This window comes from Silurus aristotelis (assembly GCF_946808225.1).
Source record: "Silurus aristotelis genome assembly, chromosome: 3".
Lineage (NCBI taxonomy): Eukaryota > Metazoa > Chordata > Actinopteri > Siluriformes > Siluridae > Silurus > Silurus aristotelis.
In genome coordinates, this window is record NC_139576.1 from 10,879,977 (window position 1) to 11,024,155 (window position 144,179).

The 144,179-nt window shown below is 38.3% G+C and overlaps 8 protein-coding genes across 14 annotated transcripts in view; 4 read left to right on the forward strand and 4 right to left on the reverse strand.

Annotated features, from left to right (window-relative positions):
• Positions 1 to 4,179: 4,179 nt before the first annotated feature.
• LOC310723628 (uncharacterized protein) lies at positions 4,180 to 19,959 on the reverse strand. The gene is made up of 19 exons (XM_083536953.1): positions 19,878 to 19,959; positions 16,409 to 16,481; positions 14,676 to 14,808; positions 14,330 to 14,553; positions 13,935 to 14,091; positions 13,459 to 13,603; positions 13,215 to 13,343; positions 12,971 to 13,090; positions 12,154 to 12,251; positions 11,602 to 11,703; positions 10,063 to 10,191; positions 9,277 to 9,351; positions 7,578 to 7,611; positions 7,197 to 7,295; positions 6,538 to 6,610; positions 6,415 to 6,448; positions 5,151 to 6,315; positions 4,742 to 5,034; positions 4,180 to 4,586 (listed from the first exon to the last, which is right to left on the reverse strand). Exons 1-19 carry the CDS (start codon positions 19,914 to 19,916, stop codon positions 4,442 to 4,444), a joined length of 3,267 nt encoding a protein of 1,088 aa, XP_083393079.1. The 5' UTR covers positions 19,917 to 19,959; the 3' UTR covers positions 4,180 to 4,441.
• A 943-nt stretch (positions 19,960 to 20,902) lies between these two features.
• Positions 20,903 to 46,877, reverse strand: dop1b (DOP1 leucine zipper like protein B). 4 transcript variants are annotated; one of them, XM_083538158.1, is made up of 39 exons: positions 46,660 to 46,877; positions 42,411 to 42,585; positions 40,745 to 40,926; positions 40,306 to 40,476; positions 39,860 to 40,049; positions 39,638 to 39,736; positions 39,413 to 39,536; positions 39,190 to 39,299; positions 37,802 to 37,913; positions 37,157 to 37,274; positions 35,996 to 36,115; positions 35,760 to 35,868; positions 35,502 to 35,654; positions 34,991 to 35,310; positions 34,039 to 34,439; positions 33,881 to 33,954; positions 33,576 to 33,773; positions 32,373 to 32,525; positions 31,191 to 31,291; positions 30,919 to 31,109; positions 29,056 to 30,682; positions 28,850 to 28,949; positions 28,574 to 28,741; positions 27,743 to 27,868; positions 27,524 to 27,658; positions 27,385 to 27,443; positions 27,131 to 27,235; positions 26,573 to 26,639; positions 26,236 to 26,389; positions 25,949 to 26,031; positions 25,763 to 25,872; positions 25,502 to 25,651; positions 25,271 to 25,332; positions 24,502 to 24,630; positions 24,244 to 24,380; positions 24,034 to 24,089; positions 23,287 to 23,421; positions 22,972 to 23,104; positions 20,903 to 22,772 (listed from the first exon to the last, which is right to left on the reverse strand). In XM_083538158.1, exons 2-39 carry the CDS (start codon positions 42,546 to 42,548, stop codon positions 22,530 to 22,532), a joined length of 6,843 nt encoding a protein of 2,280 aa, XP_083394284.1. In that variant the 5' UTR covers positions 42,549 to 42,585; positions 46,660 to 46,877; the 3' UTR covers positions 20,903 to 22,529. The 4 variants fall into 4 exon arrangements, with proteins under 4 accessions (XP_083394284.1, XP_083394281.1, XP_083394283.1 ...); XM_083538155.1 differs by having other exon boundaries at positions 35,448 to 35,654; positions 46,660 to 46,862; XM_083538157.1 differs by having other exon boundaries at positions 35,463 to 35,654; positions 46,660 to 46,839.
• Positions 46,878 to 49,316: 2,439 nt separating this feature from the next.
• drc1 (dynein regulatory complex subunit 1 homolog (Chlamydomonas)) lies at positions 49,317 to 62,331 on the forward strand. 2 transcript variants are annotated; one of them, XM_083536993.1, is made up of 17 exons: positions 49,317 to 49,376; positions 51,399 to 51,540; positions 53,314 to 53,401; positions 53,539 to 53,651; positions 54,479 to 54,662; positions 54,766 to 54,903; positions 55,943 to 56,029; positions 56,155 to 56,277; positions 56,983 to 57,122; positions 57,897 to 58,031; positions 58,426 to 58,780; positions 59,620 to 59,709; positions 59,828 to 59,908; positions 60,015 to 60,121; positions 60,602 to 60,751; positions 60,906 to 61,008; positions 61,109 to 62,331. In XM_083536993.1, the coding sequence occupies exons 2-17, from the start codon at positions 51,512 to 51,514 to the stop codon at positions 61,151 to 61,153; spliced, it is 1,968 nt and encodes a 655-aa protein (XP_083393119.1). In that variant the 5' UTR covers positions 49,317 to 49,376; positions 51,399 to 51,511; the 3' UTR covers positions 61,154 to 62,331. The 2 variants fall into 2 exon arrangements, with proteins under 2 accessions (XP_083393119.1, XP_083393118.1); XM_083536992.1 differs by lacking the exon at positions 49,317 to 49,376 and having other exon boundaries at positions 50,404 to 51,540.
• A 1,275-nt stretch (positions 62,332 to 63,606) lies between these two features.
• atp5po (ATP synthase peripheral stalk subunit OSCP) lies at positions 63,607 to 70,317 on the reverse strand. The gene is made up of 7 exons (XM_083537201.1): positions 70,172 to 70,317; positions 69,593 to 69,643; positions 67,482 to 67,592; positions 66,197 to 66,326; positions 65,511 to 65,623; positions 65,121 to 65,207; positions 63,607 to 63,832 (listed from the first exon to the last, which is right to left on the reverse strand). Exons 1-7 carry the CDS (start codon positions 70,196 to 70,198, stop codon positions 63,722 to 63,724), a joined length of 630 nt encoding a protein of 209 aa, XP_083393327.1. The 5' UTR covers positions 70,199 to 70,317; the 3' UTR covers positions 63,607 to 63,721.
• Positions 70,318 to 76,392: 6,075 nt separating this feature from the next.
• slc5a3b (solute carrier family 5 member 3b) lies at positions 76,393 to 84,134 on the forward strand. Of its 2 annotated transcripts, none has more exons than XM_083535923.1 (3): positions 76,393 to 76,767; positions 79,581 to 79,640; positions 80,203 to 84,134. In XM_083535923.1, exon 3 carries the CDS (start codon positions 80,474 to 80,476, stop codon positions 82,604 to 82,606), a length of 2,133 nt encoding a protein of 710 aa, XP_083392049.1. In that variant the 5' UTR covers positions 76,393 to 76,767; positions 79,581 to 79,640; positions 80,203 to 80,473; the 3' UTR covers positions 82,607 to 84,134. The 2 variants fall into 2 exon arrangements, with proteins under 2 accessions (XP_083392049.1, XP_083392050.1); XM_083535924.1 differs by having other exon boundaries at positions 76,458 to 76,767; positions 79,597 to 79,640.
• A 16,703-nt stretch (positions 84,135 to 100,837) lies between these two features.
• On the forward strand, positions 100,838 to 133,386 carry LOC310723766 (potassium voltage-gated channel subfamily E member 2-like). The gene is made up of 2 exons (XM_083537209.1): positions 100,838 to 100,918; positions 132,856 to 133,386. Exons 1-2 carry the CDS (start codon positions 100,895 to 100,897, stop codon positions 133,228 to 133,230), a joined length of 399 nt encoding a protein of 132 aa, XP_083393335.1. The 5' UTR covers positions 100,838 to 100,894; the 3' UTR covers positions 133,231 to 133,386.
• Positions 133,387 to 135,067: 1,681 nt separating this feature from the next.
• casq2 (calsequestrin 2) lies at positions 135,068 to 140,831 on the forward strand. 2 transcript variants are annotated; one of them, XM_083537103.1, is made up of 12 exons: positions 135,068 to 135,214; positions 135,308 to 135,687; positions 137,445 to 137,529; positions 137,979 to 138,079; positions 138,174 to 138,285; positions 138,727 to 138,800; positions 139,120 to 139,250; positions 139,417 to 139,462; positions 139,698 to 139,752; positions 139,824 to 139,924; positions 140,018 to 140,092; positions 140,396 to 140,831. In XM_083537103.1, exons 2-12 carry the CDS (start codon positions 135,451 to 135,453, stop codon positions 140,630 to 140,632), a joined length of 1,254 nt encoding a protein of 417 aa, XP_083393229.1. In that variant the 5' UTR covers positions 135,068 to 135,214; positions 135,308 to 135,450; the 3' UTR covers positions 140,633 to 140,831. The 2 variants fall into 2 exon arrangements, with proteins under 2 accessions (XP_083393229.1, XP_083393228.1); XM_083537102.1 differs by having other exon boundaries at positions 135,099 to 135,687.
• Positions 140,832 to 141,385: 554 nt separating this feature from the next.
• Positions 141,386 to 144,179, reverse strand: part of vangl1 (VANGL planar cell polarity protein 1) — a 22,765-nt gene continuing 19,971 nt past the window's right edge. The window contains 3 exon segments of the mRNA XM_083537056.1: positions 141,386 to 143,011; positions 143,306 to 143,540; positions 143,681 to 143,816. Of these exon segments, the coding sequence (XP_083393182.1) occupies positions 142,751 to 143,011; positions 143,306 to 143,540; positions 143,681 to 143,816 (632 nt within the window). The 3' untranslated portion in view covers positions 141,386 to 142,750.

Below are 144,179 nucleotides of genomic sequence, written 5' to 3' on the forward strand. Positions count from 1 at the left end.
GGTTCTCTTTTGAGTCTTTTATATTGTGAACACAAAAGGGACTGAGGTCACATTTGCTTAGATCACTTTCTGGTTCACTTTAAGTGAACTGGGTTTGTTTTTTTTAAAACGAACTATATGTGAAAACACCCTTAGAGATGGGTACCGAGAACCGGTATTTTTTGGACCGGTACGTAAATCGGTCAATACTGGACTACAGATATTTTTAAGAAAAAAGATAGATATCGATACTAATTATTGATGCTTGTCATTATCTGTACCTGAATGATCTAATCACGTGGCCACAGACGTGCATGTGATATTAATGCACAAGTGTGGTGTTTGTGTGCAATAGTGACGGGAAGATTGGATCATTTTAATAGCTTGATTCTTTGAATCGCGTCCATCAACAATTTCTAGACTATTAAGCGCACGCATATATAAGCCGCACCCACTGAATTTGACAAATATTTTTATTTTGAACATAAATACCGCACCTGTCTATAAGCTGCAGGTGTCTACACTAATGTACTTTACACAGGCTTTAACAAAAGACACGTTACACGGTGTAACGGGTGAAATATTTTGCGCTTCCTTTAGGAGCATAGCGGTATTTTGGGAATAGCCTGCCACTGCTTTTTTCCCGGTATTACTGCGTGTGTGGAGACCGAGGATTATGTCCTTATTATTTTCTGATGCTGATTTCTAAGTTTCTTTGACTAACCCGTAACGCCGTTGCCAAGAAAAATAAAAAAGCACGAGTTTTGGAAACCTGTCTGTGCTTATATGATTTCTGTTGCAACTGGAGTTAGCGAGCTCTCCCTTCACCCAGACTCAACGTGTTACAACGGCTTGTATCTAAACAGTAGCCTACCAAGTAAGTCATTGTTCACTGTCTTCCTCCTTCCTTACACAACTATTTCTCTCGAGAGTTTATCTTTTGGCATCGTTGTGCGTTTGAAAAAAAAATAACTTTTTTTCTCCCGATGCCGTGCAGCTCAGAACACAGGTGAAGTGCGTTTTTTCGTTTCCGTTCGAAAATTTAATTAATCTAATGTTATGTCGCTCAGTTTTTTGGCCTGAAGTTTGTGAAACTGGGAAAAACCCAGGAAAAATTCACAGGACGATGTCTTTTGGCAAAAGGCTGGTGCTCTCTGTAACTGTGCATGCAGTCTTGAGCTGCCATTTGTTGGGGTGCTACAAAAATAGTTTTAAAACTTTTTGATACCACCTCGTGTACAGTATATATATATATATATATATATATATATATATATATATATATATATATATATATATATATATATATATATATATATATATATACAGTGAGGAAAATAAGTATTTGAACACCCTGCTATTTTGCAAGTTCTCCCACTTAGAAATCATGGAGGGGTCTGAAATTGTCATCGTAGGTGCATGTCCACTGTGAGAGACATAATCTAAAAAAAAATCCAGAAATCACAATATATGATTTTTGTACTATTTATTTGTATGATACAGCTGCAAATAAGTATTTGAACACCTGTTTATCAGCTCGAATTCTGACCCTCAAAGACCTGTTAGTCTGCCTTTAAAATGTCCACCTCCACTACATTTATTATCATAAATTAGATGCACCTGTTTGAGGTTGTTAGCTGCATAAAGACACCTGTCCACCCTATACAATCAGTAAGAATCCAACTACTAACATGGCCAAGAGCAATAAACTGTCCAAAGACACTAGAGACAAAATTGTACACCTCCACAAGGCTGGAAAGGGCTACGGGGAAATTGCCAAGCAGCTTGGTGAAAAAAGGTCCACTGTTGGAGCAATCATTAGAAAATGGAAGAAGCTAAACATGACTGTCAATCTCCCTCGGACTGGGGCTCCATGCCAGATCTCACCTCGTGGGGTCTCAATGATCCTAAGGAAGGTGAGAAATCAGCCCAGGACTACACGGGAGGAGCTGGTCAATGACCTGAAAAGAGCTGGGACCATCGTTTCCAAGGTTACTGTTGGTAATACACTAAGACGTCATGGTTTGAAATCATGCATGGCACGGAAGGTTCCCCTGCTTAAACCAGCAAATGTCCAGGCACGTCTTAAGTTTGCCAATGACCATTTTGATGATCCAGAGGAGTCATGGGAGAAAGTCATGTGGTCAGATGAGACCAAAATAGAACTTTTGGGTCATAATTCCACTAAACGTGTTTGGAGGAAGAAGAATGATGAGTACCATCTCAAGAACACCATCGCTACTGTGAAGCATGGGGGTGGTAGCATCATGCTTTGGGGGTGTTTTTCTGCACATTAGACAGGGCGACTGCACTGTATTAAGGAGAGGATGACCGGGGCCATGTATTGCGAGATTTTGGGGAACAACCTCCTTCCCTCAGTTAGAGCATTGAAGATGGGTCGAGGCTGGGTCTTCCAACATGCACACAGCCAGGATAACCAAGGAGTGGTTCTGTAAGAAGCATATCAAGGTTCTGGCGTGGCCTAGCCAGTCTCCAGACCTAAACCCAATAGAGAATCTTTGGAGGGAGCTCAAACTCCGTGTTTCTCAGCGACAGGGCAGAAACCTGACTGATCTAGAGAAGATCTGTGTGGAGGAGTGGGCCAAAATCCCTCCTGCAGTGTGTGCAAACCTGGTGAAAAACTACAGGAAACGTTTGACCTCTGTAATTGCAAACAAAGGCTCCTTTACCAAATATTAACATTGACTTTCTCAGGTGTTCAAATACTTATTTGCAGCTGTATCATACGAATAAATAGTAAAAAAAATCATACATTGTGATTTGTGGATTTTTTTTATAGATTATGTCTCTCACAGTGGACATGCACCTACGATGACAATTTCAGACCCCTCCATGATTTCTAAGTGGGAGAACTTGCAAAATAGCAGGGTGTTCAAATACTTATTTTCCTCACTATATATATATATATATATATAATGTACACGAGGTGGTATCAAAAAGTTTTAAAACTAGTTTTGTAGCACCCCAACAAATGGCAGCTCAAGACTGCACGCACAGTTACAGAGAGCACCAGCCTTTTGCCAAAAGACATCGTCCTGTGTACATTGGGAGCTGTGCAAATGATGCTAATCTGACTGGTGCATTACCATGTCTGCAATTTCATCATGGACAGTGAATTAGAACAAAGAGCAAATGTGAAATTCTGCGTGAACGCGGGCAAATTTGCCTCAGGGACATTTCACATGATGCGTCAAGTTTACTGTGATGCTGCAATAAATATTTTGAGGTGTTTCGAGTAGCACATGCTTTTCAAGAGTGGAAGACCATCCTTACATGTAATTTGCACATGCGCCGTGTTGCTGCAAAGTTCCTCCCCAGGCTGCTGGCCCAGAAACAGAAGGAACATTGCATCGAAGTCTGCCAAGAACACCGACAGTGTGTCATGGATGACCCGTCCTTTATGTCGAAGGATTATTACCAGTGAGGAAAAATGGGGTAACAGGTACAACCTCGAGACAAAGCATCAGTCTTCACAGCGGAACAGCCCATCATCTCCACGACCAAAAAAGGAGAGACAGGTCCAGAGCTCGATCAAGTGCATGCTCATCGTCTTTTTTGACATTTGTGGCATTGTGCAATGAGAATTCGTCCACAGGGGCCAGATCGTCAATAGCTACCGTCAATAGTTCTACTGCCAGCTTTTAAGACATCTGACGGAGGACATTTGGCAAAAGAGACAGAGCTAATATTTACCGTAATTTCCAGACTATAAAGCGCACCCATATATAAGCCGCACCCACTGAATTTTACAAATATTCAACACTCCTGGAAACCGAAAAATACGGTAGTCCTAAAAATTTCTGATACCACCTCATGTATATAAAACGGCAAATATTTCTTTAGTTTTTTCAAACAGAAATATCATATTAAACTTCACTTGACAAAAATGAGCTGATGCAAGATTTTGCACACGGTACGAAATAGACAACAAAACCTGAAGTCTTGATTAAGATTTAAATGATAACAGGAAATATCCAACACTGATGTGCGTGACAGCGTGTACTTCTTTGATGATGCACGAGGGTGGTGTTGCAGGCTTTTTGGTGGCGCATGTGTGGTCTCAGACGTAATGTGCTATAGTTACTTAGTAAGGCGCAAAAAGGAAAACAGGAAATAACATCTTGTTCAGATGAAACTAAGAAATTGGTTCCTGTAAAAAAAAAGAAGTAAAACCAAGACTAAAAAGACAGGTTTGTGTTTATTAGAAATTATTTAAACATGTGCCATTCCTCGTTTATAAATATACACATTTATAAAAGCATGGGGATAATAATAAAATAAGCAGAAGTAATAGTTACAAAAAAATAAAATAAAAATTTTAATCGTTTATGAACCGATAATTAATTTGCTTGTGTATCTTTATTCATTATTTACCCACAATTTAACTATAATTAATGGGTTTTTAAAGACGGTGCTCTTCTGGTAACCACACTTCTGGTTTTTATGGAGCAGAGATTTCATCTACAACTTGAGTGAGAATCTCATCGATGACGTCGCAATCGTAGTTCACCTGCTGAAGGTCCAGTGCAGGGACAAAGGTGACCAGGAGATGTGCCACTTTCTGTCTGAGATCTCTCAATTTGAGGCTGGGGGAAAAAAAAAAAAACTTTGATTAATTCTATAGTTTTATGTCTATTGTGTCAATAATCTACAGCATCAAATAATTTTGAACAACACAAACTGTATCACTGTGTTGAGATATTATACAGATTTGATTTATATTGTGCAGTTGAGATTTTACCTGTACGGTTGTAAATGACTGGTTTCTTGTTTGAGCTCTGCTGCCATCTCTGGTCTCTCCTGTGCTTCATGTTGCTTCGAGTGCGAGTCTGTTCCTCTTCCTGAGGTGGAGGCGTGTGCTGAAGTTGTTGCACTTTCTTCGTGGGAGAAAAAAGCAAAATCTGTCTGGACTCCTTGATCTTCTGCCTGCACATTTTTCATCTTTACAATTTTAGTCTTCATCTGCTCTAAATCTTTCTTCAGACTCTCACAGCAGCTCGACAAACTGCAGTTCTGTTTTTGTAGACTGTCCACCTGTGTGTGAAAATTATGCACATTGGTAGAAGGTCAAAATAAAAATGGTATGACATTAAATCTTATTGTTCTTTATTAACTGGGCATATTTATTTTGATTGTGTTTTTTTCTCTACCTTATCATTCAACTCTTCTTTCTCCTTATTTCTCTGGTCCATTTCGCTTAACAGCGTGTCAATCTGACAAACCAGATCATCACACTCTAACAAAGCTCCCTGGCCTCTTCTCTCCATCTCTGCTTTCTCCATCTTTAGCTTTCCGAGCTCATCTTGGAGCTGCTTTATCTCTTCTTTGCCTTGCAAATGCAGCACTTTGTAGTCTGGCCCCTCCTCTGGGTTGGTCTGTGTGCTATTGTGGCTGTGCTCCTTCTTCAGTTTGAGCTCCAGCAATTGCTTCTTCAGCTCATCTACTTCAGAGCCTAGGAGAAGCAGCTGAGCATGGCTCTTATCTCGCTCCTGTGCCGCCTCTTCCAGGAGTGTTAGCAGTTTGTCCTGCTGTGTCTGGGCATCCATTAAATTAAGAATTGATTTTTCGAATGTTGCTGTACCCTGCGCACCTGGGCTTATTTCATCTGAGTCGTTTCTTCGGCTTAGTTCTTCCTCCGAGTTTAATGTACTCTCGTTTCTATCTAGGTTTTCTTCCTCTATATGTGGTACACTGGTCTGTTGGGTTATTCTTTCCTCAATGATAGAGTTCATGTGTTTGTTTGCATTTTTGTCTACTGGAGAGGGATCTGTTTCTGATTCAATATGCCTGCCATCACTTTCTCCACCATTGTTGCACTTTTCATTGTCTGGTTGTCCTGAATCCTTTTCTTGTTTTAATATTAGTTTTTGGGCAGTCTGTGTACCGATAGAGTTGCTGACTTCTTTAGAGGAGACTGAGGGTAAATTTGTTGCAGCTGTCTCCCTGGACACTGTGGTATCACTGTCAGGACAATCCTTTTGTTTTCCCAACTCTTCCTTACTCCCCACTGGCTCGGTTTTTACAATAGCAATGTCAATTGTTCCTTTTGCTGACTTTGGCCTTGGTGAACTGATGGTCTCAATACTAATTATGTCATTATCCTCATCATCATCATCCATTGGCACTGTTTCATTATCTATTTCTGCTGCTTGATCACCATCATCATCTCTACTGTCTATGTTTGGTGAGAAACAGTCCTTAAGGATAGCCGTGGATGTCGATGGACTGCCTGGTATATTGGCACCAAAACTAACTCGTTTTCTGGCTCTCTTCGTCTCGCCGTTATCTGGGCATGGGCTCTGGGCTCTCTTCCTCCTGAAGTGAAGGGAAATGAAATTATTCAGATGTGCTTTATGTGATGTTATTGTAAAAAAAAACAAAAGATAAAACTAAGTCATGGAGACATGATATTACCTTGTTAAAATTGGATTATAAGATGGACTGGATCCTGCAGAGTGCAATGACAGAAGTAACCTTTTATTCAGTAAATACAGAGACATAATGTATATGCACCCACAAGAAAAAACAGGCCCTCACCTGCAAGTCTGCAGGGATGGGAATTGAGGGGAGAGCTGGACATTTCCTGGGGGGAATTCTCTTCTGTTCTGTTCTGTGAGTGTAAGTTATACACTGTCACACACATGCATTATTGTATAAAACTTCATTTGTTACAAAGGTGAACCTAGACAATGAAGCAGGTCATTCTCAATAGCTGATTATACTCACTCAAGCTCTTTTTGTTAGAAATTGATGTCTCACAGTTTTAGATTATCCTCTTGGCTTTTACAATATCTAAATCCAACAGGGTAGCCGAGACCACACCAGATCAGGCCAACCAAGGAGCCGTCTTAACTTTCCTCATCAATGTTTGTACACAGTATGTGTACTGTGAGTTTTGCCTGTCAATCTTTCAAAGCTTTTACTTCACCTCATTCTATGCAGTCCTTACTTCCCTGCACCTACCTAGGCAATCTTCTAGGAAATAAGCCTTTTAGAGAGCAATCAATTCATTTTTTGCCTTTTGCACATAGACCAAAGTTGTTTCACATTATATAATAAATTATGGAGTTTAAAATAATATAAAATATAAATACAAATGTATATAGTACATTTAATTATATAGTGTTCGAGTGTATCTCCTCGTTTTTTTCTTAGTCTTTTACATCTATAAAATAGTTCTCTATAAATGTTCTCACGCCAGGTTTGAATTGACGCTGAAGGTCTATCTTGAGTTTAGCGTTTTGTTTGGCAAAATTGAGGGTAATCTCCTTTTCCGCCCTCTGCTGCTGCTCCATCTGAAATAGACACATGACCAATCAGATTATTGTACAAACAATACTGTCAATATAGTAAAAAAACTTAATAATAGATAGCAATCATATCCATTCAATATCATTATTATAGACTTTGTTTTAGTAGCTGGTACAAAGATCACATATTCCAATTCCTCCTAAATGCTGATGGTGGAATCAGTAACCCAGTTTATCCTGGTACGCAGGTAATGCAGTGATTTTGCAGCTCTATACAGGAACAAAACAAGAACATCTCTTAACAATTCTAAATAAAATGGACATCACCTGCTGTTTGTTCCTCTCTTTCTCCAACTTCTCGCTGTTTCAAAACACATGTACAAGTGTTTACATACATAAACATTGCATTTGGAAATAATTCTGACCCCCTTCACTTGTTCCAATGTTATGTTGCAGCTTGATACTGCAATTGTTCAAATTTATTTATTTTCTTATTAATCTGTGCTCTGAACCCTATAATGACAAAGTGAAAACAGAATTTTGGAAACGTCTACATTTTTTATTTAATTTTTTTAAAGAAATATCACGTGTACATACACGGATCAGGCATAATATTATTTGAGCGAGTTTGACGCTCTCAGCTAAACGACTGGGTCAGAGCATCTCCAAAACTGCAGCTCTTGTGGGATGTTCCTGGTCTGCAGTGGTCAATATCTATCAAAAGTGCTCCAAGGAAGGAACAGTGGTGAACTGGCGACAGGGTCATGGGTGGCCAAGTCTCATTGATGCACATAGGGAGGGAAGGCTGGCCTGTCTGGTCTGATCCAACAGGTGAGCTCCTGTAGCTCAAATTGCTGAAGAAATTAATACTCTTAATTCTCGTTCTGGCAGCAAAAGGGGTGGTCACTAATGTTGGCCTGATCGGTGGCCATAAAGTTAAACCTGATCAGAATTCAGTAATTAGGTCAGGTGCCTCCCAATTGTCTTGAACATTGCTGTGATGATTCTACATCTTGACTAAAGTCTACCTGTGATAAATTAAATTGATTGGACATGATTTGGAAAGGCACACACCTCTCTATAAGAGACTTCACAACTGGTCATGCATATTGGAAAAAACAAAACAATCTATGAGGTCAAAGCAACTGCTTTAAGAGCTCAAAAAGCAGATTATGCAAGGCACAGATCTGGGGAAGGCTACAAAAATTGCTGCTGCACTGAAGATTCCCAAGCACAGTGGCCTCCATAAATCTCCTATTATATCTTATATCTAATTTATATCCAAAGCACCTGAAGGAGTCTCAGACTGTGGAACAAGATTATCTGGTCTGATGAAACCAAGACTGAACTGGGTGACCTCAATTCTAAATGTTTTGTCTGGAGAAAACCAGGCACCGCTTATCAACTGCACAAAACCATCTCAACAGTGAAGCATGATGGTGGCAGCATCATGCTGTGGGAGTGTTTACTTTTTTTACTATTCCACAGTGCTCAGCACCTTAGTCTGGGCCAAAGGTTCACCTTCCCACATGACAACAACCCTAAGCACACAGCCAAGACAACACAGGATTTGGCTTAAAGACAACTCTGTGCATGTCCTAGAGTGGCGCAACCAGACCTGAAAATGGCTGTTCTGTAACAGTCCCCATCCAACCTACTCCAGCTTGAAAGGATTTGTCATGAAGAACGGCCAAAAATCCTCCAATCCAGGTGTGCAAAGCTTGTTGCGCCATACCGAAAAGGACTATAGGCTGTAATTGTTGCTAGATTGGCTTCAACTTGGAAACTGAGTAAAGGGTCTGAATACTTATGTGCATGTGATATTTCAGGGTTTTTTTTTCTTTTTTCATTTAAAAACATTATAGACATGTCTGAAATTAGATTTTCACTTTCATTATAGGGAACTGAGTACAGATGAATGAGGGGGAATTTTTGAATCAGGCTGCAACATAACAAAACTGAAAAAATTTGAAGCGGGTCAGACTCTATATATTTATAAAAATAAATCTTTAGTGTAAATACGTACTGCTGTTTGTAGGTTTTCTGCATTCTGGGCTGTTCATCTTCTGAATCTGAAACCTCTGGTTCAACTGTACAACTCCTGAGAGAAATGAACAAATTGTATTTTTGGATGGTGCATAAAAAAATTAATTGTTGTACAAATTAATGGCGTCCACATGAAATTATCATGACCTCAGTTTAGAGTTTCTGCAATATGGCCAAAAGTATGACCATGTATATCATATCTTGTTGAACATCCCATTCCAGATTGACTTCCCTTTGCTATTATAAAAATCTAAACTCTTCTGGAAAGGCTTTTGAGGTGAAGCACTGATGCTAGATAAGAAGGCCTGGAGTGTACTCAGCATTCTAAATAACGCTAAAGAATTTTAGCTGGGTTAAAGTCAATACTCTGTGTAGGCCAACCATGTCTTTACAGGCCTTGCTTTGCCACGGTGGCAAAGTCCTGCTGGAACAGGTTTGGTCTAGAATTCTTAGTGCCAGTGAAGTAAAATCTAAATGTTACAACACAAAAAGACATTCTAGAAAATTCTCTGCTGTTAGCTTTGTGACAATATTATGGGGAAGGAACATACTGCACTGTGCTGTTTGTGTGTCCAAACACATGGCCTATAGGGTGAATCATGATCATAATATGCAGCATTACAATATCTTTTTTTTAAATGTATATCATACTTCTCTGCACACACACACACACACACACACACACACGCATACACAAAGATATATATTTGCACAGGGACACACACAAATATACTGTACATACACTTTCTTATGCACACAAACTAACCTGTACTGGTTGTCAGGGTTCATGCGGCAGAACCACTTATCAGGTAGCTTTGCACTATTGATGCCATCAGGAAGTTTTCGCCACTTATTACAATCGTCGCACTGCACCCAGTTTTGATCTGGTTGCTCCCTGCAAGTCCACATAATCACACAGATCTTTTATATATTGAACAATCTCATAAACCCCAACTAGCATTTCTGTTCATTCTTCATTTACACTGTTTCAGACAGCTTATCATGTAGCTTTAGGTCAGCTATTTGAGGTAGCTTTTGATTCCTGTTCTTGGCGGAAATCTGCCAGCTGAAAGATCTGAAATGTGGTGGTGCATTCTAAAATGCTTTTCTGCTTGCCAATACTGTCATCTCAAAACATTTCGGTCACTCTTGCCTAATCTATAGCAATAAACCTGTGAGCTGCTTCCTTTCACAAAAGTTCTGCTCAGGTCTTTTTTTTTTGCACCATTCTGTGTAAATTCTATTGACCAATGTGGCGAAAATCCCAGGATCACTATTTTCTTTTTACATTCTGATGTTTTACATTTATTTATTTACCTGCACCTGCATGATTTTATGCATTACATAATAAAGTGTCATGCAATTGGGAGAATTATTTAATTTTTTATCAATAATAAAATATTGTTTCAACATTATATGGTGCATAAGGTATCAAAAGTAAGCAATGAAGATACATTACACATTTTGATCCAAATATCCATTTTGGTCCAAATACAATAATCAATAAAATTATAGTTAATTCCAGAATATTGTGTACCTGAAATGAGAAATGTAGGTGTGTGAATGTGACTCACATTACAATCGGTTCTGATGGAACAAAAGAAACAAGTGTACGCAGCTGATTTTTTAGATGAATTTGGAAATGTAGTTTCTAAACAAAGCCACACCCAGAGCCATTTACTAGAATCACTTGATTCAGTTTACCTGCCGTTTTATTTCACATTCTCCTGTTGATATAACCTGCTTGCAAAAAAGTGGAAATAGAAATGAATTTTCTGCTGGATATCCCTATGAACACTAATCTATAACAATATTTTGAGAATATTTTCTCTGGCACAACTGACACCCAATATTGACAATATTCAAATACATTTTAAATATAAAACAAATGTCATTATAAAGTGAAAGTCTGATCAGAACTGTGTGAGAGTCTCAGATCACTAACTGAAAACATCATATCCTAGTCATGGAGCAACAGCTCAGAAACTGCTGTAGTATTGGAAAAGTGTTTAGGAATGACAGACTGAAGCAATCTGAATGCAAAACACAAACATTCTTTGATATGTAGTTGTTTTGCTCACAGAAAAGTTTTGGTTTGTGTGCACTCCAATGCTAAATTTTTTCGTTTACCAAGAACATAACTGAAATGTGATGTAATGGAAGACATCCAGAAAGGGACACAAGGTCATCGTACGGTACCATGCACAACTTTAAAAGTCGCTAGACCCCCTACTGTCATGTATTTGAAATGTAGAAGGAAATTGTCTGTGTGTGGTGGCATGTGTGTGCATGCATTTTTACTTACACCTCATCTTCAATGGGTAAAATGCAGTTTTTTTGCCGACGTCTATGACGGATTTCCTTCCAGTATTCCTCAAGCTTTGTATTTAAACTTTGGATGGTTCTCCTGCACAAACAAAATACATTTAACACATCATTTCCACTTCTATATACAAAATTAACATTGATCACTGCATTTATTTAGGATGTTTTCATTTAGGTAGGCACAAAATAAACCATTGTACGCAGCTGATTAACAGGGCCACACCAAGATCCGTTCACTAGAATCACTTTTTCTTTTCCTCTATTACATTACAGACCCCAAAATAGCATTTTCATCCTCAAACCCATACATTAGTCCTAAAATCCATGAAGACAGAGTGGCTTTGGCAGGCAAGTTTGAAATGAATTTGTCATTTGCACAAAATGCTAATTGAAAAATGTATACTTTAGAAGATAAAGAGAAAAAGGAAGAAGACAGGAGGTATTTAGAAATGCACATATGTGGTGTGAACAATCCTTTAACACATGGAACAGGAAATTCCATTTTGAATGACAGTGGTATTCAGATACACACCTGTACTCTTCTGTATTATCAAAGTCCTGCTTGTTGTGCATTGGGGTGAGGTAGTTACACTCTATCACCCCGATAACTCTCACTCCTGTGTTGTTACCCTGGTAATAACAATAAAAACTGTAAACCTTGTGCCTATGTAAAAAAAAAAAAATTAAAGAACATGCATGCTTTTTTTGTTATCCTGAAATATTCTAATGTTTAATGCAATTCTGTAATCGTAATAGCATCATAATGGATAATAGCACTGCCCTCATACATGGCCACCATGAACTCCACTCATCATTTATCCAGATCCTGATTAGACCCATTTTTACACTGTATAAGTGACTCTACTTCATTGGCAGGGTATATGCTCAGTTCTTTTTATTGTGCTCCTGACAGTAACAAGGCTGCTTACATTGTAAATGCATTTTTCATATTTCTGATTCAAACCAAGCTTAATGTTTCATGTTTGTACATATTCTGAACATGAGCTTTTTTTTTTCTGACCTCGAATCTGCTTCAAATTTGGAAATGTTTGCACTTCTGACAAAGTTTGTTTACATCAGGCCATGTCTTTATTTGACACTCGTGGTTTTCTTTCAGATTCTCCGGGTTCCAGATTACAAAAACAGCCCCCTGGATATTAATGTGTAAACATGATGGCTTGTAACTTTTGCTTCAAAATGACAATACAAACAGTACACAGCCACTATGATGTAATATTGTTTTACTATTGTAAGCTTTCTTGGTTTCACCCCAAAACAAAACAAAAAGAAATAATACAATGCTGCTTATTTCTAAATGTTAAAAACTATACAAACTGGACGATCCTCACTTTGCGCTGACAAGCGACACGTTCATAGGCTTTGATGAGGCGGTTTTTGTGGTACATCATCAATCCATATTGGTCTCTGCTCTTTGTGTTGTAGCCGAATGTGATCTTTATTGCCTTTTTCTGAGACAAAGACTTAAGGATCATGGTATAAATACAAATAAAAATCTGCTTCATTAGACACAAGCATATCAACAGATGTTAAAGACTCCATAGACCGCTTCTAATATTTGGCAAAAAAGGATACAACGCATGTGGGTTTGTAGGACTCCTTTTCGACGAGCGCTAAGCTTTTGGAAACGAGCTGAGTTTTCACCTTCTGCCCTCGGATATTAATCTGCATTCTTGGCTTTAGATACAAGATACTGGTGTATGCCTGATTTAGGAGCAAAAAAATATAGACAGCATGTGACCATGTACAGACCAGTATTGTTATCTCAGTGAGCTGGCAAACTGTAATGATTTCTAGTATTCCATAATCTGCATCTCACCCGCAGCGAATATTCACTCTCGGGTGCTGATGTCTTGTGCTCAGATTCCTTGATTGGCTCTGCACTGTTCTCACTAATGTCAATAGGGATCCGAATATCATAGCGATCCTTAGTGAAGTCAAATTCCAATTTATCTGAGGCCGTTCTACAGAAAAACAAATCTTATTATAGAAAACCCCAGTGGGGAACACCGTACATTTATAACTAGCATCAATATCCTCAGTAAAATATACAAATTCTCAACAAAAATATATTGCAAACATATCTAACTGTAAGTGGAATTGTGAGAAAATTCACAATTTACTCCACAATCCTCTTCAGTGATCAGTGATTGGTGTAATCTACAATGTATTAATCATCACTTTTATTAACTCAACATGTCCTAAAGATCTATATTACAATGCCTCTGTGCTCCCTATAATTTTTTCCCCCTTGTTTCATCCCCTATTTCTTTCTGTCTCATTCATTCTGGTTACTTGCGTAAGTTCCAGATAATAATACGAGTTCCATTGGATTGGGTGCCACATGGGCCATTAATGGCATTGAATTCAGACCACAGTTCCTCCTTGGTGTTGAATAGAGAATATTGCAGGATATCCTTAAGACTTTCCTCAAACTCCCGTGCAACACCGCGTGAACAGAAAGGTTAAGGAACAAACTGAATATTTAAACTCTCAGAAAGCATATCAATATTCGTAAATAGGACCTTAATATTAGTGCATAAACTGAGAATCTTGTTATAAGCAGTTATACTTTTCTATTGCTGAGCTTCTTTTATTTGTAGTGGTAAAATGTTCAATTTCTTCAATCCAGCAATGCAATTTATTCACATCTTATCTATACTTTTTCAATCTCTCTGCATAAAGGATATCAGTATCTCCAGTGTTGGTGAACATGACAATAGGCACTATGACATTCTGTGTTTCTATCTTCTTAAGGTAAGTCTGTGACAGCATGCCAACGCACTTGGTGTCGTCTTTCTTTGAGAACACAATGGCATCCTTCCCCAAGCGCATGGAGCCCGACTTAAATCCATTACCATAAAGACCCACTGGAGCATGACCTCTTACTGCCTTCTTATCACTGAAGCCAAGGCTGAGAGACAGACAGGAAGAAAGAATAAATATGATTATTGAAATAAAAAAAACTTCATTAAAGGGAAAAAAATTTTTACATACAAAAAAAGTATACATAATGTAGGTTTCAAGAACACATACCTGAGCATTTTGTGCATCGTGTCATAATCCATACCATTTCCATTGTCCATGAAGGTGAGACAATCCAGGCCTTTGACTGCTGTTTTATCGATCCAGAATTGTTTTGCACTGACATCTGGGTCATAAGCATTGTCTGTAGAAAAAAACAAAAACAAAGAAGAGTTGTTTGTATCACTGAAATTATAGTACATGCCTGTTTCTTGTTTCATATGACTGTTTGGATTTGTAGTTAGCTCAAATAAAATCATGTGACAAATGCAAACAAACCACTAAACAAACAAATCCTGGAAACTCCACAGTCATGACTGAAATCTACACTGCAGGTCACAAGGTTGACTCCAGCTCAATGTTTTAGACAAGATGCAAATCAGAATCCTTTCATTTTCATGACCACTGAATAAATGGAAATCAAGCCCAGCGTGGTATATGTACACACAATGGTGCAAAAACTTGTCTGACTGGCTGGGAAATAAAAAAACCAAAACAAAACAAAAAAAAACAAACCATTCATTCATTCATTTTCGCCGTAATTCGGGTCGCGAGGGCAGCAGTCTAAGCAGGCCCCCGCCTTCGACTGCTGCCCAATCCTCACAGCACCGTCCCTTACAGTCCCTCCTGCAGGTGGTGAGCCCACCGGAAGGCGGCCCCACGTCACTCCGACGTCACTGACCTTGATATTTCCCTCGTAAGGGAAAAAACAAACCAAAACAAAAAAAAACAAAAACAAAAAAAACCAAAACAAAGCTAAGCAATTATTTTACTCCCAAATGAGAGTTAAATGTCAAATGTACCCAGATTACAGGGTGTGTTTTTTTTTTTTTTTTTTACATTCTTCTGTTGATATAAATTGTTGTAAAAGAATAAAAACAGTGGAAAAGTAAAAACTGATATATACAATTTTTTATCCTGGACAAACCCCTGAATACTGAGCTATAACAATTTGGTGTGTGTGTAATTTTTCTGCCAATTTAGGGTCCTATTAACCCATTTTTTCATCTTTCCCATCCAATATATTGGAAAAACAATCAAAAACACTGTAAAATGCATTCACATTTATGTCATTTGGCAGATGCCCTTATCCAGAGAGACTTATAACTGAGCAGTTGAGGGTTGAGTGTTGAGGGTTGAGGGCCTTGCTCAAAGGCCCAGCAGTTGCAGCTGGGTGCTGCGCATATTTAAACTTCCAATCCAGAGACCAGTGCCTTAAACCCTGAGCTACCACCTACCACTAAAATAATAGGAGATTCCTTGGCAGAGAAGCACATATCATAGAATTGCACAGAAACTACAGTATGTATCATACTTCATGCCTCTGCAAGCAACCCAGCAAATAAAAAAACACAGTCAAATCCATTCCACTGCTTTACCACAAAAAGCTCAAAGTAGACTGAGTCAATAAACCTAATCCAGTATGATAGCACTTATTTCAAGTACAAACCCTTTACAGCCCTGAGTTGAGATCTATGTTGGATGAAACACTTAGGATGAGACACAGGCTTTCAAATTTCACCGACACATTATTGAATTATTTTGTGTTTAAAATTTTGGCTAAATAACAGAAGATTCTGGACTTGCATCTGCCCCTCTGCATCATGCGTATGACAGCTGTTGGAAAATGTAGCAGAGTTTCCGGATGCTACTGAGTTGTGTCTGTGTTAAAAAAAAAAAAAAAAAAAAAGAAAGAAAGAAAGAAAAGGGGGAAAAAAAAGGGAGTGAAATGAATAATGACTCACCGATGAGTTCTGCTATAGCACTGAACGGCCCCGTGTGACTTGTAGAGTTTGAATGCAGGAAGCGTGGATTAATCTTTAAACAAGAAAACACAATATGACAATGAATCAGAATCAAAATTAGAATCAGGTTCATTGGTCAAGTGTGTTAAGACACACAAGGAATTTGGTTCCAGCTGTTAGTGACTCTCAAAAGTACAGACATAAATAACACTCTACATTCAGCTTAGACAATACAAGACCAAACAGACAATGTGAGACAATATAGACAGTAAGAGTATTAAATAGGGATACAAAGTATATGACAGATCAGTAATGTACATAAAGTGTGAGAGTGGGTGGTAGTGCAAATAACAATATTGTGCATCAGCAAGAGTGTGTATAACATGCACGGATGATGTGATAACTGACAGTTCTGATAATGCAGTACTTATAGATATGAAGCAGGGAATATAATTATGGTGAGTTGTCTAGAAGCATCATCCAGTACATTTCTTAGCATAGAAAACAGGTGGAGTATTTAAACAATAAAACTAGTTTCAACAGTTCCAAATTTAAACCCAGAAGAAAATGCACTAAATCAAAAATCTAAATGTGATATAAATCATCTATTCTATAACAATTTCTGCAAGTGTATGCCAAGAAATTAATTATCAGTGAGACCATCAGTCAAGCTTAGACAGGTTTTTATCAGTCGAAATCACAGAATAAACAGAAATAATTACACATGCTCTAACCCTACCACTACATGCTGTACTATATAATAAATATTGCTTCGTTTTAGCACATGAAATACAAAACTGCATTCAATTTTCATTCTGATTTATGATCAAAAGGTTGTTGATTCATTTTCTATAACAGCAGAGCTCTTACAAGTCAAATCACGTTTAGATTTACACCATTATTCTATATTTATATTTCTATATAGCTCAATCAAATGGACTAGCGCAGTGAACATGCAACACAACCTTAAACTGATCATTAATTAATTAAAGCATGCTATTTAGCAGTAAAATACAAAATAATGTAGAATAATTGATGTCCTTGTGGCATTATGTAAGAAAGCATTTATGGAAAGTCTTTAGAAAGTTTTTTAGCTCTCTATTTCTTAAGACAACAAGCTGCAAGTCAAATAAATGTTAGGAATAAACATTTCAGGAGCGTCTTCATATAAACAATTATTCAGTGTGTTGTATTCACCTACACGTTTTGCTAAGAATATTAATCTTGCCAATCTCATTCACGAGAAAAGAAGTAAAGCCATGTTAATATGGTATAGTTTCCACTTTACATCAGATATTTAAACTTCTTTCTTGGGATTAGATGCCAGTGATAAAATGAATAAAACCTGGCCAGTAGTCGTTAAAAGTGTGATAACATAAGTTTCTTAACGAACCGCACCTTTGTTATGTTTTTGAGTGTTAACAATAATGTGGTTTCGTCTTAAGCTTTTCGGGGGCCGAGAAAAGTTTCATTGCTGAAGAAACGAAACATACACTCGGATGAGGAAACCACAGTGCTTCGGATTCCTCTCGAGATTTACTGGTCCACCTTAAAATCATGTTTAAGGATTATTTACTTCATAGATAAAGCTTGTTGAACTTAAGACTTATATGAAGAGAAAAACTTTTCAGCAATAGTTATTAACAAGCTGCCCTACTGAACACTGAACACTTTTTGGTGTGTGTGTGTGTGTGTGTGTGTGTGTGTGTGTGTGTGTGTGTGTGTGTGTGTGTGTGTGTGTGTGAGAGAGAGTACGATGTAGCGAAAAGCCACAATAATTACATTTTAGTTAATCAATTTAAATGGTGTTATGGTATCCATATAATCGATACATTTATTTTAATCAATATAATATTAACATCATTGCATTAAACTGATTTATTCTATTTTGTTTTTATATATTTTATTTGTATTAAATATTAAATATATATATATATATATATATATATATATATATATATATATATATATATATATATATATATATATATAAAATGTTTAACCAAACAAACTGTTAATGTTCATAAATGTTTTTAATAAACTGCATTAATAAAATAATAATAATAATAATATTAATAATAATAAATACAAGCAATTTTATGTTTTGCATTTTCCCCTAATTGTACCCAAATTGAACTGGACTGTGACTTAATAATAATAATAATAATAATAATAATAATAATAATAATAATAATAATAATAATAATAAATCAAATTTTTTAATTACCCTTTCATGCCATTATTAGAGCAATATACTAATCTCTGCTATACAATAATGTGCAGTAATTGCTTAACAGGGTGTAGTAACACAGTCTGTTCCAGCACTGCTTTTATACAGAAAAAAAGGAGACACCTGTAGAAAATGTTTGCATCAAATTTCAAGACTTAATTTATTTACATTGCTGCAGAACAGCTAGAAGTTTTAACACGGTACTTATTCCCTTTAAATGAAATTTCACAAAAAAAGGGGGCAAAAACAAGCAAGCTGTTTATTTAGTTAGTTATTTATTTATTTAATGGGGGTATGTTAACATTTTCTGACCAGTAGTGAATGTATATATGAAAAATTGACAGACAGATAGAAAGACTTTTGGTATAACTCTGAAATGTGCATTAATTTTCAGATTTTGGTAACCTAAACTTTTTTATTTATTTTTTTTTTTTATTGGGGTATTTAAACATTTTTGACCAGTAGTATATGTGTATGTACATTTCTTTTATAGATTTTGTGAAATTTCATTAAAAAAATGCATTTGTTGTGAAACCGTGAAATCATATAAACCTGTTCATACCCATGAGTATAAATGTGTGCATTTTTTCTTCATTCATTTTTAAACTTGAATTCTTCACTGTTATTAAAATAGTGGTATAAGCATTATAATAATGTCCAGTGAACATGTCCAGTGAACATTACTGGAATATTAATTTCAGATTTTGAACTGAAGTTAACCTGATGAAATATTATTAGATGATAAATAGTGCCATGATTTGCGAAAAGATTTTGAAATAAATTGTATATAATATTAAATATTATTCATCCTTTTTATCATATTAAATAATTATATAAAATATATAATCAGTTCAAAATCTGCATCCTCTCAAATCAATCAACAGCAGATTAAGCATTCAATAGCGCCATCTATCGGTCACATGCAGCTACGTGAGGGGCGTTTTAAGGTAGACTGGACACATGTTCAATAACAAACCGAACTTCCGTTGGCTGTATTGTTATCAGTAGATATTTTCAGCTGTTGATACAGAATGTCATTTAACACCATTATTTCACTGAATTACACAGAGGTGGTTAGATGACAAAAAATAAACAAATTCACTCCATCCTAATATGTATACGAATAGTACGCACGTATTGAGATATATTTAATTTCACACGGACAACACATTGCCCCGATGTGTTGATATGTTTTGTTGTTTGCTGGTTACAGATGAATATGTAAAGTAGTTAACTTACTGCGCATAAAGGTATCCCACGATCTGTCTTCGCCGCCATGTTTCTAATGAGTACACGAAGAGCAGCTCCAAGTGGGCGTGGCCTCCTCTGGGTGGGCGGAGCCTGCAGGAGCTACATACTGTACACCATTTATGAGACAGACAGACAGACAGACAGACAGACAGACAGACAGACAGACAGACAGATAGATAGATAGATAGATAGATAGATAGATAGATAGATAGATAGCATTTCTTTCATTTTGATCCCACAGTGAACATCTCTAAGTTAATTTTGTTCATTTCTGGAAGTTCATCAATACCTTTGATACATTTATACATACACACACACACACACACATATACATACATTATAAATATAAATATATATTTTTTTATATTTAATTTATATTTATATATACACATACATATATACATACAATTTACCAAAAATAATAATTGCTTGCTATTACGAATAAGGATTTTTCTTTTTCCAAATAATGAAAAGATGTTATACAAATGATCATTTTTTTCTTAGGTTTAAAAAAAAAAAAAATAATAATAATAATAATAATCTCCACTGTCCATTACTGTTACTGAACTGTTCATTTTGTATAGCACACTGACACACAAGAAAATCAAAGACACTTATTTACTTGTTAATTTTTACCACTGAGTTAACAAAAAATAATTTGGGAGGATCTCTATAAAAGATATCTGATCATTTATTATGAACCAGATCAAGTCCAATTTTAAGTTGATGTTCTGTTGTTCAGGTTTAACAGGAATGACACCAGCAAGAATATTCCACATTTTGTCATTAATTTATAATTTATTAATTACCATTATTGCAAAATATTTTCTTTTTAATATTAACAGCAAAGGATTAACTCAATACCTTCAAAATGTACATTTTGTTCGCGCGTAATTTTTACAACCCCTAATTCCGTAGATATTACACAGGTACAAAGGTTACTGTAGATTACATACAATGGCTAACGTACATAATAATGAATTACAGCCACAAATAAAAGTCGAAAGCCAATAAAGGGTGTAATACCATAAAGGCAGAATGTGTTTATTAAAAAAACAAAAATAAGGTTTTCAGAGGGCAATCCAGTTCAGAGAACAACACAACATGAACCATTTATGTGTCTTTCACTTAATAGACATATAAAATGTATGAGCATGTGTGGAAGACAATTATGTATTATGTATTAAACACTGTGCCTATCACATTCACTGTTTATCTTTCAGGCACTTCAACATACTCGTTTGAAATGCATCCCTAAAACATAGAGATTAGTTTTTTTTTTTTAAATGAATTCTACGTAATATAATCATATGGATACTTACTGATATTTATTCCAAGATTGCTAGATCATATTGATTTGTGCACTAAAATGTTGTTTTTTTGGTAGCAACCTGTTAATAAACACTCATATATGCATTAAACCTAAATGTGCACCTGTGTTTGCTCTGTTTAGAGAGTAATGCTTTCAGTAATAAAGCTTCTTCTTACCCAAAAAGGACCGTGCATGCAGCTTACATACATGCCTGTTGTTTTTTTGTTTTTTTTTTACTTAGAATGAAGCCAGTGAGATAAAGTAAGATATAGAGTTACAGGGAACTTCAAGAAAAAAAAAAGATATTGTATTGCTGCAGTCCTGTATTCTGGGATTTTGCTATAGCCTTCTGATTTTTCTGCTCTAACACATCTAGATGTTAACAGGTTTAATCAAGTATGTTAGAGCAGGTAAAACAATGTCTAGCAGCTCAGTCTGACTGGTTCACGATAGAACCGAAGTGGACAAATACACAATAGCTAGGTCTTAATGAAACTCAAGACAGTGGTCCTTCATCGGGTTTCCAAAAGACAAAAAAAAAAGAATAAATAACAAATACTTTTCCATAGAAAGAAACCGCAGATACAGTGCTATAGAGAGCACCATATATGGTAAAATTAGGAATTGTACATCATACTAGATTCCTGATTTATGATTAAGGATTTAGCAGCACCCACAATTTTCCATTTGCGTGTCAATACTATATAATATACAATATGTCGCCTACATATTGCACACTATAAAATGCCTTTAATACCAAAATTGAGCTTTATGAGATTCTCCAACAGATGACATGCATAGCTCAATTTCAATCCAGATATGGAATGTTGGGGAGGGGGGGTGTATGGGGGGGAACACATGAGACAAATGCCACCCAGATTTTAGTTTGCACATACATTTCTACAGATTATCACAAAAACTATATGCTGCAATGTAAAACCTTAAACCTAATTAAACGTGTGCTAAATGATCAATTATAAATATTTAAAGCAAAACGTGAGCTATAATTTTTAGCAGTACGTTTGGATGAAAAAAAAAAAGAATAGTTCAGAATATTAATCCCACATTCTTTACATCTTTATTAAATAATAAAATATTCACATAAAAGCAATTACTGATAGAACGTACTGGAATCTTTTGGTTATCACTGCACTTCGAATGACGATATTATAAAAATAAACTAAGTTGCTCCATAATGACAGACACCACAATAACATAATGCATCGATTTACATTACAATGCCATTAACCCTCATGCTCACCAAGAAATTAAGATGCATTAACAGAGCACCCATTCTAAGACTGAATGCTTAGCTAAAAGTCTGAGACTTATGAATCCATACCATCCAGAAACTCTTCCTCTGTGATGAGCTCCAAACACTGCAGCACTCTGTCTGCACTGGAGGGCGGGTATTCAGCGGAAGGATGAGGAGAGGGTGATAAGCTGCAGAAAGAGCTACACAGGGTTTGGAAGAACGGCACGAGCTGCGTGATGGACGAGAGCGAGTGAAAGTTGAGCAGAGGGAACTCCATACGCTCACATTCTGACTCTCCCACCGTTCCGTTCAGCTCCTGAAACATTCAGGTTGAGTTTAGGCGTTCAGCGAGCACTTTGAATGAGGTACATTTCCAAATTAACATTAACATTATTTAATTTTCACATACATTTTAAACATGCAGTAATAGATACATTCCAGATGGTTACCATGGTCAAAGTGAAAAAGTGTTTCTATATGTGTTTTAAAGAAATGCTGATTTTTGGCTTGTTTACCCCGTAGCGATGATGAAGGCCTTCCAGTATCCTGACCACGTGAGGCTTACATTCATGTTCACCCTCCAGCAGAGTGGTGCCTGGCCCATCATAGCTGTCTACATCTACTTCAGGTACGAATGCCCAGCGATACCTATAAATCACATGTTCACACACATACCCATGAAACCAAAAAATGCATAGCTGTTAGCTGTATTGAAGAAAACACACACATACAACATTATTGTTTAATTAAACACCTCTCACTCTTGTGGTCACACACATATATACTCACACATAGATAGTTAGTATGGTAATAGTTATGGAGTTTCTTACATTTGGAAAAGAGGCATCCGATCAGGGGGGAAAGACACAGCAGTGTCTAAGAACTTGCAGGCTGAAAGATACAGGTCCAGTTCTGCTTGTGGAAAAGGTCTCGGGCAGTTCTTCTCCTGACCACCTCGCTTATTCCTGACATATGTGCGCGCACACGCACGCACACACACACACACACACACACACACACACACACACACACACACACACACACACACACACACACACACACACACACACACACACACACACACACACACACACACACACACAGACAGACAGACAGAGAGAGAGTGAGTGAATGTAAAAGAGTGTATGTACTGTAGTGGTAGCTCAATTGTTAAGGCTCGGGGTTACTGATTAAGGCAACACTGCCACTGTTGGGCCCTTGAGCAAGGCCCTTAACTCTCTCTGCTTTAGAAGTATTGTATCATGGCTGATCATGTGCTCTGACCAACAGCATATTATGAAAATGTGGTCAAAAGAAAATTCACTGTAATGCACATGTGAAATGTAATGTCTCTCTATTTGAAAAGTGGCAGCCCAGTGCTTAAAATGTTGGACTTCTTATTGGAAGGGTGTGAGTTCAAATCTCAGCATCACCAAGCTGCCAATGCTGCTTAAACAAGGCACTTAAGCCTTAACGGCTCAGTTGTAAGTCACCCTGGATAGGAGCATCTGCCAAGTGCCTTAAATGTAAATGTAAAATGAACAACTTGAAAATGGTTTCTCTTGTCCAGGACTCACTTTGAAACATCCTTGTCCTCTAGCAGAGCCTTTTCGAGCCGTGCAAAAATACGAATCTGCAAAATGATAACAAAAGTCAGCAATTAAGTTTAAAGTGCTGCAACCTAGCAAGCAACAATAACCTGAACACAAAGAACATCAGAAAATGTTATAAATATCAACAGTGGGTGTTATGAACAATAACATCAGTTACAACTGTGAGTCACTCACCAGTTCTGTGACCATGATAGGCCAGAGGGAGGTGAGGTGCTGTGGCGAGATTCTCAACAACAGAACACGGAACATCAGGAACATCTGAGCCGACACAGTCAGGGTCTGTCCCATCCGCAGGTTTTCTGTCAAGCGCTCTGGTGAGGGTGTATAGAACATGGGATTGGTTTCATGTTTGAAAAATGGATCAGTAATTTATGATTAGATTATTTTAATATTCTGCATCCCTAGCGCACAAACTAACATTTGGTGTTATACCTTGAATTAGAGGCAGGTAGAGGTGGTACTGGTCCATCTCTCCGCTGAACATGGTGAATGCCTGGCGCTTTAGTAACATGGCCTTCTGCTCAGCACTGTTAAACAGCTTCAAAGAACTGCTCTGCATGCCTGCAAAAACAGAGAGCTTGTCTATAAAATACTGTATATATGCATGTATAAACTACACACACACACACACACACACACACACACACACACACACACAATCAACTGTAAATTTACTTTTCATAAACACTATAATGCCAAAAGTATGTGAGCAATAAACATCTTATACCAAAACAATGAGTATTAAGGTTAAGAGTAGTTCCCCTGAGCAGCCTTCACTCTTCTGAGAAACGTTCCACTAGATATTGAAATGAGATTGTTGGAATTTGCCCAATGCATTGTCAGTGTTCCAGTTTATTCCAAAGGTGGTCAGTGGGGTACAGGGCTCTGTGCAGACCACTCTGGATATTTAGCACCAACCTTGGTAAACTATCTTTATAAGCATCCCAGAATCAGTATTAGGCTGGAACACCATATTGCACCTCTCATTTCCAGTAAAGGTTTTTTTTTTTTTATTCCTCCATGCAAAGTAAGTCTACACAACTGCATGTGACAAATATTTGAGAAAGAATCCTAAAAGATGTTGTGGTCAGGTGACAACATAATTTTGTCCATAGATATAATGTATCTTTATTTATCAATCTACTGTAGATATTGATACATGCATAAATACTAACTGATCCAACAGTCAATGAAAACTTACTCATCAAGTCTTTGAACATGGTCTTCTCGTGTGTGAGCAGATGGTCTGTGATGGCTTTCCAACTAAAAACAGAAATATACAAGTAAACGAGCGCATGCTGTAATACGCTGCCAAATGCTGCCAAAAAGAAATCTGATAAGAATTCTGAAACTTTAGCCTGAACAAACTGTACATCCAAAACTGGCTCTATGGTAATTCGAGAAAATGTGTTGAAGAAATGAGGAACCCTACTGGCAAAGACAGGACATCTCCATGGTAAAGAACAGAGGATCCATAAAGAGCTCCAGCACTTCCTTTTTCCAGGCCCGTTTAGTGTACGCATAACCACTCAGGCTGCTCAATAGCTGAGCCCCTGCACTGAAACTGGGCATGTTATAGGCACTGATTGTGGGACAAAAAGACAAACAGAGAGAACGTGTAAAAATGAGAGAGAAAAACACAATCACTTGCCATTAAATGTATAAAGAAAAAAATTAAAAACCGTGCATTTACCTGTGGTTTTTCAGGTAGGGGAAGACGTAATACATGAGGCGGGAGATGAGAGGCACGGCTTTCTCCTTCTCATCGCTGCGATACACCATATCCAGAAGAGGGGCTAGAATCTGAAGGAGAGCAAATATGCTGATTGTGTGTTTCTTGCATATTTTCCCGTGTTATGATTGTGGGATGATGTATTACCTCGGCCAGCAGAGTCAATGCTTGTACGCTGAACACAGATGGAGCTGAGGATGACACCATAGCACTTCCTTGGCCAACAGACTCTAAATCAATATCAGACAGAAGTGAATGAGATTCATATTCCACCGATCATGCAATATTTTTTTAAACCAAAAAACTTTGTATCTCAGACAATTTAATACTAGCAGTAATAAATGTATACCTGCTAAAAGTGCAATATTAATATTTAGAACATGGTTTAAAGCAAGGTTTGTTCTGTCTGCATACTGTATGTACAGTGGACTAACCATAGAATTCACTTCCTTCAGGATCATCTTCATCGTCCTGCAAGCAGATCTGAGGCTGTGCCTTCACCTCCAGGTTACGGCTCAGCCAGCTGGTCTGTTCCAGAGATGAGCCAGCCACGGCGCCTACCGCCTCCAGGATTCTCTGGGTAACTTCCTGTTCACGAAAACAAAACAAAAATTTATAACATAAACACAAAGTGACAAAATCAATGTGACATACAGTAGTGACACAATCAGGGACAAATATCTTGAAATGTTTAAGGCATTATTAACAACCAACACTATACAAAAAACATGTTGTAAACATGTTGTCAGTCTGTTATGGTCGATTTCATACCTGCAGTTCTCTGGAATCTCTCTTGTTGTCCATGGTGGGCAGTCGATTCACAAAGTCATTCAAGATGCTGTATAGGGAAAATACCGTAAAATTTAACACCCTGTTATTGCCACAGTTGATGATTTATTATCAGGAACACAATTCTTCAAGATTTATTACACAGCAATTAGTAAATGCCTAGTACAGGCCACTAAACATGGCAGTTTAAGCTTCAATTATTTCACTCTGCAGAAAATTATTTATTATAAGCTACTTGTCAAATTTCAAGGATGTTGTCCAAACCATAAAATGCATGCTAACATATATTTCTAGCTATTAAATACACCAGTTGTACAATGGCAAAGTAATTATTGTTTAGCAATTGTTTTCCATTTATACTAATGTTAACTTTCTCGCCTTCCTGGCTTCCTGGCTACTCAATCACTATGTAGACATACTTTCTTCATGCCTAAACTCTGAGCTTCTGTATGATTGTGTACATCAAATACACCCAAGCCATCATTAAAACACCATTATAACACTGCAATGATTAATAGATAATTCAATAAATAAGCTCACCCAAGAAGGAGGAAATGCCCAGGTGGGACAAGATTAAGCTGCACTGAATCTTTAAGTAGAGAAAGGATAGCCATGACATTTTCCTGAAGATCCTGAGCATGAAGACTACAGAAAACAGAAAAACTAAATGAAAACAAAGCACTCTATTGTTCAAGAAATATCCAGATGTAATATCAGTCACTTCAAGAATGTCTATTAAAATATAAAGTAAAATAATACAGAGGTTTAATTAAGAGAAATATGTGAAAAGTAACCTCTGTATGTAGGCATAGCAGAATTGCAGCATGGGTACATCAACTAAGGTTGGCCTTTGCTGAAGATAGAGAGAAAATACAAATATGAATATTTGAGTTGTTTGTGTATTGAAATATGTGTATTTATTATATACTGTACCTGGTCTCCTTTAATTTGGTGAGGTTTCTTCACCACCTCCCTGATGAGCTGCAAAACGGTTTCAGTGCGGAGTGTGTTCATGGACTTAACTAAATCTACAATCATCATCTGGGAATCACTGGCGACTGGCAGAATCTACACACAAACACAAACCATTTCCATCAAATATTCAGCAACATAGTGGCCATCAGGAACGTTAATCCAGTCACTATGACTCACCTTGTTATTGGAGCGTCTCTTCCGGCTCTGCCTACTGTTCCATACAGCAGCCACCGAGGCCATGACTTGTGACCCGTAGTGCTGCGTCAGTGGCATTAGTAGCCCCAGAACCTTCTGTTTCAAGATCTACACAACACAAGACACACACTGAGGATTAATAGAGCGTAAATAGTATACCTATTTTCAGGATTACAAGCCGCTACTTTTTTCCACACGATTTGAACCTCACGGCTTAAACAACGAAGCGGCTAATTTATGGATTTTTCCTGGGTTTTTCCCATTTTCACAAGCTTAAATTAAATTCTTTATATCAAATCAGATGCGCTCCCAATGAATCGGGCTGCACCACATCATAAATATGGAGGAGGTTCCTCTGACGTTTGACCTGCCACTCACTCGGTCCGTCAACAGGAAATGCGAATTATTCGTCATGCTGAAAACAACCGGGCATGAAAAAACGCACTTCACCTGTGTTCTGAGCTGCACGGCATCAGGAGAAAAGCTTCACTGATGGTGATTTTTAAACGCACGACCACGCCAAAAGAAAAACTCGAGAGAAATTGTTGTGAAAGGAAGGAGGAAGACAGTGAACAATGACTTTCTTGGTAGGCTACTGTTTAGATACAAGCCTTGTAACAAGCACTGTATTTCGTCAAAACCTGTGTAAAGTTCATTTGATACAATGTAGGCACCTGCGGCTTATAGACAGGTGCGACGTATTTATGTTTAAAATAAAAATCTTTTAAAATTCAGTGGGTGCAGCTTATATTTGAGTGCGCTTAACAGTCCGGGAATTAAATAATAATAAAAGTACATGTATTGTGTGCATACCTTTGTGCTTTTGAAATAGACAGAGGTGGAGGAAGATCTGCTACTGTAGGCCGAGTCAGCACCTTTGACTACACCCCAAAGCAAGGCCATGGTGCTGACCATATGAGGAAATCCCTCCAGAATGGCATTGCAGGCATTTCGCATGTCCGTTGCATCACAACCTGCAGACTACAGAGAGATAGAGATACAGAGGTATAGGTATAAATACAATCACAATAAGACAGTCAGTTATGTCTGTCTTAATCTGAAAGAGTGTATAGTATTTACATGCTTTACCTTCTTGTGTTCCAGGAGGCAGTAGTGTGTGATTGCAGTAAGCCCCTCCAGCAGAGTAAGAGGATAATCAGGTGCGATGTTCTCCTTTTTCAGGTTACTGCTACACCCACAAATAACACACTAAAATCAAAACTTGGCTTGTTTTACTTTTAACAAACACCAGTATCTTTTACACCAAACAAATGTACACAGGACAATTTTAGTACCCATGTGTAGCCTTGAATCCGTCATGCTCATGCTGTTTAACAAGCTCATCTAGGTTTCTGCAGATCTGTTTGATGATGGGAGCCACAATGATGGCCAGTGACCGGCCAATGAAAGGTAGTATCTGACAGAGCAATGTAACCCAAGCCGGGTGCATGGCGAAGCCATATTGTGGGCACAGAGCCTGGGCCGCTGCTGACACGAACATGCCCTGTGCTGTAATAGGTTGACTGGCCACATAGCAAACGGCCTTGATAGACTGTTGGAACATTACTGCAGTGTGCCACTCTCGTGCTAGGGCAGAAGGAGGGATGTTATCCACAGGCTGCTGGAACTGGTTATCTCCTTGTGTATGTTTCTTAGTGTTTGCTGGACATATACAATGTTCAAGAACAATAAGCACCTTAAGCAGCTTCAAGAGGGCAATCTGAATTGGGTGTTCAGCCCAGCTGCCATCTCGCCCACAGTTAACCAGCCTCTCTTCAGAGATTTCTCTGACATCATCACTCTGTTCATTCTTGGTCAGTGAGTGTGGGACAGGTCCATCTCCACGCTGGCAGACATACATGGATCTAGAGAGCATAAGTAGGACATAGTGCTGCAACTTGCTGCCCCATAAAAGATTACGTATGGCTTCTAAGCTTCCACTGGAACCAGTTTCACCTGTCTGGGCCTGCTGGGCCACGGTCACTAGCTGTTCCACCAGTGCTGTGAGCACCTCCACACTCTTAACCTGCACCTCTCTGTTCGCTTGGACATGACAGGCATTCACACTAGCGTAAGAAGGGAAGTGGGAGCGAAGGTACCGCAAGCAGATGCATGTCAAAATCTCCAGAAGGAAAGTAGGAGGAGATAAGGAGGATGGAGAAGTGGGAGGCTGCTCTGGAGTGCCAGCTTTAGGAGAAGTGGAATTCTGGAAAGGGCCATAGAAATTGCCACCCTCCTGGGCTTGCCGATGTCTCTCAAGTAGGTTCTGAATGAGGTTCAGGTGAGCAGTGGAGCTGCAATCTAAAGCTGTGTTGCTTAGTGCCTCCACAAATGGACCTGCACTGCTCCTCAACAGCGTTTCCACCACTGCAAAGGCGTACAGAATCCGTCCACTTTCATATGTCTGCCGGTAAAGCAGCACATTTTGGAATAGTGAATCTACTGCTTCCTGTCTCTCAAGTTGCTGCTTTAAGAGACGGGATTTGGCTATCTCTTCCAGCTGCCCATCGTCCTCATCACTTGATAGTGAATCAGAAGCTTGAGTACGCTCCGAGTCCCCTCGCTTCAGGCCATTGACCACAATGCCCTCTCCATCGGCAGATCTCTGTAGGTAAGGGATGGAGCCTGAACTCGAGGTTTCTGTGGAGTTCTGTGCTCCACTTGTGTCTGCGGACTCAGTGTGCTCACTCCCCTCCTCTTCGTCTTCTCTGGCCTCATTATCATCTCCGTCAGTCTCCTCACTTTCACTGCAAGATATCACAGGGGTATCGGATGGCATTTCGTGATGCTCTAGATCAAGCCATACAGCTTCACGGTCTACCGTGGCAATGCGAGTCAGCATGCTGTCTTCTGACTGGTTCATTACATTTCCAGTGCTCTTAATCTTGGTCCGGTCTCTGTAAATTAATGCACTCCAATTACCTGTAAAGAAAAAAAAATTTTTTAACTCAAATGTAATAAAGCACTTCATTCCTTATTGAACAGCAATACCCAAAGCCTTCTTATCATCCATAAATTTCAAAATAATGACAAATTAAATAATAGACACTGGTAATGAAACACATACCAGCTTATTGCTGGAGATGAAATAAAATCTACTTAACATTTACAGCAATTACTATTGAAACAAACTATTTCCAGAAAAAACAAGAACAGACCAACTAAAAGATTATGCTTGGCGCTCTGAATGGCTATCCTCTGTGTCCTCGGGTCCAGCAATTGGAGTAAAACAGGCTCCAAAATACGGACAACATCACCAAGAGAAAGAGCTCGCCCCAGCCAGCTCTGCCCGACTGCACTAACGCTCCCATCTTGACTATTTAGACTGTCCAAAACCACAAACAGAGACCTGACAGAGAAAGAGAAAAATGTATAGACTTTTTTTCTGTAATAATTGAATGTAATCACCCAACCAAGAAATCTGTCTGACCTGTCAAACGAGCGGTTCAGAGAAGTGCTGCGATTCATCTGGACCTCTCGCATCAGGTGCCACAAAACAGAGAATCTGTGAAGAGCATCCAGGCGCACAACCTGTGGATAAGACATGCGCAGACAAAAACATATTACCAGTAGTCTGCATATACACAACTTGTTTACATGTATGTGTTATATGAAAGCAGCAGGTCATGATATTGAATTGGGCTAAACATTCAGTACTTTTATCTTATAAAACCTTATGTTTCAGCTGAACACGCATACTCTTTAATAGACAAATACACAGAACACATACTTACTATGTTTTGTTACTATGCCCTATCTGCAGTATTCTACTTTAAGGGAAGTGGTAGTTCAAAGACTCTGGGCTCCTGATTATAGGGTCAGTGGTTCAAACCTTATTGATATCATTGAGAAAGCAATTCGCTCTGTTTTAATATCAACTACTGTTTTCTTATTTACATTTCTACTCAATGATGCTCCTGTATTGCAGAACTCAGTGATGTCAGTTAGCCTCTATGGACACCAAACTAGAAAGTGTTCACTACGGTGGCCGAGAAGTGCAAAACACATTAACAAATCCGAAAACAAAACAGCAAATCCGAAAACAAAACAACAAATCCAAAAACAAATTAACGAATCCAAAACCGGAAAAGGTAGGTATTGTTTGTGAATGGAAACTTACAGATGATTGGACGAGACACCTGTCATTCACCTGTACATCTTGACTGACAGGTGTCTTGTCCAATGATCTGTAAGTTTCCATTCACACACTATACCTACCTTTTCCGGTTTGTCTGAATTGTCGTTGTGTTTTCGGATTTGTTCATTTGTTTTCGGATTTGTTAATTTGTTTTTTGGATTTTTTAATTTGTTTTTGGATTTGTTAATTTGTTTGTGGATTTGTTCATGTGTTTTGCACTTCTAGGCCACTGTAGTTCACTCTAAATGTGGGATACAATCAAAACAACCACAGGCAGCAGCAAGACATTCTGTATGGTTTTTATATCTGGTAGTTATTTTATTGTACATTTATTGTACTAAGTGTTATCGGTTTTCCAAATGTCCAAAATAATACATTAACAGCGAAAAAGATGAGAATTGGATAAAGAGGACGACCTTTGGAGACTAAGATAAGGGTTTAGCCTGTGCAAGGCAGTGCTAATCAGTATTGTACCTTGTCTCTGCTCAGCAAAGCCATGCAGATTATATCCTCACAGATGGCTGTAGATGGAGCCAGACAGTGTAGTCGGTAGAAAAGCTCCACACAGGAAATGTGTTGCTCTTTGCGTTCGGTGTCCAGCTGAGACCACAGCACCTGAGCTGCCCTCTGAGCCACACAAAGAGAATAAGAGAGATAGTAAGAAAGTAATATATCACAGTTCAGTTCCAATATTTCTGAGCTCTTGAAAACAATTTTTAGTCTGCCAAAAAATAATTCAATGTTTTAAGGTAGGGACAATCCAAACCGAGGGTAAAGAACAAGCTCTAAAGGAAAGCCGACGTCACCTCGCATCGCATTTAGGCATGAAATATACTATGTGTGAAAAAATAATAGCTGATCTATTGACTTAACTTTATCACATGATCCCAAAACAAAGTTTTTTCAGTGTAAAGCATTAAGTAAGTCAAGACATTTAAGCAAAAACATCTTCAATTCATCCTTAATTGAAGATGTTTTCTCAGTTCATGAATCTAAAATTATTACATTTACATTACATTTAATTGTATTAACGCATGATCAAGCATTTCTGTTAAATTAAAAAAATAACAAATTTTTGATACAAATGTAAAGAAGGCGAAATTGAAACCTTCAACTCAACACACATTTATTCACAACATCCTTTCTTTACTAAAATTGTAAAAAAAATTAACTCCACAGATAAATAAGTTTTAATCCCTAAACACTTGTTTTACTGATACGCCAAATTCAAGCACTAAAATCCACAATGATGCACACAGCCAGCAATAAAAAACGTCCGTCTGGACACAAAGCAAAATTTCTGTTAGGTGTTAATTAAGTAAGTCATCAGGACACCAAACTGAACTTTCAAAATGTTTTCACATGGACGGTTTTAATTTTATGCAGATTTTGGTGCTTGATTTTAAAACTTAATAAAAATGAATGCCAATAAAATTGAATTGAGTTTATCTTGCGATCATCTTGATAGCTCATATACATATATATATATATATATATATATATATATAAAATTTATGTATGTATATATATATATATATATATATATATATATATATATATATATATATATACGCATACATAATACTAGCTAAATACATATACTTATACACACACATGCACACACCATATTTACATTTAACTTATATGAATTCTTCCAGTGTTTATTCTGTCACTCACCTGGTAAAAGTCTGTGTGGAGCTCCATAGTTTTAAGCACTGCTGGGTAGATGGGAGGCAGAGTGACCATCTGTAGCTGTCCACTGAGGGGGTTGGCTTCTGATCTTTTATAGCGCTGGTTCTTATCCTGGATGACCAGCGCTAAAGACTGAGAGTGGTTTATTAACTCCAGAAGAGAAGAAATCGCCGCATGCTGAACCTAATTGCATAGATGAAAAACTGTCAAAATGCCATCAAAGCCTAGTAATGTTATTGCAAGATCCACAGTTAGAAAAAAACTCATACAATCTCATATGTATTCCATACCTGGTAGTCTTTTGAAATGCAACAGAGAGTCATTAAAGACCTCAGCCACTCAGGAAGGCTGCCTTCTTCATTGCCTTCATAACAAACCAGACAAAAATGAGCTTCAATTCAATCAAAAATGTATCATTCTGTATGGTGTCACTTTTTTCTAAAAGTACCTGTGGTGTTCTCAAACATGTTTCTGTGAAGCTCTTGACTCTCCTTTTCGGTGTAGTAGACTGGGAAAGTTGTGCTCTCCAGCAGAAGGTGACAAGCAGCAGTAAAGGCATTTCGACAAGCCTCACTGATCTCCCCTTTCCCTCTTGGCTGGAATCCCTCAGTCCACTGAAGGAGCTCATGTCCAGAACTTTTCCCCTTATCATCAGTAAACGCCTGTTGTTCTCGCAGTTTTCCAGGGATGAAAAGCTCAGCCAGTCTGTCCCTGATCAGACCCAGATCTCGGTTTCCCTCACGGCCAGATGACGAGCGTGTCTTGGACCGCCTCGAGGCACCCTGCACGGCCTGAGTCGCCTCCTCCTGTCTCTTCTGCTTTTCTGGATCTACAACTACCAGCAAATGCCTGTCAAAGAGTACATGGATTGCTTACATGATATTAAATAACATTATGTATGCCACCCAAACTGGAGACATGGTACCACAAGGCTATCAAATAGAGTCTTCTTGCTCAAAGAATGTTTCTAGTTCGTTTCTAGAACAGCACAACTCTAACAAGAGACTCTAAAACTCGTTTTTGTCTTGCATTGTCGATGTGATGCTTTCTGGATTCATTATTTACAATTTTTAAGAGGTATTTGGTAAAAAAAATACCTGATGAGTGAACAGCGTTATGCTGATATCTTACACAACAGAAAAGATTGATTGTTAATTTTAATTTTAATGATTGCTCGTAATCACTGGAACAATTGTTAATTGTGGTGGGAAAAAAAAACTAGAAAATGAGAATTTTTTGGTGAAAGATTCATCTACATATAACCAAATTTAAGATATTATAAATTCAAATTTTATTCGTCTTTGAATTTGAATATGAAAATGTCAACTATTTCTGACAATATATTCTTATTTAATTCCAATTTTCTTCCTCCATGTATGTGATAGGGTGTATAAGTGCACCTTGTAATTACAGACACCAGTATGTCTTGAATGCACTTGGACATGTTTTCCACACTCCCTCCTTTCCTCCAAACATCTTCTGCCTTGGTGCAAACTCCTGAAGCAGGGCTGGAGGAGTCACGGCCAGGAGGAATCTGCTGCTCAGAAGGTGAGGCGCTGAGCCCCAGGCCGCTGTCTTCAGAGCGCAGGGACGGGAACATGGCCACTTCAGGTCCAGTCTCTTGTGCATCCTGTCCATTTATGGCTACTTCATCTTCTTTAAAATTGTCATCACTGGTGTGGTTATAAGTCTCATTGTTCTTGATGTCAGACACTGCAACCTGTAAACCCAGCACATATAAATAGTATAGTAGCACATCATAGAATGTATTCAAGCTGTAAAAAATCTGACAGACTACAGATACAAAAATCATAATAATAATAATAATAATAATAATAATAATAATAATAATAGTACATTTGTTTCCTTTACATGTGTGCGAGACTCCACATTCATGTCCATATAGCTCACCGGCATCTGGATCTTACTCAGAACTTTGAAACATGCTCGAAGAGTTTGTGTAAGCTCTGCTAGGCTGAGAGAATCCATGTGAGCACATAAAGACTGCAGCATGCTACCCAGCATCTGGGGCAGATACTGCGTTTGGATCTCAGCATAAAGCTCCTTGGGAACAACAGATAATAAAAATGAGAAACAGCATACTCTGTCCAGTTATCATACAGCTAATATGTCTATGGTGAAGAACTATCAACAAGAAGTGGCAAATACCAAAGGGATAACATCGAGGAGAAAGATGATGAGGTTTGAGAGCTCAGACACTGATGGAGAAGGACTCCAGGCTTTAGCAGAAGACAACCCTGTATGGTCACTGAGCCCACTGAAATACAGGTTTACATCAAAATGATCAGCACCTTATGTATACTGGGAAGCTTTTGTGTGTGTGTGTGTGTGTGTGTGTGTGTGTGTGTGTGTGTGTGTGTGTGTGTGTGTGTGTGTGTGCATACCTCAAACAGGTGAGGAAGCGCTTGGTCATGTAGTCCCAGAGGTATTCACTGCTCATGGCTCCAACCAACATATTGACCGTCTTTATGATCTCAGAAATATGTTTGTTTTCTTTGATTTTACTGCATAAACAAAAAGCAGACAATAAACCGCAACCCTCCTTTTCATAGTCACTGGTGTGGTACAATTGAGGGTACCGTAATTTCCAGACTGTTAAGCGCACCCAAATATAAGCCGCACACACTAAATTTTAAAAGATTTTTATTTTAAACATAAATACGCCGCACCTGTCTATAAGCCGCAGGTGTCTATATTGAAACTAATGAACTTTACACAGGCTTTAATGAAAGACAGTGTCTGTTACACGGCTTGTATCTAAACAGTAGCCTACCAAGAAAGTCATCGTTCACTGTCTTCCTCCTTCCTTTCACAACAATTTCTCTCGAGTTTTTCTTTTGGCATCGTTGTGTGTTTAAAAATCACCATCAGTGAAGCTTTTCTCCCGATGCCGTGCAGCTCAGAACACAGGTGACGTGCGTTTTTTCATGCCCGGTTGTTTTCAGCGTGACGAATAATTCGCATTTTTTGTTGACAGTCCGAGTGAGCGGCAGGTCAAACGTCAGAGGAACCTCATCCATATTTATGATGTGGTGCGGCCCGATTCAGTGGGAGTGCGTCTGATTTGATATAAAGAATTTTATTGGTTTACCTGCACCCGTTCGGCAATTTCATTGGTTTAATGTTATGGGGTTCAGTTTTTTGGCTTGAAGCCAAAAATTGAAAAATCCATAAATTATCCGCTTCATTGTTTAAGTCCGGAAAAAACAGTACATGTTTTGTACATATAAACCATACACCTGAATAAGTACACCTAGTGTCCCTTTAGAAGGAAATTCGAGGTACAAAATTGGATCTTAATTTGTTAAAGTGACGACTAATAGAACACCACAAGCACAGTTTTGGGGGAAAAAATAAAAGAGGTATAGAAGATACACTCCCGGGTTCTACCAAAGCAGCAAGTAAAAGGACATTTTGGTTGGTTAATTCTATGACTATTAAAGTGTTCTAATACATGAATAGAGACATTTCTCTATATTGTTTCGATACAAGCTACAATTAGGGTTTAGCATATCACTCTCATTTTTATCATTCATCCTTCTGACCTTGTGAGATGGTTGCCAGAGTGACTGGAGTTAAGCAACTCCACTCCAAGCAACTCTTGACAGTAACTATAAAAGGTCCTGATCACCTCCAGCAAGACATCTGACACAACCAGTGGCCCTAAGAGAGAAAACAAGTGTGGCTGCCTTAGAATTTCACCCTTTAAACTACAGTATTATGAGAAAGTAAAAACTGTGTTAGTTGCGGAGTTAATAAATAAAGTAATAAAGTGGCGGAACAATAAGCAAAACCTTGAGACTAAAGAATTTTAAACAAATAGCAGCATATGACAGTGAGACAGTAGACAAAGTGACATTGCAGCACCGACCGATTCATGTTGGTGCGGGTGGATTTGTCCGTATAATAATTAATACTAAAACACTAAAATTTATATTAAAACCCTAAAATTAAAGCAATTTGTGCAAAACAGCAATTAAGTAAAATGTAACACGTTAATTAAGCGTTAACACAAATTCATCTTAATGGCACTGATTTTATGATACGCGCGATTAATGCAGCGTACATTTCTGTTTGAGTTTGGTTTCACTATACATTTTTCATATATATGTACAGTACATAGATACATACATACATAAATACATACATACATGTATGTGTGTGTTGTGTGTGTTCGTCCATGTCCTTACCAATCTCTGGTTTGTCCAGTAAACTTATCATGATGCGGAACGGTCTAAGATAGTTCATGACATTATCCGGGTCTTTCTCTATGTCTTTCTGCTGCAGGATATTCACTAGGGCCTGTTCAAAGTGAGAAAGATCACACAAAGTGCACATTAAGGAATAATTTTTACAACAGAATTCAGAAAAGTGGAGTATTTTGTAGTTATTAACAAGGATCACTGAAAGCCAACTGGTCAGAAAACACTATCACTTAATTGTGTGTAGGGCTGTAACAGTTCCTTGAGTAACTCGATTACAATTATTCATCGAGGCAAATTATCAATTTCAGTTTCGAATCAGTTTCTTTTAGTCAATTTAACTACACACGGAGCACTGTGTTTCCCCACGATCCAATGTTACTGATGCACCACCCGCTAAACTCTGGAGCGCTATGGACAGGGAACACAGAAGACACTGCAGATTGAAAATGGTGGAAATGAAAGAAAACAGCGAGAGGCGCAGAGAAGATTCATATAGAAGCCTGTTTCACCAGATTAAATAAAAAGTTTGCCCAATTCTGACTTTTTTCCCCCGCAGGAAAAATAGGTTTTTAGCCAACCTGGCGGCTTCACCACCTCTGTAGTGCCAGAAAGTTTTACACATTGAAAATATAATGAGCTACAAATCAGTAGAGTTACATGTTATCAAACTCAGCTTCTGGTTCCTGAAGAGAAGTCTGACTAACAATCAGCTCTGGAGAAGACGGAACAAGACAGATGAAGCAGAGGAGCCGCGTTCATACACCAACAGCTTCAAACTACAAGCCGACAACATGGTTACCGGTGGATGCAGCAGAAAATTTTGGATGTTTACGAGAAACAAAGTCAGAATTACAAGAAGTCAAGTCAAAATTACGAGAAAAAACTCAGAATTGCAAGAAAAAAAAATTTTATGTGGTGGAAGAGGGCTTTCATATGATTCAGGCCAAAGAAGGAGACAGGAAGTTTCCAAATTTTGGGATTATTTCAAACTAAAACATAAAGAAAACACGAAACAGTGACCCTTTATCTTATTTTTTATTTATTTTATTTTTTTATTAAAAAAAATCTGAAATGTATTTTTATTTATGATGTTTTAATGTATATATTTGTATTTACATTTTGATGTAATTTGGCAATTAAATGCATTAATTAAATGGGTTTAGTTTACACAGATATTTGTGTATGCGATTTCAGCGATAAAAATGTAAATGTATTTGTTCATATTAACAGACCCGTCCTATTTTCTCTTGTATTTTTAGTATTGCTCTTTAATGAAGAAAAAATACTTCTTGTCCAACTACTCGATTATTCTGAATAGTCGGGAGAATTCTAGTGAGTGGGAAAGAAAGCAAAAAAGAAAAGATCAATTGTACCTGCACCAGCATCTCTCTGGAATGTGTGTTAAAGTAGTGTGCAGTATGTTCCTCTACTGTAGCATACAGGGTTGTATCTGGAGCCACCATTCCCCCTTTAATATCTAATCCTAAACACACACAGGCGCAGATAATATTTAATGCAATATCACAACAAATGTAAATGTCCATTTCATGACCAATGTAATATGTACACAGCATTAATAGGATTCATTTGTCTTACCCAGAAGCCATGCATAGAGTCGGCGGTTGAGTGACATGTCCCTCCTGAGCAGAGTGAGAGAGGCAGCAGAGACCACAGTGATCATCTCTTCTCGTTTAAGAGGGACAGAGCACGTCACTGGGTCCTGCGTAATCAGAAGGCAAAAGGAGGACTCTGTGACATGGACATCCACCAATACTATACACCAAGCCTCCAAGAGATGGATGAAAGAAACAACAAACTCACCAGACTTGCTGCGAAGGGAAAGAAGTTGAGAAGAATCTCTAACATGTTCCGCTGGACCAGTACATTAGTGTCCTGTAGAGAGAGACGGGTCGCCTTCACCTGGAAAGGTAAGACTGAGCATGTGACACTCTGGACAGAAGAATTTATAACTCGTCAATATAGAAAAATATAGTCGTTGAAAAGACGAAAAATATTATGATCTTCACTTTCGAACACACTCACAGCTAGCCGGTGGTCATTCCCCAGCATGTGTTTCTGTTCACGGCTGCTGGCCATGCGGTCAAAGTGTGTGACGATGAAGAGTGAAGCAGGGAGCCGTACGAGAGGACACACGAGTGCTGAGCCCCACAGCGCCCCATAAAACACCGACTGACCCACGAGCAGGGACAACTTCACCAGCAGTGCATCGGTCCTGAGAGAGAAAAAGGAAAAATTCGATAATTAATTAGGATGGAATTAAATAATCAGATAGAAGCTGTATTCACTGTGGATGATTTGTATAAAAAAGTATGAAAAATTTGAAAAAGCTCTGAAAAAAATGGTTGAAACAAGTCATATTCAGATCGGGCTTTTCATATTTGCTGCCTCCAAAAGGTGAAAACTGATACAGATTTTAGCCTCCCTTATTCACAATGAGTGCAGCTGATCATTTGACCTTTAACATGTACCTGTCATAGACCTCCAGGCCTTCTTCCAGGCCAGGCAGCAAACCCATGATGAAGGCCTGCAGACTTGGAAGCAGAGCTTTCTGCAGGGGCAAGAAGTAGCGCTCATATAGGGTCAGCACAGCCATTTTCACCGTCATCGCTGCATGGCTGAGCAGAGGGAACAGTCCTGAGCTGCACACACACACACACACACACACACACACACACACAGAGGTTTTTTTTCCTGAACGATGGTACAGCACACCCACAAATAACCAGTTAAATACATACAACTGACAAAAGACAAAAAGGCAAGATCACATTTTATATTCACACCATTAAACATTTTATAAACTAATGTTTAAAGCACACAGTTCAGACAAGGTCTTCCCTCCAGGTTGGACAGTGATGATACTCCAAACTACAGCTGTGTATTCTGTCTGTATTCATTTGCACCAACCTGTAAATAAACAGATCTCTGGCTAGCCATTTTGTGCCAATGATTTTGAAGATGATCTCGTAGGTCTCCAGTGCTTTAAGGTGGACGCCGCTAGGCAGAGCCGGGTGCAGGCACTGAGCCAGTCTCTTTCCAATGATCAGCCGCCTCGGCAACAAAGAGTACTTCAGATTACTCTGGAGGGCCTAAGATAAGGGGCGGGATGACAAGTGAAACATGGATCATATAAAGAGAACATACTTTTTTCCCCATTCAAGCATATATCTTTCTTCAGCAAAACAACATTGCTGAGTAATACAACACCAACAATTTTGTAGATTCTTGTCTGTTTCTTTACTGGGTTAAAAAAAAAAAATTAATCAATAAGCAAGTCCTAAGAAAGAATGAGTGCGAGAAAGAAAGAGGAAAAAAGAGTCCTTATTGCATTATGTTCACAAATTTTTTTTCCAAGTCATTTGAATAAAAAAATTGTATGTTCTTTTATTACAAGGGTATTCTTAAAGTGTACTGTCTTTCGGCTTCTCCCATTAGGGGTCGCCACAGCGGATCATCCGCATGTTTGATTTGGCACATGGTATTCTTAAAGTGTGAAGGTGGCATTTGGTTTGAGGACTTTTCACTTCTTTGTATTAACTGACTGTAAGCTAAGCAAACCTCCTCTTGTAAACTAACTTCCCAGCAGTGCAACAGATCAGTCAGAAAAACTAATTCCCATTGTTCATTTAGGGAACTGAAATAGCACACGAATCAATAGTCTCAAGTTCTCGCTCATGATTTAACCAAGCTCGGTCATTGCACAACTGTACGTATTCCATCATGTAAGTCTGTGAATTCCCACTCCTTAACGGGAAGTTTAAGTAGAGAGCATAATATAAACATTTCTAACATATTTATGGACAATTTCAGACCCCACTTACACCTGACTGTTTTATATGCTTAATTATATCCCGATGATTAGATGATGATTATATCTTGAGGAGAACATACACTTGTACAAATATTGCCGAAAGCATGTCCATTTGGCATAGGTTAAAATCCTACATATAATAAATAATCAGCTTATTCAATTCAAACTACAGAGATATTGTTTTTATTCTTGTACATATAAAAAAATTATGTATTTTTTAAAAATCAGCACAGAATAAGTGTGTCTCATACTGGGGGGGGATTTACAATGCAAATAAGGTTTGGCGAGATGATGCATTTACATTTGATGTGTAAACAATGATATGCTGCATTTACACTCTCGTTTCTATGTGGATAATCATTATCCAGACTTCATTTTGGTATTTTGAGATGCGTGAAACAAGAAAGTGTAAATAAAGTCTCATACATAGTGAAATTTAAGCATAATCTCTAAAAATGTCTTATGTACATACTATTTGTATTACAATAAATTAAAAGATACAAAAAAACAGACCTTACACAATAATACTAGTACTAGTAGTATTTTACACTTAACAAATATTCTATAATTTTCTATACATTATATACAGAGACAATATGGTCCTTTACAGATGTTGAAACCACAGGGTTTTTTTTTTTATTATTATTAATAATTCAATCATTCAGTGGACAGAAGATTTCTGAGAAGTAATGTATTGATAACATGTTATTCATTACCCACAGACATGAACTACCTCACTTCTACTTTAGACCTTCAACTAACCTTATTGAGTTTTCCAAGACTCGAGATGAGGTCAGCCCACTCGCTGGAAGACTCAAAATTGCGCAACGCTTTCTCAATAACGGCTGCGTAACTACGGTAACGGTAGTCATTCTGGAGTTCTGCCTCCTCAGGGTCCATTATGCTTCAGTGCTGTCTCAGCATGCTCGGTGTCTGTCTGGAAAAGACAAGGCAGATGGACCTTAGTGTAAGCAAATTTGCATAAAAATGGAATGTGACTATATTTGTAATTTTATTTAAAAAAAAATTTTTGAAAAATGTAGAAAATGAAGTGAAAGTGTAACAAATAGTAGCATATATTATTTACTATTACTACTGAAAATAACTATAATAATAGGTTTTTTTTTACATATAAAAAAACTTTGTATATATGTGTGTGTGTGTATATATATATATATATATATATATATATATATATATATATATATATATATATATATATATATATATATATACACATACATACATACATACATACATACATACATACATACATACATACATACACACACACACAAGTTGTAGTTGTAGTTGTTATGTTTAAACAGCAGCTACAGTTCATTCCTTTAAAAAGAAAAAAAGAAAAGAAAAAATCTCCCTCTTTCGTCATCTTTCATTGTTTCTTTGACTTGGAACAAAAATAACGCAAGTAATGCGAGAAAAAAAAATGCATTTATTTATTAAGTTGAGAGCTCCCCAACACAGTGGTAAAGTCACACGCCATTCAGTTCTCTTAAAAATGGGGAACAGAATTTACCCACTGACTGACAGCCTGCAAAAATGAAACTCTCTCGTCAATCTGACCCAAGATACAGATCAACAAAAACAGTCACTGAATAGATACAGAGGCCAATAAGTAGATGGGGATAAAAAAAAACAAAACAGGATGGGTACATATAAGAAAATATGGGTTTTTTTTCCCCTAGACTAGCAAAATGCTACAAAGTCGTCTTAATATGTATGGTTATTTAGCTGCTTCACATGTGGCTGTGGAATCCTGTAGTTTTTAACTTACAGCTTTATACTTTGTTTTTAAAACTTATAGCTTCTCATGAATGCATCTAGCTTTTACACCAACAAGAACAAACTGTAAACCCATCTAGCAAAGGAGCATCAAGCTTTATTTATCATGCAGTTTGAAGCAGGCTGCCTGTCAATCCCTCCACCCTCTTTCATATACCGTGCTTAGTGCTTTATATTGATTAGATTTATGATTGAGGAAATATATAGCACACATTTTTCACAGACTGCAGGATAAATATAAACATCCATTATCGCTGTTTGTGGAGACTGTGAGCTAGCAATAATTAAGCGTAACCTTTTTACGTTTTTAAAGAAGCACTACTTCTGTCACACTTAGTGACACAGGAAAGAGATCAGCTCTGTAAGATAAGCTGCAAAGCCAAATACACAACTTTCTAAAAGCACGTCATATAGTGTCCGCTCGTGGTGGACAAGGCACCGATTATGTCATGGTGTCCAACAGCTAGTGAAGCAAAAGAAGAAGTTATGAAGAAAAGTCAGTTATTTTGCAGAAGTGACACATTTAGGAATATGTATGTAGAAGGGCTATTTTTAGGATAATAATGCCTGGTGTATAATAACACTAATAATTAGTCTAGCTCTTCAGACAGTGATGTTAAATTGTATGTATCTGGCTAAGAAGGACAGCATATTATCTATTCCCATATGCCTACTTAAACACACACACACACACACACACACACACACACACAAAGACACAACAAAGATTAGTGCTTGAGAACAGCTGCTTAGTCAACAAGGGAAAATGCACGATTCCTTCTCTCGGTCTCTCTTTCACACACACAAATACAAAAACAGCTGGACAGCTTTAAACCGGGCCCATTAACTCGATACAGAGGACCATGTGCTAATACTGTAATGTGCTTACGATTCATAAACCCACATAGGGATGCATCCCAGAGACGCAAAAACACAAATATACCATTTTATGATAGAAACAAACTCTGTTTAGAAGTCAAAGTTGTTTATAAATCAATCTAATATTCTACAATTACATACAATATTTCTAATTCATCTAGCACACTAACTTAAAGTAAAAGGAGTCTTACATTTGAATGATTATAAATGAAGAGAAATATATAATGAGGCTTTTAATTAATAATAAATAATTGGCTATTAATGCATCAATCAAGCAATCAATCTACACAATATGAACAAAGGTTGATCTCATTTCACATTTAGCCGGTATTTGCTGTTTTAATAACTAAGGCTTGTGCAACCCTAATGGCTGGGGTTGGTTCCCTGACCAGGGATCGAACCCAGGTAAGTTGACTACACTGCAAAAACTGACAATGAGATGAGAGAAGATTATTAAACCTATTTCAAGCCATTTACACTTATTTCAAGAATCAAAGTATTTTTTTTTTTTTTAATAAGTGCGAATTAAGCAATTATTGTTCTGAAGTAAGTGTAATGATTTTAAATTTGGTTTCATTGTAATACTCTTAAGTGATACTGGGAATAATGTTACTTCACAACACAAAGGCTGAGATACAACACTACAAATATTGAGGTTACATGATAAGGAATAATATTATATTGTAATTTCATGCAATTGGATTATGACAAGCAATTTATTTTATTACGACCGCAATTATAAACTCTTGATGGGAAATGTTTTCAAAAATTTATTTGTCTAACTTTGTAAAATTGGTAGTTGAATCATTGACTACTTTACAGAAGTGAACTGGAAGAGCTGATGATAATCAGAGAGCTCACAGCACAAACAAAAACATTCAACATCAGAAGACAAATGTTGATTTACTTTCTGTAATATCACAGCTGTCAAGCTGCAAGGAAAGTGCCAGGTTTATTATTTCAACTTGTTTTTCAATATGTTACACAACTAATAAGGGGATTTACAATGTGGACACTCTGTATACATTGATTTAATAAACCTATATCAGTTCTCTGTTTTTCTGGAAAGAGTCTCCAGTAGCAGCATTGTACAAGTTCTAATGTTTTAAGAAACAGGAAAGTCTTGAAATGAAAGTGCTGTGGGTTTTCCTAGTAAAACATGGTTAATCTTTGTCTTATACACAGAGATGCCAACACGTTCAATGCAACAATAAATACATTTAAAAAAAGTATGTTGTGCCACCATCCCAGCATTTTTAATCCTTACTTAGTGATTTTACTGACCTTTTCCACAAAGCAGGACACATACAGTCACTACGTCTAGTGATTTTTCTCTTTAAAATGAGGTTTTATTTCAATCAGGTGAACTTTTACTTGGTCAGAAAGAAAATGTAGAGTCACAATGACCTTTGGAAGATAAGTCAGGACACCATGACAGAGTGAAGAAGTACATATTATGATAACAAATAACAAACAAAAAAGAAATACGAGTTCTTAAAGCGACACGCCCTAAACATTATAAATACAAATTATATATATATATATAAATAAAATCTCTCAGCACAAGCTGTAAAGTATTTCCAGAGCTCACTTTTTAGTACTCATAAAGTTCAAGTGTGGATACTGGATTTACAACTAAAGGGAGACCAGACGTGTCGACATTGCCTTATCAAACCACAGGTTTTTAATGTGTTGTGCGATCCGCTATTGTACTCGACAGATATTGCAGATCTTAAGAAATCATATTGTGCAATTCTGGTTGCATTAGTTAAAAAATCTCGTCAAAAATGTGGTAAAGCTTTTTCATCATGCTGGATACAAGTAGTGTCATTGTAATCATGGCAAATATTTACTAGGCATGTAGTGTATAAACACAGAGGAGACACTCATTAAGACCACAATGAGGAACATGGCTGGATGGATGGATGTGCTTGATTGCCTTCTGTTACTGTTATTCTAGAGAAAGAAGGAATGAGCTGTGAAATATTTCATCTCTAATCACTAAAATGAATGAATAGTACTAATAAACTGATAGTGATCATTTATATTAATTGAGACATTTATAAGTGTGTGCTTATAGATAAATAATGGATTAAAGATGGTCAGATTACGTTTAGAAAAACACCTGCATATATGATGATGATGATGATGATGATGATGACTATTCTTTGCGGATATATTCAATTAAATCAGATTCACAAAAATATCAAAACGTATTTTCTTTCTTTCCTGGATGCTTAATAAAAATGTGCCATTAGACATATAGATTATAAAACAGAGATCATTGCATTTATTTTCTCATTTGTGATTTCAAAGCACAATGACTCACCTACTGCAGGAAAACAGGACCTGAGCCCGAGCACCGTTTGGTTTCAAATTATTTCCTAAATGCAAGATGTAAACAAGTGTATAAATATATATATATCCAGATATTACACCTAGCAGAAGATGATTTCCCAGCAGACGGTAAACTGGAATCCGCACTCAGCTGATTTTACGCAGGCGTGTGGCTCCATACGCTTCCTCATGGGCGGGGCAGGGACAAACTAAGTACTTGATCTAGGGGGGGGTTAAATTGTGTACTTTGATGTACAGCGCTGTTGAATATACATTTACGTTGTTAATTTAAAAATACTAAAATTAATGCTAAAATTCTTTAAAACAACAAAACGACGTATTTGTGACAGTAGACGAAATAAATATACAACCCTATTTTGTCTCAGGTGTCCCCTGTTTCCTCTTTGGTATCTTCCAGGATGTTATGTTTGCGAAGCTCTCACTGAGCTGTCACATTACAGCGGCTGACCGGCCATGTGGGATGCGTCTCAAACTACATAATGCTCACTAAACACTATAAAGTCTAACTTCATTTGTTTGTAAGTGCATGATATATTGACACATCGGTTTGTTTGATCGCATGAGGTTCTGGATGGTGGTCGAGTCCAGGCAAAGGATGGTGGTTGTATGTTGAGAAGAGCAGGTGTCAGGCTGTTCACTACTCTGTAGACTCTGTGAATTTGAACTACTGCCCATGAGTGGAAAAAAATTAAATATTCATAATAAAGAAATGTTTAATAAATGTGTCCAACAGGTCAACAAACAAATTAATAATAAAAAAAATAGTATTACAATAAGTTTATATACACTACCAGTCAAAGGTTTGGACGCACCTTCTACTACATTGTTTTTCCTTCATTTCTATTATTTTTAGCATCATACATTAATAGTGAACACATCCAAACTGAAAGAATGTGTATGGTCTTATGTTGTAAACAAAAACATGTTAAATGACCCAGAATATGACATAGCAGAGCTGAAGATGTTGAGGTTTTCGTTGGGAGTAAACGATGATGGACAGGATTAGAAATGAGTTTATTAGAGGAACAGTGCATGTCGGACGTTTTGGAGACAAGGTGAGGGAGGCGAGATTGAGATGGTTTGGACATGTGCAGAATTGTGACATGGGGTATCGGTTGGAGAATGCTGAGGATGGAGCCACCAGGAAGGAGGAAAAGAGAAAGACCAAGGAGGAGGTTTATTAAGGTGGTGAAGGAAGACATGCAGGTAGTTGGGTTGAAAGAGGCAAATGTAGAGGACAGAGTAGTATGGAGACAGATGATCCGCTGTGGTGACCCATAATGGGAACAGCCGAAAGAAGAAAAAGAAGAAGATGGTTTATATTTTAAATTTTTTAAAGTAGCCCCCTTTTGCTTTTACTGCAGCTTAGCAAACTCTTGGTATTCTCTCAGTCATCTTGGGAGAATACCAAGAAATGGTTTTCCAACATTGTTGAGGAGTTTCCAGAGGTGTTGAGTGCTTGTTAGCTGCTTTTCCTTTAATCTAGATCACTCTAGATTTTGATCTGGTCTGGTATTTTTGTGTTTTGTCTACACTATTAATGTACAATGTTGAAAATAACAGAAATAAAGAAAAAACACAAAAGGAGACTGTGTGTCCAAACTTTTGACTGGTACTGTACATTTTATTCTGACGAAGAAATACTGTATAACAGTGCTGGCCAATCAGACATTATCATATTTTGCAGGAAAATGCTCCATTACAAAACTTCCGATACTCCAGTCAAAACTTTTGACTGGTACTGTACATTGTATCTTGATGAAGAAACATAAAAGTACTGGCCAATCATACCAAATAGTTATCCATGTAACAAAATTTACAATAAAGTCCAAAAATCTAAGGGTTTTTTGAATGGTCTTGACCTACAGTATGTATAAAATGGAAGGTGCTGCACTGCATCAAAAGAAGATGCCATTACAGACTGATTCCTGTGATCTTGCAACGTCCGTTTTTCTCGTAAATACATATTTCACTAAATAATGTTTGCCTTAAACCAGTTGAATGGAAAACTCAAAAAGCTGTTAGTGCATATTTTAATTATTTACAGCTTGTGCTGTATGTGTAGCTGGCTGCCTTTAATGCTTAACAAAAATGCACCCTTGAAAACATTGAAATTTACAGATTCTGACAGTCAGAAATGTGCGTCAGAATAGCTCAAGATTCTGGAGGGCACACTTTGTCCTAAGCTGCTCCACCTAGATAACAAACAACTCAGTGGACAGAAACAGAGCGAGATAGTCAGTGCCTGAGCTGCAGTTCTTAACAAACTGGACTCTAGATAGAAAAAGGCAGTTTGTTTAATCAGGTCAGACTCTCTCTCTCTCTCTCTTTCTCTCTCTCTCTCTCTCTTTCTCTCTCTCTCTCACACACATACAGCATACACACACCACTGCTATGTTCTGATACAGAAAACAATTAGTGTTCCAATCATCTCTGGAAAAAAAAAATCCCAGTTTAACACAGAATAAAATATAGTAGAGGAACATAACTGTTGGAAGAGCCCTCAAAAGCCTGTGAGATGAAATTAGAACTGCAATAAAACTATGACCCTATGCCTTCTCTTGAAACCACGCCTGTCTTATAAGTTGACATTTAAAAGAAAAAAGGAGCCGTGTAGCTCTGCTTCAGCCTGGGTGGATCTCATTTCTGCACTGGAAAAATGTCAACAAGAAGCTTAAAGAAGCGAGGGTAAGGAAATCCATCCAGGTTTAATGTCTGTTAATAATGCAAATCACAATGTTGCATTGTCAACTATGGTAATACATACTACTATGTAAATACATAATACAAATCACTTATAATTATGAAATGTGTCTTTAAATGGAGCCACAAATCTATTCAGTGGAAGTGATTGATATGAAAGGTAAACTGCAATATTATACTTTCTTCACTAGTAGATGTGTTTGATGAGTAAATATATGGAATGGAAGTTGGACAAATGCATACGTTTTTGACTGATGAAATTATAACAGTTTTAAAATTAAACTAATGTTTGGACTCTTCACTTTAGGCGTATAATGTAACAGCAAGGTCTTGGTCTCAAAGACGTGTGCAAACACGTAGTCTGGGGATTAGGCAGTTCACAGACTAGATCCAGTGCACATTAACATGAAAATCAGTCAGCACACGGAACTCCAGTCAACTTAGTAAATATGTTACCTAAAGCTTTATTTGTAAAACACTCCGGCTGCTGTTAAAGTAAAACAATTTAAATATATTTATCACTTTTGTTTTTTGTTTTTTTAAAGTAAAGGCCTGTTATGTAAATTATGATGCCAAATTTCGTTCTGCTATCATGTTTTTTAAAACTATTATTTACTTGTACATTTATTCACTTATTTATTTATTTATTTATTTATTTATTTGTTATTGAATTGTTTGTTTATTTGTGCATTTTATTTAATTGTTTATTCATTCATTTATTTTGTTCATTTATTTGTTTTTTCACCCAATAGTGTGAATTAAACAAATAATTATAAAATCTTTAATTAAATTATATACATTTTGTTTTTACATAAAATATAATGTGAAAATGAAACATCCATTAAGGCAATAAAAAATAAAGGAATAAAAATACATTTAAAAAGTTTCAGCTCTAAATACATGATGTAACAGTTATTCAAATATTTATTTTGATAATATCAAAATATATACTTTAAAAATATTTAAGCAATTAGATGGGGACATTTCCTGAAGAAAATGTGAGTGATGTTTGGATACGTCACATGTCAATGTTTGTCAATGTTTTGTGAGGGCGCAGGATCAATGACCTCAAGCAACATTACCCGCCAATCAAATCTCCCCAAAAAAATTTTGTTTTTGAAAATTCTCAATATAAGCATTCTGCATTTCTAGGATTTAGTCTAGGATTGTTAAAATGAGTGTGGATAAAAAGCTTACAGGATATATTAGAAAAGTGACATTCAGCTTTCTTATCTTTAAGGTAAAAGTAACAAAAAAATTTGAAATTAAATTGAATCTTCTTTTAATATTATAGTAAAAACACAACAAAATAATAGTTTTTTTCATGTTCTGTTTATTTATTTTAATTTCCTGCATTTCATTTTTTAGCTCTCTGTAGTGTCTTGATGAAAAAAAAAAATTAACAGTGCTGGCCAATCAGCCATAACCATATTTTGCAGGAATAACAGAGCTTCCTGTACTCCAAGCAGCATTTAAAACCATGGTAAGCAATGCAACATCTTCATATTTAGGGATGCTGTAGCTCATCAGTAAGGCTTCTCTCTGGTAACAATAATTATATTGTTATTTTAGCTGACATTATTGGCCCCCTGAGCAAGACCCTTAGCACTCCATGCTCCACGGGCACTGTTTAATGGCGAGCTAAAGGCCTTTCTCAGGGGGCCAATAATATCATCTTAAATAACAATATAATAATTATTATTATTATTATTACAATAGAACATGTAAAATAACGTTCTATGTGAAGAAATAGTTTAACTGTGTATATAAAAAAATTGTACGTCACAGGTCGGGGCGGGTCCTACGAGATCACATGACACTCCCCGCCAATCAACTCTCAGTACATTTCTATTTTTTTTCGCTCTATGACATTCTCAACATAACCACTAGGAGGCGGTAGATCTCGCGCGTTGTGCGTTGCTAGGATACACAGACACACTGCAGGTGAGTCTGAGTGTTTTCAGAAAGTGTGACATTGCTTTCCTTACTTTATGATGGAACTGCAAGAAAATAAAACGCCACAACCTGAACCTGAAGAGCTTTTGGAAGAAAAAAATGAGGTTGAAGAATCAGTCGAAGCTGAAAATCCTGAGGAGAGAATCAAGGCTCGTCGAAATCGGATGGCTGCACGGGCTCAGGCCAAGAAACGGTGAGTGCATCTGTAACTGTAGAGGCAACCTGCACTACATTACTGCTATTTGTGAGGCAGTTCTGGGGGTTTCAAAGGTTTTGCAGGACGGTAAACCATTTATCTGTAAAGAGAAAAATGAGATGTTATTTTATAAACTCCCAATATGACATTTACGGCATTTGGCAGATGCCCTTATCCAGAACGATATAAAACTGAGCAGTTGATGGTTAAGGGCCTTGCTCAAGGGCCCAGCAGTGGCAGATTGATGGTGCTAGGACTTAAACATGTGATCCTCCAAACCAGAGTCCAATAATCGCTGAGCAACCATTTAACTAAAGCGTTTAGCAAACATTTGGAATGACTTCCTGAAACACTTAAACTATCACTTTTCCCCTTGTTTGTTTTACTTTGTTTATTTTTGTTAGTTTAGGCTAATGGTATCTTAAATTTGTAATCTAGCGAACCAGTGTTGATTTGTTCATTGATAGAGACTCATTTGTACATCTGCTAAACGCCATAAATGTATTCAGATGTGTGCAGTAATAATAATGTGTGCTGTTCATTGATGCTTTTCACTTCTGAACTGTTCACATTTGGTTTAAATTGACATGATTTTAAGAGACTCCACTGTTTTTTGGGATTCAGCCCATTTATTTCGTGTGTAACAGTCGAACAGGATAAATATAAGAACTGGGATTGTACATATTATTTGAAAAATTGTTGTACATCCAGATGCATATGGGTTTTTTTTAAGTGTGTGATTTTGAAATCAAACATTTGAATCATTATGGTGATTTTAGATTTGCATATAAGACCATAGAAGTGAATTTCCTTATTTTGAGCTTTCCCCTCTTTCAGCGGGAGTGCATTTGTTTGATTCTTGCTCATTTGATCGGGTTATTTCTTATTTCTTAATTAGAAGCCTTAGGCTTGGCCATTCTTTTGTCCTGGAGTGTATGAAAGTCAATATGAACATATATGACCATACACCTGAACCTGAGTCTTGACTTGACTTGACTTGAATGATCTCTATATGTAGTTCCCCTTCCAATCCTTTGCCACAAAGTTAAAGGTGTATGATATATTGTAAGATAATAAGATTTACCTTTACTGGAAGAAGCCCAAGAGAACTTGCCCAAACCTGCACTCAATATGGTTGAACTCAATATAGTGGAACTCAACTTGTCTGCATCTCAAACCAAATGAACACCTTTGTGATGAACTGAAAAGTTGACTGCACCCCAAGCCTTCCTACCAGACATTAATCCCCAACTACTGCTCTTGTGAATGAATTTCAAATCCACACACTCCATACGCCAAAATCTAGTAGGAATTCTTCCCAGAGTAGTGAAGGTTATTTTTAACAGGAATGGAGGGAAGTAAGTCTATATTATTGCACTAGGTTTTAGAAAAGAGATTTGAAAAGCATATACGATGGGTGTCCAAATACTTTTGGATGTCAGATGTGCAATAATTTCTTTAGGCTTTGCTCTCTAAATTCCTCCTCATTTGTTTTGTTGCCATGAGTGGAGTTATTAAATGCACACTATCATGCTTGTCGTAGGCTATGTTACACTGCTGAACCTCGTTGTCCTCACAGCTGGTTATGGCCATGAGATCAGCCCAATAAAAATGCAACTTTGATCATTTTGAGTTGTTTTTTTTACCAATTAATATATAAAAATATATATATATGAATTATACAAATTCAAGGACCATCTGACCCCAGTCTGAGAACCATTGCTCTAACCATTGATCTCTTGTGTATTGTTCTTTAATGGAAACCTAAAGGCAGGAGCTTGGAGAAGACATCCAGGAGAAGGAAAAATCTAAAGAGCCAGATTGGCCGAGCCAGAGACAAATTGATCAAAGCGAAAGAGTAAGTTGAGTTTGTTGAATCACAATGTTTAATGACAACGCTGCTTTGCTGTGTACTATTTATCCATTTTGAGTATATAATAAGCAATTCTTAGCTGCATTACATTTATTTAATTAACTGATCTGCCCTTGTTGCAGCACATGACTAAACTGAAAGAAGAGAGTTCAGAGCTGGTGAACAACATTTTGGTGGCAGGTGATGCCAAGGAGTCGAAGAGGAGATTAGAAATCAGAGAAGCGAACAGAATAAGGTGCCAACCCTTCCCCTCTTTCTCTCTCTCTCTCTCTCTCTCTCTCTCTCTCTCTCTCTCTCTCTCTCATGCTCTCGCTCTCTCACACACCCACATACACACAGCCAAATATATTTTTATAAAGTTAGAAATCCTTTTTATGTACTATACAGACAAAACTATTCCAAAATTATAAACACCACCTTACAGCACACATTTAGAAAAAATAAATACAAAATTATTTGACTTTTGGTTTCATCTATAATATTTCCTACTAACACATATTTCTCTTCCAAGATTTTGAGCCTTGCGTTATGTGGCTTCAATCACACTGATTTATTGCATTTCACATCTGCACATTGCTTTTTGACTCTTTATGAGTTTGGCATCAACATCTGGTATTAGTTAAATAGAAGCTGTTTTTGGTTGAGATATGTGTAGGCTAGGTTGTGAAGCCATATTGCAGTGGCCAGACATTACTACAAAAACCTTGACAATCAGATCCAAGTATCAGTATAGTGTTATTAGTGTCACAAGGTAAAAGACGCAAATTATGAATGTATTTATGTAGCAAATGTTTATAAAATACTCTGAAAACATGGGATGTTATATGAGTTTGTAATCCAAAATTTAAAATAATTGCACAAAATGCAAACATAAGCTGTTGCTGAAGATACCATTGCTGCCCCGCACTTCCAGGATCTCGAGGTTTGATCCTAAGCTTGGGTTGTATTTGGCGCATATCTTTTGACATTTTTTAAACCAGTCTTTGGACACAAATAGGGCAAAAGAAATCTGTTTCTTATTCCTACCTTGTTTCGTAAAATATGCTGGATATTCTTGGACAGATTGGAGAAGCTGGAAAATGAAGCAAAGTCAAGCACAGAGAGGCTGGAAAAGATAATGAACAAGTGGACTGAGGCCAAGACGAAAAAGTTCCATCAGGAGCTGAGAGACGATTTGAATAAACAGCAAGAACTCTGTTGGCAAATCATTGAAGACAAGAACAAGCTCATCACTGAACTGCAGCAGGTACACAGACACACACACACACACACACACACACACACACACACACACACACACACACACACACACACAATCACTCAATAGATTTTTCCCCTTTTCTGTGCAGGAGCTAAAAGGAAGAGATGATCGCTTTGTCAAAGAACGCAAGAGGGAGGCAGAAGAAGTGGATCTTCTGATTGAACGAATGCAGGATCAGATATCAGTGATGAAGAAAAACTGTAGAAAAGAGCTGGATGCAATAGAGGTGTGGTGCAACCCTGTTTTTATATTGCTTAGCTATATTTATTATATACAGTGCATTCTGGAAGTATTCAGATCCCCTTGATTATATTGCACCCTTCATTCTAAAATGCTGTAAATGGTTGTTTTTCACATCAGTCTACACTCAATGCCACATAATGACAATGGCATAGGTATTTGGACACTTAGCTATGACTCTTTGAATCTAGCTCAAGTACAATTTATTTCTCTCTTCACTGTAATTGGAGTCGACATGTCGCAAATTCAATACATTTGTAAAGAAACATATCTGTCTACATAAGGTCTAACAGCTGTAAATTCATCTACGAGTCAGAGATAGGATTGTGTTGAGTCACAGCTCTGGGGAAGGCTACAAAGAATCTGCTCTATTGAAGGTTCCCAAGAGCACCATGACCTCCATTATTCTTAAATAGAAGAAGTTTCTCTATTTCTCAAGCAGGCGTCCGGTCCAAACTGAGCAATCATGGAAGAAAGGCCTTGGTACGACAGGTGATCAAGAACCTGACGAACCCTTTGGTTGAGTTGTGCAAATGGTTGAAATATACAGAAACATCTCCTCAGTGCAAGGCACATTAAAGCCTGCTAAGGATTTGCAACATACAGTCAAGGGATCTGAATACTTTCTATGGAGTTTATGGAGTTTTTAGATACATGTTATATATTTATATTTATACCGCTTTGGGTTTTGCTAAATTTATTGCAACATAGATTTTAATTAAAATGGATTATACTGACATTTTTGGCCATCAGTTTACACACATTAACCCATAATGACAAAGCAAAAACAAGATTTTAGGAATTTTCAGATGTCATTTAGATATGGCTTACTTACTATCTAGGAGTACGTTTGGCAGCCACGTTAGCTCCACATCTTCAAGTCTCTATTGCAAACATCATTTTGATTATGTGCATGCTAATATTTTTTTAGAAAACTCTATAACATTAATGCAAGAAAGTTATAAATATATAAAAGTGTTAAACCAAATGCACTGTGGTTGCTTTGTTTTCTGTTTGGGTTACAGAGCTCGTTCAGTGAGGAGTGGAAGGATTTGCTCACAACCAGCAAGAACGAATGGCAGCAGCAGAGGCAGAAAAGAAATAACAAAGAGGTAGAAACAGTTTTTGATTTATTTTGCATTTAATGTGTTTGTTTGTTTGTGTGTTGTACATCATTGCCTAATATTTCTGTTTTAGACAGCTGTAAATCATAGCTCTGTGTTTATTTTGTGGGCAGCTGGAGTTCTTCCTGGAGACAATGAAAATGTTGGAGGAACAGGAAGCCATACTGGATCGTCTGAGAACAGAGAGTGCAGAGGAGCTCAACAAGATCAAAATCAAACTAGAGACTCGTGTAGAGGTAAATTGTATTCCACTGATACACATATAGCCCTAAATTTCTTACTGATTTTAAATTAATTGTTTGCTGCAACAAACTGGATTTAGGAGTCTAGAACGGCTCTTTTGCTTCAGAAGAGATTGACTTTGAGTTATGATCCTGCACTGAGAATTCTTTAAATAGTAACTTCTCAATAAAACTAGGAAAAATATAATATGCAAACTGTATTATATCTTATTTTTAACTACAAAATCGAATAAGCTTTAGGTTTTTTTAGTTGAAAAAAATGGATGCAAAGTAAATTGCTAGTTTTGGTTCCAAAAATCAGACCGGACATGTTCGAGGATGTTATGAAATCTCTGAAATACACATACTCGTGATAATACGCATCACAAAAACTGAATATGTAATATTCTGAATTCTGTAATAATGTGCCAGATTTTGAAACCAATACAACTACAGCCATTTTTCTGCCTATAAAATATTGCTACTAATGCTGATTATTTTCTCAAAAACTGGATTTCATAATATTACTGTTGTTGGCATTTTATAAAAGCTGCATTGCTAGAAGCAGAAAAACATTCTTCCGTGGTACCCAAGGTTAACTGTACCTTTTAGAACGAACAAAAATTGTCCACAAAATTTGTGAATCTCTTTTCAGTAATGATAAACATAACATCAACACAGAAATCAATATATTTCTATGTTTTTGTCTTCATAAAAAAGCACCTAGAACAAGACCTGCAGGCAAGAAAGGCTACGTACCAGCTTAATCAGGAGAAGCTCGAGCATAACATACAAATGCTGAAGAAATATGGGGATGATCATATCATCGGTAGATCTCAGCAAATAAAGAAGATCACCAGGTACTATTAAAATCTCAAATGATCCACTTTCTAAAGTCCAACTGAGACTTACTCTCGCAATTATTTACATAGCAGCGATAACCATGTTAGCACCTGTCTGTCAGCTGCACTGTATACATTTATTTATGTGTAATGAAATGTAAGTTAGCTCATATATACCAAATAAAGATTCCCTTCAAGCAGGATTATCAGATTGAAAAGATGCAGTGGGTTCAGGCTTCAGGTGTGTCAGTGTTTACTTTAAAATTTTGATAGTGTTTGTGTGACTCAGATAGCAGGTTTGATCCTGCAAAAAATCAACTGGAAAATAAATGGATTTTTAATAGCTACAGAATGTACTTAAATTAGTAATTGTTAACCAGTTCAAATATTCTTTTGTATCTGACCACTTCATTGAGCAGCTTATTTCTAATTGGGCACTCTTTTTTTTTCAAGGCCTATCCGTTGTGAAGTACAGTAATCCCCCGCTTTACCATGCCCCGGGTTTATTGCAGAATTGCATTTACCACATAAATAATTTGTTTAGCTGATTTTCCCTCGCGGATAGCACGGTAGAATAAAAAAGAGTTGTTTTTATGGAGTTTTATGTTGAAATAATAACATGTATTAATAAAAATATAATTATTAATTATAAAACGAAGTCAAATGTAAGTGAGTTTTCCGGGGTGGCGTCCTTTATCAAGGTTTTTCGTTTATCGCGGGCAGTTTTGGAACATAACCGCCGTGATAAAAGGGGATTACTGTACTGTTTACATTGGGCTTCCTTTGTTACAGAATGCAGGATATGTGCAACAAACTGAAGAAAAAATGTGCCGTTCAGGACCAGCAGTTCGGTGAAGATATCAAGTCATGGACTAATAAGTACAAGTACCTCATCCAGCAGTATGAAGATTTTCAGAAGAGGATCAGGTGAACAGTAACATCCATATACACATAGCATACATGATAACCACTAATCACATACAGTTTAATCTGTAATTGTCAGATTAATACTGTACAAAGTAGAATACTGTACTATGTACTATACAATATGGGTCCTCAACCACTGCTGCATTTTATTAAGATTACTCAAAATAAGTTATTCTGTTTCTGGCTCTCATAATTGACATGCTGCTTTGTGTTGTAAATGTAATTGTTATAATTCTATCATTATTGGCAATTAGATTTTCTTATTATTATTCTATTTATTAGGCCAGTTGTTAAATACACTTCATTGCATTTTGTTCGCTGCATGGTGCATGTGACAAACAAAATTTGAATGTAATACTGATCCCTTTCCGTGTGTTTGTGTACACACATGAAGGCACTTTACGGCAGTCAATACCAAGCGATACAAGGAGGTTTGGAGGATGAATGAAGACGAGGCCAAAGAATTGGCGTGCAAGGCTGTGGATACGGACCGTGTTATTTATGAACAGGTGTTGGGTCTGCCCTGGAGTCCCCCACCACTGCCCTTCATGGTTCATTCAAAATCCAACCAGCCACGTCGAACAGCACAGCAAGTGGCCACACAAGTTCTGGAAGAGAAGGACGAGACACAGGATCTGACAGAGCAAGAGAAAAGTACGCAGGAGGACTCCAGCGTTCTGGATAGCATCGTAGACGAGGTGGATCATAAAACAGTAAAAAAGCTGCTGGAGCTTCTGTGTGATGAAACGGTTGGTACCATGTCTATTTTTGACTATCTATCCTCATCTTTGGTACCTTCTTTGTGGATCGGTGGTATTTCTTATTTTTAAAAAAGTAGGTGTTCGTTAGTTATTCGATAGAGGCCTAACGGATGTGACATTCACAAAGTAAAACTGGGCATCTTTTACAGGCCACATTACCATACAGTGTCATTTTTAAAACAAGAAAGAATAACTCAATTTCGCATATATTTTACAGTAAGAGATTGTATAATCAATAATATATAACATGAAAAAAGGACATTTTAACAAGGGCATGATATGGCATTTATTGTAAACAAAAAAACTTCTTCTTTCTGTGGAGTTTCACATGTTCCGATTTTCCAAGGTGCTCTCCAGGTTCTTCCCACTTCCTAAAATGAAACATTCCAGTAGTTGAAATTGGCATTCTAAATTTCCCCTAGGTGTAAATGAGTAGGTGTGCATGGTGTCCTGAGATTGACTGGCATTGCATCTAGTTTGTTCCCAAGAGAGACTCCAGGATTTTGATTGAATGAATGAACATTTATCCTTTAGAAAGAAGTCTACCATGTTCAACAATGTTGGAATATAATTGATCCAGACACATTTTCTTAAACGTTATTTTTTAAATGTATTTATGCTTCTAATATAAGGGTTTATAGACTTTGTTAAATCAAAATACTGATATAGATACAGATATATTTTGCAATAAACAGATACTGCCCTAGTGTTACACCCCAAATATGTATTCTGTTATTGATTTCTCTGGTAAATAAGTTATACATGGTCTGGAGTGAACATAAACATCAATATTTCTTTTTACCAATTTTTTTTTTTTTATGTTTTAGGGTTTTCTTATAGAAAGTAAGTTACACACGCTACTCTCGTCCTTGAAGAAAAATGAACAGACTACTTTAAAGCTTGACTGTATCTTTTATGTGAGTATTTTTATATAACCTTTCACCATATCAGCTGTTTTTAACTGCTGAGATTAGTACTAATAGTATAATGATATTATTCTATGAATATAAATATATCTTGTGCGATTGATTGCAGGCCATGGGGATTGAAAATGAAGAGGATATAAACAAAATGATCAAGTTCTTCCTTAAATACAAAGAGCAGCAAAAAGAGAAGGTGAAGTTAGGAGAAACTTTGTGGGTTATTCTGGTGTAATTCTAATGTCATTCTGAGTTCTGTTTACTTGTCATACCAACTGGCTGACTTGGGTTTGTGTGTCTAGACGAATATATCAGTGAATGATCAGGCAGAGGAGGAGACAAATCTTATCGACCCAAATGATCTTCTAAGAACTCTCCGAGCCTTCACTGCCCAGTTCTATAAGGCCAGGTATGTGTGTGTGTGTGTGTGTGTGTGTGTGTGTGTGTGTGTGTGTGTGTGTGTGTGTGTTCTATTTATAATCAGAAAATCTTCTTAATCCAAATTTATACAAAATGGCTACCACTCAATTAATAGAGTTGCCAGATTACTCCCTTTGTGATATTCTGCACGTTCACCTTGTATCCACAGTCTAAAATCTAGTAGAACATTTTTAGCAAATAACAAAAAGCACATGCATATATCATAGTCCATATAAGATCCCATCCATTAGCACTACTACTACTTCTAATAATAATAATAATAATAATAATAATAATAATAATAACTATTATATTGTTATTCACGAGAAAACAATTCACCTGCTCTTTTATTACAGGGAAAAATGCTGTAATTTTTGTTTGTGATAATCACACATTAGCTACAGTAGTAGTATATAAAGAGGTTGAAAACCACTCGGGCATTTATTTAATTTCTCCCCCCCCCCAACAGAGAACTTCCTCAATATGAGGGCAGTGCTCTAGTGCTGGGGAGGATGAGTGACTCTGCGGTCGAAAAGTACTGGGAGAGCATAGCTAATATCATCCCTGTGTCCAAGCTCAAAGTTTGGAGGGCGCTGGAGTCAGGTCTTACGAAGTACCAGTGAGTATGAGCATAACCACACAATAACGAATCCTTTACACAGATCAGTTTCTCAGTGAAATCCCACTAAATCAAGAAATCACTGTATGTTCATCCATCGGGATTTTTTGTTCTTACCAGCTATATGTTGTGTATAATGTTATTTCTTTCTCAGTACTGAGCTGACTGAGAGGGCCGAGCTTCTGACTGAAACACAGCAAATCAAACAACAAAACTCAGAGCTCCGCATGCTTCTGCACACATATCAAAGCTCAAAGGTGTGTGTGTGTGTGTGTGTGTGTGTGTATGCAAGTTTGACATATTTTATGGTCTGTTCTCCTTTGGTATTGAATCAACTCACATTGTGTCTTGTGATAGGTCAATGCTGAGCTGATGATTCCGCCCAACCAGTTGATGCAGTGATGAAGTTGCTTCTCCGTCACTGACGCTGAAGTAGACAATCGAATTTGTCACATTACAACTGGCACTGGTTACAATTGTCCAGATTCTTCAAGTGTGTGAATCAATGAAACGAGAACAACACGTGTGCTCAATAAAGTGTCTAGTGTAAATGTATTTGAGTGCATAGTGTAAAGAGTAAAAAAACACTATTTACAAATGATTTCCGATGCCCCAAGTCCCTGTCAAGTCACAATTAATGTAAGAAGCATATTTAAAAACAACTGTTGTCCAAAGTGCTGGTTTACTGGGAGCAGCTCTGATTGTAAAGTCTAATAGCAGCAGGGAGAAAAGACCTTCGTTATCACTCTTTTAGACACTTAGGATGTACAAGTCTGTCACTGAAGGAGCTTTTCATACAGTGGGAGAGAGTCATTCTCCATCAATGATGATAGCTTTGCTAACCTCCTCTTGTCTTCCACTGCCTATACTGTGTTCAGGGGCATCCCCAGGACTGAGCTGGCATTTCTGATTAATGGATTTGTCCAGTCTTTTCCTTTCTGAAGTAGAGATGCTACTGAACCCAGCAGACCATTCCATAAAAGATGGCTGAGGCCACCACAGAGTCAAAAATGGACATCAGCAGAAAGAGTCTGTCTTTTCTTATAAATTGCATCTGTGTTATCTGTCCAGACCAGTTTCCTTCTAGATGTAATTACATTACATTTAACAAGATGTCCAACACAAGGATGGTGTAAAAACAGGACATGTGACACATGTGGAAATAGTTACACACTATCAATAAATAAGCATGTGGTGATGCTATAATATAGTTTTACAGTCATTTTGGATAAACACATGTTGACTTAAATTTAAATATTGTCTAAAACAAACAACAATGGCAGATTATAATCAAATATTATTGGGTGAGCACCATTTATTAATGTATATACTTTCGTTTATGTACATCAGCATTTAAGTAGAATTTAACATCAATCAGCCAAAGACAAGAATTAGAAGAAAAGAATGTGGGATTCTGAACATGTCTCTTCTGTAGTTCTTTAACATCCTGTTCTTTGTTTGGCAGGTGTACATAAAGTACTTTCCCCAGAATCTTTGACATACCTGTTAGAATTACAGACTGCCTCAGCCCAGATTCCACCCCACGCTATATCAAATTAAGCTCATCCACAAAACGGTATAAAAAAATTAATCTTAATCATAGTCTTAATTTACTCAGTCTGGGAGAGGCAGCAAACCATCAAGGACTATCTCTAACCAAAAGGTGTCTGAGACCATGATTATCATTTAAACAATACCCTAATCTGACCTGCTGGGGGTGCCGGCACCAGCAAAGGTGTAAACACAACTTTGAACCCAAAGTGCTTCATGTATATTGTCACAGCTACGCTGTTATTAACTTCATTATGATCATTGTTGTCCTCATCCTTTTTTTCCTACATACCCTATATAAACAAAAGTTTGCGGACACCTGACCATCTTATGAACCAGTTCCACATGTAGTCTCCATTTCCAAGTTTATTACAACCTCCTCCACTCTTCTGGCAAAATGTCTGCAAGATTTTGAAGTCCTCATCAACCACAAGGGCTGTACTGTACAGAGTCTTGTACTCACAGAATAAGGAGTGCTGGGGTACAGTTTATCCCAAAGTTGTTAAAGTTGACATCTTCCACTCCAACCCATGTAAATCATTTGGAAATGTCAGGTGTCCCAATACTTTTGTCTATTTAGTGTATCTTTCACTGTATCCTTCAATTCTTCACTAATAACCGTCTTCCCCTGGTGCTATTAATAAATCCTTCATACTGAACTTTCTTTTCAGTGCTTTACTGTATGCCATTTCATATATTTTCAGATGTGTTTAGATATTTGGTTTAAGCAATTAATTCAGAAAAGCAAAATCTTATGACTATAACATTGACAGTATAACTGACTTGTATGTATTGTATTTTTTGGATTAGAACTACATTTTGAAATGAGTTCTGATCTACATATGCATGCAGCAAAAGCCAGACATTTCCTCTTACGTATATTATTCATCTTCATTTACCACTTAATTATGGTCAGGGTCACAGGCTGATCGAAAATGCGTGTGCAAGGTTTTTCCCATTGTCAGCTATTTTTTTATAAACCATCTAAATCTAGCACCAACAAAGCCTTTTGAGATCTATTCTGGATATTTAAATTAAACCTGCTGCATGTCTTAAATTACATATATATGTTGCTAATCAATTCTAACAGATTTAAATTGAGTTCTGGAGAATTTGTCTGTAGATTAGGAGTTTTATGCCATATCAGTAATACGTCATAATTAATCCATTTAAAATGTTACACAGCCAATCCAATTGCAGATTCAAAGAGTACAAGTAAATGTGGATTCATGTTTTGATCCACTTTATTAATGTAAATAGCTAAAATGCAGCTTTAACAGAAAAGAAAACCGTTGACACCAGACTAAATGTTACAGATTATTTATTATCAATACAAGAGGACACAATAGTTCAGTCACATGTAAGTGCGGCAGGAGCTCCACCCCTTTCATTTGACTGGTTCTGGTCAGTCCACAGGACTTAAGTCTCCTTAATCAGCTTGGTGAGCTTCTGGATTTTTGTCTTGGTGGACATGTCCGCATATTTATCACCGATGCTGACAATCATACCCCCGAGAATGGAAGGATCGGACTGAGGACACAGAGTTTCTATATTACTTTTACATCCAGTGAAACATTGCTAAACAGAGACAACAGTAGAATCACACTGAAAACACAGAAAAGTCCTTCATCTCAACCGTATCAATTTCTCTTTACACACCTAAATCAATTGCTCACTGGTTTTATCCACACATTTACAGTAACCTCATTTACCTCACAAAGTGCTACCAAGAGTTCTACCAAGTTTTTTTTTTTTTTTGCAGAAAACTTCTCTATCTACATCCAACAATGAACTAGTCTAAACGACACTTTGTTGCAGAACAAACATCTGTTTAATACTCAATTCAGTTTTTTGTTTGACAAGTGGGCAGTGGTGCCAATAGGACCAAACCTGTACCTTATAATGATCTGCATTATACAAAGCCACATATTTAAAGGTTTTGATCCAGATTTTACATTAAAACAAACAGTAAACAATTTATTGACCAATATCACCAAACTAAATTATGTAAAATTCTACATCAACTAAAGTCTACCAAAGTAAAATCTCCTGTGTAAATAAACACATCAAGATAGATATCTCTCTCTCTCTAATTAGAGATATATATACACAGTACAGACCAAACGTTTGGACACACCTCATTCAAAGAGGTTTCTTTATTTTCATGACTATGAAAATTGTAGATTCACACTGAAGGCATCAAGGGCTATTTGACCAAGAAGGAGAGTGATGGGGTGCTGCGCCAGATGACCTGGCCTCCACAGTCACCGGACCTGAACCCAATCGAGATGGTTTAGGGGTGAGCTGGACCGCAGAGTTGAAGGCAAAAGGGCCAACAAGTGCCAAGCATCTTTCGGGGAACTTCTTCAAGACTGTTGGAAGACCATTTGAGGTGACTACCTCTTGAAGCTCATCAAGAGAATGCCAAGAGTGTGCAAAGCAGTAATCAAAGCAAAAGGTGGCTACTTTGAAGAACCTAGAATATGACATTTTTCAGTTGTTTCAAACTTTTTTGTTATGTATATAATTCCATATATAATTCCACATGTGTTAATTCATAGTTTTGATGCCTTCAGTGTGAATCTACAATTTTCCTAGTCATGAAAATAAAGAAAACTCTTTGAATGAGAAGGTGTGTCCAAACTTTTGGTCTGTACTGTGTGTGTGTGTGTGTATATATATATATATATATATATATATATATATATATATATATATATATATAAATTTCCCATACATATACACACGAAAACTATTAAAAATAACTTGTGAATGGTTTTAGAAAATCCCTGTGCTTTAACATTGCTTTAACACCCACCTTGGTCTCAAGCTTGATGGACTCTCCCTTTGCCAAGAATCCATTGAGCGCTACTTTCAATTCTGCAAGGCTAGCCTCATCCAGGGGCTGAATTCACAATACAGGACAAAAAAGACAGAATTTATTAGACTGAATTGAATTAATTTTCATTTGTAAAGCGCTTTTTAACAATGGACATTGTGTCAAAACATCATTACACAGATAATGATGTGGTAATAAAGAATGAATAGGTTTGTTCCTAATAATTATAAGTTTGTCCCTGATGAGCAAGTTGGTGGCGACTGTGGCAAGTAAAAACTTCCTAAGATGGCACTGATGTACACTGTCTTTTTGTGTATTACACTGAACAAACTAAATGCCTGCTGAAACAGGAAAAAGAGGAAGTCTGACCTGTGCGGTGGTGACTGAGCAGGTGACCTCTCCTCGGTGAGCGCTCATCATTTTGCCAAAAGCAGTAATAACATCAGAGGTCAGAGACAGACGGCCGTTTTCCGCCAGTACGTCTATGGAGAAGAAAACATGGAAAACGTTCAATAAAGTGTTTGCTGTTGTGAGGTTTTCCTTTTCTTCTGATTTTAAATGTAATATCAGCTAATAACAGTTCTGACATGAGACACATTGTGTTGATATTAAGTCTATTAAGGGAATATTATGAAGAGAAAAAGAACAGAAATTATATATTCACTTCAGTTTAAAAGATGATTAGACCTAAAATGATGATCAGTAACCAGATAGCTCATGATTACAAGTACAAATATTGTGAATGTGTGAATGAAAAGAGAAATGAGAATGTCATATGGTTAAAAAAAAATAACCATCCCCTTGGAATGGCTAAATAAAATAATAAATTGAATGAATAAAAATACAATTATAAACAGTAATAGTAAAAAAATGTATAAATATAGTATTAATAAATATGTGAATAAAAAAAAAACTACTACAAATTAATTGATTCATTAAAATAAATCCATCTATCCATCCATACTAAAAAAATAGCATTTCCTTTACTAGTCAACCTACAGGCACTACATCTTACACACTTAAATTCCTGGGTGTTCAGAGAGACAAATACTCACTGATGAAGTTGATTGTAATTGGTGAGAGCTTGGCCTTGTTCAAAACATCATTAAAAGTCTTTTGTTTAATGTTGCGCTTGATGTGGGGATTCAACACAATGCTGGACAACTTAGGATCCTTAATCAGGCTCTGAGAAGAGGAAAGGGAAAAAAAAAAAAATAATCACCACTAGAACACAAAAGACACGTTTATATTTGAAGATTAAATTGAAGCTACTTGAGGTCCTTCTGTAGAAGCAGCCTAAGCAAGTCATCTTCTTTTAACAGCTCCCATTAGGGGTCGCCACAGCGGATTATCCGTCTAAATACCCCGTCCTCTACATCTGCCTCTTTCAACCCAACTACCTGCATGTCTCCCCTCACCACATCCATAAACCTCCACCTTGGTCTTTCTCTTTTCCTCTTTCCTGGTTGCTCCATCTTTAGAATTCTCCTACCAATATACCACATGTCCCTCCTCTGCACATGTCCAAACCATCTCAATCTCACCTCCCTCACTTTCTCTCCAAAACACCCTACATGCGCTGTCCCTCTAATAAACTCATCTCTAATCCAGTCCATCCTCGTCACTCCCAATGAAAACCTCAACATCTTCAGCTCTGCTACCTCCAGCTCCACCTCCTGTCTTTTACTCAATGCCACTGTCTAAACCATACAACATCGCAGGTCTCACCACAGACCTAATAACTTTCCCTTTCACTCTTGCAGACACTCTTCTATCACAAATCACTCCTGCCACTCTTCTCCACCCACTCCACCCTGCCTGCACTCTTTTCTTCACTTCTCTAACACACTCCATTACTCTGCACTGTTGACCCCAGGTACCTGAATTCCTCCACCATCTCCACCTCTTCTGCCTGCAACCACACCATTGCACTGCCCTCCCTCTCATTCATACACATGTACTCTGTCTTACTCTTACTGACTTTCATTCCCCTTCTCTCCAGCACATACCTCCATCTCTCCAGGCTCTTCTCAACCTGCTCCCTACTCTCAGTACAAATAATATCATCCGCAAACATCATAGTCTACCGAGACTCCTTGTCTGACCTCGTCTGTCAACCTGTCCATCACCACTGCAAACAGGAAAGGGCTCAGAGCCGATCCTTGATGCAGTCCAACCGCCACCTTGAACCAGTCTGTCGTTCCTACTGCACAATTCACTGCTGTCACACTGTCCTCATACATGTCCTGCACCACCCTCACATACTTCTCTGACACACCTGACTTCCTCATACAATACGACAAGACAATAATGTAAAGGCTAAAAGAAAAATTCACTCACATTCACACGGCCCAGCTCTTGCTCCACCTTGTCCAGATTCTTCTGCTTGCTGGCTGCAGAATACAAAGCGGTTGCATAACGGCCCTCCACTCCATACACCTGAATGGGGGGCTGGGGACATGAAGTTAGAGTTTAGATAACTCTCTTAATACTAAACATATCCAAAACCTATTGGTAAACATCAATAATAAATGAAGTTCTACAATTTTCAAATTAAGGAGATTTACCATGAGGTTTGACAATGATTAACAAATCATTTCTAAGAAAACAAGAAATTAATTAAAACTTTCTTTCGGCTTCTCCCATTAAGGGTTGCCACAGCGGATCATCCGGTATTCATGATCGGCATGTTTGATTTGGCACGTTTTTATGCTGGATGTCCGTCCTAATTAATTACTAGTTTCAAACCTTTTTCCCTCCCTGACAAAGCTAATGCACCAAGGAAACAAACCTATATGAAAACAACAAAGGATAGCTATGCACTTTGACAGCAAGTTATTATTCACTTTTGTTTTTAAAAAAATCCCTGGCATATTTTCATATTACTAAGGTATCATCATTAGATCAGTGCACAAACACCTTAAAAATTATGTTACAAACAAAGCAACCTTTATCAACGAGTAAAATATACTCGCATTATTCAGAAACATGGCTGAACTATAGGCTGCAAAACACAGGTCCTGGAAGCAAGTTGATTCTGCCACAGTGGTATTTCCCAGACCCGACTGTTCAAATTTAAGCGTTCTGTTGGGAGATGTTTCTATTACAATTATGGAAGAAGTCCCAGGTTTCAACATTTAGTTTCCAGCATTTTATCTGCCACATTAAAATCTTCAGGACAGACGATTTAATAGTTTTTGGTTTCTCAATAATAGGACAAGCTGTATAATTTTTGGTTTGGTTTGATTAATCCCAAGGGGGATTAAAGTCTACTGAGGGAAATAACTGTTTATAGCTGCTATATGTGAAACCTGGAACTAACCTGTTATAGCACATTCTGCAGCATTAACAGAAATATAAAAGATTAAAGTGCAGGAGCCTCAACAATTAAACAAATTATTCCAGAAACACAGTAACCACTGATGATTTAAATTGCACACTGTTCTGAATAACAGGATAAAATTCTCTACAGTCCTGATATCCCAGGATATTATATATTCATATTCAATGTATCCATGCAGTAAACGTTACCCAGCCATGATCAACAAAATATGATATAGCAGTGCTTGTGTTCAAGTAACTATTAAATTAATTACTGACTCCAAAGCGTACGAGTAATGACACTTTTATTGCTGTTAATGCTAAATTTTGCCTTATTTAGAAATTAAACCAATCAAATTCATGCACAGAATAAAAGGTTCACTCATTTCTGGTGCACTGGTGGCTTGGAACATATCCAATGTACAAACGTAGGAAGAAGGCTCTTCAGGGTAGTAAGCAAATCGCACCACACCATTATGGATTATTTTCTGATAGCAACATGCTCCGTTTTTGTTTTATTTATTTATTTATTAGTAAAGCAGCAATTCCACTAGGCTTCCAGCTTGCAAATTTTTTTGGACACCTGCTTCAAAAAAACGGACTGCAACCGGATACGACAATGTTAAAATATACAATGTGTTCTGGTATTTGCAGCGACAAAGCAAATCATCTTTCATCATGCTTTCAAATCATCTTGTATTTCCTAAAGAGGTCATGCAGTGACATATCGGTCTTCACTTGGTCACTCATCTTCACTCGCAGGTTCACCACACGCTTTCGTTTTTTAATGTCTAGAGTGTGTATGTATGAAATTCTTCCACGGACCAAAAAATTTAGTGTGACCACGATTTTCAGTAAGTCGTTCATAGCATTACTATTAGCTAAACTATGTGATGTGAGTGGTCGATGTAAGTGATTGAATAATGTGATTAATATCGAAGCACATCATTTCAAGGGTTGTAGCTTCTTTAATTAAGTTAGTAATAGAACCTTAGTATATGAAAGGTGAAAGTTCTTCTGTTAGTTTGATTTTCCTGCTCTGTATGCACAGACAGGTGTTTTCATAAAGCATTAGGTTTAATATGAGTTGTATGAAGTTCAAAGAAATATAATAGGATGCTTTATATTACCCTAATGAGTTTTGCTACCGGTCGGGCCACCGACGTGCTCAACTGACGCACCTGAGGAAAAAAAAAAGAAGGAAAAGTGAATCAAGATGAATGATTATTACTTAGTTTTTTATTAGAAAAATTAAATACTTTGTCCTTATCATGAAAAAAAAAATCAGGTTGAAGTTTATAACTGGGTCGCTTCATAACCTTCAGTGTTCAAGTGCATTGCGGTTGGTCATACTGTCAGCAAAGGGCATTATAGCTAACTGTCTCAGCATACCGCCTAACAAACAGTGTGTGAAAATACAGAAAACGAAAACTAAGAGTTGAGAATCATTCAATTTACCCAAAAGAAACCCTGATATATACAATTTCTAACAGCTAACTAGCATGACAGCTGCTGTTAAGGCTAATATTAAACTGCTAACCGTTGACTAGCCGGCCTGCATGTGTGGTCTTAATTTAATCCAATAACAATAATAAAAATAAATACATTTACTAAAAAAAAAAAAAAAAGCATTTTTAGTAAAGCATGTATAGTAGCATTGCTTTGTTTGTTTAGCTAAATTATATTCTTTAGTTTTGAGAACGTCATACCTGCATCCCCAGACCAAGCGCGGCCATTTTCTCCTGCGACTGTGTAGGTCAAAGCAGCTGCGCATGCGCGAATGTCTCCGGTTAAAAAAAAAAAAACAAGGTTGCAGCAGTGTGTTATGGGTAGCGTAGTTAGTCACGTGGTAGGAGTGGAAACAAACTTGAAAGCCTCATGGAGGAACTGGATTATGAAGCTGGAGACTTCTCAGGACAAACACTTTGCTACTGCAAATCCACATGTTACGATTTACAGTAGCATTATCAATTTATTGTCTTCAAATCACAATACTGATGAGCCAAGTTTCCGAATGTATACTGCAGACTGAGGGATTGTAAAGGTGCAGGAAAGGTGAAAAGCCTACCTGTGTACCTGCATATTTCTAACTGGACTGTAAATATTCATTTGAAGTGACTTGCAAGTCCTAAACTTGCAGAATTGTGATACATTTTGCACAATATAGTGCTAATTTTGCTATTATTTCAGGATATTACGCCTCTAAGAATCAGTTATATCTTATTACATAATTTCTACAAAACACCAAACCATTGACTTAACATTCATGCCTGTTATATTCATTGTATGTCATAAAAGACTGCAAAATGCATAAGATTTACACAATGTTTTCCATAGAAACAGGATATTTTCAGACAAATTTCTTTCATCGACTGTACAAGCAGATGCTTGTTTGAAATGTCCTGTTTCTCAGGAAACGTTTTCTACATCTTTACTTGCACAGCTGATGAAGTGCATTTGTCTTAAATCCCCTGGCTTTTCTGTTTCATTTGACTAATCCTACCATGTTGCAGCATCCAAATGTATATCATAATCTTTCAGATAGGTCAAAAGATTAATGTTCACGTCAAACATCACGAAATAGATAAATTATGTGACCTCAGTGACATGGGTGTTGTGCCAGATGCCAAGCCTTTCAGGAACTGCTGATCACCCTGGATCTTCACTCACAATAACTGTTAAAGAAGTTAGCCAAAATTAGGAAGAAAAAAAACGAACAAAATCCAATGGAAATGCCATGCTAGTCAGAACGTCAGAAGAAAATGGCCAAACAAGTTTAAGTTAACAGGAAGCCTGTGTTATTGAAAGTACCTGCTCTTTATAACCATGTGAGCAGAAAACCATCTCAGAATGCACAGCAAGCTGACTGTGAGGTGAATTGGCTAACATGAAATACAGTACATATTGTATCAACCTTAAAGATATTGGTCTATGAAACCCAGCTAATGGACATGTTTTGTTTTAATGAATTCAAAATTAAAGGGTAATATTTGAAATGTATTTATATTGTTTTAAACAATGAAATTACAGTAGCTTACTGCCTCAAGCAGTGTCACCTCATTAGGGGTCGCCACAGCGGATCATCTGTCTCCAAACCACTTTCCAAACCATCTCATTCTCGCCTCCCTCACCTTGTCTCCAAAACATCCTTCATTATTGAACGTTACTTGAACCAGTCTGTCGTTCCTACTGCACACTTTACTGCTGTTACCCTGCCCTCATACATGTCCTGCACCACTCTCACATACTTCTCTAACACCTGACGTTCTCATATAGTACTACAACTCCTCTCTCGGCACCCTGCCGTCCGCTTCTCATCTTTCTGTTGATCTCAATTCTCTTTTGCCAACCTCTTTCTCCTTATGCTCTCCTGCACTTCCTCATTCCACCATGTCTCTTTGTCTATCTTTCTATTTCCAGATGTCACACCAAGTACCTTTCTAGCTGTCTCCCTTATCACTTCTGCAGTAGTTGACCAATCATCCAGCACCTCCTCACCACCACAGAGCCCCTGTCTGGCCTCTTCCCTGAACCTCTACTACAGTCTTCCTCTTTCAGTTTCCACCATCCTATTCTTCTTTCAGTCTTCACTCTCCTCCTTTTCTTCTTCTTTTCCAAAACCATCCTACAGACCACCATCCGATGCTGTCTAGATACACTGTTCCCTGCCAACACCTTACAGTCTCCAATCTCCTTCAGGTTGCATCTCCTACATAAAACATAGTCCACCTGTGTGCACCTTCCTCCACTCTTATATGTCACCCTATGAGCCTTTTCTTCTTAAAATAAGTATTCACCACTGCCATTTCCATCTTTTTAGAAAAATCTACCACCATCTGCCCTTCCACATTCCTCTCCTTAAGGCCATACCTACCCATAACCTCCTCATCACCTCTGTTCCCTTCACCTACATGCCCATTAAAATCTGCCCCAATCACTAATCTTTCATTCCTGGGTACACCTTCTACCACTTCATTTAACTCACTCCAGAGTTTTTCCTTCTTTTCCATCTCACAACCCACTTGTGGAACATAAGCACTGATGACATTTATCATCACCCCTTTAACTTCCAGCTTCACATTCATCAACCTATCAGAAACTCTCTTCACCTCCACTACACTCTTACTGTACTCTCTCCCTTTACCAGTCATAGTACCAACATTTAAAGTTGCAACCCGAACGTCCACTCTTCTACACTGCTCCTTTCCCTGCCGTCTCTGTAGACGTCTTCCTGCTCTCCTTATCCTCCCTTAGCCAACAGTAGCCCAATTTCCACCGGTACCCTGTTGGCTAACGATACTTGTGGCGGTCGTTGGTAACCTGAGCCTCAACCGATCCAGTATGAATTTCTCTTTCGTGATCTGCATATTTGATTTGGCACGTTTTATGCTGGATGCCCTTCCTAACGCAACCCTCCCAATTTATCCGGGCTTGGGACCAACACTAAAAGTGCACTGACTTGTGCAACCCTAATGGCTGGGTTGTGTGAAAACTATATATTTAAAGAAAATACAAAGCTAAAATTATATTACACAATGAGAGACTTTATCATGTTTTATCATGTGTTCAGACACACAACACACCATGTACACATGACAGATGGCAGTGCAAGATGATTTCAAACAGACCACTGGAGTTATCAGTTTTATTATTTCCTGTTTGCACAGCTTGAAGAGATTCAAAAGCAATGTGATTTTTTAAAGCACAGGCTGAAACTTACATTTTAAATAACATACATATATGAAATAATTCACTATATTACCTTAATGAGCTCTGCTGCTAGTCAGACTATCAATGTGCTCAACTTATGCACCTAAAAGTGCATAAGTTGCACCAATAATGTCTAAATAGCTGACAACAAAAATGAGTACACCCTAAGTAATAACAGCTGTACGTTGTGTAACCAGGCAAATCCACGTGTCCTATTCATCATGTTCATGTTTTTGTCTGCTTGACAGGACCATACATATGTGTGTATCTTGTATAAGAGCACTTAAAATTTTGTGCTTTGAGTACAATTCACGTATACCGAACACTGGATTTTTAACATGGCACCTTATAGCAAAGAACTCACTGAGGATTTGAGAATTAGAATTGTTGTTCTCCACAAAGATGGTCTAGTCTGTAAGAAGATCGGTAACACCCTAAAACTGAGTTACAGTACAGTAATACAGAGGTTTTCCAAGACAGGTTCTACTCGGAGCAGGCCTCGGAAGGGTTGATCAAAGAAGTTGCAACTTTAGAAGTTGCAGAAGTGGAAGGTCTGCTTGTCAGTGCTCAGACCATAAACCACACACTGCAGCAAGCCGGTTTGTATGGCTGTCGTCCCAGAAGGAAGTGTCTTCTAAAGCTGGCTCAAAAGAAAGCCTGAAGACATGCTAAAGACAACCTGTCCAAGAGCAAGAATTACTGGAACTATGTCCTGTGGTCTGATAAAACCAAGATAAACTTGTTTGGCTCAAATGGTGTCCAGCATGTGTAGTGACACCCTGGTAAACAGTACCAAGGAAATTGTCTTGCCTACAGTCAAGCATGGTGGTGGTCGCATCATGTTCTGGGGCTGCATGAGTGCAGCTGTTACTGGCGAGCTCCGGTTCATTGAGGGAAACATGGATACTGTGACACAGTACATGATGCCCTCCCTTCAGAAAGTGGGTCGAACAGCAGTTTTCCAACATGAAAATAACCCAAAACACACTGCCATGCTGCATTTGAAGGTAATATATGTCTCCAGACCTGAACCCTACTGAGCACCTGTGGGGCATCATCAAAGGGAAGGTGGAGAAGCACCATGTGTCTAACATCCAGCATTAAGATTGATGCCGTGCTAGATAAAATGGTGCTCACACAAAATATTTATACTTTGGGCACAGTTTTGACATGTTCACTTAGGGTGTATTTACTTTTGTTGTCAGCTATTTTGACAACAATGGCTATTTGTTGAGTTATTTTTAAAAAATAGTAAATCTATACTTCTATAGAAGCTGCACATTGACTACTCTAAAATAGATCCAAGTTTCATTTCTATAGTATTATCCCTTGAGAAGTAATACTAAAATGGTTGTTGAAATCTGAGGGCTGAACTCACTGTTGTGATATGCTGTATATTGTCCTTATCGTGAAAAAAAGCAACTGGGGCGCTACATAAGTGGTTGAATATACTGTCCCCACAGGGCATTTTATCTAACTGTCCCAGCATACAGCATAACAAACACTATGTGGGAAAAAGATTGTGCATGTGTGGTCTTAATTTCATCCAACAATAATAGTAATTAAAAAAATGACTATTTTTTCAGTAAAACAAAATACATCCTTATATCATACCAGTGGATGCTTGTTAGGATAAAAGATACATTTTAAAGAGATATAGAACTCATTAAACACAGTTCATTATAATATAGTGCTATATAATCATAACTGCTACATGTACAGTTTATGACAGTTTTATCACAAACAGATGCTGTGAAGGCAAAGCACACTGACAGAGACACCAAACTAGAGAAGCGCTCTATCTGTATCAACTTTGTTTTACAGCACACACATGCAAAATCCTGATGTCACAGTAAGCCTTTGTATAAAGTGCTAAGCACAAAAAAACTCCATTTTAAATACAAAAAGTTTCTGTTGTGTGGTACTCCCATAGTGCGAACAAAAGGTCATGCATCCTTTCAAGGCAATTTATCTATACTCCCAAATCGCCAAATTGCTTGTTTGTCTGAAATTCTTCGCTGTTTTCCTCATTTTGTAATACTTTGACAGTACTTTATTCTGTGTACTTTTTATTAAACTTATTGCACATTTTACATATAATTTATGTACAGACCCCACATTTAAAAAGGGGCGGGGGGGACACCCTTCAAAAATGTAATTCATTTTAAGATAAAAGCCTGAAGGAACAAACTCCAGGTTAACTTGGAGAAGAATATGGATTCTCACAGAAAAGAAATCCCTTCCACAACATAAAACAGCAACATAACTCAAATGTACATGACTTAAGTCTTTGGAGTTCCACCTATTAAGGGGTCACGTAACACACTTTTTCACTTTTTCATAGCCAGTAATTTTCCACACTGTTCTTGTAATCGACAATACCAGAAACCACCACATAGTGTACAAATATTAGAATGAGTATACCAAAAGATTTTCCTTTAGTCTGGTGACTTGATTAGTGGAAAAAAAGGTGGTTAAAAGTGTAAATTATCTGTCTAGGTGTAAAACAATAATAGACTATTATTATTGTACAATTAATAATCTCTACAATGGAGCGGATTGTAAAAACAGCCTATTTGAGATTGTTTTTTTTTTAGAGTGAGGCCAAGGTTAAGCTAGTGACTGTGAGTGGAAGAAACAGAAATGGGTCTACAATTTAACCTATAGAGGTGCAATTTATGATTAAAGAAAAAGAGCTTGACCTTTATGGGTGTTTTCATTTGCATATGTGTGTGTGTGTGTGTGTGTGTGTGTGTGTGTGTGTGTGTGTGTGTGTGTGTGTTTGTGTGTGTGTGCTTATACAGTAAATCACCTCTATATAATATCTCAAAATATGTTGCAATGTTAATGTATCTGTGTTTAATTTTGTTATTCAATCAATCATTTAATCAATCAATCAATCAATCAATCAATCAATCAATCAATCAATCAATCAATCAATCAATCAATAAATCAACCAACCAACCAACCAACCAATCAATCAGCTAACCAATTAATCAGTCTAGCTAGCTATATATATATATATATATATATATATATATATATATATATATATATATATATATATATATATATATATATATATATATTGCTGACATTTTTCACATTTACATAGTTTTTTGTCAGTATGCAGACTTTATTTCGATCCAATTGGCCAAATGGAGGTATGGAGAAAGGGATGGATGAATGGAGGGAGGGAGCCAGATGCTGTGGCGTATGTAGACGCCTGGTGTGTGTGTGTGTGTGTGTGTGTGTGAGAGAGAGAGCTCGCGTGTGTGAGTTCGTGCCCCTCCCTCATTTGGACAACGGGGCGGAGACAACAGATTCCGCTTAGGTTTTTAAAAGCGTCTGTTGTAACGTGTTCCTCCAGGAGCAGTCCGAGGACCAGGTTCACAGGCTGGAGAGAGATCCACAGACTGAGGGAACAGAGAAACCAGCAGCATCTTGTCGTATATTTAGTTTATCTACTCCTCTCTGTCGGGTATTGTGTAGGAAGACGTGGCCAACTCAGAGCTCTGCTCCTCCTGCTGCCACCATTTCCGGAGTTCTGACAACATTCAATGAGCTCTTTCACATAGAAGTCCCAGTGTGAATGGTAAGTCATTCCTTATAGTTTGAAAAGCAGCAGAGTGAAATAATCGTGTAGGACTTTGGGATACAGGGGCAGTAATGAGGGGTAGATGGATGCATGTCTTGATAACAAGGGCTCGTGAAGGAGTCGTACTCTCTTTCGTTAACGATTTCTCCTTCGTATTAACCGAGATGCACTGGTATAATGTGGTATTGAATGGCACTCCAGGTGATGTTTTCAGTTTGACAAATAGACGCCAAGTCTAGACTGAAAAGGGGATAGAGAGAAAGAAAAAGAAAGAGCGAGAGCACGCGCAGGTCGCAATTCTTCTGGAAAATTCCACGCACTTGCTTCTGCTCTGTGATGCTCGAGCACCGAAAACAATCACGCCCCCTTTCAGTGTTCAGTAACCTTTGTTTTTAAACGTTGGGTATTTCTGATAACATGCATTAATTAATAAATTGATTTGTTGATTTTATTGATTAAATGTTAGTGTTTATGCGCCTTCAGATTGGTCAGCATTGAGCCTTTGAAGCTCTCCTTTTGTCACCTTTTGGAGATGCGTGTGTTTTAAATGCATTTTATTTTATTTCATTTTATTTTATATTATTTTTATCCTAAGTGTGATTGCACTTGCATGATAGGTCTTGATAACCTTAATATCATCTGCTGTCATCATTGTGTGGAGAACTGATCTGTTGCCACCAGAACGCATCCAAGTGAAGAACATGAGCATGACGTTAAAGACATCAAACTTGAAGAGCAAGAGAAAAGAAGAAAAAAGTGTGGACCACTCTTTTTCTCTTGCAATCTCAATCTCTCTCTCCCTCTCTCTCTCTCTTCCTTTTTTTTTTTTTGATCCTGACTGTAAATCCTGTAAAGGGATTAGTTCAGGGTCTGGTCACAAACCTCTAATGGGTTGCAGGCTTACATGCCTGACATCACCATCCTTTTTTTTCTGGCATCATCAGAGTCCTGTGATAAACGTATAGCAATCCATTGTATGGAGAGACAAAAATAGAGAAAGTTTTTTAGTTCCTGGCGCATTGCAGGACTTCGAGTAGAATCAGTTTGTGAGAACATGTTCTGCAAAAATATATGCCATATGACAAGGACACCAAGAGAGGGCAGCAGTGTAGATAGATTATGTTCTTGAATAACTGAAATCCAGTGATTGTATGTATTGTAAAATCTATTTATGTTCTATTATTATTGTATTACACATTATTAATATTATTATCATTATTATACATTTTTAACTTGGGGGGGAAAAAAATCAATGTTGTTTATATTTATGGCTATAATTAATCTGAGAAATTTTCAGCCCTACATGTGCATTAAAATTGAAAGAAGAAGGAACCAGCAGATTTACATGAATAGATTATGCAAAATATAATGGCATGTAAATTATTGTAGCCTCTGCTCTGGTGGATGCACAACAAAGTTGATATATATATATATATATAACACTTCAACTGTGAGAGACAGAATCTAAAAAAAGAATCCAGAAAATCACATTGTAACATTTTTAAATAATTAATTTTCAGTTTATTGCATGAAATAAGTATTTGATCACCTAACAACTAGCAAGAATTCTATCTCTCACAGACCTGTTAGTTTGTCTTTAAGAAGCCATTCTATCCTCCACTCATTACCTGTATTAATTTCACTTGTTTGAACTAGTCACCTGTATAAAAGACACCTGTCCACACACTCAATCAGTCAGACTTTAACCGCTCCACTATGGGCAAGACCAAAAAGCTGTCTAATGACATTAGGGACACAATTGTAGACCTGCACAAGGCTGGGATGGGCTACAGAACAATAGGCAAACAGTTTAGTGAAAAGGCAACAACTGTTGGCGCAATTAATCAAAAATGGAAGAAATTCAAGATGACTGTCAATCTTCCTCGGAATGGGGCTCCATGCAAGATCTCGCCTTGTATAGTGTCAATGATCCTGAGAAAGGTGAGGGATCAGCCTAGAACTACATGGGCGGACCTGGTCAATGACCTGAAGAGAGCTGGAACCACTCTCTCAACGCTTACCATTAGTAACACACTACACCGTCATGGATTAAAATCCTGCATTGTGAGCAAGGTCCCCCTGCTCAAACCAGCACAAAGACCATCTGGATTATCCAGAGGAGGCATGGGAGAAGGTCATGTGATCAGATGAGACCAAAATATAACTTTTTGGTATAAACTCCACTCGCTGTGTTTGGAGGAAGAAGAAGGATGAGTACAATCCCAAGAACACCATCCCAACCGTGAAGCATGGGGTGGAAACATCATGCTTTGGGGTGCTTTTCTGCAAAGGGGACAGGAGGACTTCACCGTATTGAGGGAAGGATGGATGGGGCTATGTATTTCAAGATTTTGGGCAACAACCTCCTTCCTTCAGTAAGCACATAGAAGCCGGGTCATGGCTGGGTCTTCCAGCATGACAATGACCCCAAACACACAGCCAGGGCAATTAAGGAATGGCTCCGTCAGAAGCATTTTTAAGGTCCTGGAGTGGCCTGGCCAGTCTCAGACCTGAACCCAATAGAAAATCTATGAAGGGAGCTGAAACTCTGTGTTGCCCAGCGAAAGCCCCAAAACCTGAAAGATCTGGAGAAGACCTGTATGGAGGTGTGGGCCAAAATCCCCGCTGCAGTGTGTGCAAACCTGGTCAAGAACTACAGGAAAAACGTCTGACCTCTGTATTTGTAAACAAAGGTTTCTGTACCAAATATTAAGTTATATTATTCTACTGTATCAAATACTTTCATGCAATAAAAAGGAAATTAATTATTTTTAAGTCATAAAGTGTGATTTTCTTTATTTTTATTTTAGATTCTGTCTCTCACAGCTGAGCTGGACCTACGATGAGAATGACAGATCTCTCAATTTTTTGTAAGTGGGAAAAATCGAAAAATCACCAGTATATTAAAAACTTATTTGACCCACTGTATAAACCATTTAAATGTTTACAGTGTGAAAGAAAATATTGCATTCATTAGGCAAAAATAGTAAATTATGAAATTTATTAAAAATAATCCAGTAGTTATCTTTATTCATGTTTATTCACTTTATGCTTATAACTTTATTTGGTAAGACACAATACTGGGCTTGTTTTTGCAATACCTTTCTAAATAGGGACAGTTTTTGAACTTTTGAATAGTAAATTTGCTGATGCTAGATGGATAGAATAGGAAACCTGGAGACTGGAAGTTGGTATTTTTTTCTCCAAGGGACATTAGTGGCTATATATTTACTGTTTTATTTGTATTGACATAACTAATGTATTATGCATGATTTAAATAACTTTATGAAAAATTGTCAATTGGTTATATTTTCTTATAATGGAACGTAATAAGTGTATGTATAATGTGAAAATGCTTTTGTCATTACTTGTATAACTGCCTAATGCCTTCTCTTGTTCTTTATCGGTCTCTCTGTCTTCACTGTCTTGCAGGAATGTAAAAATTGTTCTCTTCAGTAAACAAGAAGCCTGAGACATCTTCTGCAACTAGATTCACTTCATGAGGGTCATCGGATGGATTATTTAGACCTGAACTTTAATTTCAGATAGATATTCCCTTAAGAAATGGTGGATGTGTCTGTTCCCATATAAAAAGACACCAAACCAAAGAAATAACATATCACTTTTGTTTCTGCATCATTTGCATTTTTCCTTAAAAAAGAAACTGCATTAAATATATGTGACTATTATATAACATTTAAACATGGCGGCATCAATGGAGGTAGCAGACATTGCAGTTGTTGCACTTTATTTCATCCTTGTCCTTGGCATTGGCTTCTTTGCCATGTGGAAGTCCAACCGCAGCAGTGTAAGTGGTTACTTCCTGGCTGGACGAAATATGAACTGGTTGGTGGTTGGAGCATCACTGTTCGTCAGCAACATTGGCAGTGAGCATTTTATTGGCCTGGCTGGCTCAGGGGCAGCAAGTGGTTTTGCTGTAGGTGCCTGGGAGTTCAACGCGCTCATTCTCCTTCAGCTTTTGGGCTGGGTATTCATCCCAGTTTATATCCACTGTGGGGTGTACACAATGCCAGAATACCTCTCAAAGCGCTATGGAGGAAATCGGTTAAAGGTGTACTTTGCCGGACTTTCCCTTCTGCTGTACATCTTCACCAAATTGTCAGTGGACTTGTATGCAGGAGCTCTTTTCATCCATGAGTCCCTAGGCTGGAATCTCTACATTTCAATCATTCTGCTCATTGCCATGACAGCACTGCTGACAATAACAGGTGGCCTGGTTGCTGTAATTTACACTGACACCATTCAGGCCATACTTATGATCAGTGGAGCTCTGAGCCTTACAGCCATCAGTATGATCAAGGTGGGCGGACTAAATGGTGTTAGAGAGAAATACATGGAGGCTGTTCCAAATGTCACTGCCATTCTTGCCAGGTACAATTACAGTTTTGAGTACACCAATTCCTGTCGTATCCACCCAAAGCCTGATTCTCTCAAGCTCCTACGAGGGCCTCTTGATGAGGACATCCCTTGGCCTGGGTTCCTGTTAGGCCAAACTCCAGCATCCATCTGGTACTGGTGTGCTGACCAGGTCATAGTCCAAAGAGTACTTGCTGCTAAGAACATTGTCCATGCAAAGGGCTCCACCCTAATGGCAGGCATGCTGAAAATTCTTCCCATGTTCATCATTGTTATCCCAGGAATGATCTCCAGAATACTGTTTGCAGATGAGCTGGCATGTATTAGCCCTGAGCACTGCATGGCAGTGTGTCAAAGTCAGGCTGGCTGCTCTAACATTGCCTACCCCCGACTGGTCATGAGTGTAATGCCAGTGGGCTTAAGAGGATTGATGATGGCTGTTATGATCGCTGCACTCATGAGTGACTTGGACTCTATCTTCAACAGTGCCAGCACCATCTTCACCCTGGACATCTACAAGATGGTGCGCAAGTGTGCCTCCTCCCAAGAGCTGGTTCTCGTCGGCCGATTGTTTGTGATCATCATGGTTGGCATCAGCATTGCTTGGGTACCGGTTATTATTGAGATGCAAGGTGGTCAAATGTATTTGTACATCCAAGAAATGGCAGGATACCTTACACCACCCATTGCTGCACTCTTTCTACTTGGAATCTTCTGGAAGCGTTGCAATGAGACGGGTGCCTTCTGGGGTGGCATGACTGGCTTTGTTCTGGGTACCACACGTCTTATCCTTAGTTTCATCTATCGTGAGCCTCGCTGTGATCAGCCAGATGAGCGACCAGTCTTCATTACTCATGTCCATTATATGTACATAGCTGCTGGGCTGTTCTGGATCTCAGGTCTAATAGCTGTGGTAGTCAGTCTTTGTACTTCTCCTCCAACCAAAGACAAAACTGAGCGCACCACCATGTGGGGACTCCGCAAAATGCAAAAGCTCCAAGTGACTGAGCGGAAGGAGATGTACAAGCTGACAAATAAAAGTTCTGCCCACTGCAATGGTAACTTTCAACAAAAAGACCTGTCTCTTGATGTCCATAAAGAAAAGTGTCTTGATGGATCTGAAATTAAACTCCTCATGCCTCGCCCTAGTGAAGAGGATCCTACAACCCTCAGCACAGAGGCACCAACCCCAGTGGAGACATACTGCAATGGGCATGCAGAGTTGGTAGAGCAAAAAGATGAAGACAAAAGCGAGTCGGGGGCATTCTTGTGCCTTTTTGATTGGATTTGTAAACATAAGGGAGAGACAGCAGCATCAACAGCAAAAGTCAGTGAAGAAGATGAATTTATCATCAAGGAGATGCTTTATGAACCCCCCAAAATCAAGATTTTCTTAAACTGCTGTTTGGTGGTAGTCTGTTCTGTTGGTGTCCTCATGTTCATCTACTTTTCCCTGTAACCTTTTACTCATTGGACACATGTATGATCTAAAAGCTATGTGGGTTCTGCAGAAAATAATTCTAGCTTTTATAAGAAGGGCTTCCTGGATTTATTATTTTTTTTTAAAGATTTGTTTGCTCCATTGTCTTTGAAACATATCACCAAATGTGTGAAGTCTGTTACACCCAAACGCACTACTGATACTGGACTCTCTTATTTTAATATGTATTAACTGTAAAATCTGTGAATTCTGCCTTATTTATTGTTAGCACTTCTTTATCAAACATCAAGCATTGGAGGAAGCCTTGTATATGTGTCTTGTATATGCATTTATAATTGTTGATTACCCATTACAATGTATAATATCTAAACTCAAGTAGTAAATGTGTCACCTATATTATTCGAATTCTTTCGAATCCTGAAGCGCATAGTAAATATCACAAAATTTGAATGAATAGATTTAGGCCACACAGAAGTAAAGAGGGAAAATGACACGTTTCATGTACAATTCTGCTTTTCACTGCTCTAGAACATATTTTGAAATCTGCCTAAACATAGCCATCTTTCTAAATGCTAGTCAGTGTTCAGTCATTGTACCACTAGTACACTTTTAATAGGTTTTTCTTTTACTATACCATTGAAATTATCAACTCTAAGAGCAATGCTGTGTGCACATGTACATAAAATCTATTATTTACCACTGAAATGCCTTCTTTTCATGTATAAATCCCCATTTGGGGATTTATGAAAGTCATATGTAAAATTCTGGTTACAATTGTCACCACTGAAAGATAAACCAGACAAGCACAGCATGCATTACTGGGGATGTCAAATGATTGGCCACCCAGGACAAATACCAGCGAGAAACATCTCCACAAATCATGGTGAAGTTCATTTTCAAATTTGAGTTGTATGTGAAAGCATATCACCTATCCCATGACTAAGCTTGGGGTGTCCAATTTTGATTGCTGTGCAAAATATTTAGTTCTTCTAGAGGAAGAATTTCTTTTTGTGATCTTTGTGGGAAAAGGTATTGTCTGTTATACTGATTTTAAATACACTGTTTAGTAAAAACAGAAAATGGGTGTTTTTGGGTATATAGGGATACGGAAGGCAATTGACCAAAGCTGACTCTTCTGCAGTCAGAAATTGGTATTATATCACTGGTTAAAGCTTTTTCATATATTCTGCTTTTCAGGTTGTCTTAACTCAAGTTAAAAAAAAAAGCCCTAAAAGGCCATTCTATATGCCAGAATAGCTAAAATTAATATTTTGAATGCTGAGTAAGCAGATCACAGTTATTGTATGGAATACTATTGTTTAGACAATAAACACTATGTCATAAATTGAATGAGTGGGATTCTAGTCTGGACAAAATGGCCTTTTTGATTATTTTCCCCCACATCGTTTTTTCTATGTTACTGGCACTGATATAAATCTGTAAATGGGCACAACTGGATTAGTTACAATTTGGAATTATTCCTAATTTTCTGGTCCATGAATGAATGTGAATGAATGGCAAAATAAAAATAAAATATTGAATTATTTCCTGAGTGAGGTGTTATTTTGCAATGAATGGATGAATAATCTGGGCAGTCATATGCTCATGAATAAAATACCCAAGCTGTTTTTACTTTTGTTTTGATTAGCCTGTTAATTTAAAGGTTAATACTTTCAATTTTAAGTCAACTTCTTACCACCACACATCATTAGAAACCAAATGTAAATGCAGTAACACACACACACACACACACACACACACACACACACACACACACACACACACACACACACACACACACTACTGGCCAAAAGTTTTAGAACATCAACATTTTGCCAGTTCTTATTGATATTTACATCCAGAACAAAGCACAAAACAAATGAACAACTAGACATAAAAATAAATCATGAAATAATTGTAATTTTTTTGTAATCTTTTTTTTTCCAAATTAATCAAAATGTTTTAACTTAACAAAGTAGCCACCTTTTACCGATATAAAACTCAAAGATGTTTTTATGGGTATTGTATACACCACTGTAAAACACATTTAGTACAAGGTCACTGAAATCCAGTGAACAAGATGACCAAAACATTGTCACATTATTGATGCAGGTATGTTCTAAAATATGCCTTTAGCTTCATAACAGACCCCCAAAAAGTCCATCATTTATGTTCATTTAGGTTCAGAACCCGTTTTATGCAGTGGTGAGCTGATTTGTGTTCATGAACCAAATGCTAGATTTTGGCTTCATTGATAAAAAAATATGGAATATTCTTTTGTAAGGTAAACAAAACATGGTGAATTACAAAAAGAATGTTTCTGAAGATGTAATAAAACAAAAAAAATGACAAAGCATGCCGGCAAATTTGCTGTATTCTTTCAAAAACACTGGGGCATTTCTGAGTAGTATATTTACACTGAATATCCTGCAAGAAAAATTATTTAGAATGCTTAATTCCACATAGCATATTTGTACTTTTGTGGTTAGCTAATGTTCAGTTTATTGCTTTTTAAGACACTGACGTTTTAGGCAGCATAAACAGTAAGGAATCTAGCACTGGAGATATGTTTTGGACAATCCTGTGATTTGCATTTATTTCAAGTCCAGCTAAATATCTCAACATTTTGCCAACTACTGTTGTTCTAAAGTTGATACTTTTAAACAAAGAAAAAGTTATGATTTAAAACAATGTACCAATTAAAATGACCCAATCGTAACAGTTACAAAGTAAGTTGCAAATTTAGGTAAGAATTGGCAAAAAGAATGCTCATGGAAATTACATGTCCATCTCAGAGCTCTAGCAGAAATGTAACGGAACTTGTGTGAGATTACTGAGACTGACAAAAGATGAGTTATTGATCAATATTTTTGATAGAATTACTTTCCAGGACTAGTTCTGCATTTTATAAGAGATAAAATATTGTACTGTATATAAAAATTAAATAAAATATTGTACTGTATATAAAAAAAAACACCCCCTTAATAAAACCTTTATATATATATATATATTGTATTTTGCATACCTGTTTGTACTGTAATGGCAGTGCTGTAAATGTCAGTGACTGTTCGAATGGATTAACATCATGGATTTTTTTCTGCATATTTATGTTTTGAATGGAGAGTTAAATGTGTATCTGATTTGCATAAAACCTTAACTTGTCCAAATACAGGGCAGGATTTGGCCATAATAATCTGTGTATTTTTAGAAACATACAGTAGGTCTGTCAGAGAGCCACTGGCCACAAATGAATGGTTTGTAGGTTAACTTGTCCTGTGAGGTGAATACGTGTGAACTTCCATTGAATCATTAGATTAGGCTCAGTAGGCAGAGGTTAAACCATGCCTAAAGGAAAATTTTGATTAAAACTGGTTTAATGTCTTGCTGTGTTTGCCGTGGTTGGGTCAGATTTAGGCCATTATACATTCATGAAATTGTTCTTCACAACTGGGTGCAGGTAAATAAATAGCTGACCCACATGACATTTTTTATGTACGCACGCATGCACTCGCACACACACAAACACAGTGCACACATTGTGGAAGTTGGGTTCATTCAAGGACTTCTTATTTTTACCCTGTTTTCTCTGTGACAGAGTGATCTCATTTGTTTTTCTTTTCGGCCTAACACTTTTTGCCTGAACTATTCCCTCCCTTTACCCCTTCATGCCACACCCACTCTCATTCTTTCTTTCTCCCTTAGCTGCTATCAGCTCGTCAATCCCTGTCACAATACTCTTCCATTAACAGTTTACATATGGTACTTTTCAGGCTGCATGTTTATGTGAAACAATGAATTCTGCATGTGTGTCTTTGCCACAAGCTCACACAATTGTAATGACTTATGTGTCTAACACCTGCCAATTAAAATTGTACAATGATTAATTCACAATGATTAAGTCCCTTATCAGAAATAATAGCTTGTGGTCTGGAATAGGGCTTACTGGTGAAATAAGGCAATATCAGATTTGAGCATCCTTTCTAGGAGCTCTTTCTCATCCAAGAATGTTCAGTCAATTCATTCACGTTTTTGGGTGTTCTGTGAATGTGTTTGTTCCATAAATAGCCCTGCAGCATTTGCTGCTCTGCTTGAATCATAGGAGAATTCACATATCATATTATCATGTTAACATGTCATATTTATTTGTCTACATTTGTGTGAGCAGCATTCAATTAGAATTTTGAAGTAAATCCAGTGAAGGTTGCATGGGAGTCTGTAAAAAAACCTTAAAAGCTGGGGTTTAGAATTATGTTAAGGAAAACCTGTCGACTGGACTACACTGGTACACATAAATATCTTTGTACGCTTCTTTATAATCCTATTTGTAAACAAGCCAGCTAGCCATCACCTGTCATTTTCACAAGCCCTGAATTGGCTGATTGCATTGGTTGATTGTACTCATGCAGTGAATGTTATGTAAATCTTACAGAGATAGTGGGGTTGTTTTGTTTTTGTGTAATTCTGTAATCTCTGGATTCTCTCATTTAAGTCATTCTGATCTCTTTCTTTCTCTCTCTCTCTCTCTCTCTCTCTCTCTCTCTCTCTCTCTCTCTCTCTCTCTCTCTCTCTCTCTCTCTCTCTGCTATTTCAGACAGTGGAAAAGTACTGGCAGTCTAAAAGATGCAGTGGGCTGCCCTTTGTTCATTGTGGCTGCACCATAAGAAGCTACAACAGCTCTATTACAACATTCAGCACTGATCTCTGTGAACTTAAAATTGTCAGCTGTTTTTTGTTTTGTACTCGTAACATCATGCTATGACTAAATTTATTTATTGATTTTACCTGCATGTAGAGTAAAGTGAATGCTTATGTGTTTGTGTACAACTAGTTAAACAGAGAAGTTTTATTTGGTGGGAAATAGAAAATCGAATTCCTGGATTATTAATGGTTAAACATTTTTAATGTGAAATTATGTAAATTATTACCTTTATGTTCCTTAGTTCCCATTAAGCAGTCATGCAGCAAAATTAAGTAGGCATCTACACAGTTTTATTAGATTCTAGCCACAGACTTTTACTTTCCAGCCTCATAAAATTACCATGTAGGCATTTTGTTTTTAAAAAATCCAATGGGTGAAATATTCAGAAAATTTTTGAACAAGTCTGTCCTCTCTGATTGTCTTGATCCTCTATAATCACTAGAGTAGTTAATTGTGGTTTTATGTTAAAAAAAAAATAAAATTCTGGCTAACCATGTTTACCTGTTTTTATTTTAGTCTTTCCTGCAGTGGTGGAAGTCAGAGTCTTATATTATACTGTATACTGTTTATACAAATATGGGTTAAGTTTAATGACATGCATTAAACATTTAATTCTCTGGGCTGGTCATTGGCCATACTTCTTTCAGAAACAGTGATTTGGAAAAGACTTAAACTCAAATGATCTTCTTATTTCAGCCGCTCCCATTAGGGGTTGCCACAGCGGATCATCCGTCTCCATACGGCCCGCCCCTCTGTCCTCTAAATCTGCTTCTTTCAAACCAACTATCTGCATGTCTTCCTTAACCACATCCATGAACCTCCTTTTTGGCCTTCCTATTTTCCTCCTAGTGGCTCCATCTTCAGCATTTTCCTACCGATATAACCCATGTCCCTCCATTGCACATGTCCAAATGTCTCAATCTCGCCACCCTTACCTTGTCTCCAAAATGTCCTACATGTGCTGTCCCTCTAATAAACTTTCTAATCTAATCTAAAGTTTCTAATCTTGTACATCCTAATCACTCCCAATAAAAATCTCAAAATCTTCAGCTTTGCTAGCTCCACCTCCTGTCTTTTAGTCGATGCCACTGTCTCTAAACCATACAACAACTGCACCACTCCATTGCACTCTCTCTCATTCACACACATGTACTCTGTCTTTCTCCGACTTTCATTCCCCTTCTCTCCAGCACGTACCTCCAGCTTTCCAGGCTCTTCTCCACCAGCTCCCTACTCTCACCACAAATTACAATATCAGCCACAAACATCAAAGTCCAGGGAGACTTCTGTCTGACCTCGTCTGTCAACCTGTCCATCACCACGGCAAACAGAAAAGGGCTCAGAGCCGATCCTTGATGTATTCCAACCTCCACCTTAAACCATTCTGTCGTTCCTACTGCACACATCACTGTTGTCACACTGTCCTCATGCATGTCCTGCACCACCCTCACATACTTCTCTGCCACACCTGACTTCCTCATGCAATACCACAACTCCTATTTTGGCACCCTGTTGTACACTTTCTCAAAATCCACAAACACACAATGCAACTCCTTCTGACCTTCTCTATACTTCTCCATCAACATTTTCAAGGCAAATAATGCGTCTGTGGTGCTCTTCCTTGGCATGAAACCATACTGTTGCTCACAGATCGTTACCTCTTCTCTCGGCCTGGCTTCCACTACTCTTTCCCATAAGTGCATGGTGTGACTGATCAACTTTATTCCCCTGTAGTTACTGCAGGTCTGCACATCCAGGTCCAGGTTCCCTAAACATCCAATTCATCCTCTTAATTGCGTCTCTCACTTCCTCCTTACTAATTTTATCCACTTCTTGCTTCACCGTCTCCACATCGACCGACTCTCTCTCTCTCTCTCTCTCTCTCTCTCTCTCTCTCTCTCTCTCTCTCTCTCTCTCTCACATTTTTCTTATATAGCAGCTGCTCAAAATACTCCCTCCATCTCCTCAACACACTCTCCCCACTAGTTAACACTTTTCCATCTCTACCCTCGATTGCTCTAATTTGCAGCACATCCTTCCCAGCTCGGTCGCTCTGCCTGGCCAATCGGTACAAATCCTTTTCTCATATGCCTTTTCCTTGGCTTTCCCCACATCTCTCTTTACCTGCTGCCGCATCTCACTCTACTCCTGCCTAGGATTCTCATCTCTCTGCCGATCCGAATTCTGGTTTGCCAACCTCTCTCTCCTTATGCTTTCAAATTTAAATTAAAAATAAAATAAAAATTTTATTATTCACATACACATACATACAGAGTACGACTGCACTTCCTCGTTTCACCACCACATCTCTTTGTCTTCCTTTCTATTTCCAGAAGTCACAACAAGTACCTTTCTGGCTGTCCCCATAGAACTTCTGCACTAGTTGCCCAATCATCCAGCACCTCTTCACCACCAACCAAACCCCTGTCTGACCTCTTCCCTGAACCTAACACTACAGTCTTCCTCCTTCAGTTTCCACCATCTTATTCTTCATTGAGTCTTCACTCTCCTCCTCTTCTTCACCTCAAAAGCCATCCCACAGACCACCATCCGATAGCGTCTAGCTGCACTATCCTCTGCCAACACCTTACAGTCTCCAATCTCCTTCAGGTTGCCCCAATCACTAATCTTTCATTCCAAGGTCCACCTTCTACCACTTCACCTAACTCACTCCAAAACTTATCTTTCTCCTCCATCTCACAACCCACTTGTGGAGCATAAACACTGATGAGATTTATCATCACCCCTTTACTTTCCAGCTTCACATTCATAACATTATCAGTCACCTCCACTACACTATTACTGTACTCTTCCTTCAGAATCACCCCTACATTATTTCTCTTTTCATTCACACCATGATAGAACAGTCTAAACCCCCCTCCAATGCTCCTGGCCTCCCTTGCCACTTGGTCTCCTGAACACACAACATACCTACCTTTTTATGCTCCATCATATCAGCTACCTATCTCCCTTTACCAGTCATAGTACCAAAATTTAAAGTACCAACCCAAACCTCCACTCTCCTCAAGTTCTCCTTTCCCTGCTGTCTCTGTAGACATAATTTAGTAGCCCAATTTCCACCCTTTGCTACCCTGTTGGCTAACGATACCTGTGGTGGTCATTGGTAACCCGGGCCTCGACCGATCCAGCATGAAATTCTGGTTTGTAATCCGCATATTTGATTTGGCACATGTTTTACGCTGGATGCCCTTCCTAACGCAACCCTAGACCGGCACTATGAGCGCACTGGCTTGTGCAACCCTAATCACTATGATGATCTTAAATGATTTTTATGTTTAAAATTTTCTTTCAACTCAAAACTGTCAGCAATGCACAACATTGAATTTCTTGTTAGGGTTAGAAATTTTTGAGTATGCTAAAACACAGCACTGGCACAGCAAAGGGACACAGCACTGACTGGGCATTACTACAGATGCTCCCTACTTTACAGACTTTACGGATATGAACAAACCTGTCCTAAAAGTGAAATTTGAAAAAATTTTAAACGGAGGAGAGCCGCCTTTTAGAATCGAACGTAACAAGTCTACATGATACACACTGGACTAGAGTAAATTAATAAAGTTTTTTTCTATTTTTTAAAATCTTTTGATTACTTAATACAAAATATTGTATACAGTATTTCGATTATTTCAATTTGTTTTAGTATATTGTATTGTTAATAACGTACACAGTAACAACTTACGAACAAATGTTTGGTACAAACGGTTGTTCGGAAAGTAACTTGTTCATAAGGTGGGAAGCGTCGGTAATAAAGAATTGTGTGGGTTAACATTTAAAATATAAGCGGCCACTGTTGGGCTCTTGAGCAAGGCTGTTAGCCACCTCAGTTGTTAGCTCAGTTGTCTGAATATTAGATAAGGGTGTCTGCAAAAATGTTTTTTTCGTTTTTTAAATTATGGTGCAGTGAAAATCTGTACTGACTGCCAAGATGATTCAGTGAGAAAGTTTGTCTGGCATTGTAAAGTTGCAAAATTTTTAGATAAAATAAATCACTCTGTAATTTGCCAAGTTATCCAGCATTGTATTATTATAACATGGTTTTGTTTTATTTGGGAGGTGGTGGTGGTCAGTGAGTGGGTGGGGGGATTGGAAGGGTGTGAGTTCGAAACCTTTCACTGCCAAGCTGCCTCTGTTAGTCCCTTCAGCAAGGCCTTTAACCCTCACTTGTTTACTTGTGTAAAAGGGCTTATTGTAAGTCGCTCTGGATTTTAAATACCATAAATGTGTTTGCAGTTAGTAGTTTTTGAAAAATATTTCTAGGTAGTAAAGCAAAGTTGCAAGCTAAAGTATTTTAAATAATTACGTGTATGTGTAAAGAATGTACAGTACTGTGCATTCAGAAAGTATTCAGACCTTCTTTACTTTTTAAATTTTATGTTGCACCAAAGCTAGTACAATGTTTTTATTAATCTGATAATGACAAAGTAAAAACCGAATTCTAGAAATTTCTGTTTTTTAAATAAAAAAAGCTGAAATATGACAAGTACATACGTATTCAGACCGGTCCCCTGGTGGTCTAGTGGTTAAGATGTAGCGCTCTCACCGCTGCGACCCGGGTTCGATTCCCGGTCAGGGAACCATCCCCAGCCACTCTCAGTGCCGGTCCCAAGCCCGGATAAATTAGGGAGGGTTGTGTTAGGAAGGGCATCCAGCGTAAAACATATGCCAAATCAAACGTGCGGAGGATCCGCTGTGGCGACCCCTAACGGGAGAAGCCGAAAGAAACTTAACTTTAACATACGTATTCAGACCCTATACTTAGTACGTGAGTACTTGAAGCACCTTTGGCAGAAATTACTGACTTGACTTCTTTTTTGGGTATAATGCAAGCTTTGCACAGCTGAATTAAGGGAATTTTGCTTTTCTTCATCGCAGATCCTCTCAAGGAGGGTCAGTTGGACAATTGATAGACAGCCAATTTCAGGTCTCTTCAGAGATGTTCAAACGTTTTCAAGTCAGGCTCTGGTTGCGCCACTCTAGGACATCCACTCCTGTGTTGTCTTGGCTGTGTGTTTAGGGTTCTTGTCATGTGGTAAGGTGACGCTTCGACCCAGTTGGAGGTCCTTCTCCCCCGATTGCTCGGTTTGGCAGGGTGACCAGCTCTTGGAAGAGTCCTGGTTGTGCCAATCTCCTTCCATTTGTGGCTTATGAAAGCCACAGTGCTCTTGAGAATCTTTAATGCATCAGAATTCTGTAGCCTTCCCTAGATCTGTGCCTTGCAACAATCATGTCTCTGAGCTCTGCAGGAAGTTCCTTTGACCTCATGGCTTGTTTTTCTTTGCAATCAGGAAGCACCTGAGCTAATTTTCAAGTGTTTTTGAAAAGGGTCTGACTAGTTATTCTAATTAGTATTCAGAATTCAGGGTTTTTTATTTTGAGAAATATACAGATATTTCTGGAAGTCTGTTTTCACTTTGACATTATAGGGTACTGAGAGTAGATTAATAATAAAAAATAAAAACTATTTGAACCATTGCAGTATCAGACTGCAAAATAACAAAAGTGAAAAAAATAAAAGAATTCTAAATACTTTTTGAATGCACTGTATGTATACAGTATGTGTCTGATTTTCAATGTGCGAATCCTTCAATATCCCTATTTATTTTGCTTTAAGAAGCAATGACATTTTAAAATTGTAATAAAGTGTGAGAAAGTGGTCATGATTTCTGCACAGATATCTGTACTTGTGAGGGTTAATTTATGAATCTGTTTCAGTCAAGATACAATGGACTTGGCTGTTCCCTTGTCTAGGTTGTGCCTTGTACAAAAACAATGCCATAATGTCAGCCCAACACAAACACAAAAACATACACACAAACACATACACACACGAAACACACAAGCAGCAGCTTGCCTCTAGGATTCCAATGAGACTTGTTTAACAGGATTCTGTTATCCAAGGCAAAAAGAACAACAAAGGCAAACAGAAAGCATGATTTAAACTGCAAAGATCTTCAAGAGCAGTGAGATATAGACAGTCAATAAATTAAGACAGTTGGATGATTATATAAAACCAAAGTTGAAAATAATGAGGGGCCAGAAAAACAAAAAAACATCTCTAAATATGATTGTGTATATGTCAGTGACAGGCCATGCATTTCACATCTAGGCCTTCAGTGGTGTCCTACCTGAATCGTTCTTAATACATGTCAATATGTATTTGTATAATAATAATAATAATAATAATAATAATAATAATAATTATAATAATAATAATGATAATAATAAATCATTATAATGCCAGAGCTAAAGAAATCATTAATATTATACAGAAATGCTGCATCAAATACAGGCATCTCATGCAGTGAGAATGAATGCCATTAATAAAGAATGCCATTAAGGAAGAAATCCAATGAACACAATTCAACAAGTCTGTGCTGCCTGCATAATTCATCTCTCACAAAAGCATCAGTATAAAACTTAGAAAAAGTGTTTCCTGTCCATTTTTGCATTACAATTTTCCTGTGGATATGAAATGAAGGCAAATTGTGTGTTTGTGTGCAAATTCTACAGGAAAGAATACACAAAAGTATAAATGGTTCATAAAAAAGCTTAACAAATCTCTTGAACTGTTTTGGCTAACCTGATCCCATGATGTCCAACTTTTCTTAAAAAGTCTGTCTTAAAAATTGCCTTTTAAGTATGTAAATACTGTATATGTATTTGTATATGATTCTGATAGCCCTGCCACTGGTATATGAAACAATTTATTTATTAAAAATTTTGTATCAGGACTCAAGCTTTCATCTACTAACAGGGATGCAAACAAATACTGCAAAATTATACTTAAGTGAACAGATAGGCAATGAGTAAAAAATTATATTCAGTTATGAGCTAAAAAACAGCCAAAATATTAGCCAAACAGCGAAACAGCAAAAACACTACACAAATAAAAAAAAATTTCTAGCCAAATTTTTTGTTTTGTGCAAAAACAGGAAGTATAAAACACCCATGGAGAGAAGCTGGCTTCAGCTTCTGTTTGTTCATGAAGCGCTCTGTGTGAAATTTTATGTTTTTTCTGTCTGTTTTGTGCTTCTAACCGCTGTTTTATTATGGGAGGGGATACACACAGCCTGTGTGCGGCTTGTTTGGGAGCGGCGCATGCGATTTCGGCTTTGGAGATTGCCAGCACTGCTTTAAGGCACCCCCACTCCTTGCGGTTCCGTTTCCGGTCCCCCGGTTCGCTTGTGGATCTCGCAGAAGGTTTGGAGACAGGCTTGTCCCTTTCTCCTTCCTCCAAAGCTTGGTCCAGCTCTCGTTCGGCTTCGGAGGCACGCCTTTTGGCTATGTCTTCCCCCGTCACAAGGGTACACAGCTCTGCCTCTCTTCCTCCGAGGAGGGGGGTCCTTGCAAACCCAATAGCGAGCAGCTACTGGAGTTTGTGACACGTGCCGTTCAGAAGCTGTAAATAGCTTGGCTGGCTGGTGAGCATAAAGCCCCCTCCTCGAGCAAGCGGGATGAGCGGTTTTTGTGTCACAGCCTCCGCATAGGGTCTTGCGGGTCATTTTTCTCCGACCTGCACAACAAGGTGTCCAGGAACTGGGCTCGACCTTTCTTGTCCTGCCCCTTCAGCCCCAAGACTGCAGTTTATTCCAACATCCTGGGGCTTAGGGATCATGGCTATGGTGTCATGCCACGGGTTGAAGAGACGCTGGCTCGCTATCTCTCCCCGGGTGTGGCATCTGCCCTTAAACCCCCGACATTATACCAAGCTTCTGCACACTACCTCTGTGCTGGTGGGTAAGGCTTATGCCTCAGCAGGTCGAGACTCTGGATGTCTGCAAACCATGTCGGTGCTGTCGGACCAGTCTTGACTGGACTTGACTTGCTACAGGCATACCATTTGGGCAGCCAGCTTCCAAGATTGGCCTAAAAAGAGACTGCTACGGCCATTGGCAGTTTCAAAGCACTCTCCCCCTGTGCGGGATCCCACATGGCGCCCTGGGTCAAAGCCCCGTTAGATGACAGATTGATGAGGACTGTCATCTCCAGAAAGTGGGCTTCGGCCAAAAGGTCCTGACCCGACCTGTGGACAGATGACCGGAGAGCATGTAGCTCCGGCCCCTTCAGGGACCTGGTTCATTAACCTTGCCACGAAATGTGTTTTAAGGGCATGGCCAGCTCCAAAAAGCTCCCTCCTTAGGTTCCGCCCAGTGTTAAGGCGGACCAGGAGGTCTCGTCTCTAGAACTGCACCTAGAACTAAGGGAGAACCTGGCAGCCTGAATGGCTCTGCCAGATGTGTCCCAGTGGGTCCTGTGCACTGTAGAGCGAGACTATGCATTTCAGTTCTGGTCTTGCCCACCTCGGTTCAATGGGCTCTCTCTCTTGAGAGAAGTGAGCAGGCTCTGGTCCCTGGAACAAGAAGTAAACACTCTCCTGATGAAGGAGGCCATCGAAGTGGTCTCTTCGTCAGACAGAGAGTCCAGGTTCTACAGCCAGTACTTCATAGTTCCCAAAAAGGACGGTGGGTTGCGTCCTATCCTAGATCTACATCAGCTGAACCGCTCTTTGATGAGGCTCCGGGTCAAGATGTTGACCCTCAAGCAGGTCGTCTCAGATCAGATTCGAGGACTGGTTTGTCACGGGCGTCTCACAGTGCTAACGCCGTATGCGAGTCACGAGTGGGTGCTCTGCGCAAGATCTATGGGAGAGTCCCCATTCATGGTGGCCTAAAAATTCATCAATTGCCTAAAAATGCTGCCCATGCTTCTGGCTTTAAAGCACTTCCTCCCAGACCTCAGAGGCCATTATGTGTTGATCCGCTCGGACAACACATGTGTGGTCTCATATATCAGGGTCTCTGACCCTCAGGTGGCAGAGCAGATTTGGGAAAAATTTGGCAAAGCCCAAGTAGACATGTTTGCGTCTTTAGAGATGTTGCACTGTCCCCTGTGGTTCTCCCTATATCCTCCAGCCCGCTGGGACTGGATGCCATGGCACAACCATGGCCAAGGCTATGCATTTATGCCTTCCCCCCATTGTGCTGCTTCCAGAAGCTCTGGAGACAATTCAACAGGACAAAGTCGGTCTTCTCCTGGTAGCCCCAGGAGGGATCCAAGGAGGGATCTCCTCTCTCAATCAGAAATCAGGGGGCACAATAGTTCACCCCTGCCCTGAGTTGTGGAAGCTGTGGCTGGGCGCCTGAAGGGGCACAACTCCGAGGTTCTGGTGGTGAAGTCCATTCTCCAGCGATACCTCCACAAGGAGGTTGTATGCCGCCCTACCACGCCTCCATGTCCGGGCATTCACTGGGCAGAGACCCACTCCTGACTCATTTTCTCTGTGGCACCCGAAGGCTGAGGCCCACGATTCGTCCAAGAGTGCCTGGATGGGACCTGGCCATAGTGTTGGAGGCTCTGTCTGAGCCCCCCTTCGATTCTTTGGCCAAGATTTTATGGAGGCACTTGTCAAGCTGTGTTCTTGCTGGCTATTTGCTCCCTTTCTGTGGCCACCTCTTTCCTCTCTCCAGGCATGGTCAGTGCCTTCCTGCACCTTAGAGTGGGTTACATCCCCAAGGTGCCCTCGGTTGTCTCACAACCTGTCAGCCTCCAGGCATTCAATCCTCCTACATTCCACACCCCAGACCAGTAGAGATTGAACCGGCTCCCCTCTCCCCGCTCAATCTGCTGAGCACCTGCTTATGAACAGGAAGGCCTCTCTTCGGAGAGCAGTAGCAGGTGAACAATTGTTCCAACTTCCTCCAGAGACTTGTCCGGCTGACATAGCAGTCCAGTGCTCGGACCAGGCACAGCCGGCCTAATCTCTCCTGGTCTGGGGGTCAGAGCTCACTTTACCCGGAGTGTGGCAGCCTCCAGGGTTTGGTCCTCTGGAGTGTCCCTCCAAGACATCTGCGACGCTGCGGGCTAGTCCACCCCACTCACCTTTGCCAAGTTTTACAACCTTGACCTCTGTTGACATCCTTTGACTCAGTGGTGCTCATTCACACTAGTCAGGGACTGGTCGGTGTGGTGTTATTGGACTCTCATTCCCAAAGCGTTCCGACGCAGCATCTCATTCCTGAAAGGGAACTTCTCTAGGTTACATATGTAACCCTAGCTCCCTGAGGGAATGAGATGCTGCATCTCTATGCCACACCTCCATGGGCATTTTATACTTCCTGGTTGTGACGTCACCCCACCGGTGACAGCCTGCCTTAAATTTTGACTGATTTGACTTATTATTCAGAGCATGGACAACGCAGTAGCATTTCCAAAGCATTCCAACACAGCTTTTCATTCCCTCAGGGAACTAGGGTTACATACGTAACCTAGAGATGTTCCAAATTAGTTTGAAATCAGAAACCTCACCTACAGATAGTCGATTGTTCAATTAATATCCAGAAATGTTATTCTCCTTACTACTGTACTTCTATTGGTCAGCTTAAGTCAAGTCAAGAAGCTTTTATTGTAATTTTAACCATATATAGCTGACACAGTACACAGTGAAATGAAACAATGTTCCTCCAGAACCCTGATGCTACATTAAACAATAATCACAGAAACAGAAAACACAGGGCTAAGGACTAGTAAGTGTCCTTGACATATAAAATGCATGTGTGCAACCTGGTGCAAACAGTGCAAAGACAACACAAGACAGTGCAAGACAACACAGGGCAGTGCAGGACAAAACACAGAAAACAAAATAGCTCTGCCAGTAAACCTGTTATAACAAGACAAATTGAACAAAATTGAACAGTAGCCAAAATGTAAACAAAATGTTGTGCAAAAGAACAATATAGCAGCAGTTCAGGAAAGATGTGCAAAAAACGTCATGGCGGTGTGTGAAGTGAGCACAAGTGTGTGTTGAGTCACACAGTTGTTTTCTGATGGTAGGAGAGTGAAAAGTGTGTGTGATGGGTGTGTGTGGTCATCCTCAGCTGTCCTCACTATCCTCTGTAGGGTCTTGCGATCCAAACCAGGCAGTGATGCTCAAGATGCTCTCAATGGTCCTTCTGTAGAATGTCAGGATTGGGGGAGGGAGATGAGCTTTCCTCAGCCTTCTCAGGAAGTAGAGCTGGGCTTTTTTGGTGATGGAGCTGGTGTTGAGTAACCAGGTGAGATGATGGAGCTGGTGTTGAGTAACCAGGTGAGATTATCCACCAAGTGAACACCAAGGAATTTGGAGCTCTTGACGATCTCCATGGAGGATCCATCGATGTTCAGTGGAGAATGGTCACTCTGTGCTCTCCTGAAGTCAACAACCATCTCCTTAGTTTTGTCAATGTTCAGAGACAGGTTTTTCACTCCACACCAGGCTGTTAACTGTTGCACCTCCTCTCTGTATGTTGACTGATCGTTCTTGCTGATGAGACCCACCACGGTCGTGTCATCCGCGAACTTAATGATGTGATTTGAACTGTGCATTGCTACATAGTTGTAAGCCAGCAGAGTGAACAGCAGTGGACTGCGCACACAGCCCTGAGGTGCCCCGTTCCGGACTGACTGAGGTCTCCCATTCAGGAAGTCCAGGATCCAGTTACAGAGAGAGGTGTTCAGGCACATTAGGTTCAGCTTCTCAATCAGGTGCTAAGGGATGATCGTGTTGAATACTGAGCTGAAGTCTATGAACAGCATCCGTACATAAGAGTCCTTTTTGTCTAGTTGGGTGAGGGCCAGATGAAGGGTTGTGGAGATGGCATCGTCCGTGGACCGGTTTGGACGAAATGCAAACTGCGTGGGGTCCAGTGCGGGTGGAAGCTGGGTCTCATGAATAGCCTCTCAAAGCACTTCATCATGATGGGTGTAAGCGCGACAGGACGATAGTCATTGATTCAGGAGACAGTAGACTTCTTCGGCACGGGAATGATGGTCGCCGTCTTGAGGCACGTGGGAACTGATGTTGAAGATGTCGGTGAAGACATCCACTAGCTGTTGTGCACATTCCTTAAACACTCTGCCAGGAATGTTGTCTGGTCCAGCAGACTTCCGTGGGTTAACACTGCATAGAGTTTTCCTCACTTCAGCTTTAGCTGAAATCAGAATATCAGTGACACAGCTGTTTGGACAGTCAGGGAAAGTTAATTTCCCCATCTGGGTGCCATTACAGAGAAAAGTCTTTATGCATACCTTTCTTGTACTTTGAAAGATAGTGGGTTCAATTGAGGCTCAAAGTGAATGTGTAGCAGAGCTTGATATGTATCTTGAGGAAGGCAGGTGTTAAGGTAAGTGTTTTTTGCTTTTTTGGCAAGCACAGTAGAAATTGTGAGGTTCGTGATGTGGAAGTCTTGAAAAACAAATTCTTGCAGTAGAGCTCCATTATTTATATATTAGTATTAAGGGTTTAAATGCACAGCTGTGATTATAAAAATAATTGTAATGTTATTTGCTTTTCTTTTATTATTATTATTGCATATGCTACTTTACTTACTATACAATGCTAACTATAATATGTATGTACTCAGAAGCATTTTGCAGGATGTTAAAAGGGTAATTAATCTTTTGCAAAGATTATTATCTGTTAATTTGTTATTTCTTTGTTTTCCCTTCAGCCGAGCATTATCCACTTGTTTAAATTGTTAAATCCTAAACTTACCTTCCAGCTATAGTTGAATTAGGAATAGTGATATAGTCATAGACCAATAAATAATCATTTTTTCCATGTACGAATATTTCATTAAGTAATCCCAATTTCCCTATTTTCTACTAATTTGGTAATGCAAACCCATTAGACCCCAGCACACAAGAGTATTTCCACAGAGCTGATTCACCAGCCCTTGCTTCCAACCACTGATTTACATTATTCCACATTTCCCATAACAATTATACTTGGCCAACGGAACCAAAAATGGATTCCGCTCATTCCCAAGATTCCACATGGGTGGCTGGTAAATCTGCATCTCAACAGGACTGAAATTCCCCTGTTACAGCTATCATTCACCAAAAAAGAAGCAGAATGGAAAAAAGAAATATGTTCAAGTGTGAAAAATACAACAGGCTTCGGCACTGTGGTTTTGATAAAGATGAAAGTGAAATGAGAGTTGAGCTTCTTTTTTCATAATTGCTGGAGGTCCAAGATCAAAGTACACATTCTAAATCTAAAAATCTTAAAATCATCTTATGTCTATATAAAGCTCAGCACTCGTACTTACAGACATTTATTGCATAAGACCTTTTAATGGCCTTGACAGTAAGAACAGACCTCTGTTAACCTAAGCAGAAATCAGAAAATAAAAATTCTTGGCTAAATGCTTTTACAAGATTTGGTTCCTGTCACACAATGTTTTAATGTAAAAAAAAAAAAAAAATGTACATTAAATTTTATTACCTTCCTTACGAATCCACGTTTTTTTAGCATCATCAAAATATAATTTGGCATTTATAATATTAAGAAAGACATTTTAGAATGTGCTGTTAAATTCACAACAGCCCTTCACATTTACATCTCTAATATGTCAAGATCTTGATTCTTTTGTTAATAAGAAATATAAACAGCAATTGTAACTGGCATACATAAAGAGTCGCACTCAGATTTACAAGATGGGTTATAAATAGACTGTAAACAGTGCAGTCATAACATTGACAACGTATCATACAAGTCATGAGTGGAGTCCACAGGTCAGAGGAGAAAGGAAGAATAGGAGTGTGGAATGGAAAAGTACTGTATGAACATGGTAAGCTTCCACACAACTGTGTTGATGTTCTTACTAAAACCCTAGTTGTAATTTTCCCACAAATGTTTCTTTAAACTATTGATCATTTAAGCACATTGAAAATTCAGCCTATAACACATATGCATAAAACATTTAATGTACATTTACAACATTTAACAGTTGCTCTAATACACCAACACTAGCATTATATGTACATAATAGTCTCTGTCCACGAAACTGGGTAATTTCTGAGTATTTTGTATCATTCTCAGAAAACTTTATAGACAATTTTGTGTAAAAATCCTAACAGTCAAAATCACTGAGATCACATTTTTCCACATTCTGTTGCATATTGGGTATGTATCTCGTGTGAGGATTACAAGACTAATTTTACGCAAAATACATTTAAATCAAAATAGAAGTTCAGTTTTAGGTTACTAATCTATGTCACTAAAGTACCCAGGAGAAATGACCAGATTTAGTAATCACATGGTTTAGTTGTGATGCACTTGTGCTTTTTAATATTTTGTTATTACTTCAAAACTAAATTTGTATTTTTTTTTTTATGAGATTTTAGAGTTTTGAAGAAAAGTCTAAGTTAAACGCAGCCATTAGGGTTGCAAAAGCCAGTGCACTCTTAGTGCGGGTCCCAAGCCCGAATTAATGGGGAGGGCTGTGTAAGCTCCTTGTCAGGTTAATGTAAATAATACCTAATTTAAGTATTAAGAAATTAAAGCTAGGCTAGTATCAGAAGCTCTAGATACGACTATGGAGCCTGAAATAGTAAACGGTCATCAGAGAACAGACAACACAACACAGGTAAATTTGAAAAAATTTATTATACAAAATAAATTGCCAGTCATTTTCATTCCCTGCCTACCTAAGAAGGCTTCCTGAGTGCACAGCGCACAATAAACTCAAAATAAAAACTAAAATGAAGAAAGAGTACATTGAAGTGGTTGACGTTTGTGTGTGTGTTTCGTAGAGTATGTTCTTTTCACTACCCAGGTAGGTTTACGTATGTTCTTATCTGTATCACAAATGAAGGCACAGGTTGATGCTGGTCCAAAGATGCCACGGCTGGCCACACCGGGCTCTTGATCCGTTCACTTCTGCGGTTGGCTCGCCACTGACCGCTAGGGTCAGATTAAGATGGTCTATCCCTTTCTAAAAAACCAATCTATACATACAGTACAGAATAGATTAATTACAATTGCCTCATTTCTGTTCAAATCTAATCAACTTTTCTCCATTCAAATGTCGAATCAAATATAACCAATTGTAAAGGTTATAAATACTGTAATCATTATGTAATTGAATAGGCACACATCACAACACATAACAACAAGTCAGTTCCAATGAACAACAATCATCATGTATTTCCATATTACAGTACAAAATAAATCATAGGATTTCAGAAACCTATTTATAAAACCAGATATTAACTTTTTAAAACTGTTTTTGCATTTCAACATTTTAACCATCACATTTTAACATATTTATTCTTTTTAACAGCTAAGATAAACTCCTGCTCCTCATATACATATACAAACATGTATATTCACAATTAAATTAACTAAATCACCCTTATTTTAAATACATATATATTAACCTTTAAGTCAACAAATCAACAAAACAGTATAAAGGCACCTTTAGCGGTGTAAACACTATTAAAGATCTGCTACAGTGGTGTCTAGCTTAGCTAAGCTAGCATGACAAACCAAATAGAACTTGCATTTAACGTTTACAATTAGCATGCAGCTAGCGCGATTAGCGATATTTTATTAACTATTTCTTAAACAACATAAAACAATTTAAATCTATGTCTATATGGTATCAATCAACAAAAATCAGGTTCATAACTCCGATTGGTTTTAAAAGAACAGTATTTCGCTCCTTAATTAAGCTTGCACAATCAGCATAACACTCATTATCATTACCATCCTTACCGGAGGTATCTTGAGAAGCTCACTGTCACGCGGCTAACTCTCTCTTACACAGCTTTTTACCTAATGGACATACAATATTTCGATATATAGTACGAGATTTTTCTTTTAAATTCTGTTCTTTAGAGAATATTTCTTATACCAGTCCTTGTTTGCTTTTTAGCAGCTTTTTCACAGGAGGAAAAGCGTGCTTGTAGAGTGTTGCACTTCAGTAACCTTAGGTGGGTTACAGTTGCGTTAAGAAGGGCATCCAGTGTAAAACATGTGCCAAATCACATATGTTGACCAGGAATCAGAATTTCATACAGGATCTGTCGAGGCCCGGGTTACCAACGACCACCACAGGTATCGTTAGCCAACAGGGTACCAGTGGAAATTAGGCTACTGTTGGCCGAAGGAGGAGAAGGAGAGGATGAAGATGTCTACAAAGACAGCAGAAAATGAAGAAGTGCAGTAGAGTGGAGGTTGGGATTGGTACAATAAATGTTGGTACTATGACTGGTAAAAGGAAAGAGGTATCTGATATAATAGAGCATAAAAAGGTAGATATGTTGTGTGGTTAGGAGATCAAGTGGAAATGGATTAAGGCCAGGAGCATTAGATGGGGGTTTAAACTGTTCTATCATGGTGTAAATAGAAAGAAAAATGGTGTAGGGGTGATTCTCAAGGAAGAGTACAGTAAGAATGTAGTGGGGGTAAAGAGAGGTTCTGATAGGGTGATGAACGTGAAGCTAGAAGTTGAAGGGGTGATGATGAATGTCATCAGTGCTTATGCTCCACAAGTGGGTTGTGAGATGGAGGAGAAGGAAAAATTCCGGAGTGAGTTAGATGTAGTGGTAGAAGGTGTACAATAGAGTGGAGGAAGGTGCAGACAGGTGGACTATGTTCTATATAGGAAATGCAACCTGAAGGAGATTGGAAACTGTAAGGTGTTGGCAGGGGACAGGGTAGCTAGACAGCATTAGATGGTGGTCTGTAGGATCATTTTGGAGCTTAAGAAGAAGAGGATGAGAGTGAGGCCTGAAAGAAGAAAAAGATGTTGGAAACTAAAGGATAAAGACTGTAGTATGAAATTTAGGGAAGAGGGTCAGACAGGGGCTTGGTGGTGTTAAAGAGGTGCTGGATGATTGGGCAACTACTGCAGGAGTGATAAGGGAGACAGCTAAAAAGGGACTTGGTGTGACATCTGGAAATAGAAAGAAAGACATAGAGACGTGGTGGTGGAATAAGGAAGTGCAGGAAAGCATAAGGAGAAAGAGGTTGGCAAAACAGAATTGGGATCGACAGAGTGAAAATAAGAATAGTAGGCAGGAGTACAAGGAAATGCGGCAGCAAGTAAAGATGTATGTGTTGAAAGCCAAGGAAAAGGCATATGAGGAGTTGTATGAGAATATGGACACTAAGGAAGGAGAAAAGGATTTGTACCAATTGGCCAGGCAGAGAGACTGAGCTGTTAAGGATGTGCTGCAAGCTAGAGCAATAAAGGATGAAGATGGAAATGTTTTGACTAGCGAGGCAAGTGTGTTGAGAAGATGGAGGGAATATTTTGCGCAGCTGATGAACAAGGAAAATCAGAGAGAGAGAGAGAAGGTTGGCTGGTGTGAGGATTTTGAAGCAGGAAGTGGATAGGATTAGTAAGGAGGAAGTGAGAGCAGCGATTAAGAGGATGAAGAGTGGAAAGTCGGTAGGACCTGATGCATGAAGGTGTTTAGGAGAGATGGCAGTGGAGTTTTTAACAAGATTGTTTAACAGGATTTTGAAAGGTGAGAGGATGCCTGCGGGAGATGTTACTGCAGACCTGCAGTAACCACAGAGAAATAAAGTTGATCAGTCACACCATGAAGTTATGGGAAAGAGTAGTGGAAGCCAGGCTGAGAGAAGAGGTGACCTTCTGTGAGCAGCAGTATGATTTCATGCCAAGGAAGAGCACCACAGATGCTTTTTTTGCTTTGAGAATGTTAATGGGAAGTATAGAGAAGGTCAGAAGGAGTTGCATTGTGTGTTTGTGGATTTAGAGAAAGTGTATGACAGGGGTGCAGAGAGATGAGGTTTGGTATTGTATGAGGAAGTCAGGTGTGTCAGAGAAATATTTACGGGTGGTGCAGGACATGTATGAGGACAGTGTGACAGCAGTGAAGTGTTCAGTAGGAATGACAGACTGGTTTAAGGTGGAGGTTGGATTGCATCAAGGATCGGGTCTGAGCCCTTTCCTGTTTGCAGTGTTGATTAACAGGTTGACGGACGTGGTCAGACAGGAGTCTCTGTAGACCATGATTTTTGAGGATGATATTGTTAATTGTAGTGAGAGTTTGGAGCAGTTTGAGAAGAGCCTGGAGAGGTGGAGGTATGTGCTGGAGAGAAGGGAAATGAAAGCCAGTAGGAGTAAGACAGAGTACATGTGTGTGAATGAGAGGGAGGGCAGTGGAGTGGTGCGGTTGCAGAGAGAAGAGGTGGAAAGGGTGGAGTAATTCAGGTACCTGGGATCAACAGTGCAAAGTAATGGAGAGTGTGTTAGAGAAGTGAAAAAAAGAGTGCAGGCATAAGGAGTGTGTGTAGAAGAGTGGCAGGAGTGATTTTTGATAGAAGCATATCTGCTAGAGTGAAAGGTAAAGTTTATAGGACTGTGGTGAGACCTGCGATGTTGTATGGTTTAGAGTCAGTGGCATTGAGTAAAAGACAGGAGGTGGAGCTGGAGGTAGTTTAGCTGAAGATGAGTTTATTTTTATATATATATATATATATATATATATATATATATATATATATATATATATATATATATATATATATATATATATATACACACACACACACACACACACACACACACACACACACACACACACACACACACACACACACCTATCAGGCATAACATTATGACCACCGGCATAATATTGTGTTGGTTCTGTCTTTAGCCAACATACTCTTTGATTATATCACCTTCTGCAATTTAACTATTTCTTGCGGATATTGTTTGAAGAGTCGGTTTAATCAATTTGTTGTAAAGGAATCCAGCTCCATTTCAATTAAATCGCTAGCTATAACTGTAACAATCACAGTTTAATATAACTTATAAAACTGGTGCAAAAAATATGTAACAAATTGTAGTAGAGAATAATTGATTAATTTTTGTTTACATTTGACACTCTTTTGAACATCTGCCCTGCTAAACTTGAAAGATCATGTCACATTTGACAAGTCCTGGCTCCAGTGTTTGAAGAGGCATTTTTGTAAGCATCTTTTCTGTGAACGTGTCTAAATCCAGGCATGTACAGGCAAATCAAATGAACAGTATTATTTACATGTACAGGCTTATACCTATGCCACCTTATGTAATTTATTTATGCTGCCCAAAGTCATTTAGATACAGTGAATATAAAAAGTCTACACACCCTTTGTTAAAATTCCGTTTGTGATTTTAAATATGAGAACAAGATAAAATCATGTCAAATCTCTTCCCATATACGTAATATATATAGCAACCAACTATACGGTGATATATGTAGCAACAAACTAAATTGAAGCAAAAAATCCCAAACAAAAAAACCCAAAACAAGTAGGAATGTTTTAGGGTAAGAAAATATAAAAATAACATGACTTACAACAACAGTAACAATGTTGGATAAATTGGCAATTTTATTACAATCTTTCTTACAAAAACTGGTCTAGATCTATCAAATTGCAAGTACCTATACCTCTACAAGTCATTTCACAGATTTTTTTTTTATTGGATTTAAATCCGTGTTCTGACTGGGTCATTTAAAAATATTGTTCCCTTTCAGGAACTTGAGCTGCGTCGAAACACTTTGGGAACGCAACTGCCTTGTACATGCTCTAAATAATAAATCTAATCAGTCAAACTTGAAGCCAGACTGTCACTGGTGAGGTGACGTAGTGACCAGTGAGTATAAAGCGCACCTAGAGAGAAGCCGACTTCTGTAGACTTTTTCTCTACAACATCCGAAGGATTCAACCATTTCTGTCCACACAGGCTGCTCAGGTGCTTGTTCAGTCTCTTGTGATTTCAAGACTCGACTACTGCAACTCTCTGCTGGCAGGTCTTCTCCTGAAAGCTATCCATCCACTGCAAATGATCCAAAATGCAGCTGCACGGCTTGTGTTCAATCAGCCCAAGTTCTCCCACACCACCCCACTGCTGCGCTCCCTCCATTGGCTTCCAGTACCTGCACGTATCAGATTCAAAACACTGATGCTTGCCTACAAGGCCAAAAATGGACCAGCGCCATCTTACCTCAGTGACCTCATTACATCTCGCACTGCACCACGCTGTCTGAGATCCTCCAGCACTGCTCGTCTGGTACCACCTTCTCTCAGAATCAGAGGTAAGTACCCTTCAAGGCTCTTTTCTGTTCTGGCACCAAGGTGGTGGAATAAACTTCCCCTAGATGTCCATACAGCAGAGTCCCTGATTATCTTCCTACCTTGTCCTGAAACACTTAAATTAGCACTTTCCAAGTTTGTAAAATTCTAGGGTTATATTTATATTAAGTTTGTAATCTGTCGTACCAGTGTAGATTTATTCATTACTAGAGATTTAAAGCACTTTTGTACGTCGCTCTGGATAAGGGCATCTGATAAATGCCGCAAATGTAAATGTAAATGCATACCAAGCCGACCTGCTGCGGGAGCTGGATCTGGGAGATTCCTTGGGCGGCCAGTTTTCTGAGATCTCTCATGGAGCTGCCCGCGGGATCCCGCGCAGCTCCCTGGGTCAAAGCCTCATGAGGTGTCAAATCTGAGGACTGACTCCAGGAAGAGGGCTTCAGCCAAAAAGGTCCTGACCCGACCTGTGGAGGGATGAGTGGGGGGCGTGTAGCACCCCCGGCCCCATCAGGGACCTGGATCATTAACCCTGCCACAAAATGTGCTTCAGGGCATGGCAAGCTCCACCGAGCTCCCTCCTTCGGTTCCGCCCGGCATTGTTGCAGACCAGGAGGTCTCATTTCCAGAGCTGCATTTGAACACCAGAGGTCAGTCTAGAGAGACTTACAACTTTAAGGGAGAACCTGGCAGCTTGGATGGCTTTGCCAGACGTGTCCCTGTGGGTCCTGTAGAGCGAGGCTACGTGAACAGGCTCTCTCTCACTCTGGTGAGAAGCGAGCAGGCTCTGGTCCTGGAATAAGAAGTAGATACTCTCCATAGGAAAGAGGCCATCAAGGTCAGACAGAGAGTCCAGGATCTACAGATGGTACTTAATAGTTCCCAAAAAGGCGGTGGGTTGCGTCCTATCCTAGATCTACGTCAGCTGAACAGCTCTTTGATGAGGCTCCTTAAGCAGGTCACGTCTCAAATCAGATTGGAGGATTAGTTTGTCAGAGTAGATCTAAAGGATGTGTACTTTCACGTACCTATCCTTCCTTCTCACAGAAAGTTCCTGAGGTTTGCTTTCGGGGTCAAAGCATTCCAATATTGGGTCACACATGCCAGATCCTCCTGTGGGCCCAGGGGAAGCTCCTCTCCTTCATAGCAGCTTATATTCGCTTGAACAAAGTAGCAGGTGCCCTGTCGAGGCAGGGGTTCAAGCCCGGGGAGTGGTGCCTCCACCCACAGTTGGTGGAGCAGATTTGGGAGAAATTTGGGGGTTTGTCTCCTCCTGGTAGCACTGCGGTGGCCAGGCCGTTCATGGTTCAGAGACCCGATGGCCCTCCTCGAGCAGCTACCATGGCAAATTCCTCTGAGGAGAAATCTCCTCTCTCAATCAGGGGGCGCATTAGTTCACTCGAGCCCCGAGTTGTGGAAGAAGTGGCTGTGGCCCCTGAAGGTGGTAGAGACCATTTTCCAATTCAGAACTGTGTGGTGCTCTCGCTGCCAATTGAACCCAGTTGGTTAAATGCTGGAGTTTCTGCAGGAGCAGTTCACAAAAGGGTTGGCTCCATCCACTATTAAAGTCTATGCTTCAGCTTATCATGCCCCCGTGTCTGGGCATTTACTGGGCGTGTTTTCTCTGTGGCATCCAGAGGCTGAGCCCTCCAGTGCATCCCAGAGTGCCTGGTTGGGACCTGGCCATAGTGTTGGAGGCTCTATCCAAGCCCCCCTTCAAGCCTCTGGCTGAGACTTCATGGAGACTTGTTCATCAAAACCGCTTTCTTGCTGGCCATCTGCTCTCTGAAAAGAATATGTGATTTGCAGGCCCTCTCTGTGGCCCCCTCTTTCCTGGAGTTTACCTGGAATTTACTCCAGGTATGACCAGTGCATTCCTGCACCCTAGAGCGGGTTACGTCGCCAAGGTGCCTCCATTCCTGACCCCAGACCAGGAGGTTAAACCGGCTGTTTCCGGTCTGAGCGCTGGACTGCTATGTCCACCTTACGAGTCCCTGGAGAAAGTCGGAACAACTGTTCATTTGCTACGGCCCTCCGAGGAAAGGCCTTCCTGCTTATAAGCATACGCTCAGCAGGTGGATTATTGACGCTATTACATCTTCTTATGGGTCCTCTGGTCTCCTTGCTCCATTCGGAGTCGGAGCCCACCTCTGGAATGTCCCCCCAAGACCTCTGCGATGCTGTAGGTTGGTCCACCCAGCTTACCTATGCCAAGTTTTACAAACTTGACCTCTGTGCTACTCCTGGCACCGCTGTCTTTTGACTCAGTTGTGCTCATTCACACTAGTCAGGGACTGGTCGCTGTGGTGTTATTGGACTCTCGTTCCCAAAGCGTTCTGACGCAGTGTTTTGTCTATAGGTTACATATGCAACCCTAGTTCCCTGAGGGAACGAGACGATGCGTCTCTAGCCACACCCCTGAAGGCGCCCCTTCAGCGCTTCCTTCTCGGTTACAGAAGCTGAAGCCGGCTTTTCTCCAGGTGCGCTTTATACTACCTGGTTGTGACGTCACACCGCAATCGTTCCAACGCATTGTCTTGTTCCCTCAGGGAACTAGGGTTACATACATAAGCTAGAGACAATTTTCTTTATCTCAAACCAGTTTATTATCAATGGATATTTGTGCTTTGATTTGTTGTTGTGCTATTAGGTATAATTTTTTTCAACTTCGAGCTTAGTGCCGATATAGATTTAAAGCTCTCCGTGAAGTCCCAGCTGAACAAAAACAGCTCTATAGCAAGATGATTTTGTACATTTTGTAATGTTTTTGCAAATTCTTTTTCTCCTCTGAACCCTTCTTCTGATTGCTACTTTTTGGCAAATAAGGTCTTGTACATATGTTTGTAAGCTTATTTAGATCATAGTTTCTTAAAACCAAGGAGTCAAGAAAATCCTACAGAAACTGATTTTTATACAGGGGTTAATCAGAACCACTCTATATCACAGGCGCATGATAATTCCTCTTGATCAATGATTGGTAAAATGTATTTGTTATGTCTAAACACATATCAGATAATTATATAATTATATAATTATATACCATTATAAAAATATTTATTGCACTATTCATCATCTTACTCATGTGTTTGTGTAAGCCTGCACAATTTAAGGGTTCTTACACAGGTGCTTTTGTTTTTCAAATAGATAAAGAAATCAACAAAAGGAAGTAATGTGAGAAGTAAAGTGTCAGTGGAAAATTCCATCTTCTCTCTCAGTAGGATAATATACTCCAAGCGATTATGATGATTGATGTGTTTTTAAGAGGGTGTGTCTAAAAGAGTTGGAATACACGAGAGACACAATTGCCTACTTTAATATCTGTTAATTTGGTTGACAAAGCTTTAGAGGAAAGTCATCTGAAAAATGCAGCTTTTTAATAAAATAAAAAATAATATTTCCTTGGAACCTAATCAAATCTGCTCCACTTGTTTAAACACTGGTGCTGTCAGTGGAAGGAGGTCAGGGCCAGCAAAGCCTTCTCTGCTGGCCTAAACACTATCAGAAGCACTGACCTAGGGTAACCTAAATTTGAATTGTTCATTTGTTCCATGAAATTGTATTTATTTATTTTTTTCATTTCGTAGCATTTCTCTTGGCTGCACTGCTTCCAGTATGTGTATGTGGATGTTTTGTCCAATCAGATTTTAGCCTCTATGTGCTGCCATGTCAATCTAATCTGCCCAAAGCCTGCAAAGTCTGTTCTGCTGGCCTTTTTTTTTTTTTTTTTTTTTTTTTACCATAGTTTCTTTAATAAATAGCTCTGCTTCTTTAACCAATCAGATTTCATATTCTTATATGGATTTCTTAATCCGATTCTTAAAAATGTGAAAAGGTCGAAGAGCGAATGTAATTATCCCATAAGAAATAATGGAAAACAAATTAATCTGTTCCCGACCTCCACCGATACCCATTTATTAACAATTTCTGGCCTGTTTTTACTATTAATACTAAATAATACATAAAATAATACAGGTACATAAATAATACTGTATATAATACAGTAAAAAGTATAAATTAAAAACATTACAAAAGTAACAAAAAAAATTATTGTACTGTGCTTACTCGTCGCTTCACCTTCACATCACTAGCTTTTTTTTTTTTTTTGACGTTTCTAGAGTAAAAACTTTCTTTCGGCTTCTCCCGTTAGGGGTCGCCACAGCGGATCCTCCACACATTTGATTTGGCACATGTTTTACGCTGGATGCCCTTCCTAACGCAACCCTCCCCAATTTATCCGGGCTTGGAACCGGCACTGAGAGTGGCTGGGGATGGTTCCCTGACAGGGGATCGAACCTGGGTCGCAGCGGTGAGAGCGCTGCATCTTAACCACTAGACAACCAGGAGACCTTTTCTAAATATCATGTTTCTAGAGTATTTTCACAAATTTAAACAAAAAAAAGACTTTACACTTTAAACAAAGTATAGTATATACAATATACACGCACTAAATTGTTATATTGACCGCTAAATTACACTATATTGTTCACAAACCGAAGTTTAATTTACGATAGATGCTCTCTCCACGAAGGCTGAGGAGAGACTGGGAAGATCCTTTCCCTCGCTCCACGTGGGCCGGGGTAAAAAAAGATCAACAAGCGGCCATTTGGTCGTTCAGCGGGCGCAATTTTTGGTCGAAAAACTGTTCGCTAAGCGAATATATATATATATATATATATATATATATATATATATATATATATATATATATATATATATATATATATATATATATATATATGTATGCTGTATTGACTGCAGAGAGCTAACAATTAGCATATTTGACGATACATATGCAACGAGTGTAATCATAAAAATATGAATCGATAAATTGTACTTTATATGTTAGGGTTAAATGGTGGTTTTAAAATGATTTGCACCAAGTGAATTATAATCTATTGATACCTGCCTTGAAAGAAATAACATCACTGAGCTTTATCCTGTAATGTCCACTCCTTTATACATAACATATCAAGTTGCAGTATATGTTTAGCTTTGTGCATGTGTACGTCCCCCTTCAATTTGTATGGTAGGATTCTAATGATTATTGGAATTATGCTTATTTTTCTATTTTTTTGGTAAAATGTCAACTTTTGACTTTTGTGATTGTGCTTTATTTTGCCTTTTTGAAATGTGTTCACTCCGTTCATGCTTTGGCATTTTCGACTCAGTAAAAACTAAAATTTTAATACCTCATGTTAACACCATGATATTTATTTACGAGTTATTTATGTGTTTATTACTCAATAAAGGGTCAATTAAAACTGATATGATATATAGAGACAGAATACCAAAGCAGTGATGCCAAGAATTGTGCATGTTTGTGTGTGAGGGAGTGAGTAGTTGGCATAGTTGGCACTGGATGTTTGAACTTTGTTCAGGAAGTCACCACGTATGGCACTATTATGTCACTTCATATTCTTGTAGTTTGTTTCCAGTGTCATAGTCTGGATGGCTCATAGGCTCATAATGCATGTCAGCAGGGACTATGATCCAAGGGTGTGAGGATCATGTTTTCACTGTCATCTTGATTAGTGCAGAATTTCCACTTTTATAGTCTTTGCACAGTACTGTTTATTCAGACTATACAGTAGGTCTACTGGTTGGCGCTATTTTGTGTTATGTGTATTTGTCCACACTGTCTTGTGTTGTCTATCTGCACTGTTTGCACTAGATTGCATTGATGCACTTTATGTAACTTTTATGTTGTGTGTTGTAGCTCTATGTTGTTTAGTGTAGCACCAGGGTTCTGGAAGAACTGTGTGTGTTAGAAATGACAATTAAAGCCTCTTGACTTTTTGTCCGACACTCTTGTATTGACTCAGGCATGTATATAGATGTATAGCAATATGTTTGTAGATGTATGTAGATTTATTAGCAATATGTTTGGAAATAGCAGTTGGGAATTGTGGTTAGTTTTATTTTCTGTCATTTATCATCAATACAATTAAATAAATTGAAATACATTCATTAAAATCATTAGCTAGTGTTAAGGAGTGTGTGAAAATGAAGAGTATTATATTGTATAAAACATATATTTTATTTAATGAAGCACACAAAGAGACCACAATAGGGATGAGAAATGACTGCTGTTTAATAGTTTGGCTATCTAAAGTTCAAAGTCAAAGAGCAAAGCTTTGAGTGATGTCACCACATGCACACCCTGTCACTATGTTATGGCTACAACAATAATAATTAGAGTTTGTCTTCAAATAGCTGCAAATGATCAGTAATTGTGTACACTGAGTAGTGACAAGATGTTTTCACCAAACTTTTTTTATATGGAGGGCTAAAATTGAAACTTGTTTAAGAGGCCTTGGGCCAAAAGTAAATGCTGCATTATGCCAAACTGTATTAATGTATAATTAAAGTTGCCAAAGTCCCCCTTATTTAAGATTTCATAATTTTTAAACAAACAAACAAACAAACATATACAAAGAAAACATCACTGTTATCTTCTTAGCTAAATCAGATATTTTTTTTAAATTATAAATAATTTAAAAATAAGTTTTTAAAATTTGATGCAATAGAGTTTAATGGCTAATAGATCTATTCAAGCTATAAGCTATTCAGACATATGCTTTAATACACTGGTCTACAAGAATTGTATTTATTTAATAATTTTCTTTGTGGCATATAGATTTTGCAATGCTGATTATTGAAATAACTTCCTATCACACAAGGTTTATATGAAGTTTTCAAATTGGGATGTTTCGCATAGTCATGGGTGCTCATGTTTAGCTGCCTGGCGGTAGCTCCTGATATTCTTAAATCTAAATAATTATATATTACAGCCATAACTAATGCAAGAAAATCAGTCTGATTATGTGTGCTGGGGCACATTCAGGCATGGCCTTCAATTCTATGGCTTGTGTCCATTGCAGCACAACCCTATGCTTATTAGCAGCGGGGAGTAGCAGCTGCAGTCTTCTAACCTTTTTCATTGAGCTCAAAGGCTGTGAATTTCATATAATTTCTGAAATATTGTTCCAATGTCACAATAACTGTGACACGTTTTGTAACGTTTGCCACTTCACTTTGTTAGCACAGAAATGGAGTATGACAGCACTCATAAAGTGATTTTGTACATAGAGTGATATTTCGAGTGCAAAATTATTGACCAGGACAATGTATGGGCTCTTTATATATTTCTTTCATCTTGCGCGACAAGTCTACAAGGTTGGTTGAAGGGCATGCGTCCATTCATGCTGTTTGCCATCCCAATGACATGGAGAAACCAGAAGGACAATGTACCTGATCGTTACTTCTGCATAATAAATGTCTCCTGATTTTCTTCGAAAAACAAGAAGTTTATTGAGTACCCGAAACTTTGCCTTTGCAATGAGACCAGTGATACACGACAGATGTATTCCAGTTCCAAAACCGGCAGAGGATTAGGACAAGGAGGCATGGATGGACAAGCCTTTGCAGATGAAACTGTTGCAGCTGCTGATGATTCAGATTTTGAGCCATTAAGATCCAGCAATCTTCATTTTATTTTTTTAGTTATTAAAATTTTGTCTATGATCTTGACAGAGAGCCAGGCAGAGCTGCTTGTATCAAGGTTGCAGGTATGGAACCTGTTTGTCGTTATAAATATTTGACTAAATTCTTCAGACAAGTTGACAGTCTGACCTTTTGCCGTGATATCGATAGATTGCTTTCTGCTCTTAAATGTGAACATGATCCAACAGAATAGTGACTGTTAATAAACTCATTATTATGTAAGTTTGTAGCCAATTTTGCTGCAAAAATCTACCCTACCATACCTGTTGGACATGCATATGAAGGACACACTTTAGTACTCGAGGTTCAGCTGGAATATATGTGGTAATCTGAATGTGGTTGTAATTTAACTCGATCTGCAGCTTGAATGCACCAAGTACTGTTATTTTCTTTGCAAAGTCAACACTGGAGCAAGCTATTCACATTAGGTGATAAAGGACTGGGCACCTCGCAGGAAATTGGTTTCTGGGCAGGGGATTGTTGCACATGGCCCTCTGGGTTATTCCGAAGAACTTTGATCTTTCACCTATGCACATTAAACTTGGGCTGATAAAAAACTTTGTTAAGCCATTGAACAAGCAAAATTAAACCTTTGCATACCTGGGACAGACATTTCAGTGATGCCAAGAAAAATGAAGCTGTTTTCATTGTCCTGCATGTCCAACAAGTAATTAAGGATAGTCACTTCAATGGAATTCTGTAGGGTGCCGAACTTGTTGCGTGGACAGCCTTCAAAAATGTAATTTCTAAATTTCTGGGCAACTACAGGGAACCAAACTACGTCAAACAGATTGAAATTCTGTTGCAGGCATACAAATCAATGAACAGCAACATGTCACTGAAGATAAATGTTCTTCATTCCCACTTGGACTTCTTCCCAGCCAACCTTTCCACCGTAAGTAACTAACAGTGAAAGGTTTCACCAAGACTTTGCCAACATGAAGAAACATTACAAAGGAAAGTGGAGTCCATCTATTCTGGGAGACTATTGTTAGACACTGATACATGAAGAATCAAACAGTCACTATAAATGAGATAGTTTGTCTTAATGAAATTGACATGGTTTATATTTGTTTACTTTTCTCTATTTCTGCTTTCCTTGATAGCTAAGGTAGCAGCATGTCCAAGAAGTATTGGCAAACTTATATTTGTGTGTCATTAGTATGTAGCTACTGTAGTTTGATTGGAAGCTGGGTAAAAAACACACGCTATAAACCTTTGACCTATCAAAGCTGTTTTGTAAAAGAAAGGAAAAATATTGGATGCTTATCAAGCACTCAACATTAAAAATGTGTATTTGAATCAGTTCATGACAGTTAATAAGAAAGCATTTCATTAAAGCTAGTTAAAGTCATCTAATGTATAAGATACAGGAAGTAGGCCTAAATGAAAGATGACAGATTTGGCTAATCATGACTTTACTTACTTTATGAATCTGCCCCGTGCAGACTCACCACTGTTGTTCCACAAGGCTCGGTACTTGGTCCCCTCCTTTTTCCCCTCTATACCCACGCCATTGGTGAAGTCATATCCTCATATGGGTTTTCTTACCACTGTTATGCAGATGATAACTCATCTTTTCTTTCCCACCCTCAGTTACCACAGCTTCCGATCAGATCTCGGCATGCTCAACAGACATATCTTCATGAATAAGTGCTCATCAATTCAAACTCAAACCTAGCAAAACAGAAATGTTGGTCATTCCAGGTGATTAATCTCCAAGTCAAGATCCCTGAATAACTCTTCTTGACTCTCTGCTTTCCCCTTCAGCCACTGCTCACAACCTTGGGGTATCTATGGACAATCAACTGTCCTTCTCCTTACATGTTTCTAATTTGGCTCGTTCTTGTCGATTTCTTCTCTACAACATCCGAAGGATTCGACCATTTCTGCCCACACAGGCTGCACAGGTGCTTGTTAAGTCTCTTGTCATTTTGAGACTGGACAACTGCAACTCCCTGCTGTTAGGTCTTTCTCTGAATGCTATTCATCCCCTGCAAATGATTCAAAACACAGCTGCACGACTTGTGTTCAATCTGCCCAAGTTCTCCCACACCACCCCACTGCTGCGCTCCCTTCACTGGCTTCCAGTAGCTGCACGTATCAGATTCAAAACACTGATGCTTACCTACAAGGCCAAAAATGGACCAGCACCATCTTACCTCAGAGACCTCATCACACCTCGCACTGCACCACGCTGTCTGAGATCCTCTAGCACTGCTCGACTGGTACAAACTTTTGTTGTAATTTGGCAATTCCAACGCCCTGAGCATGTTCCTAAGTTCCCGGCTCATCGGAAGACCCCTCCATTAACAGCCCTTTGTCCAGAACTCCTGACTTTGCCTCAGCCTATGTATTTAGGACGCAGACATTTATCGCTCACAGAGAAGGAGAGATACCGCTCTGAGGGGCTCTGCCCCTATTGTGGGGAACCCGGGAACATGGTCGCCTGGTGCCCAGCAAAAGGCAGGGCTCGCCGTTGACGGGGGAGCCCACATCAATCCAACGACTGCCTGTCTCCTCCAAAACACTTCTTAAAGTACAGATCTGCATTAGAGACCAGACACACGAATTGGGAGCAGACTCGGAATTCCTGAATGAGAACCTGGTCCGTCAATTGGGCATAGAGACTGAGCCTCTGCCCGCCCCCTGCAGGTCTGGGGCTTGGATGGGCACACCCTTAACCAGGCAGCTCACTGTGCCAAGCCACTGCTTGTTACCATCTCCGAACACCAGGGGTGGCTTTGTTCCTGATCATCCCCTCGTCCCATGCTCGTGTCATGCTTGGTTTTCCCTGGCTCTGGAAACACAACCCCTATCTAGATTGAAACAGTGGACAAGTCTTAGAATGGGGGGTGCCCTGCCAGACCCGCTGCCTCACCCCAACCAGTCCTGCACCTGTCAGGAGCCTCTCGACATACCTTAATGACATCCTCATTTTTCTTTTGAACCCAGGAGGATCATGTCCACCATGCCCGGACCGTGCTCCAATTCTTTCTTCGAGACTGTATGCCAAGGCTGAGAAATGCGAATTTCAAGGAATTTCAAATGAGAATTTTTACATCACCACCACCTCCTTCTTGGTGTTCATACTCTCAGCCGGGAGAATACAGATGGACCCGGGCTGTATCCAGGCAGTCAGAAGTTGGCCTCACCCTGATTCCCACAAGCAGCTACAGAGATTCCTGGTTTTGCCAACGTTTATCGGAGATTTATCCGGGGTTATAGCTCAATTGTGGCTCCCCTTCACCGGCTCAATTTCACCATTGGCCGTTCCTGTGGGACCCTGATGCTGAACAGGCCTTCTCGAAATGTAAAGACCTTTTTACAGCTGCTCCTGTCTTGGCCATGCCTGACCCTGCTTGTCAATTTAGTGTGTAAGTGGATGCCTCTAATCTAGGGGTGGGGGTTGTCCTGTCTCAGAGGGATGCCTGTGACAACCGGCTTCATCCGTGTTCCTTTTTCTCCCGTTGCCTGAATCGAGCCCAGCAGAATTACCCTGTAGGTGAACGGGAGCTCCTGGCTGTCAAGCTGGCCTTAGAGGAGTGGCGTCATTAGCTTAAGGGGGCCAAGGTGCCATTCATGGTTTGAATGGATCACCGCAATCTGGAGTACCTGCAGTCAGCCAAACGCCTGAACCCCTGTCAGGCACGCTGGGGCTTTTCTTTGGCCGTTTCAACTTTTCCCTAGCCTACCACTCAGGTTCCAAGAAGGCCCCCCCCAGAAGGCCAATTCAGGTATGCCCGTTCCTGAGGGTTGTCCACAGCAGAGGCTCTTTGTGCCTGATCAGCTGCGATCCCAGGTGCTCCAGTGGTGCCACAACTCCCCCATATTATGCCACCCTGGCCTTTCTCGGACCCTTGCCTTTCTTGAACAGCGATTATTTTTGTGTGTGTTTTTACCTGGATTTCCATGCTGCATGCTTGGACTAAATAGATGTTTTTTGTACTTTTGTTGTTTTGTTTCTTGAATTGTTTGTTTGGATTTGCACAGTTGTTTTGGTTTGTGTCTATTCACCTGGTTACTCCCCAGTTTGTTAATTAGACTATTTTTTTAAGCTCTCTGTCAGCGTCCTGCATTTGGGTCCCTCCAGCCAGCCAAGTCAAGTCAAGTCAAGTCAAGTCAAGTTTATTTGTATAGCGCTTTTCACAACAGACATTGTCTCAAAGCAGCTTTACAGAAAACAACAGTGAAGGTGAATGGTGTGCGTTTGTCCCTGATGAGCAAGCCGTGGCGACAGTGGCAAGGAAAAACTCCCTTAGATGATATGAGGAAGAAACCTTGAGAGGAACCAGACTCAAAGGGGAACCCATCCTCATATGGGTGACATCAAGAGTTTGGTCATAAATCTTTCAACAATACAGAACAATTTGTGATCATCATAGCCAGTAACAGAGAAATTGAATAGTCAAAGTACCAGTGCAAAAATTTAAGTATTAATAGATGGAGATTAAACCTAATGCTTGGTTATTTTCCTTTTTTTGGTCCATAAAAAAAGAAAAAAATGCAACTTTATGTAACAGTGCTTATTTATTTATGCTTTTTTAACAGTCAACAGTGAAAAAGATAGAGACCATAAAACACTCCAAGTTACATACATCTGGAGGTGTTTGAAGGGTGTTGTACACTGTAGGGAACTTGTTCACAATGGGGCAACGTGGCTCCAGTCTTTCAGTACAAGTAGTCACACCTGTTTCCATTTGTTTAATCACTTGTTGGCTTCCAATCAACTATCAAATGCAGCTGTCGTTTGGCTGGAATTAAAGCCTGCAGCCTCAGCAGTGCTTTGTGCCTCTTGTTCAGTTTTTATTTTTATTTAACTTTAGATAGATAGATGGATGGATGGATGGATGGATGGATGGATGGATGGATGGATGGATGGATGGATGGATAGATAGATAGATAGATAGATAGATAGATAGATAGATAGATAGATAGATAGATAGATAGATAGATATGTGTGATTAACTTGCAATTATTCACAAGTTAACTCATAGCAAGCATGCAACTAAACTTGATTAAATATTTTGATCGATTGACAGGCCTAATATATGTCCATATATTTATATATAAATCCATATATCTATATCTATATATCTATATATATATATATATATATATATATATCTATATCTATATCTATATCTATATATATATATATATATATATATATATATATATATATATCTATCTATATATATATATATATATATATATATATATATATATATATATATATATATATATATATATATATATATATACAGTGGTCTCCCGCTTATCGACCTTAATCCGTTCCTTAAAACCGGTTGAAATGTGAAAAGGTCGAAGAGTGAATGTACACGCAATATACAATATACACAAACTAAATTGTAATATTGACCACTAAATAACACTTTATTTTTCACAAACCGAAGTTTAACTTACGATAGATGCTCTCTCCACGAAGGCTGAGGCGAGACTGGGAAGATCCTTTCCCTCGCTCCACGTGGGTCAGGGTAAAAAAAGGTCGATAAGCGGGCATTTGGTCGTTCAGCGGGCGCAAATTTCGGTCAAAAAACTGTTCGCTAAGCGAAAAGGTCGATGTCCGAGCCGGTCGATAAGCGTGGGTACCACTATATATATAATATACAATGCTCATTTCCAGATAAGTTGAGGTTAGAGATTTTAGGCTCCAGTGTATGGGGAAGATATATATATATATATATATATATATATATATATATATATATATATATATATATATATATATATATATATATATATATTCGCTTAGCGATATATATACAGTGCAACCTTGATACTTGCAGGAGTTCCATTCTATGACCCCTCGCAAGTAACAAAAAATGGCAAGGTTTTGACTCTCTCCTTTTGATGGTTCCTTTTTCAAGGGGAATTGTACATGTACTGTACTGTACTGCAAACTCTTTCGTGAATTACTTGTCATAATTGTTTTGTTTTCTACTATAAATTAATAATTCAATAATAAAATTGTTTTTCAAACATTTCTATGTAATGTATTAGTACAATCTCTGTTTTGAAATGTTACTCCGAACTTTTGAGCCACGTTGGTCGCGAACTATTAGATTTTTTTCCGCAAGTTACTTTTAGTCTGGTTTCAAATGAAAAGTTGCAAACTATCGAGGTCACGAGTGTCAAGGTCACGAGTATGGATGTTTCACTGTATATATAGACACAGTATCTTTCCCATAGCAGAAATTTTTTGACAAATGTTTGTCCACACTGGAGCCAAAAATCTCTAACCTCATCTTATCTGGAAATGAGCATTGTCGGAATGAGAACAATTTGGAGCATGTGGCAAAGGGTTGTCACATTCAAATTCACCACCAAGTCAGCAGCCACAAAGAATTCACCCTCTAGGGCAAGTCCATTCTAGTCCTATGTAGTCCAGTCTAGACATTCTCTCATTCTCACTCACCTGTTGAATGAACTCCTTTACTTTACTGTTACCTTTACTTACATATTCAGATACGTTTTCAAATATTTTACCTGCATATTCAGCTCTGTTATAGTTTTTGTGTGCATTTCTATGTGTCGCATTTTCTATGGCTGCTGTTTATTCTGGAGTTTAAAATTTTCTGCCCAACAATTGTTATTTGCTTGTTTGTTGTTTTGCTTGATCTGTTTGCCTTACATTATACCCCTACTTTTGAACACGTTGGTCTGGTAAAAACTTTTTAAAATAATCATTATTTGGTTTAATTAGAGCAGTTTTGTGTATTTTGTATTTTATAAATCACAATGAAATAAAAGAAATTATATAAGTTAAAAATGTACATCACTTCTATTATTTTATTTGCTACGACAGAATTAAAATAAACAATTCTGCAAAAGTAGTGTGACCATGTACTGTAAGAAACTGATGAAACACATATCTAGTGTTTGTATGTAGCACTATGGTAAAGTTTAGAATGCTGAACCTGAAATACACAAATGTTTCTAAATATTTGCCTTAATACACGTTTCCTTGCATGCATGTATGCACAGTATGTGTACTTAGCACGCACACACACACACACACACACACACACACACACACCAACACACACACAGCAGAAAAGGTGTTCTTTCAGATTTGGTTCATTTGTGTTTGGGGATGTTTTTGGCCAAGACAGAACTCTGTCTGCATTCCAGCTTCAATATAAATAGCTTTTTGGAGCAGTCTGATTTCCCCATAGGTTTTGTGGGCAGTGGCAGTTTTCTTATTTCTATAAAAACTCCATATCAGTGCAGGAATGAAAATACTCTTCTATAAGGGTTCTGCCAGTTAAACCTTAATATTTGTTTGCCCAACAGTGAAAATGTATTTTAATTTTAGTTCAGAGTTGTCAAAACTGCATCACTTGCTTTATTTCATGTGGTGAGATTTAAGCTAGGCAGTTTTTTAAAGGAAAAACAGAAGAAGACAGAGAATTTCTGTTGGACAGCAATATCTTTCAGCTGTACTTCAACTAGATGACACATTTTGTTCCCTCCGGCAAGCAAGCACAGTATTCCCCAATACTGTGCTTGTTTTATCTGCACATAGACACATCAGCATTGATATTTTTTTGTTAGGGTTTTAAAGCTTATTTTGTGAGTTACAGAAGTTTAAATGTCAGTCGAATGATTTAATAACATTGATACTGCACCTGACCTGTTTGGATGAATTGTTTCATAAATGTAAATTTTCACAGTCAGTAATGGGTGTATTTACTGTATTTACTAGATAAGAATCATAACTTAATACCACACTATTAAAAAAAAATGCTAACTGTATTTCTCTTCTCTTTCATAAAATGGTGGAACAGGTTCTGAAACCCAATGTGAAAGGTTCTTGTATTGCAGCTTTTTGATTGAATGACACTGACATGATGTCATCCCCATAAAAAAAAGTTGGTGCAGTGTCAAAGCAAATTGTGTTGCATAGGAACAAAAACAAAAGTGCCCTCAAACAGACTATAGGAAAAACAAAACAGTAACCTGTTCTTCAGGACCTGCACCTACTGTCATACTGAGAATGATAAATAGACAAAATTGTCCACATGTCATATGGATTTGAATATATTTCAGGTATGAGTCAAACCCAAGGTAGCTGGGTGTGACTCTTAGTTCAGTAAAGCATACATTTTAGAGCATGCAAGATAAATGGGAACTCCTCATCGTCACACACATTGCACATTTTCTGTCAGTAAAATCATATAATGGGAAAAGGCAAGTTGCATTTTGTATGGCTTGCATTTGTGGATTGTAACCTTGTAGTCCTGAAATCTATGACACAATAACACTGCAACTTGTTCAACATATTGGAAGATATTTTTGACCCTGGTTTTAAACAAATGCCGGGACAATTTTGCACTTTTGTTTTTTACCCAGCCTCAAATTAATTCCTTTAAAAGTACTTAATAATCTGTCATATATTTGCTTTTCATTCAGTATGTTTTTCCAGGATGGGATCTGCAGGCATGCAGTGTATCCCTTTCAAAGATAAAATACTTACAGTGGATAAATAATTGTTTATTTACTGAGTTTAACTCTTTTTTTATTACTTTGTTCTTAGAAATATGAATGGCGGGTAATAGAACTAGGGGCTGGTGTTAACTGGGGAGTATTGCTTTTAGTTGATAATAGCTACACTAACTTTGACTTAAAAAAAAATAGATTGTTGAAACAAGCAGTTTAAAAGAGATTCCTCTGTAGGGTGGCTGGGCTTAGTCTTAGAGATACTGAAGCTAATGAACTTTACACAGGCTTTGACGAAAGACAGTGTTTGTTACACGATGTAACGGGTTAAATGTGTTGTGGCTCCTTTAAGAGCCGAGCGGCATTTTTGGAATAGCCTTTTTCCCAGTATTATTGCATGTGTGCAAGACTGAGGAATATGTCAATATTATTTTCTGATGCTCATTTCTAAGTTTCTGTGACTAACCCGTAAGGTTGTTTAAAAAAAAAATAAAAAAGCACGAGTTTTGGAAACATGTCTGTGCTTATATGATTTCTGTTGCAACTGGAGTTAGCGAGCTCTCCCTTTACCCAGACTCAGAAGTGCGTTTTTTTCATGCCCGGTTGTTTTCGGCGTGACGAATGATTCACATTTCCTGTAGACAGTCCAAGTGAGAGGCAGGTCAAACGTCAGAGGAACTGCTTCCATATTAATGATGTGGTGCGGCCTGATTCAGTGGGAGCGCATCTTATTTAATATAAAGAGTTTCATTGGTCTAATGTTATGGGGCTCAGTTTTTCAGGCTTGAAGTTTGTGAAACTGGGGAAAAAAAACCAGGAAAAATCCATAAATAAGCCGCTTCGTTGTTTAAGCTACAGGGTTCAAAGCGCGGGAAAAAATAGTTTATAGTCCGGAAAATACAGTAGTTGCAAAGCTGTTGACAGATAGGGTAAGAATTAATTCAATTTTTGCAGTATTGTGTTTCAATTTTTGGCTAGTCTTGGCAAAACATGTTTTACAATTGTGCTCCTGTCTTGGTATAATTTAGTTTTGGTACCACAAAATTTTTATCTGCAGGTTATCCATTATGCTTTTCTATATGAATTAGTTGTACAGGGGTGTTTAGCAAACCTATACCTCATTACAGTTAAATCTTATTATTAAAATGTTCTCCCCAAGAATTTTAGGATGTTCATTCACCTTCACGATGATTGCTACTTTTGTGTTGTTATGTGAAATCTTTCTGAGCACTGCCTTTTAAGAGATAATGTAAAGCAATGACATGGCTCATATGATTTTTGATGTAAAATAATATTTGAAAATTTGATTAGACAAAATTTATGGATAAATGAATGTCACATAAGTAACATTGTGGGAATGCAGATTTTGTGATGCAATACTTATTCATACTGTATATCAACTTTCCTTTGTGTTTACTTATTTCCTTATCATTTCTACCATATATCATATTTACATCTCTAGCATAAGTTAATAGCCTAGGAAATGCAATCTCAATTAAATTCAATAGTAAATTTAATTCAGCCAGTTGTTACATAAACGAGGAAAAACTCGAGAAAACTTGAGAGGAAACAGCCTCAGAAAGGGAACTCATCCTCATCTGGGTGGCACTGAATGTCCATTCATTACACTTCCATTATTGTTAAGATTATCACTGTACTGCAAAACTGTACATAAAAACTGCAGAACAAAGCCATTGTAGCAGACTGTGCGTATTAATTACAGTCCAAATCTATCCTAATTTGTGTCCTTCACAGTAACTTTAATAATCTTTAGACTGTTCATGTGGAACCATCCTCATCTGCAGCGAGTGGTCTACAACAGGGGTTTTCAACCTGTGGTCCGCGGCCCACTGGTGGTCAGCGGCGGCATTGCATGTGGTCTCCTTCTTTCGGCTGCTCCCGCCACAGCGAAGGGGTCGCCACAGCAGATCATCCGTCTCCATACCACCCTGTCCTCTACATCTGCCTCTTTCACACCAACTACCTGCATGTCTTCCCTCACCACATCCATGAACCTCCTCCTTGGCCTTCCTCTTTTCCTCCTACCTGGTGGCTCCATCCTCAGCATTCTTCTACCAATATAATTCATGTCCCTCCTCTCCACATGTCCAAACCATCTCAATCTCGCCTCCCTCGCCTTGTCACCAAAACATCCTACATGCGCAGTTACTCTAATAAAGTCATTTCTAATCTTGTCCATCCTCGTCACTCCCAACGAAAACCTTAACATCTTCAGCTCTGCTACCTCCAGCTCCACCTCCTGTCTTCTACTCAATGCCACTGTCTCTAATCCATACAACATCACAGGTCTCACCACAGTCTTATAAACTTTCCCTTTCATTCTTGCAGATACCCTACTATCACAAATCACTCCTGTCACTCTTCTCCACCCACTCCACCCTGCCTACACTCTTTTCTTTACTTCTCTAACACACTCTACATTACTTTGCACTGTTGACCCCAGGTACCTGAACCACCTTCTCCACCTCTTCTCCATGCAACCGCACCACTCCACTGCCCTCCCTCCCATTCACACACATGTACTCTGTCTTACTCCTACTGACTTTCATTCCCCTTCTCTCCAGCGCATATCTCCACCTCTCCAGGCTCTTCTCAACCTGCTCACTACTCTCACCACAAATCACAGTATCATCCGCAAACATCATAGTCCAGGGAGACTCCTGTCTGACCTCGTCCGTCAACCTGTCCATCACCACTGCAAACAGGAAAGGGCTCAGGGCCGATCCTTGATGTAGTCCAACCCTCATACCGGAACCAGTCTGTCGTTCCTACTGCACACTTCACTGCTGTCACACTGTCCCCATACATGTCCTGCACCACCCTTACATACTTCTCTGACACACCTGACTTCCTCATACAGTACCACAGCTCCTCTCTCGGCACCCTGTCGTACGCTTTCTCTAAATCCACAAATACACAATGCAATTCCTTCTGTCCTTCTCTATAATTCTCCATCAACATTCTCAAAGCAAATAATGTATCTGTGGTGCTCTTCCTCGGCATGAAACCATACTGTTGCTCACAGATGGTCACCTCTTCTTTCAGCCTGGCTTCCACTACTCTTTCCCATTACTTCATGGTGTGACTGATCAACTTTATTCCCCTGTATTTACTGCAGGTCTGCACATCTCCCTTATGCTTAAAGATCGGTACCAGCACCCTCCTTCTCCATTCCTCAGGCATCCTCTCACCTTCCAGAATCTTGTTAAACAATCTGTTTAAAAACTCCACTGCCATCTCTTCTAAACATCTCCATGCTTCTACAGGTATGTCATCTGGTCCAACCGACTTTCCACTCTTCATCCTCTTAATCGCTGCTCTCACTTCCTCGTTACTAATCCTATCTACATCCTGCTTTACCAACTCCACATCATCCAACCTTCTCTCTTTGATTTTCCTCATTCATCAGCTGCTCAAAATACTCCCTCCACCTTCTCAACACACTCTCCTCACTAGTCAACACATTTCCCTCTCATACCGGTCATAGTACCAACATTTAAAGTACCAACCCGAACCTCCACTCTCCTACACTGCTCCTTTCCCTGCTGTCTCTGTAGACGTCTTCCTCCTCTCCATCTCCTCCTTCGGCCAACAGTAGCCCAATTTCCACCGGTACCCTGTTGGCTAACGATACCTGTGGCGGTCGTTGGTAACCCGGGCCTCGACCGATCCGGTATGAAATTCTCATTTGTGATCCGCATATTTGATTAGGCACATGTTTTACGCTGGATGCCCTTCCTAATGCAACCCTCCCCATTAACCCGGGCTTGGGACCGGCACTAAGAGTGCACTGGCTTGTGCATCCATAATGGCTGGGTTTTTTCCATAATTTATTTTTCCAAACATTTCCAGAATATTTGCACATTAGTGGGAAAACTGAATTTAATGAAAAAAATCTAAAATATTCAAACTGACACAGGATAGTCTAGCTTTGCACCTATCAGTGGTAACTAACGAGTGGAGAGTGGTAACATGGCTATGTTCCCTTCAGTTGAGGAATATTCTGACAGCACTAACATTAAAGACATTGTGTGTGAGCATTTGAGGAAGCTTGTGGTTCAATTCCAAAAGTACTTAAATGATTCTGATGAGTGGCGCTGTGACAGCAAATGGATCCTGCTCCCATTCAGTGATGATGCAGCAGCAGGGTCAAGCTTAACTACTGTAGAAGAGGATCAGCTCATAGAGATATCCACAGATTCTGTCAGGAGGCATATGTATGATACACAACCCCTTATGAAGTTCTGGATAAGTTGCCAGACAGAATTTCCAGAGCCTACAGTAAAAGAATTGAGGTGCCTTTTACCCTTTCCAACTACATACCTTTGTGAGAGCGGGTTTTTTTTCACACTGGCATATCTAAAGAACAAGTACAGGACAAGGCTAGAACCAGAGAATGATATGAGTCTGTCACTGTACTTCTATATCACCACGAATAGACAGACTGTGTGAAAATTCACCACGCCCAGAAATCCCATTACCAGGTAAGGAGTACCTTACTTGCTACTTTGATTATGTCTCCACCTGGTGGTGACAATAGTACTACCAATTTCACCAAATTACGTTTTTCAAGATTCTCCACACATTTCGCTACAAGAAAACATTTGTTTTTGTATTTCATGCATAGATGTTTGGCAATGCTTATTTACATTTACATTTACATTTGCGGCATTTATTTCCACATTTAATGAGGTTAAAGATTTATGACTTTAATGTGGACAGACATTTGACAAAACGTCTTTTTAAATATATATATATATATATATATATATATATATATATATATATATATATATATATATATATATATATATATATATATATATATAGCCAAGACATTATTATTTTGTGAAATGTATTATGATATATATATATATATATATATATATATATATATATATATATATATATATATATATATATATATATATATATATAATTTTTTTTTTTTTTTTTTTTTGACACATTTGTGAAAGAATGGGAGCTCAGGTGCACATCGTATGCAGTGGTGTAAAGCACAGACTCTAGCAGTGGAGATGTGTTCCCTGGAGTTACGAATCACGATTCACTGTTTGATCATCCGAAGGACGAGTATGGGTTTGGTGGTACTTGCGTGACTGCATTATGTCAAGTGTAAAGTTTGGTGGAGGGGGATTATGACATTAAGTTGTTTTTCAGGATTTCCCAGTAAAAGGAACTCCTAATGCTTCAGCATACTAATACTTACTATAGACCAAAACTTAGCATACCAAAATTATGGGCAATTTCATGCTCCCAACAGTTTGGGTTCCTGTCCCAACATGAATGCACACCAGTGCACAAAGCAAGGTCCATAAAGACATGGATGAGTGAGTTTGGTGGGGAAGAACTTGACTGACCTGCACAGAGTCCTGACCTCAACCCGATAGAACACCTTTGGGATGAATTAGAGCAGAGACTGTGATCCAGGCCCTCTCGTTCAACATCGGTGTCTGACCTCACAAATCTTCTGGAAGAATGGTAAAAAATTTCCATTAACACACTTCTAAACTTGTGGAACTGTGGAAAGCCTTTCCAGAAGAGTTGAAGCTGTTATAGCTGCAAAGGGCCAACATCATATTAAACCCTATGAATTAAGAATCACATGTTTCTCAAGTTCATTGCATATGAAGGCAGCCGAGCGAATACTTTTGGCAATATAGTGTGTGTAGCCATTGTTTAACACAACAAAAGTTTCCTCCTGGATAAACCTGCACATGCATTACTTTATAACTATCAACCTGCAATCTTAGTTACTGCCTATAACTGGAAAGAATATAGTAAAACAATCTGTGTGTGTGTGTGTGTGTGTGTGTGTGTGTGTGTGTGTGTGTGTGTGTGTATATATAATATATAATATAATCTCTATATTAGAGATATAAAGCTACACAAAACCCATGGTTCCGCATGTACCTCTGTTTTTAAGTCACGGTTTGGTCCAATTTTGGTACAGTTTGGGGGAAGAAAAGCAAAACAAAAAATTGCTTGTAGTTTTTTTAACGCAGTTTATCATTAACATTTGTGAACATAAACAGTTTACATTTTTAAAACAATTTGAAATAAAATGTCTGCTTGGTTAAATATCATATAAAATAATATTTTATACAAATAAAATAGAATTAATTTAATTAATGCAATACACTCTATTATATTGAATTCCTTCTATTCTTCATTAATGCACTCCCTCGGTATGCAGTACTGTCAGGATTTTCTCCTTTTAACAGAAATTTTAGAAATTCTAAAACGCTAGACAAAGCTATGACAAACAAGACAGTAATCAAAGTTGACAGGACAGACTGAAAAATGTCTGAGTACTTTATTTATTTATTTATTTATTTTACTTACTTTATCTACTAAGCATTCCTCTGCATGGAACATTGAACTGCATTGTAGAAAGTAATGGGATCTTCACTGACTCATCACTTCAGTCATCAGGAGGACCATTGTGGGTAGTAATGTTTCCAGGAATAAAAAGAGGCTGGTTTGTGGCACAACAGTAAATAGGATAGCACAGTGATGCTTAGAGAATTAAGGTATAAGTCAACAACTGACAAGAAACACATAAACCATTTACATGGGCTTGATACCCCGAGGGAGTGATGTGTATTAGTGTATTGGATAGTGTAGATGCAAAAACCTTGTTTGATCCAGAGCTCAGGTGAGTTTCTGTGCATGTTCTCTCCATAGTAATGGAATGGCTATTATAAATTACCCCAAGTAACTGTGAATGAGTGTGTGATTGCATATGAACAAATGACTGGTGTTCCATTCTGGGTGTATCCTTGCATCTCATCCAGTGTTCCCAGACTTTGAAAATGTTAGGCTGGAACAACTTAGCCGCGAAACCGAAGGTATTTAAGAAGCGTGTTTAATTTATACAAAACACAGAAAGTATCCACAGTCCCGTTAGTGTGTATATAATTCCGAATGCTCGGGAGACCGGATCTGAGTGAACCAATGTAGTCCTTTGGACTGGAAGGTCCAACAGAACTCGGTTGATCCGTAGGGTAGAGAAAGTCCAACGTGGAGTAAGATGCATTTGTTGAGAGTCCAGGAAAGTCCTCAGCAGCATAATCTGTAGAACGGACGGGGACTTTCTGGGAACATGTGACTTAAGTAGCGTGTGAGATGATGAACGCCAGGTGCAGCTACTTAGTATGATGGTGAGATGCTAACTATTTAGAAATGGTAACTATTTAGCTTCAAACAGTTTGGCAAGAATGCCTACGGAATCAGCTGCAATGGTGAAGAAAAATGCTCAGTTGTGTCTAAGACCATGGTTAGCTAATTTTAGCTCATGAGTAGCTCATGGTACATGTTCTGAGCCCAGGGCAGATCTGTGAGACAATTCACTTCAAGGTGTGACCATTAAGGAATGTGCAGAGACAAGTGGCCGATAAACCTGAGTCCTAAATCATGTATAGTGGTTGAGCACCAGTCTTTGATTTCCCCTCTGTGGTTAATGACAGGAAAAGAATGCATAAAGTTGATTAGCTTGTCTCAATGATGTATCAGGACATAACGTTTCTTGGCTGGATACTGTGGAGGGGTTGTATTTGCTGTATGTTTGTAAAATCCTGCTGGTACATGTGAACAACTAAATGAACCAATGTACTTTGTACAGAAACAAATAGAAAGTTGTTCTTAAGTCTAATCTGTATCAATATTTGCAATTTAAGCTGTTGATATATATTACATTGCGCAATGTATCAATGCACATGCTTTGACATGAGTAAGAAACCAACTGCACATGATACATTTTATGTCAAGGGCATTCAAAATACTGTGTAACACACAAATAGGATTGTTGTGCAAACATTGTGAAAAAAAAGTGTTTATTTTGTTCTGAAACATGCTAGTTATTATATGTAGATATACAACACATTTAATCAGCACTTCACCCTCTGTGTTCTTTCTGAGTTTGTGATTTAAAATTTTTTAATGTTTTGTAAGTTTTTTCTTAGTAAAAATACTGATGTCCTTGAGCAAAGATGTCCTTGAGGAATGAGATTTGTTATAATGGAGCAGCAAGGAGCTGATATGGGATAGCACACACACACACACACACACACACACACACACACACACACACACACACACACACACACACACACACACACACACACACACACACACACACACACAATTTAGCCAAACAATGCAGGATTAAGACGTAGTGCCAGCTACTTACTGAAGTGTACTTATAATTTTAGCTTGCGCATGAGAACGGCTTTGGAGCTGATATTAGTGTAAGTTTAACATAATTTTCTCTATTCTGTGATCCATTGCATATCCATATTTGCATTAAGGAATTAATCTTCTTATTGTTGGAAAAAAAATATTAGTCTACAGTTTGTAATCCTAGTGTTTCATTTAAATTTACCTAACTCAAGGCATCGTTTACTTCTTCCCTGTATTTACTTTCTGATAGAATTGAAGTTTAGTAATGAACCTGTGGGATACCTTTTAACATAATAAGCAGATGCCATCGATTTACTTGTACCTATTCTGAACTAAATCAAAATGTTTATAATTTAAGTATCAATAAATTGGTTTACTGCCTAGCACGAAGATTTGCATTCTGAAATACAAAGAAATAAACAAGTCCGACAAAATAAAAGATACAAATATAAATCAAGCAACATAAATTCATCACGCCTCTACTGGTTCTGTCTAACAATTAGCTTCTTCATATTATTATTACAATAATTTCTATACAATTTACAAATCTATTTAAAATATATATAGTGATCTTTAAAATAAAAATACATAAATAAATGTGTTTCATTACTGATCCTAGCAGGGTAACATTTTTAAATCTACAGTAGATCTAAAAAAAGTTTAGGATTGTACAAACTGTGACAAAATCTGACAAAACATTTCAATTGGCACAGAAATGCATGTGAATATTATTTTTATAAACTAGCAAAATATTATTGAACCCGAGATAATTCTAACACATATGTCTACATTATCCTGATGTTTCTGTCATGTTCTGTTGCCAGCTGTATGGAAATGCTTAAAAAAGTAAGTAGGAAGTTGGGATCAGACTCACAGGCAAGCTGACAGACCCAAATTTGATCAGAAAGACTGAACCCAAGTACAAACTTTGAGATTTTTGCAAATTCTGTTTTAATTTGGAGACAAACTGTGACTTATGAACTTATGACTTATGACTTATTTTAACTTATTTAACCAGTCAAAAAATTTATTTTCTCTTTACAGGGGAAACTGTTGCCCCACTCTGATCTCATAGCAGGAAATTTGTGCAATACCACTTTGTGTCTCAGTTTTGCTAAGGCAACAATCTAGCTGGTTAAAACTAGCTTCACAAAGGCTAATGAATGGAATAGAGTATTAAGGTTTATATTTTAATGTAGCAATGTATCTGTGTTCAATGTGAATGAATGGCTCCAGGTAAAATAATGATTATTACAAGCTGCTAAGAGGCACATATTTTAGGGTACTTTTCTCTTTCCTCATTCCATACATGCATGCTAGAACCTGCAAGACTGCCTTACTTATTAGCATAACTGGTCTTTTAACTCCATGGCAAAACTAAAGGAACAAACTCTAGAGACTCACTTTCTTTTTCATTGATCTCTTCCTTTAAAATAGAAATCCACTTATAACTATCTTGTTTTCTTGTTCCTCTTTAATTAGATGACAAGATCATCTGATTGGTCCAACCTGACCCTCCACCTGCAGGATTCATTAACTCATGCTCTGAATGATTTCCTGAAGCAGTGGCAATGGAACAACACGGAGGCTGAACGTGAGCTAAATGCCCGACTGGCTGAAGAAAACTTTGACAACGTTATCTGGTACCTAGTGGTAATGCTCGGAATATTCGCCTTCATTGTGGTGGCCATTTTAGTGAGCACGGTGAAGTCCAAACGCAGGGAGCACTCCAATGACCCCTACCATAAATACATAGAGGGAGAATGGAGCTCTCAACCTCAGATTCAAGCATACAACCAGAGCTACATTATCTCCAATCCAAGTATCAGAAACTTTGATGGACCTGGCTCACCCTGAACTTCATTCTATGCTTGAAAAAAACAAGAAAAAATAAGTGGAATGATGCATCGTCTTTGGCCTCCTGATTAACGTGATTATAGAACAAAGCACTTTTCAATGATGGAAAAATTGACATACTATGTTCAGAAACAAATAAAAACTGTTCTGTGACAATATGGCTTGATTTCTTTTGCCTTAGTAGGAGCCTGTGAGTCAATGGTTTCTGTATACCATACATCTTCTTTTTCTTCTTTTTCTTCTTCTTTTTCTTCTTTTTCTTTATCTTCTCCTTCTCCTCCTTCTTCTTCTTCTTCTTCTTCTTCTTATTATTATTATTATTAGTAGTAGTATTAGTAGTGCACTAAAATAGTGTTCTGCAATATTATAAAATCTTGAAATTGCAAAATGTTTAGATTTTTTCTGCATTAGTTTGTCAATAAAAAAAATCTGCAAAAAATTTCAAAAGAAGTAGAAGAATAAGGCATTTTGCTAAATAAGAGAATTTAAGGTAATTTTAGAACACAACCTTCATAGAAAGCTGCATAGACATAAGTGTGTGTAAGCCAGTGAACAGTAGAGAAATGTGAACAAAATGTCTCAAATGTATATAGTGGATTTCCTTATGAAATTGCTACAGGTAAGTATTCAGTTTGTTAAAGGTTTTTGTTTTAGGTTTTACACTTCTGTTTTGGATAGTAACTTTTGATATTTTTGTGAAAATTCTCATTTCATTAACTTCATTTTGTTCCCCAGTCATTTCACAGTATTTTATAGCATATCAATCAGCATTTTAAGGCCCAAATTACAGTTATCTGTGTAGGTCCAACTGTATCATCTGCAGTGGATGACAATGAGAAGCTCTGAGTATCAAGTTTCCTGTGCTACAAATAACCCCAGGAATATTCATCATGACTACTGGCCATTAAGATTGCAATCCCATTTAAGATGGAAAGACATCATAATTCACTTGAGTGAACCAAAAATAAACCTGTCTCATGAATTCATTCACAGAAATGTCTATAAACATTCAGTTGTTATATGTGATGGTGGGTAACAACACTGTCGTTGTGCATTTGTAAGATCAATGAATCAATGAAATATCAGAAATCTATTGTCTCCTTAGTAAATAAATAATATTTAGTTGCTTTAGCTAGGTTGCAGCTGTCTGGTGCTAATCAGGCTATCTCTTTAGAGGGTTTCTTTAGACTCTAAAGGTCATTAGGTCAAGGCAGGCAGCTTCTTAAGGAATGAATTAATCTGTGGCTTCTCCTGTTCTTCCAATTAAGGAGCTAATTCTCCAGCTGTCTTGTTTAAATGACTATTTCCAAAATGAACTCAGCATGTTGCATACAGTTGCAAGGCCTCTGGAAACAATGCTTGTCTGTTTATGTTTAGAGGGATGACTAATATGACATTACTAACAATGTGAAATCAATGCTGCATGGTTCTATCAAGGTTCTGATCAAATCCATCTAGAATGTGAATGTCTGGCTTAGTAAAGTATGCTGAGATACCCATTCTTATATTCTCTCTGACTGCACACACACTCACACACACACACACACACACACACACACACACACACACACACACACACACACACACACACACACACACACACACACACACACACACACACACACAGGCACAAAGCAGGCCATTCCCAAGGCTGCGTGCAATTATTTGTGACTACTTCCCAGTGATACCACAAGTAATCAAATAGCCATGTTCACCTTATGATAAAATATCGTTTGTATAAGCCAGTCCTCCACATTGTTCCTGCCCCTTGCAGATCAGTTAGAGTATTTTTAGCACTGAAACAACTGGGCTCCTAAAAAAGACCCGGGAGAGAGTCAGAGAGCTAATGCTATGTAAGGTATCCCCCCCTCAAAGCCCTGTGCTTTGTCTCCAGCCAAAAGAGACGGAAACAGTCAGGGAGGCTGGGAGAGAGAGAAAGAGACAGAGAGACAGGCAGGACAGACAAGATTTTTCCATTGGAAAGGTGCATATGACCATGAAGATATTTTAATCTGAACCTGCAAATATTTTTTTTAAATTATATCTTTCAATTTCATCTCTTTTTCTTGGATTTCAGTTGTTTTCGACCTGGGCAGCTTCTCTGACCTCCATTCAGACTGATTTGCTGATGTTCTGAAATTTTCTAAACCTGAACTTGTGAGAACTCCTGTGGTGTCCGTTTGAGTTTAATACCTTTGTGCTTGTGTAAAAGTGGAAGTCATGAGGATACCCTGGTTGGTAGTGCTGGTGTGTTTAAGCTTGGCAGCTCTTACCTGGGCCAAAAAGGGCCTGGAATTCCCTCGCTATGACGGCAAGGACAGAGTGTTGGACATTGACAGCAAAAACTACCGCAAAGCGTTGAAGAACTATGAGATGCTCGGTCTGCTCTACCATGCACCAGTGCCGACCAACAAGGAGCTGCAAAAACAGTTCCAAATGACTGAGTTGGTGCTGGAGGTGAGCGAGAGAGGGGGAGAGAGAGAAAGAGAGAGATATGAATGGTAACAAAAGAGAAGGAGTAATTGGTGTCAAAATAGGATATGTACTTTGTAGTATCTCCTTGTCTATGAGTATTTGCAGAGAACACAGCGGTGGCCCTGTATATGACAAAGATAAAATGTAAGGTCATGAATGTATATATAGTACAGAATGTAACATTTTTAATTAAATTAATAAGTTACAATTGGAAAATTATTTTTCAGAAGTGGACAGACTGTGTGTGTGTGTGTGTGTGTGTGTGTGTGTGTGTGTGTGTGTGTGTGTGTGTGTGTGTGTGTTTGAAGGTCGCTGTTAGTACTACTCAACATTTATTATAGTATTTTATGCCTCCTAATTAATTTACACTCTACTATAACTTAACCAAAACTCAACAGTGTGCGATATGTAAGAAAATAACTAGCCATAACTGTCTAATCCAGTATACAATGTCTGTAATAACTTAGTAAAATCCAGGATGTTAAAGTTGCCAAATAGTTGTTTTAGAACTCTCTGTTTTCTGCCTTTCAAAGTTATTCAGTTCTGAGCTAAAGAAAGGAATACTAACCCTGTTCTCTGCTATTCTTAATTGCTATTCTGATCAGGAATTCCAGCAAGTGCTGTATTTTATACTTAGGGCCTCCTGAATGCTTTATATACATGCTTCAGTTGATAGATGTTAAGCCTAGATACTCGTGTGTTGGTCCTTTCCCACACACACAAACACAATTAACATTTTAGACCAACACTTCCTAACCATTTTGGGTACTTTGTATTACCTTTCAGTTTTCTCTTCAGATTTTTTAAATAGGATTGATATTCTTAGATATTTTCTACTGATAACTGGAAAGAACTAAACTATATGTGTCTAATGCAAAACCACATCACACTCATGTAATTTTAGAACATCCGATTCCAGATTTATGCTCATTTACTGTTATAATATCCTAATACAATTCTGGGAAGGATTTTATTTTGAAACATGGCCTTGCGGATTTGCGTTCATTCAGCCACATTAGTGAGGTCAGGCACTGATGCTGAATGAGAAGGTCTGGGGTGCAGTCAGTGTTACAGTTTATCCCAAAAGTGTTCATTGGGGTTAAAACCCGGTTTCTGTGCAGAACACTTAAATTGTTCTACAACAAGCTCAACAAACTGTGTCTTTGTGGAGCTTGTTTTTGGCACAGGGGCATTGTCAGGCTGGAACATGTTTTGGCCTCTTAGATTCAATGAAGGGAGATTATAATGCTGCAGCGAAGGCATACTAGACAATTGTGTGCTTTGTGGCAACAGTTTAGGGAAAAAACATAGGTGGGATGATCGGATGTCTGCAAACCATGTAGCGATTTAGATTTAATCAGAAACAGGACTATTATTCTATGATTTGCAAGTGCATATCTCTTACTGATATGTCACTGCCTTGTTATAATTAATATTGCTCTCTTAAACACCATTAATTATATTGTATTGTACATGTTATAGTATAGTATTTTTCAACGTATTTGCGCATAATACATCTTTAATACTAATGTAAATATTTAGCACACTAAATCCTATAACTTATAAATCTCCTAAATAAACTAATAATGGTAAAGAAGAAACTAGGTACAATGTAATGTCATTTTTATAGAACAAAAAAGTGCAAGCCACTAATGTAGATATCTTTTTAACTTGAACTGAATGACTTTGTGAATAAAATTACTTCCTGAAATAACATCTTCTGGTGTTTTGATGTGCAGATGGCTGCTCAGGTCCTACAGGAAAAAGACATTGGATTTGGAATGGTTGACTCTGAGAAGGATGCCAAGGTCGCTAAGAAACTAGGTGAGACTGAGAAAAAGCCTGCAGGCACTATAATTAACTTGCAATGGGTTTGCAAGGCTTCATTTCAAGTCTTCTTTAATTGAACAGTGAATGATTCTATAAACCTGAAAATAGAGAACTTACACAGATTACATGCAAAAGATCTGTAAAACATTAGTATGCAGCTTGCTTGCTAATTGGAAAAATGTTAGGAAAATATTTATTTTGTTTACTGTATGTTCATATTTCAAGATCCATTTTTTTATGGTTACATAGGTCAAATGGTTCATTAAGTTGTTTCCTGACATATTCTGTCAAATAAAGGACCATTAGGCTTTGTTGATAAAGCGACAGGAGGAAGACTGCATGTCGGAAACCAGAGATTAATTGATTAGTTGCATAGTAAAAGTGTGTAAATAAAAAGTAATGAAAGTAAATAATAATTAGTATTGCCGGGTTTTTATTTTCAGGTCTAGAAGAAGAGGGCAGCGTCTATGTTTTTAAGGAAGATCGTGTAATTGAGTATGATGGACAACTTTCTGCAGACACCCTTGTGGAGTTCCTGCTGGATGTCAGGAACCAGTTTCCTTATCTTATGTCTATTTGAATAGCTCACATGTGTTATAGTAGTCAAATTTTTATGTGGCTTTTTTTTTTTTTTATAGCTGCTGGAGGATCCAGTTGAGATCATTGACAATGCCTTGGAGTTGCAGGCTTTTGACCGCATGGAGGAGGACATCAGAGTAATTGGCTACTTCAAGAGTCTAGATTCAGAGTGTGAGTGTGCATGTTTATGTGTGTGTGTGTGTGTGTGTGTGTGTGTGTGTGTGTGTGTGTGTGTGTGTGTGTGTGTGTGTGTGTGTGTGTGTGTGTGTGGTGTGTTTGTGAATTAAGAAAGATTTGTGAATACACAAACTGTCTCCAGCCAGTGGCACACACACACACACACACACACACACACACACACACACACACACACATACACATACACATACAAATTAAAGGTGAGGTTTATTAGATCCACAAAGTAATAGCTTAGGAATATGAGGGACTGCATAATTCACTTTTCAGAATAAACTGATTTAAACTGATTAATTCTCTTCTCTTCTCTTCTCTTCTCTTCTCTTCTCTTCTCTTCTCTTCTCTTCTCTTCTCTTCTCTTCTCTTCTCTTCTCTTCTTATTACATTATATTATATTATATTTTCTCCGCTCCTCAGATTTCCTGGATTTCCACGAAGCTGCTGAGCATTTCCAGCCTTTTATTAAATTCTTTGCCACCTTTGACAAATCTGTGAGTGCTTTATGCCCTGTATGTGACTGTGACAACCTTTTTTTTCTGTTCCTCCTCTACTGTGTCCCCTTTTAAAGGATCCTGGTTCAGCATAATGACCTGTTTAATTGCTCTATCTGGCAATAGATCCTTTCCTTATTGCATGACCCTTTAACCATAAATACTTTCACACAAAACCTTAATATGAAAAACCAAAAGACAAATTTTCACCAAAATTGGAAATCTTTTTAGAAAGGTTTGTGCAATAAAAGAGCATTTAAAGCGTATGTTGATTCTAATATAATGTTTTTGCTCTGTTATTTTTCATTTCATTTTTCAGGTAGCAAAAGAGTTGACTCTTAAGCTAAATGAAGTCGACTTCTACGAGCCCTTCATGGAGGAAGCTGTCACCATTCCAGACAAACCCTATACTGAAGAGGAACTTGTGGCTTTTATTAGTGAGCATAAGAGGTAACTGGACTGATTGGTTGAGAAGATAGACGAATAAAAGTTTAAATAATGTGGCTGATGTTTGTGAGTGTGAATGGAGAATTGGCTGGATAGATGGGTGTTCATGCTTGATTAAGGGGTAGAGGGACAATTCCTTCTTTACTTTCTTGTTTTCTTGCTTTTAAAGACCAACACTGAAAAAACTGAGAGCTGAGGATATGTTCGAAACTTGGGTAAGAATTATTAAATATTACATATTAAAACATTTGAGGAAGGAAGGAATTGTATATTTCACACATTGGTGTGATTGGCATCACTTTAATTTATAAAGTTGATTCTTAGTTTTCAAACTTTTGTCGTATAAAAACCCTTTTTATTGATATAAGGCTATTCATATACTGGCTGAGTAAATCTTAAGCAAAACCTTCCTCTAATTTAATCAAGTGACTGAAATGTACTGTTCTACAGGAAGATGACCTGAATGGCTTTCATATTGTAGCCTTTGCAGAAGAGGAGGACCCAGGTATATAAAAAACATGTCAAGTGGATGGTTTCTAGCTTCCATCATGTTCCTGATGCATGTCATTTTTTTAGATGGTTTTGAGTTTTTGGAGATTCTCAAAGAAGTTGCACGAGACAATACACAGAACCCTAACTTGAGCATTGTCTGGATTGATCCTGATGACTTCCCTCTGGTTGGTACTACCTTCATCTTTCATCTTTTACTCTTTCTACAACTACAATATGGCTCACAAAAATGGAACTATGAGAGATGTTTTTTCCCTCAGCTACTTCCATACTGGGAGAAGACATTTAAAATTGATCTCTTCAGGCCTCAGATTGGAATAGTTAATGTCACAGATGTAAGTACAGCAACAAACTCTTGGTGACCGTTACTTTTGTATTATTTTATATTTAGATTCAAATATATTTAAGCTTTATACACATCATACTTTATTAATATTGTTGTGTACAAAATCTTTAACAGCCATTTAAATGTAATTGAGTAGAATGGGGTCAAGTAAAGGAAAAATTGTGCTGAAAATGAAACTGATCAGAATAAAATATTAATACTCAAGGTTTGCTTTACAACCTTATTTACCTTAAAGAATGAAGACACATTAGATTTTTTTTACATGGTTGTGACCTCTGCGATCCATTGTTAGGCGGACAGTGTTTGGATGGAAATAAAGGATGATGAGGATTTGCCCTCTGCTGAGGAACTGGAGGACTGGATAGAGGATGTGCTTTCTGGAAAGGTCAACACTGAAGATGATGATGATGATGATGATGATGATGATGATGATGATGATGATGATGATGATGACGACGACGATGACGACGACGACGACGACGACGACGATGATGACGATGATGACGACGACGATGACGACGATGAGTAACTTACTGTATGAACTTGAATTCTATAGAACCAAAACTAAAACGGCTTTTAAATGTTTTTTAATCGGCTTTTGCTCGCTCAGGGACATCTAGATCCTTGTATGAGCACCTTAATACCATAATCTTTCTGCACATTTTGTGCATCTCAATGAACGTCAAAGTTTACACTCTCATTAATAAACAGAGCTCAGTGTAAAACTACTGGCAGCATTTTTTTTTTTTTACATAAATACAGAAACCTAACCTGCTCAGATATTGAAATAAAAATATTATAAATTAAACATCATACTTCAGGGTTCTTTTAGAGCTGAAAATATTTTACATACAATTAAAATCTGATCTAATCTTAAAATTCTCAGTATAGAATTGACAGGTATTTTTTGTATTGACCACTGGTATTGGTATTGTATTGTCCTGGAGCAATTTTAAAGCTTCTACATATTCTTATTTATCTGTCTGTTATATTATGGATATGGTCTATAATGAAACTTCAAAACATACCCACTTTCCATTCTTAAAAATCCATTTGTGCCTCTGTAGTTCTTCATTTAACTGTTCATTCAATCATCAACCCATCTATCAATTTATTTGTCTTTCTAAACAAAGAACTGAGGCTGCTTTGAGAGCAAAGTGAAACTCACTAGACCCAAAATTAGTATAATATCCTTAATTAAGTGCTCAGTGAGAGTATAAGAATAAGAACCTGACTACAATAAACTCGAAACTACAAAAAGAGAACACAGTGTAACAGGAAATCTGTTTATTGTCTCATGAAGACAAAGTTTTATTAGAAACGAGGAAGTTATTTTTTAAGAGCAAATGTATATGAAAAAAAGAAAAAAAAAAAAGGTAAGATCTGGAAGGAGCTAAACTTCATGATCTCAGAAGAAAACGACAAGGAAAAGGCCTACAATAGCAGGAAAAATATGAATACCGTTAGGTGAATATTTACATGCTAAGATACATTAGATGTTTGTACGTATACTCATAAATAAGATTCACACAGACATAAAGTATGTACACAAAAAAAATATTAATGTAAACAATATTAAATACACTGGATGACTGTGATTTTAAAAAGTTTCTTGTCGTTATAGAAATTGGCAGAAGAAGGTGATGGCTGTCAAACTCGACTAATAGGTAACCACAAACAGGTCAAGTTGACAGGGATTCATCATATATCGTCACACACAGAGGACACAGGCAACAAAACAAATGTAAAGTCCTATAAATACATGTATAAAAGAGTTTTTATGGGCTGTAAAAAAGTTATAGGTAGTTTTTTTTGCTGCATTAATGAACCTGGTAAAAAGGTGTTAAGCCCTCTGAATTTATACGGTTTATCAAAAAAAAGGGTATAGGCAGCATTCCTGGGCTTGTGTGTCCTATATAGTTTGTGCTTTGACCACAATTATTAAATTGAGAATGAGAAATTTGTGCACTAGAACACTTTTCGTGCACTTAGATAACACTGTCTCATCTTCTACATCAAAAATTGGAGAGTTACTGGAGAGTGGTAGCTTAGTGGTTGAGACATTGGATTTTTTGATCAGAAGGTCATGAGTTTGAATCCCAGCCTCACTTATCTCTCACTCCTGGGCCCCTGACAAAGGCCCCTAACCATTCCGCTACTCAGTTTGAATATGAATGAGACAAACATACGTCGCTCTGGATAAGGGTGTCTGCCAAATGCCATAAATGTCATCCATTACTTCAGAAATGTGTTTAAAACGTTCATTTAACTGTGGGTAATGTTTCTCTGTCCTCCTTCCTTCGTATATATTTAGTTTAATTGGCAGGCAAGTTACATGACAAGACAACACTTCCTAATGATCACAGTTCTGGTATAACAGTTCAGCTTGCTCGCTCCATTAATAAACAGCAGCTTTTTATTTCTTGAACACTGCACAGCACACATACCTACACACATAATACACACTCTCCCACTTGCAAATACAAGTATCTGTCCTGTACATAAATACTTTTCATAAAAAAAAAAAGACACTGCTGCATATCAAAATATGTCCAATATGAGAAACGTGATTTCTAAAAAAAAGCAAGAACAGAAACACGGTTTCTGAGTTTTTTGCGTATATAAAAGCGATGGACACAGCCGCGGGTCAGACGGAGGTCTCGGACTGCACTTGTAGCACAAACTTGTGTGATTTTGGGTGAACGTACTCCTCACTGATTCTGAGCTGAGGGATGGCCTTGCTGCTGACCACCAGACAGAAGTGGCTGTTTTTGAGCTGGAACTCGGTGCCATGACGCAGTGGGCTGGTGACAGACGCCTCGCTGACCAGTGTCCACTGCAGAGCTCGCCAGCACTCACTGTTGTACTGCAGAGTGGGACTAGGTGTCAGGTAGCTCTCTAGAAATGCCTGTTGACAGAACATAGCTCTGAGCACAAACAGGAGACTACAAAAAAAGACACACCTAAGCATCACAATAGACAAAATACTTTTTTATTTGCACACTAACTTGAAAGCAAACACAGTAGCCATAGAAATAAGAACTGCATTTATATTCTGAAGTAAGCATTTTTATAAATGCAGAAATATTACCTAGAAATTAGTCTTCATAATAAATATTGCATTCATGAACACCAAAAATTGTCCTTGCAATTAATCTTCTATAGTGTGTGTGTGTGTGTTTGTGTTTGAATGTGTGTATACCTTTGGACTCATGTTGTTGGTAATACAGAAAGCGAGATGGCTCTGGATGCTGTCCATGCTGTGGCAGTGCTGCTGACGAGTTGTGCGCAGATATTTCTGTAGCGCACGTGCCATGGAGGGAAAAATGGCCTGTGCTGCCTCACGTGCCTCCATCACGTCTCCTGGCGGCTTCTTTTTTTCCTCTTCCTGCAACCGACGCACGTGTGTAAACGCCTCCTCTACTGCCACCACCAGCCTTGAGAACATAAACAAATATTAATCCTGCGATTGTTTCTGCAGTTAAGTGAAAACCCACAGCTGAAACAGCCAGTGAGTTGGAAACAGTGAGGGTATAAAAATCAAACTATCACAGATGGTTCTGAACTCTTCTCTTACCGCGCTTTGCGTTTGCGCACCCTTCTCTCATAATCAGCCTCTTCATAGTAAAGCTCACTGTGGCTGGTGTCTTTGTGCCTGGCCGCAGCATTTATCTTGGCTCGAGACTGACTCGCTGCACCGTCACTGCCTGGACCTGACAGGATGAAGAACAGCATGATGGAATTTTAGAGCTTGAGATTTACACCCATTAAAAAAAACTTGACCTGGACACTGTATAATAACTTGGACAGCTATATTTCTCTCTACGGAGGAAAACATGTTTCACTGTTTTAGGAAGATGGGAGGATGGGATGGGATAAAACGATGGGATTTTTGACATCATGCTGCTATCAGTAAAAGAGTTTGTATTTTTTCTATGACAGCACATTATAAAATGTCTGATTTATACCATAGAAAGTTGCCTGTTCTTATTTTTTTATATATTCAAGAAAGATATCTTGTAGTTTTTGTTATCTATTTACAGTTATCACCATACAATTCATTTTGTTACTATAGA

What these genes read in the sequence shown, in the direction of transcription:
- atp5po (XM_083537201.1), bottom strand. Translation starts at nt 70,198, where the DNA reads ATGGCCGCGCTTGGTCTGGGGATGCAG. An exon ending in AAGAGCTGGGCCGTGTGAAT is followed by an intron (nt 66,327 to 67,481) that starts GTGAGTGAATTT and finishes TCCTCTTCTCAG; the next exon opens with AGCCTGATTAAGGATCCTAA. An exon ending in GCTCAGTCACCACCGCACAG is followed by an intron (nt 65,208 to 65,510) that starts GTCAGACTTCCT and finishes TTGTGAATTCAG; the next exon opens with CCCCTGGATGAGGCTAGCCT.
- drc1 (XM_083536992.1), top strand. Translation starts at nt 51,383, where the DNA reads ATGATGGAACTGCAAGAAAATAAAACGCCACAACCTGAACCTGAAGAG. An exon ending in TCATCACTGAACTGCAGCAG is followed by an intron (nt 54,663 to 54,765) that starts GTACACAGACAC and finishes TTTTCTGTGCAG; the next exon opens with GAGCTAAAAGGAAGAGATGA. An exon ending in AGCTTCTGTGTGATGAAACG is followed by an intron (nt 58,781 to 59,619) that starts GTTGGTACCATG and finishes TTTATGTTTTAG; the next exon opens with GGTTTTCTTATAGAAAGTAA.
- slc5a3b (XM_083535923.1), top strand. Translation starts at nt 80,474, where the DNA reads ATGGCGGCATCAATGGAGGTAGCAGACATTGCAGTTGTTGCACTTTAT.
- casq2 (XM_083537103.1), top strand. Translation starts at nt 135,451, where the DNA reads ATGAGGATACCCTGGTTGGTAGTGCTGGTGTGTTTAAGCTTGGCAGCT. An exon ending in CAAGAGTCTAGATTCAGAGT is followed by an intron (nt 138,286 to 138,726) that starts GTGAGTGTGCAT and finishes TCCGCTCCTCAG; the next exon opens with ATTTCCTGGATTTCCACGAA. An exon ending in TTTATTAGTGAGCATAAGAG is followed by an intron (nt 139,251 to 139,416) that starts GTAACTGGACTG and finishes TTGCTTTTAAAG; the next exon opens with ACCAACACTGAAAAAACTGA.
- LOC310723766 (XM_083537209.1), top strand. Translation starts at nt 100,895, where the DNA reads ATGGAAAAGTACTGTATGAACATG. An exon ending in AAAAGTACTGTATGAACATG is followed by an intron (nt 100,919 to 132,855) that starts GTAAGCTTCCAC and finishes CTCTTTAATTAG; the next exon opens with ATGACAAGATCATCTGATTG.
- LOC310723628 (XM_083536953.1), bottom strand. Translation starts at nt 19,916, where the DNA reads ATGGCGGCGAAGACAGATCGTGGGATACCTTTATGCGCA. An exon ending in GTGTCGCTTGTCAGCGCAAA is followed by an intron (nt 12,252 to 12,970) that starts GTGAGGATCGTC and finishes TGTTATTACCAG; the next exon opens with GGTAACAACACAGGAGTGAG. An exon ending in AACCCTGACAACCAGTACAG is followed by an intron (nt 9,352 to 10,062) that starts GTTAGTTTGTGT and finishes CATTTCTCTCAG; the next exon opens with GAGTTGTACAGTTGAACCAG.
- dop1b (XM_083538155.1), bottom strand. Translation starts at nt 42,548, where the DNA reads ATGGACCCTGAGGAGGCAGAACTCCAGAATGACTACCGTTACCGTAGT. An exon ending in TCCTCGATGTTATCCCTTTG is followed by an intron (nt 35,655 to 35,759) that starts GTATTTGCCACT and finishes GTTGTTCCCAAG; the next exon opens with GAGCTTTATGCTGAGATCCA. An exon ending in CATGTTTGAGAACACCACAG is followed by an intron (nt 33,955 to 34,038) that starts GTACTTTTAGAA and finishes TTTGTTATGAAG; the next exon opens with GCAATGAAGAAGGCAGCCTT.